Source organism: Ranitomeya imitator, chromosome 4 (assembly GCF_032444005.1).
Source record: "Ranitomeya imitator isolate aRanImi1 chromosome 4, aRanImi1.pri, whole genome shotgun sequence".
NCBI lineage: Eukaryota > Metazoa > Chordata > Amphibia > Anura > Dendrobatidae > Ranitomeya > Ranitomeya imitator.
In genome coordinates, this window is record NC_091285.1 from 30,651,510 (window position 1) to 30,759,761 (window position 108,252).

The 108,252-nt window shown below is 42.1% G+C and overlaps 1 protein-coding gene across 1 annotated transcript; it reads right to left on the bottom strand.

The window, feature by feature from the left end:
* Window positions 1-14,486: 14,486 nt before the first annotated feature.
* RFX4 (regulatory factor X4) lies at window positions 14,487-103,875 on the bottom strand. The gene is made up of 18 exons (XM_069763463.1): window positions 103,561-103,875; window positions 70,831-70,917; window positions 69,281-69,341; window positions 68,160-68,283; window positions 51,358-51,419; window positions 41,700-41,913; window positions 41,225-41,302; window positions 40,975-41,138; window positions 37,758-37,858; window positions 34,808-34,866; window positions 34,151-34,295; window positions 32,479-32,573; window positions 31,020-31,137; window positions 30,638-30,757; window positions 30,030-30,188; window positions 21,839-21,998; window positions 21,605-21,743; window positions 14,487-16,838 (listed from the first exon to the last, which is right to left on the bottom strand). Exons 1-18 carry the CDS (start codon window positions 103,601-103,603, stop codon window positions 16,569-16,571), a joined length of 2,199 nt encoding a protein of 732 aa, XP_069619564.1. The 5' UTR covers window positions 103,604-103,875; the 3' UTR covers window positions 14,487-16,568.
* Window positions 103,876-108,252: the final 4,377 nt, after the last annotated feature.

Consider the following 108,252-nt stretch of genomic DNA (forward strand, 5'->3'; position numbering starts at 1 on the left):
CCCATTTGATGCCAATAATGGATGCAATGGATGGGGGAAGGGTAAGGGTACAAAAAGTATTTTAGAAGCTATTTATTTTTATAATATTTAAAGGAATTGCCCATTTTTTATAAGTATTTATTTTTACCATATTTAAAGGAATTGTCCATTTTTTATAAGTATTTATTTTTACCATATTTAAAGGATTTGTCCATTTTTTATAAGCTATTTAATTTTACCATATTTAAAGGAATTGTCCATTTTTTATAAGCTATTTTTTTTACAATATTTAAAGGAATTGTCCATTTTTAGAAGCTATTTTTACCATATTTAAAGGAATTGTCCATTTTTTCTAAACTGTTTTTACCATATTTAAAGGATTTGTCCATTTTCATAAGCTATTTATTTTTACCATATTTAAAGGAATTGTCCATTTTTTATAAGCTATTTATTGTTACCATATTTAAAGGAATTGTACATTTTTTATAAGCTATTTAATTTTACCATATTTAAAGGAATTTTCCATTTTTAGAAGCTATTTATTTTTACCATATTTAAAGGAATTGTCCATTTTTTATAAGCTATTTATTGTTACCATATTTAAAGGAATTGCCCATTTTTTTTATAATATCCGTTTTGTTCAGAATTTGACATTGGATTCACCAGATTGATATTTGGACAACTACGTGAGGGCTGGAAAGAGTTAGTGTGTCAGGCCCCGGACGTTCTGCATCACGAACAGTACAGATGATGCTTATTTTTTAACCTGGTGTAAACACCGCTGTTCTCCTGAATCCAATGTTGTTGTTTTTTTGTTCCTGCTCCTCTCCATTCCTAAGATATGGCCTCATCTTCCCTGTGTATAGATCTAAGCCTTGTTATCCAAGTGGGAGTGGTCACCAACGCTTCTCTTTCTTGTGCACCACACCCACTTGGATATAAATACTAGATTTCAATTCAAGGAAGAGGTGGACGAATCTCAGGAATGGAGAGACACGTTGGTGTATATAGAAGTCATGGGGCCCCATAGCAAAAGTCTTGTTTGGGCCCTTTCCCCCTCCCCAGAGTAGGCAGGATAACAGTGCAGATGCAGAGGGGCCGCCCAGCCCCTCCCAGCTTTTAAACTAAAGAAGAAGGATATGTATTGCAGACTAATAGTAGTTTTTCTCCTATTGAAGCCCCATAGAGTTCACTCCAATACCACGTTCATGGCCCCTATAGCATATGATGCCCCCCACACATTCATATAATACACGCACAGTATGATGCCCCCACAGTATCCCTCCCACAAACAGTAAAATGCATCACAGTCTTCAAAACACGATGACCTCCACAGTGCCTCCAGCACACTATGATGGCCACACAGCCCTACAACACAGTATGAATGCCAGACAGTGCCCTTAACACAGTATGATGGCTCCACAGTGCCCCCAACACAGCTTAATGGACCCACACTTTCCCCGAATACAGTATTATGGCCCCACAGTGCCCCCAGCACAGTATGATGACCCCACAGTGCCCACCACACAGTATGATGGCCTCACAGTGTCCCAAACACAATATGATGGCCTCACACCCCACAGTGCCCACCACATAGTATGATAGCCCCACAGTTCCCACAACACAGTCTGATGGTCTCACAGTGTCCCAAACACAATATGATGCCCCCACAGTGTCCACCATAGTATGATGGCCCCACACTGCCTCCAGGACAGTATGATGGCCCCACAGTGCCCACCACACAGTATGATGGCCTCACAGTGTCCCAAACACAATATGATGGCCTCACACCCCACAGTGCCCACCATGTAGTATGATAGCCCCACAGTTCCCACAACACAGTATGATGGCCTCCAACACAGTATGATGGCCTCCAACACAGTATGATGGCCCCACAGTGCCCATCACATAGTATGATAACCCCACAGTTCCCACAGCACAGTATGGTGGCCTCACAGTGTCCCCAACACAGTATGATGGCCCCACAGTGCCCACCACAACAGTATGATACAGCAACAGTGAATTCCCTTAGAATACCCCCACAGTATGATAACCCTACAATACCCCCCACACAGTATGATGTCCCCACAGTCTTCCACACTTCATGTTGGCCTCCATAGTGCCTCCATCACAGTATGATGCCCCCAAAATACCCCAACACAGAATGATGTCCCACCAGTGCTCCCAACACAACATTATGGCCCCACAGTGCCTGCAACACCGTATGATGGTGTGACAGTGACCGCAATACAGTATGATGTCCTCACAATGCCCCCAACACAGTATGATGCCTCCACAGATCTTCACACAGTATGATGATCCCCTCACACAGAATGATAGCCCCCACAGCCAGACACATAATATGACACCCCTACTGTAGATTCTCGCAATTCTGAATCAGCAAGCTAATGGCTCCTTGATCCACCAAGATATTCAACTGTATCTGTTTCCCGAGGATGCAGATACTGTTGAAATTAAGATGTCTTAGGATGGGCAGGATTAGCGGTACACCACTGCACAGGAGCAAAACGAAAATAACGGCAGATTCAGGAGAACGGCGACATTTACACCAGGCAAGAAGATGACATTTATGGTAAGTGACAGATCTACTTTATCATAGTCTAGAAAAGCAGGTAAACAGTAATAGTACATATAACATATAAATAAGGTCATCCCACCGCGACAAGGTGCACCCATTCGGATCCTACCCTATCTCTAGCATTAAAACCTTACCTTGTGTCAGCCGACCTCAATGTTGATGAGAGCAGGGGCACTACAAGAGCCCGACGATTTCAGACATTTGCCCACGGGAAGTTGTATAGATAAATGCCCAGTCAAAAGGGGAGTGGGCAGACACAAGGAGAGGTTTTTAATTCTAGACACAGAATTGGACCATCCCAATGGGTTCACCTTGTCGCGGTGGGATGGCTTTTATACTTTTTTTGATTAAAATAGTATTAACTAAGTACCCTATGTTATTTACATGTACTATTAACATTTACTTATTGTCACAATCCATTTTTGGATCTGTGGCAGATCTGACTTTCCATTTAAAAACTTTTTTCCATTCTGGTTATCGGGGGTTCATTTCTGTGTTTTTCCCCCCTGCTGGTCAGCTGTGTAATTGCATTGCTGCTAGTCCTGCTGATGTGGTTGGTGACCACTCCCACCATCTTTCAGAAGGTCACTTGATGCATCAGCTGACTGTTGGTTATACAGGTCCTTTTGGAGATCAACCTAGCTGGAGTCAGTAGCTTGCTGAGTGCTGTGTTCTTTAGCTGAATACTGATATCTTGTGCCTTACTCTGCTGTGCGGTCCATTGCAGCAGAGAAAGCCAAGTGTGGAGTTTATTGTTGTTTTGTCCCTTTGTTGTCTGTAACTTCCCCTGTGTTGTATTAGTGCAGAGGTGGGACCGGTGCTCTCACCTGCCAGTTCCCTACTTAGGGTTCCTTCTAACTTACGTCCGAGTCTCGCAGGTTAAAACCCTGCTCTGGTGCCGGCACTCCAGAGCGGAGCGTGCAGCCGCACAGCAATACATGGAGCTGCACGCTCCGCTCTGGAGTGCCGGCGCTAGAGCAGGGTTTTAACCTGCGAGACTCGGATGTATTTCTCGCAAGTGAGAAGGAGCCCTTAGTGATAAGAGCAGGGCAAGTGAGAGAGTAGGTATCCTGCTCGGCGATGGGGCGAAAGAACCCGTATAGGGATGCTAGTAAGAGCAGGACACATCCTCAGGTGAGTGCAGGAGGTGTCCATTCCCCGTTCCCTACCAACAGGGCCCACCGTTGTTAAAGTGTCCCCGGTGTACAGTTTTGTGTTTCGCTGGTTTGTGACCGTCCACTCGTCGGGTCGGGTCACGTTAGGACAGTCACTTCATGACACTTATTTACTATATGGTATATGCTCATTTTTTTGTTTTTTTGTGTTTTTTTTCCCTTGGGTTTTGCCTGAAATGGCCACAGTGTGAACATGCTCTTACACATTGCATGTATACCAGCCTATGCTCCGGCTCATTTCTTTGATTTTGTTCTGTCATATTCTATAATAAATACAAACCATACACTTGACCACTTAAGCAGATACAGACCCCAGAATAGCGCTTCAAAATAAGAAGACAAATCAAACATTTTCTGCACTTTGGTTATATGAAAACTTCTGTAGGCCGCATTGTCTTTTCTGCGCTTTCTGTATGAGGTCACTGTGTCCCCATTCACTAGTGTGCATGTTTGCATGTGTTACATCAGTTCATTTGTGACCGTAGTGCAAGAAGAAAATGTCTGCCACACTTGTAATTTCGTAGAAAGAAGAGGGTCTGTCTGGAGCCGATATTTCTGGAAGCTTTTGTGCACAGTATGTGAAGGACGGTCATTGTCTATCTACAGGAAGTGAGTACAGATCTTTGTCTTTATACAGCAAGTGAGGGCAGGTCTTTCTCTTTCTACAGGAAGTGAGTTCAGACCTTTGTCTATCTACAGGAAGTGAGTACAGATCTTTGTCTCTATAGAGCAAGTGAGGGCAGGTCTTTCTCTTTCTACAAGAAGTGAGTACAGATCTTTGTCTCTATAGAGCAAGTGAGGGCAGGTCTTTCTCTTTCTACAAGAAGTGAGTACAGATCTTTGTCTCTATAGAGCAAGTGAGGGCAGGTCTTTCTCTTTCTACAAGAAGTGAGTACAGATCTTTGTCTTTATACAGCAAGTGAGGGCAGGTCTTTCTCTTTCTACATGAAGTTCAGATCTTTGTCTATCTAGTCTATCTACAGGAAGTGAGTACAGATCTTTGTCTATCTACAGGAAGTGAGTTCAGATCTTTGTCTATCTACAGGAAGTGAGTACAGATCTTTGTCTCTATAGAGCAAGTGAGGGCAGGTCTTTCTCTTTCTACAAGAAGTGAGTACAGATCTTTGTCTCTATAGAGCAAGTGAGGGCAGGTCTTTCTCTTTCTACATGAAGTTCAGATCTTTGTCTATCTAGTCTATCTACAGGAAGTGAGGGCAGGTATTTGTCTATCTACAGGAAGTGAGGGCAGGTCTTTCTCTTTCTATAGGAAGTGAGTTCAAATCTTTGTCTATCTACAGGAAGTGAGGGCAGGTATTTGTCTATCTACAGGAAGTGAGGGCGGGTATTTGTCTCTCTACCTGAAGTGAGGGTGGATTTTTTTGTCTCTGTACAGGAATTCTGTGTGGTTCTTTTTCTCTTTACAGGAAGTGAGATTGGTTCCTTGTCTCTCTATTAAATCTGAGGGAGGGTCATTGTCTTCCTACAGGAAGTGAGGACAAGTCTTTGTCTTTCTACAGGAAATGGGGATCTATCTTTGTCAATCTACAGAAAGTGAGGGTGGGTATTTGTCTCTCTACAGGAAGTGAGGGTGGGTATTTGTGTCCCTAAAGAAAGTGAGGATGTACCACTGTCTATCTACTGGAAGTGAGAGTGGGTCCTTGTCACTCTACAGCAAGAGAGGGCTGGTCTCTGTCTCTCTACAGGAAGCAAGGACAGATCTTTGTCTCTCTGCCTGAAGCGAGGGCCAATTTTTGTCTCTGTACTGGTGTTGGGTGCAGTTATTTTTCTCTCTAAATGAAGTGAGTGGGTATTTGTTTCTCTAAAGGATGTGGGGTGGGTCTTTGTCTCCCTACAGGAAGTGATGGCGGGTCTTTGTCTATCGGAAGTGAGGGTGGATTTTTGTCTTTGCGCAGGAAGTGGGTGGGTTCTTTTCCTCTCAACAGGAAGTGAGGGTGGTTCTTTGTTTCTGTTGCTGCTCTCCTGTTTGGCAAACTAGATACAAGACCTATCAGAGAGGCCAGTTTTCATTTCAAAGCAGACAAGCCTTTGGACAATGGCAGATCAAATGCATGCTGGGATGTGAGTGAAAGAAAGTTCTGGCACGTATAATGCTGGAAGAATGCTGATGAAGAGGATTCACCCACTGAAAGTTACAGGGCCTAAAAATTGGGTTGTTTCCTTAGCATATTACACTCGGATGTGCACCAAAAGCTATTTTAATTTTTTTTGTTGTAGGGGGTGAGGGCAGCAAGTCTATGGTTTTCTATAGATTTAGAATGAAAGTACAGGTTTAATTTAAAGATATTTAACAAGATGAAAATACTGCTGACCTATTTTTGACATAGGACATCAAAATCATGTCCTACTCTTCATATTCCTGCCTATCAGCTGATCGAAGGTGAGGTGGTGCGGGAGACTCCGGAATGCTGAGACCAAAGCACAACACTGAATATTTTCCCACATGTCCCTTTTATAAAGTCCTCACCACCATTTCCCACCCTTGTTTTATAACAGAGCATCTTGGTTACCACCCACAAGAAACCTTCAGAAAAATTTTGGGAGACTTCAACATCACCTGAGAGACTAGCCAAGTCTTCAAGAAGTCCAGGGAGTCTCTTCTTTTTCCGAGAGCCTCCTTGATATACTGGGAAGGTTGTCAACTGTGCAAAGTGATCACGGCTTCAAACTAGTTTGGACTCTGGTCGCATATGAGCCCTAATGTTATAGGTTGCAGTCAGTTCATTCCCTAAGACAAAGAATATAGCAAATCTGAACTTTCTCCATTGAGAAGAAATCTTTACATTTAAATTGGCATAATCATTCTTTTTGCCCACCTTCGAACAGCATTTTGAGTTTATCTTGTGTTATCTTTGTTTAATATTTAAATTTGTTTTGTGATCTGAAACATTTAAGTGTGACAAGCATGCAAAAGAATAAGAAATTAAGAAGGGGGCACAAACTTATTAACATAACTGTACATTTCTCTGGTTTGCCAAATAATTTATTGTCTCTGAGTATCTGTAAGACCAGCCTGACATGTACCTGATGTGACTCGAGGTCAGGAGAATTAATCAATATGCCATCAAGATAGATTACAACAAATCTAGCCACCAGGTGACTAAAAAGGTAATTTATAGTGATGAGCAAGTATGCTCGTTACTCGAGTTTCTCCGAGCATGCTCGGGTGGTCTCCGAGTATTTCAGCGTGCTTGGAGATTAAGTTTATTGATGCAGCAGCGTGATTTGCGGCTGCTAGACAGCTTGAGTACATGTGGGGGTTGCCTGTTTGTTAGGGAATCCCCACATGTATTCAAGCTGTCTAGCAGCCGCATAAGCTGCGTCAACAGAAACTAAATCTCCGAGCACGCTGAAATACTCTGAGACCACTAGAGCATGCACGGAGAAACTCGAGTAACAAGCACTCGCTCATCACTAGTAATTTACAAAGTGCTGGAAGACAGCGCGAGCATTAGTCAACCCAAATGTCATCCCAAGGTTTTCATTGTGCCCATCAGATGTATTGAAGGCTGTTTTCCACTCATCCACCTCCTTAATTCAAATAAGATTATGCTCCCCCCTGAGATCCAGTTTAGAAAGCCATTTTGCTCCTAAGATCTGGTTAAAGAGGTCTGGGATAAGAGGAGAGGATATGGATCCCGCACCGTGATTTGTTTACTTTTATCTAGGCAGGGGTGTAAGGGTACCGTCACACTATAACATTTCGATCGCTACGACGGTACGATTCGTGACGTTCCAGCGATATCGTTACGATATCGCTGTGTCTGACACGCAGCAGCGATCAGGGATCCTGCTGAGAATCGTACGTTGTAGCAGATCGTTTAGAACTTTCTTTCATCGCTGGATCTCCCGCTGTCATCGCTAGATCGGTGTGTGTGACACCGATCTAGCGATCTAGCGATGCGATCCAGCGATGCGTTCGCTTGTAACCAGGGTAAACATCGGGTAACTAAGCGCAGGACCGCGCTTAGTTACCCGATGTTTACCCTGGTTACAAGCGTTAAACTAAAAAAAAACAAACAGCACATACTTACATTCTGGTGTCCGTCAGGTCCCTTGCCGTCTGCTTCCCGCACTGTGACTGCCGGCCGTAAAGTGAAAGCAGGGCACAGCGGCTGTGCTTTCACTTTCACTTTACGGCCGGCAGTCACTGAGTGCGGGAAGCAGACAGCAAGGGACCTGACGGACACCAGATGTAAGTATGTGCTGTTTTTTTTTTTTTTAGTTTAACGCTTGTAACCAGGGTAAACATCGGGTAACTAAGCACGATCCTGCGCTTAGTTACCCGATATTTACCCTGGTTACCCAGGGACCTCGGCATCGTTGGTCGCTGGAGAGCTGTCTGTGTGACAGCTCCCCAGCGACCACACTACGATTTACCTACGATCACGGCCAGGTCATATCGCTGGTCGTGATCGTAGGTAAATCGTATAGTGTGACGGTACCCTAACTCCCCATCTATTTTCTTGACAAAGGAAAACCGCGCTGCAATGGGAGATGAAGAAGTATATACATATTAATCCAGTTGACCTAAAGCCACAACAGGCTTGGTCACATTCCGTAGACTAATCATATCAACAAGAGCCATGCAAAAAAATGACACATGGCTCATGGAATGCAAATATATCAAAATTTATTAATACTTACATAAACATAATAATAATAATAATACCAGAATACCTCAAAATGCAACAACACACCGAATGCTAGGGCATAACAATATTGCTAACTTAATGCTACATCTTGCTACTATTGACCAATCTATATACACATCACACTACTTGATGCTAACAATAGTGGCCCTTACTACCCCAGCATAAACTTAAACCAATTGGACCATCTGGACCTAAATGGGCCCCCAGAAGAAGAACAGGCGAAACGCGCGTCGGGGTGGGACATTCACCGAGGCAAAGGCAAACCACTGGTAAATACGCGTATGTTTGTTTATTTTTGCGATGGAGTCTTGCCTGGTCTATTGACTTTAAGCTTATCAGTCCTGGTACCGTAGTGTTCCTCCAGCACTTTTCCCATTTAGGTCCAGATGGTCCAATTGGTTTAAGTTTATGCTGGGGTAGTAAGGGCCACTATTGTTAGCATCAGGTAGTGTGATGTGTATATAGATTGGTCAATAGTAGCAAGATGTAGCATTAAGTTAGCAATATTGTTATGCCCTAGCATTCGGTGTGTTGTTGCATTTTGAGGTATTCTGGTATTATTATTATTATGTTTATGTAACTATTAATAAATTTTGATATATTTGCATTCCATGAGCCATGTGTCATTTTTTTGCATGGCTCTTGTTGATATGGGAGATGAAGAAGGTCTGATATGGCCCTTTGCCAGACTTTCAGCAATGTAGTCCTTCATGGCCTGCCTCTGTGGACCACAGATATTATACAGCCTGCTCTTTGGCAGCTTGGCCTCAGGTATAAAATTAATGGAGCAATTGTAAGGATGATGGGGCGAAAGTTCTTGACACCCCTGTTCTGAAAACACATCCCCAAAGTCAGATAGGTTTTCAGGCAGAGAATGGCTACCCACCCTAGCTAGCCAGGTGCCCAAGCAGTGTACTTGAAAATACTCATTCCACTTTACCACCTCCCAAGTCTGCCAGTCTACCACATGATTATGCAGTGTAAGCCAACGTAGCCCAAGAACCACAGGAGAGGGCAGACCCTATAGCGCACAACAGTCAATACATTTTGAATGCATGGCCCCTACATGTAGATGTAACACTCAAACGACCTGAGTAAAATACCCCTGGTTCAAGGGTGCAGAGTTGATGACGAATATGGGTATTGGCCTAGACAGTTTATGTGGTTTGTGGCCCTTGACCTGGACATACCTAGCATTGATCAAATCAAACACTGCCCCATTGTCCAGAAAGGCTGAAATAACCACCTTATTTTTGCCCAGATGGATTTCAGCCGGTGAAAATAAAATTGCGACCTACCCACAGAAGAAACCTCCCCGCAACCCGGCTACTTACTTTTCTTGCGGATGTTTATGGTGGGATAAACAAGGAGAAGAACCCAAAAATGACCCTTTCCACCACAGAATAAATACTCCCCCTTTATAGTGAGCTACAGTTGGACCAAAAGTCATCCCACTTAGTATCTGTGGACCACATCCGAAACTTAGAGCAATACTCTGCTGGCTGCTCTACCTACTGAAGGTGATGCAACATAGACTTGGCCATGGAGACGCGGTCGAGGTCATCGTATATATGACACCGTGCCTGAAAATATATCTTAACCATCCGAAACAGCTGAGAGTTTGCTGGGACAGAAAATGTCCAGGCTTGGAGGTCACCCTGAAGGAGAGAAATTACAATCTCCACCAGTTGCTCCTCGGTTCCTGATGGTGAGGACATCAATTTCAAGTAAAGCTTACAGGCCTTTAACTTGTCTCATCCACTAGAGAACCTGTCAGGTAAAGCGATCTTGGGTTCAACCAGGGATTGCCTGGGAGTCGCGGTTCTTAAACCAGATGTGTTTGGGTGCTGCAAAATGACAGTGCGTCGGTCTGCCTCCTCAAGGCTGAGTTGCTGCAGTTGCCCTGCCAGAGCAGTCATGATGGATAAAAAAATGATTTGGGCCAGTGTTAATGCCACAACACTGTTGCAGGGTATCCTAGGGCTAGTAGCTCCTTCCCTATCCCTAAAGCTAGGGGCGCCCTAGCTATCCCTGCTCCTCAGATGGTGAAGATGCCAAGGGACATGGCCTTGCTGAGCTCCTAAGTCAGCCTTAATCTGTCCCCTTCCTCACCGAGGGAAATAGGGAGTTGTAGTGTATAAGAATACATAAACCAGACTAACAAGGGATGATGTACAGGGATAAATAAAAATACCAATGATACAAATATGCACTCACAAACAACAGAGTGGAACACTGGGAAGTAAAAAAGAAATAAGATCTAAATCACCAAGCAACAGTCTTCTGAACAACACTCCTAACACCTCCTCAAACAACCCACACCTCCAACTCCAGAACCAGGCAGTATGAAACAAACACTGGCAATCCCCCGAAAAAGGAAGGATCACCTCCCCCTCCTTCTTTCAGTCCTGTGAAAGAATGTTCTGAATGGGAGCTGTGGATATAAAAAGTCTCTGGCTCCCTCTGCAAAAAGACTCTTTTCAGGAAGAGCCCAAGCAATCATGGTTCCATCTGGAGGAATATAGGTCTGCTCATCACTGAACCTAGCTTATGTAGAACCCTGGTTGGGGCTGTACTGTATGTTGTTGGCTGGAGCTGGGTACATGTGCTACGGTCGTGATATTCATTTTCTGGATGTGAGAAACTATCTTAAGGACTGTTGTTGCTGTCTGGAGTAGGGTACACGTACTATGGTCGTGATGTCCATCATCTGGAGGAGCATGGACTATGATTACAGACTATACCTGCAGGAGACACAAAAGTTTTGGGCCAACCAAAAGTTGGGAGATAGTGAGTATCTCCTGGTAGAGGGCAGTGGAACTATCGGCCACATGATGGGACCTTGTAGACTGGGAACATTGCACTGTGACCATCTAGCCAGAATTGCTGTAAGACCGTGGACGTAAGGAATAAAAATAATTACGAGAATCTGCTTAGGTGATTATTACAACCCACAACCTCAGATCTTCACACTTGCACTGTTTAATATAATGGTGAAGTGCTTCTAATCAGTGAAGGGGTACGTGAAATCAGACTCCGGGATCTTCTGGCCCCTCTCTGTCATGGTAAACCCGTGAGAGCCTCCCAGTTATCGGCTGGGGACATTTCCAGAGTGGACACGCTACCACTTTTATGGAGTGGGGAACGCACGCTACCTAAGCACGTTGCCGGGGAACTTGCACAACGTGTGCGAGCCCTGGGAACAGGAAGTCACTGCGGAAGCCGGTGCATGGGATGTCACTGAGCAGCTGCGGCGGTAAGCATGCCGGCGTCCCTGCTGGGAGGAGGAAAAGGAACCATGCAGGGACGCCGGCGTTACACTGTGGAGTTTGGGTCTGGAGAACTGTGAGTGGTCTGTACTTGGACTGTGAAGGTCGGACACGTGAAACTGGTCATAGGCTGTGTTTTCTCCATCGGCACTATGGTGAACCATCCTACAACCTCATCTGGAACTGTGCCACCCAGTAACAATCAAAAACTTTACAAGCAAAACAGTGGAATAGTAAATTTCCAGTAAAACTGTTTATTGGCGTGAACACTCGCTTTACAGCTGTACAAATAATATGTGTATTTCCAATTGCAACGTGCACGGTTATCACACTCGCTGCTAGCAATATATTATCTACAAATTGCCGCGACGTTATATCGACCATTCATTATTGTCTTACCCATAGGGTAATAAGTCCACTTTATTTCCTCAGTGCGTTTCTGTAAATATATTCCTGTTAATTTCATCTACTAGAGAAACAAACCTTACAATACTACCATTAGACGTAACAACCCACTAGCACCGCATTGCAAATCCATCAAGGCACTGGTGTAAACGCTGATACATACTACGTCGCAAACATTCGAGGATCTGCCGCCTCTTCTGACATGTCTGTGTTAGTAAATACTTGTTTTGCCCATAAAATAACAATTTGGGGTCATCTATTCTTCCGACTTCATGTCGTTCCTCTGTTATTCCCCCCCCCCCCAGGAAATGTATAACTAAATAGACAACTGGGTGTTGCTAGATGTGGGTGTGGTCATTCACTTTTCGACACTGTCAAATCAGTGCTGACTATGAAGGGCACACTCTATTAAATAGGGGAATGAATAAAAAGACCCATTTGTTAATTTATTCATATTTCCAGAAGGAATAACAGAGGGCGCCAGAAAAGACGTGCCAGAATCGGTATTTAATACAAAATGCAAGTATTTGCTTCAGGAGAGCTGACCTGGAATAGAGAACTTTATCCCTGTGTTCAAATTTATACTAGCTTCAAAGGGAATCTGTCAGCAGATATGTAATCTGACAGCAGCATGATGTCGGGGAAGAGACCCTGAATCCAGCGATGTATCACTTAGTTTACTGGGTGCAGCAGTTGTGATACAATCACAGTTTTCTCTGCTGCAGCTCTGAATGCTGGGCTGTGTATAACCCCGCCCACACCACTGATTGGCTGCTTTATTGAAAAGTTCCTAATCAGTGTTTGGGGGCGTGGCTGGACTAGGATGCACAAAGCAACTAGTCCTGTTGTGATAATCTGCTGATAAAACACTGATTTTATAGAAACAGAAAATCACAGCCCAGTAAGTGACACATCACTAGAAACAGGGTCTCTGCCCCTACGTCATCCTGTTCTCAGATTACATAACAAAAACCTGCTGAGAGATTCCCTTTAATGGCCACGCTAGTCGAATTGCCAACATTTTAGATTTGACAGCGCAGGATCACTCTTCACTTGTGCCAAAATGCTAACCTCCTTGAAATATAGGAAGGGGGATAAGCCTGATAGGACATGAGGCTGATACTGCATACAAAAAAATGAAGAAATTACTTGCAACCACTATTTAGAACACAACTGTGAAGTGTAACTAAACTTTTAAAAAGTTTTCATATTTTGTAGCTACTGTATTATAGTTTTGATCGGTGGGTATCCGGATCCTGAGACACCCACCAATCACTCAAAGGAAGTAGTAAGAGCACAGCAACCCAATAGCAGCAGCTAATTGGCTGCAGAGCTCACATGGCATTACAATATGGCAGGAGGTAGTGGATAGCCCCTTTAGTGGTAATCTGATTGTTTCTGCCCCCTCCTTGAAAGATCAGTGGTGGTCTCAGGACCTTGAATCCATCCAATCAAAACTACAACAGTGGCTACAACATATCAGAACTTTTTAAAATGTTTGCTGGCACTTTGTTCTTTCTAATGTGAGTTTAAAGGCTTGATCTTACTGGTCTATATAGGTAACTGCTCCGCAGACTGAAATACTGGAGAGTCGCTAAATCAGAAATATTGTAAGCACTGGGTACGGACATTAAAGGGACTTTTCACTTGCCAGAACTATGTAATTATTGTTACCTGGTGTAAATGCCACTGTCGTCATGAATCCAACGCTGTTTTTCTTCTGTTCCTGCGCCTCTCCATTGCTGAGATATGGCCTCCTCTTCTCTGTATGTAAATCTAGTCTTGTTCTCTAAGTGGGTGTGGTCTTCACCTCTCCTCTATGTGTGACTACTTGAAGACCACACCCCCTTGCAGATCAAGACTAGATTTATATACAGAGAAGATGGGGTCATATCTCAGGAACGGAGAGGCGCAGGAACATAAGAAAAACATCGCCGGATTCAGGGGATCGGCTCCATTTACACCAGATAAAAAAATTGACTATAAATGACAAGCTATAAGTCTCCTTTAAAGCAAATGAGCACAAGTAAAGGTTCTGTCTGTATTTTTCCCAGCCCTGTGCTAAATACATAATGTCCTAACATCAGGTGACTAACAATATTCAGCCATGAAAACACTGACCAATGGGGTTTTTTAAATCTGCATGACCACATTGGTGGATGAGAAGGCATCACATAAACAATAAAAAATACTCAATAAGGCTTAGCACTTTAGAATAAACTATTAGTTGCCATTACATGGTCATGAAAGTCTGATTAGGCTTCACCCCAAACTTGTAGCCTGCATTTTGCATTATCAGATCTACAACTCCCCGATAAGAGTTGCATACCTGAAAATGCAATATATACAGTATATAAAATTATATATATATTTAATTTTTTTTTTTGCCCAATATTTATTGTAGAAGATACATTTAATAAATGACGGTATACAGAGCTGACTTGGCGGTACCATCCTGGTGAAAATGCTAGATATTATTTGAGACAAGAGAAGGAAAAGGGGGCTTATATTTAGTCGTTTATTTATAATGTATCATTGGGCGATTTATTTAAAAAAAATTTTAGGCTATTTATTGACCCTGTACCAAATAGGACCAAATGGATCTAAGATCGCCTTTATACTGCCCTTGTTTATTTCATGCTCCAGGATAGCTTCCAAAGCATACGTCTGTATCAAGGCACCCCCATTGATCCAACAGAGGGTCTTTTTTGGCCTCCACCAAGATGGGATACATGTTTTTTTGGCCGTATGGGAATTGCGCAGTCTGCTTTGGGGTGCAGTAAAAAAATTTTTTTTTATATATGGTGACCCATGAGAAATGCATGATATATCAATAGTGTCTTCCATCAATGGCATCTAGAAATACTCTGGAAATTCTTCCCAACCTATACTATACCTCCAACGGCTCAACATTTTAGAGACACAACCGTTGTCAAAGGATATATTTTACATTTTTTATTTTTGTATTTTTTTCCAAACAGCAATGAGCAAACTAATTGCCGACAAAGAGGCAGCCATTTTCATAGGCAGAGATGTAATTTAGACCTCCTAGATGTATGTTTTGGGTTTTTTTCGGATTGGTCCACAAAACGGACCTCAAACAAGGAGCTACTTGTATTTGAACTGACTATTCTGGAGGGTTGTATGGACATTTCTGGGAGTGTTATATAACTTCACGAAAATTCATTCTTACCAAAATTTTCTGTGAAAAAATTCAGGATATTTAAGCCCCACCTTAGGCATACTCCACACCATAAAGGGGCATATTTGGGTGTGGTTTTTAATAAAACACACCTCTTTCCTACTGGCGGTTCTGAGACTGTTGGCGTGAGAATGGAAATTCCAAGGTTGGAAGTTTGGCAACAAGACCAACACCACAGCTCGTAGTAGTCGTATGTCCCAGGCCATGGTGAAACCGAACCTTGCTCCTACAGCAAGGGCGAATATGGGGGAAGGATAGGAGAATGTGTCCTAGGAGATGGGTGCCAGAAGGGCACTAAAAGGCCACTCTGACTCATCCAAGGTATTTAGATATAGGGCAGTGAGATGGAAACAAACTGCATATTTGCCTTGGAAATACTGTCTACGACCCAAGTGCTCGTGAAAAAACGGGGTATCTTCATATATTCTTTTATAACAGACGATTGTTCAAAATAAATTTTTTCCTCTATATTTTACTATATTTTTTTTAATATTTCACTGAAAGATTCAGGAACAGAGATCAAAACTCGATGCAGTTCAGAGTTAAGCCATGGTAATGGGTTCTAGGCAAATATGGTTGACCTTGACTTCAGGCGTCCCAAGCATATTACTATTATTATTATTATTATTAAGTGCCTCCTGATTTAGCATGGACATATCTGAAGAGTTAATGGTACCAAGGGCAGATCTGAGGAGATACCTCTCACCCACCTTTCGGGTGGTCCTTAGGTACCTGCCTTGTTTGACCGGTTGTGTCCCAACACAACTATAAAAAATAAATACATAAGTATGGTTCTCCAATGAACCTGTGAACCTAGAGAAAAAAATATTGTTAGAGCGGAAATTAATTATTGTCTGGAACTGGCACCACATATGGTCAAATCAATGGGAATTAAAAACATATAGAAGACACCAGTTGGCCCAACATAGTGCTCTACAGCAGGGGTCCCCAACTCCAGTCCTCAAGGCCCACCAACAGGTCATGTTTTCAGGATTTCCTTTGCATTGCACAGGTGATGCAATTATTACCTGGGCAAGACTAAGGAAATCCTGAAAATATGACATGTTGGTGGGCCTTGAGGACTGGAGTTGGGGACCCCTGCTCTACAGTATCGATAGATTTTCTTTTTCTACTAAAAATTTTTGTTGTTGACCCCTGTACACGTCCATTGTTTTGCCAAGCTGCGCCCAATGTGTTAATCCCTTTAATAGAATCTCAGGAACGAGAAAAAAATCTTCAAAAGTTCCAAAATTCCCAAGCCAGTCTTCATTTAGCCCATCCCGTGCTAGCTTCTCCATTTATATAGGCAAAGCCGGGAAAATGCTGCATGTGTTCATAGTCAGAGTTACGTCTTGTAGCCAGAGATGCGTACATGTCAGTAGAGCTTCCATATCTGGCAGAGTGCATGGTTGGACTAGAGTAACAAGAGTTGCCGGATGCTACTTCTTGCCATCTTGGTGTCACCTGGCTCGGATGGAGTCTCGGAGTACTGGTCATGAGGCATGGATCCATCCGGGTCTGGCTGTTGAATGGGTACTGAAAAAAAAAAAAAGAAAAATGATCAGAAATGGAATCTTATTTGCTATAAAAACCACCATTTATCTTTATCTTGGACCATTGGGTTCACTACTTTACAGTGAGATCACTATATCAATTAAAGGAATACTCTGCACAAGAATATACTGTAAGATATAATATCAGTTGTTTCACACTTTTTTGTTAAGTATATAATTCCACATGTGTTAATTCATAGTTTTGATGCCTTCAGTGTGAATGTACCATTTTCATAGTCCTGAAAACACAGAAAATCTTTAAATGAGAAGGTGTGTCCAAACTTTTTGTCTGTACTGTATGTACTGTGTGACTCCAGCCTGAAGGAGATCCCCCAACATTAAACATAATGGTATTTTACTTACTGATCAGAAGGGGTCTGATTGCCAGGACCTTGCAAAAGAACAGGGGCAGCAGCATTTTTTCCCCATCCACAGCAGCACTGCCATCTATCTGCAGTGTAGGGAAGTGCAACGCAGCCCTGTGTATGTGAACGGAGCAGCTCCCTGTACAGCAGTGCCACTTTGACAGTAAAATAATTGGGAATATCCCTTTTAACAAAAAAAAGTAATATCTGCAGATTATTTTACCTTTTTTTTCCCCCTACGGTTGGATTTTTTTTTTTTTCAATTTTTGCAATGTACAGTCTGAGTGATGTCAACGCTGCAGTTTTTTACTTGGGACCAGAGGCGACTCCAGGTCACCAATAAGCTGCAACCTTAGAAGGAACATAGACTTTTCAATGACTGTCCAATAATATGGAAAATCTGATGGTTCAGAACCTGTCCGTTCCCTTTTAGGCAGCGTTCATTTATATCTTCAGTTTTAAAGATGAAGTCTTAAACAGGTTTTACTTTTATACTACTTCCACATATGTAACAAATATTTTGTATGTACCTGCCTGAAATCGGCTGGGCAAGAAGTTCGGTAAGCTGGAAAGCCACCAAGGCAAATGTTAGGATTTGTTTCAGCTTTGTGGTAGTGTGCTTTGGGGTAGTGTGGTGCCACCCGCTGGTCATTTTTCCTTACTGCAGATTTATGAAAATTAATGTTTAATAAATCCCTGCTGTTCTGTTCGGTCTGGGGAGACCTATTTTGAACTTTGGTATTTTTTGGGGTGTTCAAGATTCGGTTCTGAAACTTGTGGTTGATTGACTTAAATGAGGATGGGTTGAATATTTTAAAGAATATTGAAGTTCAAAGTCGGTCATTTTTGACCAACAGAACAGCAGGGTTTTAAAGTGTATTTTGTGATCACATCGTGGATGTGTGGTTTGTTTGGATATTTTCTTGCTGAAGGGGGCAAGTTTACGTTTCAAATGGTGTATCATTTGTGTGTGTGGGTGCAGTATGAACGGAGGTACAAAGTGATCACCGAAAAAGAGTGTTTTGGAATAATATAGAAGGATTTTTATATTTTAGTGCTACGTTCATTTCCATTGGCTGCGACCATCGTGAATATGCCACTTGTCTCTGATTTATGAGCCTTCCTACTCATCTACAAGTTGGAGGATTGTGAAAAATAGACAACGGCACAGAGATGTTTTATTTTTCCATCTTCTCGTCCGCAGCTGTGAATGTCAGAAGTTTAAAGGACAAAAAATATATTCTAAAAATAATACAGACTGTGAGTAACTTGTGGCGTATAATAAACGCTATTATGACGGGAAGATGGAAAGTTTTGTCATCGTGGGTCAGCTAATTGAAAATGACTCATTATTTTTCTTTTCCTCTGACTTTCGTGAAGAGACCATTGAAAGACAATGTTTTAAGACCGTGTTGCTGGCATGCGTCTGACCAGCTCTCCAGTGAACTCTCTATTCAGTCCTTACAGACCATGCCATCTGCACAGATGTTGGCATGTTGCTGCCTCGGTCACCTTTCACACTGCGCATCCGGTCTAATAAGAGATATTTCGGTTCTGTTTTCCCAGTGATCTTTGCTGATGATGAAGGCAACACTTGTTTTGCTGTTCTTAACAGGAAATTACCATTTTTCTGGTGCAACAAGCTCTAAGCTGGCGGAAAGTGTTAACCCCTTGCTGCAATCTGAATTAAGGGGCAAATGTCAACAGGCTTGTAGAGTTCATTAAAGGGACTGTAAAATGAGAAAATAATATAGTGGCCCCTGAAGGGCTCCAATGGAATGAAGTAGGGACCCCAAATATCAGCTTATCAGTAGGGGTGTTCTCTTTAGCTCACTTTTCAGCTTTACCGTATAGACTGAGAAGTATTCAGCAGAGTCATCTCACTAGCATTAGAGGTCGGGAATTTAATAGCCTCTCTTCCACTCTTGAAGGCATATATAATGCAGGTGTCATGATTCCTCCTCTCAGTGTGGTGAGTGGCAGCTCATCGGTCCAATCTGGGGTGTACTGGGTTTTCTACAGGTGTCTCCTGTTCAGAATTATTCCCAGGCTATTTAGCTGGCTGTGTACCTCTTATCTCTGCCAGTTGTAGCTCTGCTCAGTTTGCTGTGTGTTTTTCTTTGTCAATGTACTGAGTGACAGTCCAGTTGACCAATCAGGGCCAGGGTGTACTGAGTTTTCTACAGGTGTCTCCTGTTCAGAATTATTCCCAGGCTATTTAGCTGGCTGTGTACCTCTTATCTCTGCCAGTTGTAGTTCTGCTCAGTTTGCTGTGTGTTTTTCTTTGTCAATGTACTGAGTGACAGTCCAGTTGCCCAATCACGGCCAAGGTGTACTGAGTTTTTTACAGGTGTCCCCTGTTCAGAATTATTCCCGGGCTATTTAGCTGGCTGTGTACCTCTTATCTCTGCCAGTTGTAGCTCTGCTCAGTTTGCTGTGTGTTTTTCTTTGTCAATGTACCGAGTGACAGTCCAATTGCCCAATCAGGGCCAGCGCGTGCTGGGTTTTCTACAGGTGTCTCCTGTTCACAATTATTCCCAGGCTATTTAGCTGGCTGTATACCTCTTATCTCTGCCAGTTGTAGCTCTGCTCAGTTTGGTGTGTGTTTGCTCTGTGCTTTGAGTTCTAGTATTTTGATCTTTGTTAACTGACCTGGGAATTGCCTTTGATCATCCATTTGCCTAGCCTTTTTGTCTTGATCCACTACCTTCTTGGAATTCTGACCACGGACTGTGACCTGACTATGCCTTTGCCTCACCCCTCCCTCTATATGACGTACCCTATTGGTTTTTGACCTCGGACTCCCTGATTTCACTACCTCACGGTGTGTCCGTAAGTAGCGACTAGCTTCACAGCAGGCTAGCCACCTATGAAGCATTTGTACTCTGTTGCACTGTCTACACCAAAAATATAGCAGGTCGAAAGCGGGTCTCTGAAAAGCCTGTCAGAGTGGAGTGGTGACCACTCATGTTCCCCACCAATCATCAAGTTATGATCTTATCTGCAGGCTGTTTATCTGTAGTGTGTCATTTACTGTTCTTTTCAGCTCACTTTTCAGCTTTGCTGTATAGACTGGGAATTGATCAGCAGAGTCATCTCACTATCATTAGAGGGTGGGTATTTAAAAACAGATCTTTTCCAACACTGAAGGCATAGGCAATGTAGGATAGCAGTCTATGAATACTTGTACTTTGATGCACTGCCGATACAAAAAATGCAGAATTTAAGCAGGTCTCTGAAAGCCCTGTCAGAATGAAATGGGAACCCCACATGTGCCCCAGCAATCAGCAAGTTATCACCTTATCTCTAGGCTGTCATTTACTATTCGCTGTAGCTCACTTTGCTGTGTAGTATGGGACATGATCAGTAAAGTCATCTCACTATCATTAGAGAGTGGGAATTTAGTAATATCTCTACTTTAATGCTGAAGGCATAGGTAATGCAGTATGTTTACCTATGAAGCACTCATATTCCGCTGCATTGTTTAAAGAACAAAAAATGCTACAATTTTAGTGGGTTGAAAGAAGGTCTCTGAAAAACCTGTTAGAATGGAGTGTTGACCACACCATGTGCCCCAGGGATCAGCAAGTTGTCGCCCTATCTGCAGGTTGTTATCTCTAGACCATCATTTACTGTTCTCTGTAGCTCACTTTTCAGCTTTGCTGTGTAGTCTAGGAAATAATCAGCAGAGTCATCTCACTATCGTTAGAGGGTATGGATTTAGTAAGAGCTCTATTGTACTGCTGAAGTCATAGATGATGCAGCACATCAGTCTACGAAGCACCCATACTCTGATGTTCTGTCTATATAAAGAATGACAACATTTTGTGTGTCACCAATATGGCACATCCCGGGAGAAAGTGTTCCTGAATTATATACTTATGCAAGAATGTTCCTCTGCTGCCACCTCCACCCAGGTTTAATCAGACCTGCCAACCTCATGTAATGTACCGAGGACCTTGGGGGGAAAAGGGGAGACCTCCTTAACTCTTAAAGCAGTTGATAAATCTCCTGGTCCTATGCAAATCTTTCCTAAAATCTAGAATTTTGGAATGTTCTTTGAATGCGTGGGATGAGACATTGGGTGGGCAGAGAAGAGTGAGAAGAAAACAATCATCGAGGGGGCATGGACTATATAAGGGGCATGGCCAGAGCCACATCAATGACCACCTCCTGGACTACAGCTTTTAAAAGTTGGCAAATTGAGAAATCCAGCAGAAATTTTTCATTTTCTTGGAAATGACTTCGCAGGGAAAAATCAAATTGTCCAGAAAATGGGTTGTCCATGTAATGTACGGATACCCCGGGTCTGCCCGATACTGCTAGCGGTTTGGGCTCTTGCTTGATATTAATGGCTACATGGAGTGATTGAACAGGTACCTACCTGAGACGGGCTTCTGTGATACGCTGTATAATGGAGCGGTGTGGTAATCCCAGATTCATGGGGTAGAGATGTATATTGTGAGGCGATTGGATGTGGACTCTGGTTGCTGTAGGTTCCATAATTATAACTCCCCGTGTACCTTCACACACAAAAAAAAAAATTAAAATTAAAAAATATGATTTTTACTAGAAAAACTTGTTCCGTTGGCATTTTTATTTTTGTTAATATTCTTACCCATGTTCCTCTCGGTGTGGGTAGACAGGTATTCTGTGTGTGACAGATGGCGGCATGTGTGGACTTCTCATACAGGGTAACTGCTGGGTGTTCTCTCCGGGTCCATTGGCAGCTGTGGTGACAGTATAGGTCAGTGACCATGTGTATGACTGCATTGCACCTGCAAAAATTAAAGTAGCATAGTATGTTTCTTAGGGAATCATTCAGACGTCAGTGGTTTTCTCGTATGAGAAAATCGGTCCGCGTTTCATCAGTGGTTTTTTTTTTATTATCAGAGTTTGGTCAAGGTGTCGGAATTTGCCATGAAAGGTTAGTCTTGAGTTTAATCTGTTTTTTTTTTTCTCCAATGAGGAAAAAAAGCTTTTTTAAATAAATGGCTATTCATCTAATAGATGGCTGAAGCCAATCAGAGCTCAACCCCCATTTATGACTTAGTTGAACAAATGGACAGGGGTGGTCTTCAAAAAACAACCCCTTCAATCCAAAAGAGGCCATTAACTTATCCATGTGGAGTTAACCAATATTTCAGATTTGGCATTTCTCTTGGCACGTCAGAGAGGCTCCCAGAAAGGGGAGAGACCTCTCGGTCTCCTGGAAGACTCACGCGCAGCAGAAGGTTCCTGACAACCTTCAGAAACCATCATCCAGAACATTTATGGGACATGAATGGGCATCGTCTGCCAAGAAGTGGATGTGGTAATGTAGATTAAAACATTATTGAAAGCTTCAGTCTCTAGAAGTAGAAAGGATCCCTAGCAAATCTTTCCCAGGCCCTGTGGACTATTAAGGTCAAGGTAGATGGCCTCCTCCTCCTTACCGAAGCTTACCAAGAGCATGTCTGGGCTTGTCCACTTCCCAAGGAAGAGGAACAAGAAGTTGTGTGGGCATGAGGAACCTGATGGCCAAATACAACCCCAGGAAGGACATCCCTTAAGTCCTTAACGACCATTGACATTTTTGTCATAGGTCACTAAGGTAACTATGGAACTGGCTAAGGAGCTGATCCTACTTTATACCAGACAGATGTCGGCTCTGTTATACAGCCATCATCTTCCTGTAATTGCAGTAAAAATTTAAAAAAAAAAAATTAAAAATGGTTTCTTTTTTTAAATATAAAAATGAACACCCCCCATTAAAAATAAAGAAATTTAAAAAGTTTACTTTTCAACCCGGAAGGAAGAAAAAAAAAATCGACCAGCCAGAATTGCCATTTTTCGATAAAAACAAAACAATAAAAAAGAGATCAAAATGTCATATGTACCCCAAAATTATAGGAATAAAAAGGACAGCTCAGGACGCTGAAAAAAAAACCAAACATGGGCTCACCCAGCTCCATGGATCAAAAAAAAAATAAAAAGGTTTGAAATAATTTTTTTTAATTATGAATTTCTACACTAGATTACCCATGACCCATACATAAGATCTCGACAATGAAGGGTCAATCACCTACACAATATAATATAAGCTGAGCGGCAGATGTCATCCAACATGTGATACAAACTCGCACTCAAAGTGCAGGCAATAAATACATTGCTACCCCCCCATACCTAATTATTTTATCTATTTATTTGGTTTTATTTATTTAATTAATGAATCTATGTCTTTATATATCTGGTTAACACTGACTTTTTTTCTGCTCCTTTGCTGGCACTGGGTAACTCTGACTTTGTAGTGTCAGGCCACGGTGGAGCATCGCCAGCATCGAGGGAAGACTATAACTATTGTTGGGTTCTTATTTTCCTTTACAAGAAGGATTTTTCCCTGCGGACCACCCAGCTTGTCAGCTCATTAGTATTTACTTATGTAAATGAGTTGATGAAAAAAAAAGTGAAATGCGTCAGACAATAGAAGCAATAAGAGCTATCATTTGCATTCCTTTAAAGACTTATGTGTATACAGCCAGCTAGTGACACCGGTGTGCATGACAGACTTTGTACAAAAACTAGGAGGAATGGGAATCATGGTCACTATCTAACCACAACTAGATAAAGACGAAGTCACAACAACTATCTATCTATCTATCTATCTATCTATATTCTATCTATTATCTATCAATTATATATCTATTATCTATCAATTATATATCTATCTATTATCTATTAATTATCTATTCAACTATCTATCTATTATCTATTTATTATCTATTAATTATTTATCAATTATCTATCTATTATCTATCAACTATCTATCTATTATCTATCAATTATTTATCAATTGTCTATCTATTATCTATCTACAGTGGGGAAAATAAGTATTTGACCCCTTGCTGATTTTGTAAGTTTGCCCACTGACAAAGACATGAACAGTCTATAATTTTAAGGGTAAGTTAATTTTAATATTATCAAAAATAAAAACCAGAAAATCGCATTGTATAAATTATATACATTTATTTGCATTTTGCAGTAAGAAATAAGTATTTAATCCCTTACCAACCATTAAGAGTTCTGGCTCCTACAGACCAGTTAGACGCTCCTAATCAACTCGTTACCTGCATTAAAGATAATTATCTTACATAGTCACCTCTATAAAAGACTCCTGTCCACAGACTCAATTAATCAGTCAGACTCTAACCTCTACAATATGGGCAAGACCAAAGAGCTTTATAAGGATGTCAGGGACAAAGCTGTAATGGGCTACAAAACCAAAAGTAAGATAAGACGCTGAATGAGAAGGAGTCAACTGTTGGTGCCATAGTAAGAAAATGGAAGAAAAACAAAATGACTGTCGACATCAATCTGGGGCACCATGCAATATCTCACCTCGTGGGGTATCCTTGATCATGAGGAAGGTGAGAGATCAGCCTAAAACTATACAGGGGGAACTTGTTAATGATCTCAAGGCAGCTGGGATCACAGTCACCAAGAAAACCATTGCTAACACATTACGCCATAAAGGTTTATGATCCTGCAGCGCCCGCAAGGTCCCCCCTGCTCAAGAAGGCACATGTGCAGGCCCATCTGAACTTTGCCAATGAACACCTGGATGATTCTGTGAGTGATTGGGAGAAGGTGCTGTGGTCAGATGAGACAATAAATGAGGTCTTTTGCATTAACTCAACTGTTGTATTTGGAGGAAGAGGGATGCTGCCTATGACCCAAAGAACACCATCCCCACCGTCAAGCATGGAGGTGGAAACATTATGTTTTGGGGGTGTTTCTCTGCTAAGGGCACAGGACTACTTCACCGCATCAATGGGAGAATGTATGGAGCCACGTACCGTAAAATCCTGAGTGACAACCTCTTTCCCTCCGCCAGGACATTAAAAATGGGTCGTGGCTGGGTCTTCCAGCAAGACAATGACCCAAAACATACAGTCAAGGCAACAAAGGAGTGGCTCAAAAAGAAGCACATTAAGGTCATGGAGTGGCCTAGCCAGTCTCCAGATCTTAATCCCATAGAAAATTTATGGAGGGAGATGAACCTCCGAGTTGCCAAGCGACAGCCTCAAAATCTTAATGATTTAGAGATGATCTGCAAAGAGGAGTGGACCAAAATTCCTCCAGACATGTGCGCAAACCTCATCATCAACTACAAAAAACGTCTGACTGCTGGGCTTGCCAACAAGGGTTTTGCCACCAAGTATTAAGTCTTGGTTGCCAGAGGGATCAAATACTTATTTCTCACTGCAAACTGCAAATTTATATTTTATACAATGTGATTTTCTGGATTTTATTTTTGATATTCTATCTCTCAATGTTAAAATTAACCTACCCTTAAAATTATAGACTGTTCATGTCTTTGTCAGTGAGCAGACTTACAAAATCAGCAAGGGATCAAATAGTTATTTCCTTCAATGTATATATTATCTATATATTTATCTATGTATCTATTATCTATCTACCGTATCTATTATCTATGATTTATATATCTATTATCTATCTATCTATCTATCTATCTATCTACAATGCAAAACCGTATTATTTATTTCTGTTTCTATGTCCATCTTTTTACTGTCTCTTTTTTATCTTTTGTCTATTCATCTATATTTATTTTAGTTTTTATCTATCTATCTATCTATCTATCTATCTATCTATCTATCATCTATCTATTATCTATCTATCTATTATCTATCTATTATCTATCTATCTATCATCTATCTATCTATCTATCTATCTATCTATCTATCTATAGACATCTTTCTATTATCTATCTTTTCCTTCCATCTATCTTTTGTCTATCTATTAAGCTCTCTATCTCCTATCTATCCATATTTCTATAATCTGTCTACCTAGCTATCTATGATCTATTTCTCTGTTTTATCTAGCTAACAATCTTCCTTACTTCCATCCATTCTCCGTACACCCATCCATCCATCGAAACGCGTTGACAATAAAAAATGCTTTTCATGGATACCCAATACCTGTCCTTCGTTGTTGGCAGCGCAGAATTTAACACATTGACTTCCAACCTCTAAAAAGTTTGTTTTGGGATTTTTTCATAAGATATCTTTTCCTAGGAAATTTTTAGGAGTATTGTTTCCTAATAAGTTCCTATGTGAAAATGCGTGAAAAATCACATCATATTCAGAGTATGCTGCATTTGGTTAAAGAAGTAAGCGAAACACCCCACCCCAAAAAAAAAAACAATGGTAGAAAAAAACATAATTATTGCATTTTTTTTTTAAATCTCCCTGAAATAGTAACAACTTTTTTTAAAATTATCGATATCTTTGTAAAGTTATGGATTTTTCTAATATACTTTATGACCTTATTTTGCTTCCTTTTCTACCAAACTCCATGCAGAATGTGCTGTTTTATCCGCCTTGTTCATGCACTCAGAATGGCTGATTTGAAATTCAGCTGTACCCCAAAATCCATAGTCTAGCGTGAACTTCTCTGCCCTCCTCCTCCATACTGGGACAGAATTTGTAAGTAATGTCTGGGCATGGGAGAAGGGAAATGAGAAATTCCTACTGGAGTGTTTTTTTTCGGTACAGCAGCAATCTAAATCAGCTACTCTAAGTGTGTGAACAAGGCGGATAAAACAGCACATTCAGCATGGAGTAGGGGAAAAAGGAAGCAAGATAAGGTAATAGAGTCGCTTACAAAACACTGATCAAAAATGATCAGTCAGAAGCAGGTGTATGGAGTGGGCTCACGCAGCGAGCCGACCCCATACCCAACAGGTGATGGCTGTTTATTACAGCCAGGACCTGCCGGTAACAATCGCGGGTGGAGCGGTGGTCCACCCACGATTGTTAACCTGTTAAATTTTGCCCTCAATCTCTGACATTGGCATTTAAAATGCGTTGGAATGCGTGCGCCACATTCTGTCGGCCCATCGGCGCACCCGTGACGTGATCGGGGGTCACGGATGGGTTGTCGTGACGGTAGAGGCTCAGTTGATGACCACAGTGTCTGTCATTATGGAGCCTATTTGAAACCCTGTGGCAGAACTTCAAAGGAGACCGTGACCGTTGCTACATGCAGAGATGGATGTAGCACAAGCGATCGTTCGATCACGGCGTCAAGCCTAACAAGAACAGTGAAAAGGAAAAAAAAGAATGTTTTAAAAAAATATGAAAAAAAAAATAAAAAGCTTAAACATTCAAATCACCTCCCCTTTCCTTACTTTGAAAATAAAAATATTCATTTTTTTTTTAAATATACATATGGGATATCACCGCATTCAGAAATGTCCAATCTATCAAAATATAAAAACAACCCAATCGGTAAACACCGTAAATGAAAAAAATTCAAGAAAGCCAAAATCACATTTTTTTGATTGTCACAATTCCACAAAAAATGCTGTAGCAATTGATCTAAAAGTCGCACCTATCCCAAAATGGTACTAATAAAAATGATGCAAAAAAATTAGCCATCACACAGCTCCACTGGATGAAAAATAAAAATGTTACTGGTCTTGAAAAATGGCGACACAACCCCAAAAAAATTTTGGGGGCAAACTTCTGATTTTTTTTCAGCGCTAAAAAAACTGGACATGGTATTGCTGTAATCGTATTGATGAGGATAATCATTTTCCAACTTTATTTTTGCCACAAAATGGACCCCATAAAAACAATTCCCAAAAAACAATGTCAGAATTACTTTTTTTTTCCACAATTTCACTACACTTGGATTTTTTTTTTCCATTTTCCAGTACACTATGTGGTAAGATGAATGGTGTCATTCAAAAGTACAACTCTATGTTTATGTAGGCAGAAAAATAAAAGAGTTATGGCTTTCTTTGGGTCGAAGAGTAGGAAAAAATGGAAACGCAAAAACAGAAATTTACTGAAGCGTGAAGGGTTTAGAAAAAAGTTTAGTTACTCTTTAAAGTGGACCTTTTTGAAGCATAATTCCCAAAAGGTCCATATAAAGATCTGAGTCCCGTTTCCACTTGTAAAAACAGAAATTTATTTTCTCAGGTTCCTAGAGATTTTTTTAATTGTAATTTCAGTAATTCAGAAATTTATGTTTTATCATGTTGATATTTTACATTTGTAAAATTTCAACTTTATTACAAAATGTTTTCTTTTTAGTTGTAAAAATAACCTATTACGTAATTACTATTGCATTCGTTTCACTTCTTCTTTGTGCTTTTTACATGTATGTGATTTTTGGGGCTTTTACGGTAAATTCTCACACAATGTCAACATCTTTAGTCTTCTTTCTAAATCCATTAAGGTTCTTAAATACAGATCGTAACATGAAAGGTTAAACTTCCCCCTTTCAGGTCAGGCCGGCCTCTATACAGAGGTTTTTCTTTTTTTTTTTACATTTTATAATGTTTGCACTGTAGGTCACCACTTCGGAGTCCTTAAACATTTCACTGGAGGGTAAACTTGCCGAGAGAACCCAAACAAATGGCTACCAAGTGTGAGAATGGTTCAGTGTTTTAGGCCGTAAAGTAAAGGCTCCATTGGAAGCCAGTAAGACAGATGAGCTGAATAGAAGCTGTGCGCATTTGTAACGGGCAACAATGTCCCATCATAAGTTGTAGGCCGGGCATTGACCAGAAAGGCATACATCATGGCTCTATAAACAGCCGACTTAACAATACAGACATCCGTGGAATGTAAAGCAGAATCCTTTTTTTGCCCAGGGGAAAGTGCCAAGACAATAAAGGAGGCCTGGTGAATAGGGGTTTTCATAGTAAAGTGTAAAAAGTTACAACTGCAGAATTTTACCAGAATTTTACCAATTTTTTTCCTGAAATTTTCACGTGCACACAAGTTGGGGGTTTTTTTTGTCTGTTTTTTTTTAACCTTTTTCTACCTATTATAAAAATATAACTCGTTGATTTCAGTAAGGCTGATGGCATAAAGGCCCCTTTGTCATCCACTTGAATTCATTCCTTCGGAAAAGTTTTTTTTGGGGGTCTTAAAATAAGTAATTTGCTCATCTCTTATTGGGGTAATTTTTTTTTCTTCTGTGGGTTTGTTTTTTGGGGGGAGATGGTGTTACATAAGTTTGGAATAAAAAAAGTGAACTTGTTATAGATGATGGCCACACGGAGTCCAGAATTGTCTTGGATAACAATGCAAAATCTGTAACAGGCCCCAGATGTAGTTGCATTAGTTATAGCATTGGTCTCCTTATACGGCCCTCTCCGATTTCGGGTCTCTGGTGTTCCCTTCGTATCCTCAATAGTTACGCATCCCACAGCTACCTTATTTCTTGTGGATATTATATCATGATGTGGTAATTAAATCCTTGATTTGACCGAAATATCAAGTCAGAACATGCCTGGGTTCGGGGATTGGACTGGGCACCAAGCCTTGGGTTCTGGGATTCTTGTAACTTTTGGTCAATGCGTCCATCTGTCTAAGTCCTCACCATAATCCCACCAATTATATGGATGGACTTATGCAATGCTCTTTCTTTTCTTCATGGGGAGGAAATGAGCTTAAGATGTAGCTTAATTTTTACCAAAATTTTGGCACAGACAAATGGTTTCAAAATGCTATAAAGTAGGCATGAGCCATTTGCTCTGTGGAGAAAACCAGCAGCAAATGTTCAATTCCCCAAGTAGGTGACCACCACAATCATCTTTGTAATTCATGAATGTCCAAGTCCTCCAAAGGAAGAGACAATTTTGTGGCTGTTTTCTAGGATGGATAATAGACGGCATTTAAAAAAACAAACAAACCAGACTATGCCTTAAAAGAGTCAGTTACACTGATGAAAACTTTGGAAAATTTACCAAATTAAAGTATAATACAGAATACAAAGTGTGAATAGTGTCCTACCAGTCGTTACCACCACGGCACTACTCTCCGGAGAATGGTTGCTCCCAGGGGATATTGCAGATGGGAGCTCAACAGAGGTTGAAGATGTGTTCGGGGAGAATGGTACTGGAGATGGTGTGGAAATTGCAGGTTCTGCCAGTATAATTTCTTCTATGTCCTCTAAAAAAAAATTAAATACTTTACTACTCATGCGATTATTTAGAAACGCCAAGTTAAAGTTAGCCATACAACTTCGATATCTGTCAAAACCCCCTCTAACGGCACACTCTTCACAGCCAAGCATATATGTTCTCTGTATGGGGTAAGTAGTCAACTCGGGAGGTTTATCGCCTTTTGAGGACAAAGGATCAGCCATGTTGAAGTTCAACTTTTTCTGGGGAGAGTAAGAGCACCCTCATATACATGAGATGGTTGAGCAGTACCACTGAAATAGGCAACGGTGTATGTCCACCTTTACCCATTTCCACCATTCATATCCTGTTCTTTCCCTGAGATACGTAGAGGAAGCCGTGCCACAAAACATTACCATTTGGACATACTTTGGGTTGGCTAGACTTATTGGGAATATTTTAGATCTTCTGTGGGTAATTCTTGGGCAAGCAACTTACCACCATGAGCTTCTCCTTTCATTGCCCTCATAAGCTCGTTGGCTCGTTCTTGGCAGTGTAACGACTCCAACAAATAAAGGACATAGTCATCAAACATCAGGTGAATGAGGTGGAAGGAACCTGGTTAAAGGACGGAAAGGACATATTAGTCACCCAGGGGTGTCTGTGCCCACAAAATGGCAAATGTTAAGTGGTGAAGGCCCTTTCCTAAACCTTGAATTGGTGACCTCAAAAGTCAAGTCACATCTTTGGACAAACACTAGGTAGAACCATTATGGCATACCCAGATTTGTAATAATTGGTATAATAATATATGAAAGGTTTTTTTTACTTTTTATTTTTCTATGTTTTACTCTACAAATTTTGAAATTTTCAAACATACCGAAACTTGGTGCGCTATGTAACGTCATGTCCCGAATGACTCTTGTGCCGAAACAAGACCAGATTAAGAGGAACTGCTGTGCCACCCTCTTTAACGAGTCTGGTTTTTTGGATGCTACCTGTAATAATAGACAAGAACTATTACATAAGAAGGGTCATGAGAATATTGTGCCCTGTTGCGACATTTTTTTTTTCAAAAAGGCATATAAAATAGGAAAATCAAGCTACATGATAACAAATGTACTGGTTTGTCTTTACAGTTCTTGCGCAGTATGTATCTCCATGGCAACAGACTACAAACAAACCCTGTGTAGTCTGATTCTGCAATCACACCCCCTCTACTCCTCAATTTTTTTGAAACATTTGGTAAATTATTAAGGGACAGATATCTGATAATAGGATTGCCGCCAGTCTGGTTGCTGCACTGATTTGGCCCTATACAAACAAAAAAAAACTATATAAAAATATTTCCCTTCTGTGATCGTACCAAAAACTTTTTCAACAAAATTTTCTGAAAGCATTTACACTAAATTGCTTCAATAAACCTCTTAAAGAGGGATTTTCACCACTCGAGACATGTCTATTTCAGTAAATAATTGCATTCTCAGTGACATATACGTATTCAGATTTATATATTTTCTGAGAATGATGTTGTTCTTCAGTTATTCTATTTAAAACTGTATGAATTAATTGGTCAGTGGGTGTTACCAATTAGGCTATGTTCCAACATGCTAAAACTGTCAAATTAGAGACAATTGCGTCAGACAGTATAGGGACACACATCCCAAATGGTAACACCCACTTGTCAATTATTGAAACATTTCTGGGCGGTATAACACAGGATTGGCACAACAGAGAGTTCAGAGAAAAGATGACCCAGAATAGTTATTTCTTAAAGAGAACATGTATTTAATAAAACAGAAAAGTCCTATTAAAGGAGAACTTATCACTTTCCATAAATATGTAATTTTTTTACTTGTAGTAAATGCCGCTCTTCTCCTGAATCCAGCGGCATTTTTCTTTTGTTCCTGCGCCTCTCCGTTCCTGAGATATGGCCCCTTCTTTCTTGTATATAAATGTAATCTTGTTAGCTAAGTGGGCGTGGCATTCAACTGTTCTTTCGGGGGTTTTCCTGGTAACCACGCCCAGTTAGATCAAAAGAATAGATTTATATACAGGGAAGAGAGGGCCATATCTCAGGAATCGTGAGGCGCAGGAACAAAAGAAAAACAATTCCGGATTCAGGAGAACGGCTAAATTTATACCATGTAAAGAAATTGTATATTTATGGAAAGCGACAAATTCCTTTAAGAAATTGTCACAATAATACATAACAGTGGGAGTTATGGCATTGTTGTTTTACCTGAAATGTTTTCCTCTGAAAAGGACTATTATAGACATAGAACTAATTCTCGATCAATATATATACATTAAACTATATCAAACGTCCATAAACTTACCTTCACAACACATCTGTCCACCATGGAATCCAACCAATCAATGTATGATTCAATTGGAGACTGTTCTTCCAATAAATGGTCAAACTCCTGATACACTGCAACCCAAAAAATACAAGTCACAGATGTACACTTTTTGGATATTCTGGTCATGCCTCATAAAAATACAGTATATACCTCGACTCATACATAGGTAATTAAACAAGATGGGCACTACATTTCAGTAGAGAGTGATTACACAAAGAGGAGGGGACACCAAAATAAATCAGGACCTCCCTCTGGACACTCAATTATGTCAATAGCCTTCTTTTCTAATCATGGTGGAATCCTCCTCTTGATATCCATATGCTCTTAAAGGAGACCTGTCACTAAATGAAAAATTGACCAGTTTTTACTTATTTTTTTCGCCAGTGAGTATGCAATATTTTTTTTTAATCTGTAATACGGTTCCAGAGTTAAGGGCCTTTTTATTTAGCGGTAATATTTATGGTTTTTACCAATGGGGTGGTGCTCACAGGATTCTTTGGGAGGGTGTGTCTTCCTGCTTATCCAATGAGCATCGCCCTCTTTTAAAGACCACAAACATTAGCTCCAGTAACATATAAAGAGTCTAAGAATCCGGCATTCTATTTGGTAATTTGTTTCATAGCATGAAGCAAGTGAACAAAACGTTTTGGTCGTCAGACCTTCACCAGGTGTACACAAAATGATTGTCATATGACCTGCCGTTGAGCTTTATGGGATAAAGAAAAAATAAAAAATGAGGAAAAATAAAGAAAAAAATAAAAATGAGGGAAAATAAAGATAAAATAAAGAAAAGGGAAAATAAGAGAAATTTGAGAAAGTAAAGAACAATGGTAAAGAAAAAAATAAATAAGAAATAAAAAAAATAAAGAAAAGGTAAAGAAAAAAATAAAGAAAAAATAAAAAAATAAAGAAAAGGTGAAGAAAAAAATAAAGAAAAAGTAAAGAAAAAAATAAAGCTAAAATAAATAAAAAATAAAGAAAACATAAAGAAAAAAGCAAAGAAAAGACTCCAGAGAAGCGTTCCACAATGCTCCATGGCGAGTTATATGACACTCACATATGTACGAACTTGCACTCACACGAGGGGCTTCGGCGAAACGTCACTTCCATTCCCGCGAACCGGAACTCTGCGTTCCCATGCATATTTAAGCTCCATTATGGTGCCAGACCCCAGACGGGCTGGTTTCCTCATTGACAGACGTCGTCACCCTGCGGGCTCCTATAGTCTCAGTTCCCCCCGACATACACTAAAGTCCTCTGCCCATTTTTGCTGATTATGACTCCTTGCCCATAACAGCCATTTTGTACACCTTCTTCAGGCTGTGATAAACTTACCAAATAGAGTGCCGGATTCTTGGACTTTTTATAGGTTACGGGTTGGGACCCTATCTGTGCACCTAGAAACAAAAAGAGTGCCGCTCTTCTTCCCTATTCGCTCCAGTAACAGCGCCACACTTTTCCAAAGGTTGTGTGTGGTACTGCAGCTTAGCCCCATTCACTTGGATATAGCTGAGCCGCAATACCAGACACAACCCGGTACAGGACAGGAGTGAAGCTGTTTCTGGAAGAAGGCGGTCAACCTCTTTTAATTTGGATGTTACTGTATGAGTAATACCCCAATACTTTATGACCCCATCGCATCTCTTACACTGAATAATAAGTTTTCTGTGCTCATCTCGGGAATCTTCTATAGTATATAGACTCTGTTTGGTAATACTATTAAGGTCAACGTTTCTCCAGTCTTCCAGCATCTGAAATGTGATGTCGGCGCTGTGTATGACCGTTCGTGACGCCTGAAAAATCATACAAAAATACATAATGTGTCACGTAAATGTAATAAAAGAAAGGTGAAAATTTTGAAACATGCAAATATTGGTAATATAAATCCAATTGGAACGCAACAGGCAGAACTCACCAATACTTGATGCAAAAAATATTAAAACATCTACTTTTTACAATAGATGTGGAAGAACAAATTATTGACTTGTAGGGAGTACGATGTAATGCATCATTTCTCCTGTGGGAGTGCTGTGGGATAATTGAACACTTTCTGCAGGTTCCTGAATAGATTAATTTCGATCACTCACTCACTGGAAGCGCAACAACTTTAACCCCTCGGCAATGGCGGCCACAAAAGACTGTTGGTCATGCTCCATCACAGCGCGGGGACCGACTCTGTTACATAGCCGGCATCTGAGTATTTCTGATCGGGATCGGAGCTAGCTCTGTTTTTTTTTTTGACACATTTTAACTAGGACTCGTTTGGCCCATGGAGTGTATTAATATATTACAGAAGAATACTCACTTGACATAAGTGGTTTAATGACGTCTGTCGTCGAAGAATTTGGGAAAACCTTTTTGACACTGAGAGTAAAAAAAGACACAGATTAAGAGGATTTATTTCAACTTTTGAGATTCGAACCGCAATGATCTAATACAACGTGACCAGGTGAATAATGAAAAATGTGCAAAAATAGCGTAAATTTTATGGTCTATTTATCTATCATCTATTTTTTCATGTCATAGAGAAAAAAATAAAATCCACAAGAAATCTCTGGAGCTGTGGAAGTGAGAAAGAACTAACAGTTCAACCTCCATTGAAGTAGGACTCCACGTTGAACATATGGGATTAATTGTAGCTGGGGAAGAGAGAAACTAATTATAACTGGAAAAAGTGAGAGAGCACGAACATTTCAGCCTCCATTGAAGTAGGGGTCTCCTGCAGTGAACATGTAATGACAACAGGAAATTTTCTCTGGGAAAAAAATACCAAGACTGATATTCGTTTACAAAGAGGCTGGGCAGTACACTTCCCAAAAATAAGCTTCCTCTAATCAAAGCACAGTTCCCAGACCTATTGGAGCCAGTGGTCAGTGATGAATATTGGGGATGATTAAAGGGAGATATATCTTTGGTGACGTAGAGAAGGGACAAACATAAACGCATTCACTCACATCACTGTAAATCTGGCAGAACTCAGCTTAATATTGGTCCCATGGATGATGCTATCCATGCCAGGTTTTATCTCTTTGGACTAGTAAAATCACATTAAGAAACATGACGACAATATCTACCGCCTGGGATCTCCAATCCCAAAAAATTCCAAAGTATTTAGCCCATCCCACAACTAGCCCCCATATGAGCTCACCATGGGGAGGAATGTGGGTGTAGCCTTGATCTAATAAAAAGCAGAATTTGGGTTTGGTCTTTTGTCAGTCCTGGAAGGTATATCTTGATGTGGTTCTGCCCTTTTTCCTAAGGAGTACCTCCCTTCGCAAAGCTGTGAGCCATTTATGTGACACAGGTTTAGTAATTTTTTTCATTATTCCTTTTATTATCCATTATCTATCTATCTATCTATCTATCTATCTATCTATCTATCTATATTTATCGATCTATCTATTATCTATCTATTATCTACTATTTATCTATCGATCTATTATCTATCTATTATCTACTATTTATCTATCGATCTATTATCTATCTATTATCTATCATCTATCTATTATCTATCTATCTATTAACTATTATCTATTTATTGTATATCTATCCTCTATCTATTAACTATCTATATCAATCTATCTATTATCTATCTATTATCTACTATTTATCTATCTATTATCTATCTATTATTTATCTATCATCTATCTATTATCTATCTATTAACTATTATCTATCTATTTTCTATCGTCTATCTATCATCTATCTATTATCTATTGCCTATCTATTAACTATCTATATTTATCGATCTATCTATTATCTTTCAACTATTTGTCTATCTATTATCTATCTATCTATCTATCTATCTATCTATCTATCTATCTATCTATCTATCTTTCTATCTATCTATCTATCTATCTTATATCTATTATCTATCTATCTATCTATCTATCTATCTATCTATCTATCTATCTATTATCTATCTCTATCTATCTATCTATCTATCTATCTATCTATCTATCTATCTATCTATCTATCTATCTATCTATCTATTATCTATCTATCTATTAATTATCTATCTATCTATTATCTATCTATCTATCTATCTATCTATCTATCTATCTATCTATTATCTATCTATCTATTAATTATCTATCTATCTATTATCTATCTATCTATCTATCTATTATCTATATCCATCTATCTATCTACATCTGTCCTCAAACTAAAGACATATATTCTCACTATTCTAACTGAAGACAAGTACCCCTTGTGCCTAATTGAAACCATATGGCCCTAATGAGTTGCCCCCCGTCACCCTGTTCTCCGTTTTTGCTATTAAAAATAATGAACTATTTTATTTTAAAAAAAATAATCCAATTTAAAAAAATACATTTTTTGGGGGGTTGTTTTTGCTATTTGAATATTCCCATATTGCGCGGTTCTTAATATTAGGTTATTATGCTGCTGATTAGCCCTGGTACCACATCCTCCTCCTCCTCCTCCTGGCTCCCGGTATTGATCAGCAGCTAATCCCTTTTCTTAATTACTGGATGATGCTGAACAGTTCTCCTTAATGGAGAAAGCGTCTAAGCTTTGAAATTAGAAAGGATTTATGTGCAGGTGATGGGCTTCATCCACCGCAGGATCCCCGAGAACAGGCGGAAAGGGCCGACTGCCTGCTGAGACCAAGTCATCTGATAACATCGGCCGGTACATGGCAATAATAATCTGCGCCTTTTATTTCTGAGGATTGAGTAAGAGCCTTTTACAACACAGGGAAATAGCATTACTGAAGCCATTGAATGGAAGGTGCCATAATGAAGGACACTACAAATACGCTCATAAAAGCCCTTTACAAATATTAATTAAGCCGCCACCTACCCAAACATTATAGGAATATTGGGAGATTAGGCGCATTAGGTGGATAGTTTAATCAGGATTATGTACAAAGGCGAATATATGTGAAGCTGCGACGCTAAAAATCCCTTAACAATTCTGTATAACTAAAGATTTTCTCTAGCTTTTTGAATTATGCTGTCCCTCTGTTGTGCCTCCTGGAAACGTCTGAATCATTTGAAAACAGGGTTTTGCTAGTGCACCTGTCAATAGGCGTGACAGTCAGACTGTGTTAGGGTTGTACCCTATCGACAAGGACACTCAGTGGTCAATTTAGTCTTCCATTTTCCAGGAGGAATAACTGAGGAATAACATGTCTGCGGTGAGGAAAAGTTGATTAACGAGAGATTGCTAAGTCTAGAGTATGCTCTCTTATACACATAAGGCAAAAAGGCACAAATATAATCAATACCTACGCTCAAATTTGATATTTCGTAAATTTTCGGGAAGGTCGTGAAGAGCCACTTTTAGCCATTCATCCAGCTGTTTCGCAAATTTTCGTATTACTTGCGTCAAACTTAAGGATAAAAAAAAATTAAAGTTATTATAAATATATAGAAAGAAGTTTAAACCTAAAGAGAAAGCCTTAAACTATACCAGTGTTTCTCCAACCTGACCTACAGGGAATTGCTAGAGATAATGTGTTCCTCGGGGGCGGGGTCAAAAAAATTGGGGGTGGAGTCTACACAACGGTTTTTACATGTGTGATATAGATGTTAGTAGATTTAGGGGTGCAGTAGTTTCAGTCACACCAGGGGATAAAACATATCAGGGGAAAGAAGGATCGGGCATGTTGAATTTAAATAGGTTTGATCCTATGCTCTAGGAGAAGATAAGCTTTTGACAGAGGATTCAGGCAGTTTCTTATTTCCTCTCTATTTAGCAAAAACATGAAAGCGAGGCCAAGTCTAGCATATATGCGTATATGAGGTTCGACGGAAAAGTTGGAAAGTCACTCTCCCCTACAAGATCAACTAACTCTTCTTCTTCTGCTGCCATTACTATCTTGGTTCTCATTAGTGTTCACTGTTCAGCTGTTTAATGTGTACGGCCATTTTTACTAAATCAGTCACTGTCTTTAACAAAGTCAGCTCCCTTTTCTCCTGCTGCTACCAACATTATCTTTATTGCCACGACTGATCGGAAGTCAACCATTTAATATGTATGGCTGTTTGTAAAAAAAAGTCACTATCCCCTACAAGATCAACTAACTCTTCTTCTGCTGCTGCCATTACTATCTTGGTTCTCATTAGTGTTCACTGTTCAGCTATTTAATGTGTACGGCCATTTTTACTAAATCAGTCACTGTCTTTAACAAAGTCAGCTCCCTTTTCTCCTGCTGCTACCAATATTATCTTTATTGCCGATCGGAAGTCAACCATTTAATATGTATGGCTGTTTGTAAAAAAAAAAGTCACTATCCCCTGCAAGATCAACTAACTCTTCTTATGCTGCTGCCATTATTATTATGATTCTCATGAGTGTTCAGAGTACAGCTATGTAATAGATATGGCCACTTTTAGAAAAATCAAAAGTAGACAAGTCACTGTCTGTGACAAAATCTGCTAACTCTTATCCTGCTGCTTCCATTCTTATCATAATTTTGATGAATGTTTAGATCACAGCTATTTAATGCTTATGGACGCTTTAGAAAATCAAAACAAAGTCACTGTCTTCAACAAGGTCAACTCCCTTTACTCCTACTGCTACCACAGTCATCCTGATTATCATGAGTGATCGTGAGACAACTATTTAATGTGTATGGCTACTTGTAGAAAACTTACTATCCCCTACAAAGTCAGCTAACTCTTGCTGCTGCCAATATTATCATGATTCCCGAGAATGTTCAGACGACAGCTCCTGACTACGTATGGCCATTTCTAGAAAATTACACTGTGTGCAGAATTATTAGGCAAGTTGTATTTTAGAGGATTATTTTTATTATTGATCAACAACTATGTTCTCAATCAACCCAAAAGACTCGTAAATATCAAAGCTTAATATTTTTGGAAGTTGGGGTGGCTTTTTTTTTAGATTTGGCTATCTTAGGAGGATATCTGTTTGTGCAGGTAACTATTACTGTGCAGAATTATTAGGCAACTTAATAAAAACCAAATATATTCCCATCTCACTTGTTTATTTTTTCCAGGTAAACCAATATAACTGCACAAAATTTAGAAATAAACATTTCTGACATGCAAAAACAAAACCCCCAAAAAATTAGTGACCAATATAGCCCCCTTTCTTTATGATGACACTCAGCAGCCTCCATCCATAGATTCTGTCAGTTGCTTGATCTGTTTACGATGAACATTGCGTGCAGCGGCCACCACAGCCTCCAGACACTGTTCCGAGAGGTGGACTGTTATCCCTCCCTGTAGATCTCACATTATATGAGGGACCACAGGTTCTCTATGGGGGTTCAGATCAGGTGAACAAGGGGGCCATGTCATTATTTTTTCTTCTTTGAGAGCTTTACTGGCCAGCCACGCTGTGGAGTAGTTGGAGGCATGTGATGGAGCATTGTCCTGCATGAAAATCAGGTTTTTCTTGAACGATACCGACTTCTTCCTGTAACACTGCTTGAAGAAGTTGTCTTCCAGAAACTGGCAGTAGGTCTGGGAGTTGAGCTTCACTCCATTCTCAACCTGAAAAGGTCCCACAAGTTCATCTTTGATGATACCAGCCCATACCAGTCCCCCACCTCCACCTTGCTGGCGTCTGAGTCGGAGTGGAGCTCTCTGCCCTTTACTGATCCAGCCTCTGCCCAGCCATCTGACCATCAAGAGTCACTCTCATTTCATCAGTCCATAAAACCTTTGAAAAGTCAGTCTGAAGATATTTCTTGGCCCAGTCTTGACGTTTTATCTTATGTTTCTTGTTCACAGGTGGTCGTTTTTCAGCCTTCCTTACCTTGGCCATGTCCCCGAGTATTGCACACCTTGTGCTTTTTGTTACTCCAGTAATGTTTCAGCTCTGAAATATGGCAAAACTGGTGGCAAATGGCATCTCGGCAGCTTCACGCTTGATTTTCCACAATTCATGGGCAGTTATTTTGTGCCCTCTTTTGCCCAACACGCGTTTTAGCCCTGTTGGCTATTTTCCATGAAACGCTTGATTGTTCGGTGATCACGCTTCAAAAGTTTGGCAATTTCACAACTGTTGCGTCCCTCTGCAAGACATCTCACGATTTTGGACTTTTCAGAGCCCGTCAAATCTCTGACCCATTTTGCTAAAGGAAAGGAAGTTGCCTAATAATTAAGCACACCTTATATATGGTTCTGATGTCATTAGACAACACCCTTCTCATCACAGAGATGCACATCACCTGATTTACTTAATTGGTAGTTGGCTCTCAAGCCTGAACAGCTTGGAGTAGGACAACATGTATAAAAAGTATCATGTGATCAAAATACAACTTGCCGAATAATTCTGCACACAGTGTATAAGTAGACAAGTCACTTTCCCTGACAAGGTCAGCTCACTCTTCTTCTGCAGCTGTCATTACTATTGTTGGTATCATTGGCCACGTAGTGCTCTATCTCTGCCTAATCCAAAACTAATTTGCTGTGGGGTATGTTCCATTCAACCACAGGATATATATGGTACAAGATGACATTAATACACACCAACCTGTCAGGCAATGCTTGTAATACAGTTGGCATCAAGACACCAGAGATTGCTTTATACAGTATGGAATCACACACTCCCACAATATTCACCACTGTGGACGAGCCGAGGACTGGCAGCATGTGGGGCGGCATGCCTTGCCAAAAGTGCAGAAGAAAACTTTGAACCTGGAAATAAAAAAAGCTTATGCAATGTAAATATAATACATCACAACCGCGCACAAGCACCGTAATGACATCCACTTCCACCGTACCTCGTCAAAGTTGGCTCGTATGACAGTGTCCAGAATCCTTTGGCAGTGAGTTCGATACATCATTATAAATGTCGAAATCTGGAAAAAAATAAACTTTTTTTTCATTAAAGGGACTTAGAACAGATAGGGTCTCATAAGTAGGGGCATATTGGGTCCCCATTACGGTGCCACCTAGGTGGACACTATTCTTGGACCTATCTCCTCTTTCTAAGAACCTAACTTTGTAGTTCCTCCATAGGGTCTTCTCACCACCCAAGAGCAAAGAGGACAAGAACAGCCAGGACTTGGCCCCAATTTTCTCACTGGGTCTGCAGCAGCAACAATGGCTATCCTAATGTTATTACGCTGGACCTGATGTTATTACGCTGACGAGTTCGCTTTTTGTCTTGTTTTTCTCCTCTCTTGCCATTTCTAGTGATGGATCTAAATGAGTAGACAAGAGGCTCCGGGGGAACTAATTTGGCTTTATAGATACCTTTTCTTCTGGGATGCTGGATGGCAGATTTAGATCTTTGACATTTGGGAATTCAGGCAGTAATGTTCCGAGCTTGGATCGGGGTGAATACGCCACTGTCTGTTTGGTGACTTCTTTTTTCCCCGTCTCATTCACCCATGCTGCTCCTTTCTTGGAGTACATAACGTCATAATACTGGGAGCTTTCTTTGACGGCAATGCCATAATAATGATACCTGGCAGAAGACAATGTTACAGCATCTAAGTACAAGCTGTGTAACACAATGACATAAAAAATGTGTCATCAGAAAATGACCAGTTGTTAAATCAGGTTATTATATTACATTTATTTTATTTCCATTTTGATGGGGTTTTTTTCAATTTCCTATATCACCTATTATCACAGAATATCGCAGCTTTGACAATGGCCTCTAGGTCTAATACAAGATTCACATTTGTTAATTGTTACAGATGACTTTCAGCAGTCTCATTATCATCACATACAGGGTTTCAATTACAGGTAATACCCCTATATATAGTAGATTACACAGGATCCACCATTTACAATAGGTGATGTCACAGCTCACCTCCAATTGTACAAATACTCATAACATCTCTATATGCAGTAGATTACACAGCATCAACCATATACAATAGGTGATATCACAATTCATCTCCTCCTACAGTACAATGACTGAAAACACCTCTATATACAGTATATTACACAGGATCGACCATATACAATAGGTGATGTCACAGCTCACCTCCTCCTGTACAGTGACTGATAACACTTCTATATACAGCAGATAACACAGGATCCACCATTCACAATAGGTGATGTCACAGCTCACCTCCTCCTGTACAATGACTGATAACACCTCTATATACAGTAGATAACACAGGATCCACCATTCACAATATGTGATGTCACAGCTCACCTCCTCCTCCTGTACAATGACTGATAACACCTCTATATACAGTATATAACACAGGATCCACCATTCACAATAGGTGATGTCACAGCTCACCTCTTCCTCCTCCTGTACAGTGACTGATAACACCTCTATATACAGCAGATAACACAGGATCCACCATTCACAATAGGTGGTGTCACAGCTCACCTCCTCCTCCTGTACAATGACTGATAACACCTCTATATACAGTAAATAACACAGGATGCACCATTCACAATGGATGATGTCACAGCTCACCTCCTCCTCCTGTACAATGACTGATAACACCTCTATGTACAGTAGATAACACAGGATCCACCATTCACAGTAGGTGATATCACAGCTCACCTCCTCCTCCTGTACAATGACTGATAACACCTCTATATACAGTAGATAACACAGGATCCACCATTCACATTAAGTGATGTCACAGATCACCTCCTCCTCCTCCTGTACAATGACTGATAACACCTCTATATGCAGTAGATAACACAGGATCCACCATTCACAATAGATGATGTCACAGCTCACCTCACCTTCTTTCTGCACAATAACTGATAACTTTTCTGTATGCAGTAGGTAAAACAGGATCCACGATTCAAAATTGGGAATGTCAAAGCTCTTGTCCTCCCCTCCTGTATAATCACTAATAATACAGGATCTAGCATTTACAATAGGTGATGTCACAGCTCACCTACTTTCATTTCCTGTACAATGACTGATAACACCTCTATATACAGTAGATAACACAGGATCCACCATTCACAAAAGGTGATGTCACAGCTAAACTCTTCTGCATCTTTAATATACCGTACTTTTGGCCTTATAGTAGTATGTTCAGTTTAGAAGCTCAGAAGCCATTTATAGCTATAACACAGGGTCTGAGTCAGTATATTTCTGTTGATGTCCGTGTGTCCAACAGGATGAAGGAGTTTTAAATTGAGCCTGGTGATCAGCATGAAAATTGCAAGGTTTCTTATTTATTCTAAATATACATAGCGATGTGAAATGTTAATGCATAACAAAAAAACTGTGGTATTGTGGCTCTCCATCATTAGGGGTTGTCTCAGCTTCTTTTCTTCAGGAGCGCACTACTAATCCATGACTTTCTGCTTTGCATTGGGTGGTGTGCTCCTGAAGATTGATGTTTGCAGCAGCGCAGCTCTCCCTTGCAGCTACAAGAGGCAGCTTTGCCTTTACACCATGGGAGAAGCACAGGGAGACTGAAGCTGGACAGATTCAGCAAACCGATCAGCTTCAGAGCTGCATAGATAACTGACCAGCTTCAGAGCTGCCTAGATAACTAACCAGCTTCAGAGCTGCCTAGATAACTGACCAGCTTCAGAGCTGCCTAGATAACTGACCAGCTTCAGAGCTGCCTAGATAACTGACTAGCTTCAGAGCTGCCTAGATAACTGACCAGCTTCAGAGCTGCCTAGATAACTGACCAGCTTCAGAGCTGCCTAGATAACTGACCAGCTTCAGAGCTGCCTAGATAACTGACCAGCTTCAGAGCTGCCTAGATAACTGACTAGCTTCAGAGCTGCCTAGATAACTGACCAGCTTCAGATCTGCCTAGATAACTTACCAGCTTCAGAGCTGCCTAGATAACTGACAGCTTCAGAGCTGCCTAGATAACTGGCCAGCTTCACAGCTGCCTAGATAACTGGCCAGCTTCAGTGCTGCCTAGATAACTGGCCAGCTTCACAGCTGCCTAGATAACTGACCAGCTTCAGAGCTGCCTAGGTAACCGACCAGCTTCAGAGCTGCCTAGATAACTGGCCAGCTTCAGAGCTGCCTAGATAACTGGCCAGCTTCAGTGCTGCCTGGATAACTGGCCAGCTTCAGTGCTGACTAGATAACTGACCAGCTTCAGAGCTGCCTAGATAACTGGCCAGCTTCAGAGCTGCCTAGATGACTGACCAGCTTCAGAGCTGCCGAGATAACTGGCCAGTTTCAGTGTTGCCTAGATAACTGACTAGCTTCAGAGCTGCCTAGATAACTGACCAGCTTCAGAGCTGCCTAGATAACTGACCAGCTTCAGAGCTGCCGAGATAACTGGCCAGTTTCAGTGTTGCCTAGATAACTGACCAGCTTCAGAGCTGCCTAGATAACTGACCAGCTTCAGAGCTGCCGAGATAACTGGCCAGTTTCAGTGTTGCCTAGATAACTGACTAGCTTCAGAGCTGCCTAGATAACTGACCAGCTTCAGAGCTGCCTAGATAACTGGCCAGCTTCACAGCTGCCTAGATAACTGGCCAGCTTCAGTGCTGCCTAGATAACTGGCCAGCTTCAAAGCTGCCTAGATAACTGACCAGCTTCAGAGCTGCCTAGGTAACCGAGCAGCTTCAGAGCTGCCTAGATAACTGGCCAGCTTCAGAGCTGCCTAGATAACTGGCCAGCTTCAGTGCTGCCTGGATAACTGGCCAGCTTCAGTGCTGACTAGATAACTGACCAGCTTCAGAGCTGCCTAGATAACTGGCCAGCTTCAGAGCTGCCTAGATAACTGACCAGCTTCAGAGCTGCCGAGATAACTGGCCAGCTTCAGAGCTGCCTAGATAACTGGCCAGCTTCAGTGCTGCCTAGATAACTGGCCAGCTTCAGTGCTGCCTAGATAACTGGCCAGTTTCAGTGTTGCCTAGATAACTGATTAGCTTCAGAGCTGCCTAGATAACTGGCCAGCTTCAGAGCTGCCTAGATAACTGGCCAGCTTCAAAGATGCCTAGATAAGTGACCAGCTTCAGTGCTGCCTAGGTAACTGACCAGCTTCAGTGCTGCCTAGATAACTGGCCAGCTTAAGAGCTGCCTAGATAACTGATCAGCTTCAGAGCTGCCTAGATAACTGGCCAGCTTCAGTGCTGCCTAGAAAACTGGCCAGCTTCTGAGCTGCCTAGATAACTGGCCAGCTTAAGAGCTGCCTAGATAACAGAGCAGCTTCAGAGCTGCCTAGATAACTGGCCAGCTTCAGAGCTGCCTAGATAACTGGCCGGCTTCAGAGATTCCTAGATATCTGGCCAGCTTCAAAGCTGCCTAGATAACTGACCAGCCTCAGTGCTACCTAGATAACTGACCAGCTTCAGTGCTGCCTAGATAACTGACCAGCTTCAGTGCTGCCTAGATAACTGGCCAGCTTCAGTGCTGCATAGATAACTGGCCAGCTTCAGAGCTGCCTCGATAACTGGCCAGCTTCAGAGATTCCTAGTTAACTGGCCAGCTTCAAAGCTGCCTAGATAACTGACCAGCTTCAGTGCTGGCTAGATAACTGACCAGCTTCAGTGCTGCCTAGATGACTGGCCCGCTTCAGATCTGCCTAGGTAACTGGCCAGCTTCAGTGCTGCCTAGGTAACTGGCCAGCTTAAGAGCTGCCTAGATAACTGACCAGCTTCAGTGCTGCCTAGATAACTGGCCAGCTTCAGTGCTGCCTAGGTAACTGGCCAGCTTCAGAGCTGCCTAGTTAACTGGCCAGCTTCAGTGCTGCCTAGATAACTGACCAGCTTTAGAGCTGCCTAGATAACTGGCCAGCTTCAGAGCTTCCTAGATAACTGACCAGCTTCAGAGCTGCCTAGATAACTGGCCAGATTCAGAGCTGACTAGATAACTGACCAGCTTCAGAGCTGCCTAGATAACTGACCAGCTTCAGAGCTGCCTAGAACACTGACCAGCTTCAGAGCTGCCTAGATAACTGACCAGCTTCAGTGCTGCCTAGATAACTGACCAGCTTCAGATCTGCCTAGATAACTTACCAGCTTCAGAGCTGCCTAGATAACTGGCCAGCTTCAGAGCTGCCTAGATAACTGGCCAGCTTCAGTGCTGCCTAGATAACTGGCCAGCTTCAGTGCTGCCTAGATAACTGGCCAGCTTCAGAGCTGCCTAGATAACTGGCCAGCTTCAGAGCTGCCTAGATAACTGGCCAGCTTCAGTGCTGCCTAGATAACTGGCCAGCTTCAGAGCTGCCTAGATAACTGGCCAGCTTCAGAGCTGCCTAGATAACTGGCCAGCTTCAGTGCTGCCTAGATAACTGGCCAGCTTCAGTACTGCCTAGATAACTGGCCAGCTTCAGTGCTGCCTAGATAACTGGCCAGCTTCAGTGCTGCCTAGATAACTGGCCAGCTTCAGAGCTGCCTAGATAACTGACCAGCTTCAGAGCTGCCTAGATAACTGGCTAGTTTCAGAGCTGCCTAGATAACTGGCCAGCTTCAGAGATTCCTAGATAACTGGCCAGCTTCAAAGCTGCCTAGGTAACTGACCAGCTTCAGTGCTGCCTAGATAACTGACCAGCTTCAGAGCTGCCTAGATAACTGGCCAGCTTCAGAGCTGCCTAGATAACTGACCAGCTTCAGAGCTGCCGAGATAACTGGCCACCTTCAGAGCTGCCTAGATAACTGGCCAGCTTCAGTGCTGCCTAGATAACTGGCCAGCTTCAGTGCTGCCTAGATAACTGGCCAGTTTCAGTGTTGCCTAGATAACTGACTAGATTCAGAGCTGCCTAGATAATTGGCCAGCTTCAGAGCTGCCTAGATAACTGGCCAGTTTCAGTGTTGCCTAGATAACTGACCAGCTTCAGAGCTGCCTAGATAACTGGCCAGCTTCAGAGCTGCCTAGATAACTGGCCAGCTTCAGAGCTGCCTAGATAAGTGACTAGCTTCAGAGCTGCCTAGGTAACCGACCAGCTTCAGAGCTGCCTAGATAACTGGCCAGCTTCAGAGCTGCCTAGATAACTGGCTAGCTTCAGAGCTGCCTAGATAACTGGCCAGCTTCAGAGCTGCCTTGATAACTGGCTAGCTTCAGAGCTGCCTAGGTAACTGGCCAGCTTCAGTGCTGCCTAGATAACTGTCCAGCTTAAAAGCTGCCTAGATAACTGACCAGCTTCAGAGCTGCCTAGATAACTGACCAGCTTCAGAGCTGCCTAGATAACTGGCCAGCTTCAGAGCTGCCTAGATAACTGACCAGCTTCAGAGCTGCCTAGATAACTGGCCAGCTTCAGAGCTGCCTAGATAACTGGCCAGCTTCAGTGCTGCCTAGATAACTGGCCAGCTTCAGAGCTGTCTAGATAACTGGCCAGCTTCAAAGCTGCCTAGATAACTGGCCAGCTTCTGAGCTGCCTAGATAACTGGCCAGCTTCAGAGCTGCCTAGATAACTGGCCAGCTTCAGTGCTGCCTAGATAACTGGCCAGCTTCAGTGCTGCCTAGATAACTGGCCAGCTTCAGAGATTCCTAGATAACTGGCCAGCTTCAAAGCTGTCTAGGTAACTGACCAGCTTCAGTGCTGCCTAGATAACTGACCAGCTTCAGTGCTGCCTAGATAACTGGCCAGCTTCAGATCTGCCTAGATAACTGTCTAGCTTAAGAGCTGCCTAGATAACTGACCAGCTTCAGTGCTGCCTAGATAACTGACCAGCTTCAGTGCTGCCTAGATAACTGACCAGCTTCAGTGCTGCCTAGATAACTGGCCACCTTCAGATCTGCCTAGTTAACTGGCCAGCTTCAGTGCTGCCTAGGTAACTGGCCAGCTTCAGTGCTGCCTAGATAACTGGCCAGCTTAAGAGCTGCCTAGATAACTGACCAGCTTCAGAGCTGCCTAGATAACTGACCAGCTTCAGTGCTGCCCAGATAACTGGCCAGCTTCAGTTCTGCCTAGAAAACTGGCCAGCTTCTGAGCTGCCTAGATAACTGGCCAGCTTCAGAGCTGCCTAGATAACTGACCAGCTTCAGAGCTGCCTAGATAACTGGCCAGCTTCAGAGCTGCCTAGATAACTGGCCAGCTTCAGAGATTCCTAGATAACTGGCCAGCTTCAAAGCTGCCTAGATAACTGGCCAGCTTCAGTGCTGCCTAGATAACTGACCAGCTTCAGTGCTGCCTAGATAACTGACCAGCTTCAGTGCTGCCTAGATAACTGGCCAGCTTCAGTGCTGCATAGATAACTGGCCAGCTTCAGAGCTGCCTAGATAACTGGCCAGCTTCAGAGATTCCTAGATAACTGGCCAGCTTCAATGCTGCCTAGATAACTGACCAGCTTCAGTGCTGCCTAGATAACTGACCAGCTTCAGTGCTGCCTAGATAACTGGCCCGCTTCAGATCTGCCTAGGTAACTGGCCAGCTTCAGTGCTGCCTAGGTAACTGGCCAGCTTAAGAGCTGCCTAGATAACTGACCAGCTTCAGTGCTGCCTAGAAAACTGGCCAGCTTCAGTGCTGCCTAGGTAACTGGCCAGCTTCAGAGCTGCCTAGTTAACTGGCCAGCTTCAGTGCTGCCTAGATAACTGACCAGCTTTAGAGCTGCCTAGATAACTGGCCAGCTTCAGAGCTTCCTAGATAACTGACCAGCTTCAGAGCTGCCTAGATAACTGGCCAGCTTCAGAGCTTCCTAGATAACTGACCAGCTTCAGAGCTGCCTAGATAACTGACCAGCTTCAGAGCTGCCTAGATCACTGACCAGCTTCAGAGCTGCCTAGATAACTGACCAGCTTCAGTGCTGCCTAGATAACTGGCCAGCTTCAGAGCTGCCTAGATAACTGACCAGCTTCAGATCTGCCTAGATAACTTACCAGCTTCAGAGCTGCCTAGATAACTGACAGCTTCAGAGCTGCCTAGATAACTGGCCAGCTTCAGAGCTGCCTAGATAACTGGCCAGCTTCAAAGCTGCCTAGATAACTGGCCAGCTTCAGAGCTGCCTAGATAACTGGCCAGCTTCTGAGCTGCCTAGACAACTGGCCAGCTTCAGAGCTGCCTAGATAACTGGCCAGCTTCAGAGCTGCCTAGATAACTGGCCAGCTTCTGAGCTGCCTAGATAACTGGCCAGCTTCAGAGCTGCCTAGATAACTGACCAGCTTCAGTGCTGCCTAGATAACTGGCCAGCTTCAGTGCTGCCTAGATTACTGGCCAGCTTCAGAGCTGCCTAGATAACTGACCAGCTTCAGAGCTGCCTAGATAACTGGCCAGTTTCAGAGCTGCCTAGATAACTGGCCAGCTTCAGAGCTGCCTAGATAACTGGCCAGCTTCAGAGATTCCTAGATAACTGGCCAGCTTCAAAGCTGCCTAGATAACTGACCATCTTCAGTGCTGCCTAGATAACTGACCAGCTTCAGTGCTGCCTAGATAACTGACCAGCTTCAGTGCTGCCTAGATAACTGGCCAGCTTCAGTGCTGCCTAGATAACTGGCCAGCTTCAGAGCTGCCTAGATAACTGACCAGCTTCAGAGATTCCTAGATAACTGGCCAGCTTCAAAGCTGCCTAGATAACTGACCAGCTTCAGTGCTGCCTAGATAACTGACCAGCTTCAGTGCTGCCTAGATAACTGACCCGCTTCAGATCTGCCTAGGTAACTGGCCAGCTTCAGTGCTGCCTAGGTAACTGGCCAGCTTAAGAGCTGCCTAGATAACTGACCAGCTTCAGTGCTGCCTAGATAACTGGCCAGCTTCAGTGCTGCCTAGATAACTGGCCAGCTTCAGAGCTGCCTAGTTAACTGGCCAGCTTCAGTGCTGCCTAGATAACTGACCAGCTTCAGAGCTGCCTAGATAACTGGCCAGCTTCAGAGCTTCCTAGATGACTGACCAGCTTCAGAGCTGCCTAGATAACTGGCCAGCTTCAGAGCTTCCTAGATAACTGACCAGCTTCAGAGCTGCCTAGATAACTGGCCAGCTTCAGAGCTGCCTAGTTAACTGGCCAGCTTCAGTGCTGCCTAGATAACTGACCAGCTTCAGAGCTGCCTAGATAACTGGCCAGCTTCAGAGCTTCCTAGATAACTGACCAGCTTCAGAGCTGCCTAGATAACTGACCAGCTTCAGAGCTGCCTAGAACACTGACCAGCTTCAGAGCTGCCTAGATAACTGGCCAGCTTCAGTGCTGCCTAGATAACTGACCAGCTTCAGAGCTGCCTAGATAACTGGCCAGCTTCAGAGCTTCCTAGATAACTGACCAGCTTCAGTGCTGCCTAGATAACTGACCAGCTTCAGAGCTGCCTAGATAACTGGCCAGCTTCAGAGCTTCCTAGATAACTGACCAGCTTCAGAGCTGCCTAGTTAACTGGCCAGCTTCAGCGCTTCCTAGATAACTGGCCAGCTTCAGAGCTGCCTAGATAACTGGCTAGCTTCAGAGCTGCCTAGGTAACCGGCCACTTTCAGACTGCACGGTGGCCAGTAAACAAGGCAATGATCTTTTAACTAAAAAAACTAAGCTATAAACTATAGAATTAAACAGTTCCCCATTCTTGAAAACTGAGAGGATTTTTAATAAGAATTAAATTGCACTGTTGCATGTTTTTACAAGCACTTGGTAATTTTAACCACATAAAATCTTAAGACAACCCCTTTAAGTAAAATAAAGTCACGTTGCCATACCATACAGTTATGATACAAATTTGTCACCTTTGTGGCTAAAGAGTGGTTCAGTTAGGGACCTGACAAGGCCTTGTGATAGCTGTAATGGCAGAAATATTGCCGATGACCCAACCTTGCTAGAAACAAACATAACTGAAGCAGATGAATATAATTCCTGAGTTAAGTTGAAGTATCTGAATTTTTGTACCCAATATTTCTGACACATCATTCAGCTTTCTCCGAACAATTTTTTTTTTAATGTAAAAGTTAAAAATAGTATCTCTTTAAAAAATGTTTTTATTATTATTATTAATTTATATTTTATATCCACAACATTGTAAAACTGCATAAAGTGACCTCTCACTCAAGGTCATACACAATGTTGAAATTCCTTTCTCGACTTTTGTACTCACTTTGATTGTCCCCTAGTTCCGAGTCTCCGTGTGGTTAATTGTGGGAACTGCTGTCTAATTATCTGCAAGAAATAAAATATATTACCCTAGGTCAGTTATCTGCGTGAGAACACAATGGGTTCAAGGTCACAACCTTGATTTCAATGTGATTCCTTAGCAACTTTTCTGGAAATGTCTCGCTATGTATCCAGATTCTGTTATATTGCAGAAAATTTTTTAAAAATACTCCAAAATTATTTAGGTCCAAATTAGTTTATTGTATACATGTGTGGATGATATCATATATGGTTTACGATTGTGATTTCTACTGGACAGTGTTGAAGGATGAAATTTGGGTCTCTGATTCTCTTTAAAGTCTGGCATGGGGACATAAATATATTGAGACAAGGGGAGCAACCCGAGATTTGCTCTTTCCTAGTTTCTTCCTCCTTCTGTTTTTTTTATTTTTCCCTTTCTTATTCCTCCATCCCTCTTTTTCTTCTTGACTTTTCATTGTGAATTTTTGGTTTCTTCATGGTTGAAGTTGGCCAGAGTCTTGGCTCAATCAAGCCTTCTTGGCAACAACGAATAACGTTGCTTATGGTAGGGGACATTCCTACGTTGGGAACCACAAGACCCATATATGGCTGATATACAAGATATCCCATCTAGGGTTGAGCGAAACGGGTCGAACATTTTCAAAAGTCGCCGACTTTTGGCTAAGTCGGGGTTTCATGAAACCCGATCCGACCCCTGTGCGGGGTCGGCCATGCGGTACGCGACTTTCGCGCCAAAGTCGCGTTTCAATGACGCGAAAAGCGCCATTTCTCAGCCAATGAAGGTAAACGCAGAGTGTGGGCAGCGTGATGACATAGGTCCTGGTCCCCACCATCTTAGAGAAGGGCATTGCAGTGATTGGCTTGCTGTCTGCGACGTCACAGGGGCTATAAAGAGGCGTTCCCGCCGACCGCCATCTTACTGCTGCTGATCTGAGCTTAGGGAGAGGTTGCTGCCGCTTTGTCAGAAGCAGGGATAGCGTTAGGCAGGGTCCATTAACCACAAAACCGCTTGTGCTGCAGCGATTTGCACTGTCCAACACCACCCTCGGTGTGCAGGGACAGTGGAAGTTTTTGTTTTTTTTTTCCCCCTCAGCGCTGTAGCTCATTGGGCTGCCCTAGAAGGCTCCCTGATAGCTGCATTGCTGTGTGTACGCCGCTGTGCAAACCAACTGCTTTTTTCAAAGCACAAATCCTCTTGTTCCTTCCTTTCTGCACAGCTATCTTTTTTGTTTGTCCACACTTTTTATTTCATTTGTGCATCAGTCCACTCCTTATTGCTGCCTGCCATACCTGGCTGAGATTACTGCAGGCAGGGAGATAGTAATTGTAGGACATTCCCTGTTTTTTTTTTTTTTTGGTGGTAGATTAAGATTGGCAATTTGGCATTTCTGCTAGAGTGCCATCCCTGTGTGTGCCATCTCTCTCACATAGTGGGCCATAGAAAGCCTTTTCATTTTTCTGTATTTTTTTTTGTGGGGTGTATAAATTCTCCCTGATAAAAATACAGTGGGAGATTAATATTGGCCTTTGGGCTTGTGTGCCAGTCCTGAGTGTGCCATCTCTCTCACAAATAGTGGGCCATAGAAAGCCTATTTTATTTTTTTTTTGGGTTTTATAAATTCTCCCTGAAAAAAAGGGAGATTAATATTGGCCTCTGGGCTTGTGTGCCAGTCCTGAGCGTGCCATCTGTGCCAGCCCTGAGCGTGCCATCTCTCTCACAAATAGTGGGCCATAGAAAGCCTATTTAATTTTTTTTTTGGTTTTATAAATTCTCCCTGAAAAAAAGGGAGATTAATATTGGCCTCTGGGCTTGTGTGCCAGTTGTGAGCGTGCCATCGGTGCCAGTCCTGAGCGTGCCATCTCTCTCACAAATAGTGGGCCATAGAAAGCCTATTTAATTTTTTTTTTGGTTTTATAAATTTTCCCTGAAAAAAGGGAGATTAATATTGGCCTCTGGGCTTGTGTGCCAGTTGTGAGCGTGCCATCTGTGCCAGCCCTGAGCGTGCCATCTCTCTCACAAATAGTGGGCCATAGAAAGCCTATTTAATTTTTTTTTTTGGTTTTATAAATTCTCCCTGAAAAAAAGGGAGATTAATATTGGCCTCTGGGGTTGTGTGCCAGTTGTGAGCGTGCCATCTGTGCCAGTCCTGAGCGTGCCATCTCTCTCACAAATAGTGGGCCATAGAAAGCCTATTTAATTTTTTTTTTGGTTTTATAAATTTTCCCTGAAAAAAGGGAGATTAACATTGGCCTCTGGGCTTGTGTGCCAGTTGTGAGCGTGCCATCTGTGCCAGTCCTGAGCGTGCCATCTCTCTCACAAATAGTGGGCCATAGAAAGCCTATTTAATTTTTTTTTTGGTTTTATAAATTTTCCCTGAAAAAAGGGAGATTAATATTGGCCTCTGGGCTTGTGTGCCAGTTGTGAGCATGCCATCTGTGCCAGTCCTGAGCGTGCCATCTCTCTCACAAATAGTGGGCCATAGAAAGCCTATTTAAATATTTTTTTGGTTTTATAAATTCTCCCAGAAAAAAAGGGAGATTAATATTGGCCTCTGGGCTTCTGTGCCAGTCCTGAGCATGCCATCTGTGCCAGTCCTGAGCGTCCCATCTCTCTCACAAATAGTGGGCCATAGAAAGCCTATTTTTTTTTTTTTTGGGGTTTTAGAAATTCTCCCTGAAAAAAAAAGGGAGATTAATATTGCCCTTTGGGCTTGTGTGCCAGTACTAAGCGTGCCATCTCTCTCTCTCTCTCACTCAGTGGGCCATAGAACGCCTATTTTTGGTTTTATTTGTTTTCTAAATTCTCCCTGAAAAAATCATTTTATTTTATTTGGTTTCTAAATTCTTCCTGATAAAATCATATTTTTTTTATTATTTTTTTTTCTAAAGTCTCCCTGAAAAAAAAAAAAAAAAAAACAGTGGGAGATTAATATTGGCCTTTCTGCTTGTGTGCCAGTCTTGACTCCTGGGTGTGCCATCTCTCTCTCTCTCTCTCTCTCTCTCTCTCCAATTGTGGTCCATAGAAAGCCTATATTTTTTTTCCTTGATTTGGGTTCCAAAATCTACCAGAGAAAATAACTACATCAATCATTGGTAGAAAAATATTGGCCTCTGGGCTTGTGTGCCACTCCTGACTCCTGTGTGCGTCATCTCTCAGTCAGTGGGCCATAGAACGCCTATTTTTGTTTTTATTTGTTTTATAAATTCTCCCTGAAAAAATCATTTTATTTTATTTGGTTTCTAAATTCTTCCTGATAAAATCATATTTTTTTTATTATTTTTTTTTCTAAAGTCTCCCTGAAAAAAAAAAAAAAAAAACCCCAAAAAAAAATGGGAGATTAATATTGGCCTTTCTGCTTGTGTGCCAGTCTTGACTCCTGGGTGTGCCATCTCTCTCTCTCTCTCTCTCTCTCTCTCCAATTGTGGTCCATAGAAAGCCTATATTTTTTTTCCTTGATTTGGGTTCCAAAATCTACCAGAGAAAATAACTCCATCAATCATTGGTAGAAAAATATTGGCCTCTGGGCTTGTGTGCCACTCCTGATTCCTGTGTGCGTCATCTCTCACTCAGTGGCCCATAGAAAGCATATAGTTTGTTACATTTGTTTTCTAAATTCTCCCTGCAAAAATCTATTTTTTTTTTTGGGGGGGTTTCTAAAGTGTTCCTGAAAAAAATAAAAATAAAAAAAAAATAATAGTGTGACATTAATATTAACATTTGTGCTTCAGTGACAGTCCTGCGTGTGGGGCATCTCTCTAATTTGCAGCCACCAAAAAAAGAGTGTGTAACATTGGGCCTGATTTTCGCTGTGGTCTCACCAACCTGTAAAGGGGTAGCTAAATCATACTGAAGTTATAGCTCACCGTGTAAGTTGTGTGACTGCAACAAATAACGTTAGTTTGGTTACGTTTTTAAAACAATGAGGAAGTCTAGTGGAAGAGGTCGTGGCCGGGGGCGTTCATTGTCAGCTGGTAATGAGGGTAGTGGTAGTGGTGGAGCATCAGGTGGTCGTGGGGAAAAAAATATTGCACCTAAGTCTGGAGCTGTGGAGCCAGGTTCGTCGTCCGGCTACACAAGGCCTCGAACGCTCCCTTTTCTGGGATTAGGAAAACCGCTTTTAAAGCCGGAGCAGCAAGAGCAAGTTTTGGCTTATCTTGCTGACTCAGCCTCTAGCTCTTTTGCCTCCTCTCGTGAAACTGGTAAAAGTAAAAGCAGCGCGTCGTTAGTGGATGTTCACGGTCAGGGACAAGTCACTTCCTTGTCCTCTTCAGCAAAAACAACAACAGAGAAGAATGCAGCAGGCGACACAACGGGTTACTCCATGGAGCTCTTTACACATACCGTCCCTGGCTTAGAAAGTGAAGCAGTTAACAGTCCATGCCCATTACAAGTTGAATCTGACATGGAGTGCACTGACGCACAGCCACAGCCAGACTACTATGCTGGTCCTTTGACTCAGACCACAACATTGCCCTCGCAGGGTAATGATCAAGAATCAGACCCTGATGAGACTATGTTGCCCCATCACGAACGCTATACCACCGAACGACACGGTGACACAGACGAAGTTGCGCAGGAGGTACAAGAAGAGTTATTAGATGACCCAGTTCTTGACCCCGATTGGCAGCCATTGGGGGAACAGGGTGCAGGCGGCAGCAGTTCTGAAGCAGAGGAGGAGGAGGGGCCGCAGCAGGCATCAACATCGCCACAGGTTCCATCTGCCGGGCCCGTATCTTGCCCAAAACGCGTGGCAAAGCCAAAACCTGGTGGAGGACAGCGTGGCCATCCGGTTAAAGCTCAGTCTGCAATGCCTGAAAAGGTATCCGATGCTAGAAAGAGTGCAGTCTGGCATTTTTTTAAACAACATCCAATTGATCAGCGCAAAGTCATCTGTCAAAAATGTTCTACTTCCTTAAGCAGAGGTCAGAATCTGAAAAGTCTCAATACTAGTTGCATGCATAGACATTTAACCACCATGCATTTGAAAGCTTGGACTAACTACCAAACGTCCCTTAAGGTTGTTGCACCCTCGGCCAATGAAGCTAGTCATCAACGCAACATCCCTTCCGGCAGTGTAGGACCACCATTTAGCGCACCACCTGCTGTATCTGTGCAGGTATCTTTGCCAGGCCAAAGCAGTCAGGGTCAGGGAATCACCAGTTTCGTAGTAGGAAACACTGCATCTAGGGCACCGGCGGCAACAATACCATCTCCCACCGTCTCTCAGTCTGCCATGTCCACCGGCACCCCCGCTAGTTCCACGATCTCCAGCTCTCCAGTCCAGCTCACCCTACATGAGACTATGGTTAGAAAAAGGAAATACTTAGCCTCGCATCCGCGTACACAGGGTTTGAACGCCCACATAGCTAGACTAATCTCGTTAGAGATGATGCCCTACCGGTTAGTTGAAAGCGAAGCTTTCAAAGACCTGATGGACTACGCTGTACCACGCTACGAGCTACCCAGTCGACACTTTTTTTCCAGAAAAGCCATCCCAGCCCTCCACCAGCATGTTAAAGAGCGCATCGTCCATGCACTCAGGCAATCTGTGAGCACAAAGGTGCACCTGACAACAGATGCATGGACCAGTAGGCATGGCCAGGGACGTTACGTGTCCATCACGGCACACTGGTTAAATGTGGTGGATTCAGGGTCCACAGGGGACAGCAAGTTTGGGACAGTTCTGCCTAGCCCACGGTCTAGTAAACAGTTGTCTGTAGCCGTTCGCACCCCCTCCTCCTCCTCCTCCTCCTCGTCCTCCTGCAGAAGCAAGAGCTCGTCCACAGACCGCAGTCGCACAAACACTCCATCCGCACCTGCCACTGTTGCACACCAGGTCTCCCATTATGGGGCAGCTACTGGCAAACGTCAGCAGGCTGTATTGGCTATGAAGTGTTTGGGCGACAATAGACACACCGCGGAAGTTCTGTCCGAGTTCTTGCAGCAAGAAACGCAGTCGTGGCTGGGCACTGTAGATCTTGAGGCAGGCAAGGTAGTGAGTGATAACGGAAGGAATTTCATGGCTGCCATCTCCCTTTCCCAACTGAAACACATTCCTTGCCTGGCTCACACCTTAAACCTGGTGGTGCAGTGCTTCCTGAAAAGTTATCAGGGGTTATCCGACCTGCTCCTCAAAGTGCGTGGACTTTGCGCACATATCCGCCGTTCGCCTGTACACTCCAGCCGTATGCAGACCTATCAGCGTTCTTTGAACCTTCCCCAGCATCGCCTAATCATAGACGTTGCAACAAGGTGGAACTCAACACTGCACATGCTTCAGAGACTGTGCGAACAGAGGCGGGCTGTTATGTTTTTGTGGGAGGATACACATACACGGGCAGGCAGTAGGATGGCAGACATGGAGTTGTCAGGTGTGCAGTGGTCGAAGATTCAAGACATGTGTCAAGTCCTTCAGTGTTTTGAGGAATGCACACGGCTGGTTAGTGCAGACAACGCCATAATAAGCATGAGCATCCCCCTAATGCGTCTGCTGATGCAAAGTTTGACGCACATAAAGGATCAGGCGTCTGCACCAGAGGAAGAGGAAAGCCTTGATGACAGTCAGCGATTGTCTGGTCAGGGCAGTGTACATGACGAGGTACCGGGCGAAGAGGAGGTGGAGGATGAGGAGGATGATGGGGATGAGTATATTTTTAATGAGGAAGCTTTCCCGGGGGCACGGGAAATTGGTGGCGTGGCAAGGCCGGGTTCTGGTTTTTTGAGGGACACAAGTGACGTAGATTTGCCTGCAACTGCCCCTCAACCAAGCACAACCGCAGATTTGACAACGGGAACTTTGGCCCACATGGCGGATTATGCCTTGCGTATCCTCAAAAGGGACACACGCATTACAAAAATGATGAACGATGACGATTACTGGTTGGCCTGCCTCCTTGATCCTCGCTATAAAGGCAAATTGCAAAATATTATGCCACATGAGAACTTGGAACTAATATTAGCAACAAAACAATCAACTCTTGTTGACCGTTTGCTTCTGGCATTCCCTGCACACAGCGCCCGTGATCGTTCTCACACGAGCTCCAGGGGCCAGCAGACCAGAGGTGTTAGAGGGGCAGAAATCAGAAGTGGCGTTGGCCAGAGGGGTTTTCTGACCAGGTTGTGGAGTGATTTTTCTATGACCGCAGACAGGACAGGTACTGCAGCATCAATTCAAAGTGACAGGAGACAACATTTGTCCAGTATGGTTACAAACTATTTTTCATCCCTTATCGACGTTCTCCCTCAACCGTCATTCCCATTTGATTACTGGGCATCCAAATTAGACACCTGGCCAGAATTGGCAGAATATGCATTGCAGGAGCTTGCTTGCCCGGCAGCTAGTGTCCTATCAGAAAGAGTATTCAGTGCTGCAGGTTCAATACTAACAGAAAAAAGGACTCGTCTGGCTACCCAAAATGTAGATGATCTAACCTTCATTAAAATGAACCACAACTGGATTTCAAAATCTTTTGCCCCACCCTGCCCGGCTGACACCTAGCTTTCCTATGAAAAGGTCTTGCCTGTGGACTATTCTGAATGACTTTTCCAATCTCGTAATTTTCTTCACCTGATTGTCCAGCATACGACATGTTTCCACCTCACGAAATGGCCAAACTCCCCACACGGGGCCGTGCTATCGCCACTTTGCGCTTGGACCCTTGAGAGTGCTGTTTGTCTGAAGAGGTGGGTGTGGCCGCTTTTGGTCGACGGCACTGCCACTGGGTTCCTCATAGTACAATAAAGTGTCTCTGGCGGTGGTGGTGCGCACCCAACGTCAGACACACCGTTGTAATATGAGGGGCCCTGTGCCTGTACCGCCGGCCACAAGACAGTTCCCCCCCCAGCTCAAACAGTGCTCTACCACTAGCAAAATTATCTCTCACAGCTTCACCAATGTGTAGTCTAGGCGCTGACATCCTTCAATGCCTGGCACTGACAATACCATTGTTTTGACATTTTTGTTATGTTAGGCCTTCGAAGCCTGTCTGCGGTCCCTTCTTTCTACAACTACTACACTGACCAGGCCACTGCTGGCCGTGTTACCCTGGAACCAATTTAAAAGTGCCTACAGTCAGCCCAATTTTGTTATGTTAGGCCTTCGAAGACTGTCTGCCGTCACTCCTTCCACTAGACTTCCACTGACCATACACTGCTGCCCATGTACCCCTGGAACCAATTTAAAAGTGCCTACAGCCAGCCCAATTTTGTTATGTTAGGCCTTCGAAGCCTGTCTGCGGTCACTCCTTCCACTAGACTTCCACTGACCAGACCACTGCTGCCCGTGTACCCCTGCAACCAATTTAAAAGTGCCTACAGCCAGCCCAAGTTTGTTATGTTAGGCCTTTGAAGCCTGTCTGCGGTCACTCCTTCCACTAGACTTCCACTGACCAGACCACTGCTGCCCGTGTACCCCTGGAACCAATTTAAAAGTGCCTACAGCCAGCCCAAGTTTATTATGTTAGGCCTTCGAAGCCTGTCTGCGGTCACTCCTTCCACTAGACTTCCACAGACCAGACCACTGCTGCCCGTGTACCCCTGGAACCAATTTAAAAGTGCCTACAGCCAGCCCAAGTTTGTAATGTTAGGCCTTGGAAGCCTGTCTGCGGTCACTCCTTCCACTAGACTTCCACTGACCAGACCACTGCTGCCCGTGTACCCCTGGAACCAATTTAAAAGTGCCTACAGGCAGCCCAAGTTTGTTATGTTAGGCCTTGGAAGCCTGTCTGCGGTCACTCCTTCCACTAGACTTCCACTGACCAGACCACTGCTGCCCGTGTACCCCTGGAACCAATTTAAAAGTGCCTACAGCCAGCCCAAGTTTGTTATGTTAGGCCTTGGAAGCCTGTCTGCGGTCACTCCTTCCACTAGACTTCCACTGACCAGACCACTGCTGCCCGTGTACCCCTGGAACCAATTTAAAAGTGCCTACAGCCAGCCCAAGTTTGTTATGTTAGGCCTTCGAAGCCTGTCTGCGTCCCGTTCTTTCAACTACAACTACACTGACCAGGCCACTGATGGCCGTGTTCCCCTGGAACCAATTTTAACTTGCCTACAGCCAGCCCTATGTTATTATGTTAGGCCTTCGAAGCCTGTCTGCGTCCCGTTCTTTCAACTACAACTACACTGACCAGGCCACTGATGGCCGTGTTCCCCTGGAACCAATTTTAACTTGCCTACAGCCAGCCCAATGTTAGGCCTTTGATGCCTGTCTGCCGTCACTCCTTCCACTAGGCCTCCACTGACCTGTCTATTGCTGCCCGTGTACCCCTTGAACCAACATCATTAAATATAAAAAAAATTAATTTGATTATAAAAAATAAGATCGTGTTGAGATCTCAAATGCAGACATTTTAACAATCAAAACAAACACACAACAAATATCTGGAACTGTACTACAAAGGTCCAACAGCTACAATTTCTTTCTCCTGCAAGAAGTTAACTGAAAGTTTTTTGGAGTTGTTAACACAGATATGGCATCCACCGAGTGTTGTCCTGTCGCGTCTCCTTTAAATTATTTCCAATAAGATGTTAAACTATTAATTTAATAAAATCAATAATTAAAAAAATAATTGAGTAAGTTAAAAGCACATTGCAAATAAACATTAATTACAAATCAAGAAGCATGGCGCGTCCGAGGGTGAGTAGATACCGAATAAGAATATAATCACCCTCGGACGCGCAATGCTTATTTAAAACAGCCTTCCTTCCTAAGAATCAGCCCTTCCGTGGTGTAGAGAGAGGTTGTGTTACACTCCAAGGTGTTCCCCAGGTTGCCTTTCCTGAGCTTCGATCTTCCGGCTCTCGTTTAGTAGCTGTTGGAAACTACGCTGCATTAGGCCTACTAATTGTGTATGGGTGAAACAGTGGCGCATCTGCGGTCCCTCCTTCCACTAGGCCTCCACTGACCTGTCTACTGCGGCCCGTGTACCCCTTGAACCAACCTAATAAAATATTTAAAAAATTAATTTGATTATAAAAAATAAGATCGTGTTGAGATCTCAAATGCAGACATTTTAACAATCAAAACAAACACACAACAAATATCTGGAACTGTACTACAAAGGTCCAACAGCTACAATTTCTTTCTCCTGCAAGAAGTTAACTGAAAGTTTTTTGGAGTTGTTAACACAGATATGGCATCCACCGAGTGTAGTCCTGTCGCGTCTCCTTTAAATTATTTCCAATAAGATGTTAAACTATTAATTTAATAAAATCAATAATTAAAAAAATAATTGAGTAAGTCAAAAGCACATTGCAAATAAACATTAATTACAAATCAAGAAGCATGGCGCGTCCGAGGGTGAGTAGATACCGAATAAGAATATAATCACCCTCGGACGCGCAATGCTTATTTAAAACAGCCTTCCTTCCTAAGAATCAGCCCTTCCGTGGTGTAGAGAGAGGTTGTGTTACACTCCAAGGTGTTCCCCAGGTTGCCTTTCCTGAGCTTCGATCTTCCGGCTCTCGTTTAGTAGCTGTTGGAAACTACGCTGCATTAGGCCTACTAATTGTGTATGGGTGAAACAGTGGCGCATCTGCGGTCCCTCCTTCCACTAGGCCTCCACTGACCTGTCTACTGCGGCCCGTGTACCCCTTGAACCAACCTAATAAAATATTTAAAAAATTAATTTGATTATAAAAAATAAGATCGTGTTGAGATCTCAAATGCAGACATTTTAACAATCAAAACAAACACACAACAAATATCTGGAACTGTACTACAAAGGTCCAACAGCTACAATTTCTTTCTCCTGCAAGAAGTTAACTGAAAGTTTTTTGGAGTTGTTAACACAGATATGGCATCCACCGAGTGTTGTCCTGTCGCGTCTCCTTTAAATTATTTCCAATAAGATGTTAAACTATTAATTTAATAAAATCAATAATTAAAAAAATAATTGAGTAAGTCAAAAGCACATTGCAAATAAACATTAATTACAAATCAAGAAGCATGGCGCGTCCGAGGGTGAGTAGATACCGAATAAGAATATAATCACCCTCGGACGCGCAATGCTTATTTACAACAGCCTTCCTTCCTAAGAATCAGCCCTTTCGTGGTGTAGAGAGAGGTTGTGTTACACTCCAAGGTGTTCCCCGGGTTGCCTTTCATGAGCTTCGATCTTCCGGCTCTCGTTTAGTAGTTGGTGGAAACTACGCTGCATTAGGCCTACAAATTTGGTATGGGGTGTAGAGACAGGTTGTGTTACACTCCAAGGTTTTCACCAGGTTGCCTTTCCTGAGCTTCGATCTTCATGCTCTCGTTTAGTAGTTGTAGAAAAGTACGCTGCATTAGGCCTACAAAATGGGTATGGGGTGGAGAGAGATGGTGTGTTACACTCCAAGGTGTTCCCCAGGTTGCCTTTCCTGAGCTTCGATCTTCATGCTCTCGTTTAGTAGGTGTCGGAAAGTAGGCTGCATTAGGCCTAAAAAATGGGGAATGGGGTCGAGAGAGATGGTGTGTTACACTCCAAGGTGTTCCCCAGGTTTCCTTGCCATTGCTTCGGTCTTCCGACTCTCGTTTAGTAGTTGTAGAAAAGTACACTGCATTAGGCCTAAAAAATGGGTATGGGGTGGAGAGAGATGGTGTGTTACACTCCAAGGTGTTCCCCAGGTTGCCTTTCCTGAGCTTCGATCTTCATGCTCTCGTTTAGTAGGTGTCGGAAAGTAGGCTGCATTAGGCCTACAAATTGGGTATGGGGTGGAGAGAGATGGTGTGTTACACTCCAAGGTGTTCCCCAGGTTTCCTTGCCATTGCTTCGGTCTTCCGACTCTCGTTTAGTAGTTGTAGAAAAGTACACAGCATTAGGCCTACAAAATGGGTATGGGGTGGAGAGAGATGGTGTGTTACACTCCAAGGTGTTCCCCAGGTTGCCTTTCCTGAGCTTCTATCTTCAGGCTCTCATTAAATTGTGGTTAAATGGAACAACTGCATTTGGCATACTAGTTGGTTTGGGGCCTACTATCGGTGTCTGCCACTCCTTGCTGTTCTCCTGGTTTCCTGTCCTGAAATTCCATTTTCAGCCTCTCGTTAAGTAGTTGTTAATGTTAGACTGCATTTGGCCTACTAGTTGGGTTGGGGCCTACTATCGGTGTCTGCCACTCCTTGCTGTTCTCCTCCACTGAACAAAGCTGTGCCGCCTGTTTACTACGGTTGCCAATTTTGAACTGCATTTCGACTACTTACTGATTTGGCCCTACTCTCTGTGTCAGCCTCTCATTCCAGTTGTCCTCCACTGCAATGCCCCCTGGTTATTCCTGTGTTACCAATTTTGAACTGCATTTAGCCCACTTTCTTCTTTGGGCCTATATCTGTGTTTCCACTTCATCGTGCCCATTGCCCAGCCAGTGATAGATGAGTCTGCTGGTACATTGACCCATAACGCAACATTCCCCGTGCACGCTACACAACAACATTGTGACCCTGCTGAAAGTCAGGTTGCTCTTCCCGCATACCATACCACCTTACACGGGGACAAAGAGGAAGGTGCAGATGAAAGTGCAGGTTCCTTCATCAGGTGGGGGGAGGAATACTAGTTGGCGACGTCACTGGCACAGGGCCTCTCATAGTACGCAAAAGTGTTGCTGCCGGTGGGAGGCGCCCCCGCCGTGCAAACACACCGCTGTACTTTGAGGGGCCCTGTGCCAGTGCCAATGCCAACGAGTGGGCCCCCCCTGCTTGCTCAGGTTCACAGCACTTGCAAAGTTGAAATACTTACCTCTCCCTGCTCCACTGCCGTGACGTGGTCCAGATTTCCTGGGCCCACTAATTACTTGAACCAGCCCTACCCCCCACAACTTTAGCCAAATGACCCCCAATTTCAAATGCCTTCCAATTATTATAAGGTAAATTACGCTTGACAAGCTTCATTAAGAAGAATGGATGGTTTTGACATTAAAATGGGTACTCTAGGTGTTTTCCTGGCCCCCACTCACTGCCGACTATGCTGCCCCATTGACTTGCATTGGGTTTCGTGTTTCGGTCGATCCCGACTTTACGTCATAATCGGCCGATTTCACTCGACCCGACTTTGGACATAGTCGGGTTTCGCAAAACCCGGCTCGACTCTAAAAAGGTCAAGGTCGCTCAACTCTAATCCCATCTCTACAAATACCATAACATTAGTATAAAATGAGAGTTAACAAGCATTGACCCCTCTAACAGTTATGTTGGCATGGACCAACATCGGTAGATGGATTCCATTTTGACTTTTGCTATCGGCCCCTACTTTCATTCCTTTCAATGTAAACATGAACATATTGGCAAGTGAAAAATAGTTGATGTTAAAACTGGGATATTGATAAAAGCATGAAAGTAGATGTCAAGACATCGGGTCTATGCGTTTCGAGCAAGAGCTCCTAATCAAAGAATCTTAGAATCATAGAATGTTAGAGTTGGAAGGGACCTCCAGGGTCATCGTGTCCAAGCCCCTGCTCAATTCAGGATTCACTAAACCATCTCAGACAAATGTCTGTCCAGCCTCTGGAAGACGTCCATTGAAGGAGAACTCACCACCTTTCGTGGCAGCCTGTTCCACTCATTGATCACCCTCACAGTCAAAAAGTTTTTTTCTAATATCTAATCTGTATCTTCTTCCTTTCACCTTCATTACATTGCCAATGACTAAGAGATCCTGGTCGAAACGTGGAGACATGTTGTTTTGACATCTACTTTTATGCTTTTAGCAATATACATGGCAAGACACTAGGTCTTAAGCCGAAGCTCTTCAGCGCAACTGCTCAAAGTGCGTAGACCCGGGATTTTGGTATCTAATTTCACACTTTTATCAATATCCCAGTTTTAACTTATAACTGATTAAATGTGATCTTTTAATAGACTTTCCATCTAACGTAGTGACTACTGGATCTACTATTTTTTCTCTTACATTTTCAAGAACCAGCCTGGAGCTATCCGTTGCCCCTGTCTGGCATTTCTACTACTCCGGTGAGCTGATGATTTTCCAGTTCCTTATACCCATTTTTTATATTGGCAAGTATTACCAGACTCCTCTTTGTGACCTGTTTTGGAAACCTTTAACAAACTAGGGTAGGTCCATCATCTCTCTTCATTCGCCCTTCATGGACGACATAGATCTTCAAAGACTATATTAAATTCCAAATGGAGGTAACAGATCAAGAAAAGTTTCTTTAGTGTTCAATCTGCCAACAAAAAATTCTAAAACAATTACCAAAAAATACAAGCTAATTTAGAATCACTCAAGATCAAGAGACAAAGAAAAGATATGTGACTCCTTTGGGAATTAGCGATATATTTGCCGAGGTTCTGTTCCAAAAATTGGATTTGTGTTATCATATTTTCTTTTGTGTTGATTTCTTAATATTTTGTAAAGACTTTTAGACCAAATTTATATCTTTAAGTGCTGATATAAAAAAAATATTATTATCCCATAACATGATAAATCATATGAAGGTTTAGCGGGGTTGAATACTAAATCTCATCTCTAAGAAGATCCCTTTCTGACCATCTTAAAAGGTCTTACATTTCCTGTCGAGAAATAGTTAGTTTGAAGATCGCTGGTAAAATGATGTATTCCTGGTTCAGTTCATGGAAGTGTGAATGCATAAACCTAACGCTGAAAAAAAAAAAAATTTATTACAAAACATTTGTGTATTTGCCAAACAGATGGCCGCGGACCCATTCAGCTGTTAATATCAGCACAAAAAGGACGTATAAACTTGATGAATTTCCAAGATGTTCCTCTATCCATTGTATCCGAGGGTTTATTTTTATTAAAAGTCGATCACAGGGAGAATGTATCACCTTAAGATCACACATTTCCAATCGCTTTGCCCTTATTTACACATCTGCACTAAGCTTTGGCGTTTCTGGATTCTCCTCTCATTGGTTTTATTTTTGGAGCAGAACCTCGGCAAACATTGCAAACACAAAAACAAAAAAAAACAAAAAAAACTTTGGAAGGAGGCGCAGAACCTTGATAAATGAGCAGACAGACTGGGCAGTTTTCTTTCTGCTATTTTTTTTGTATAGACTCAATGAAGCTTGCCATAAGAACACCCCATGCTGTTCCAGCTACTGATCTAACATTCCTGGACTCAATAGCCAAAATCATTTAACCCTTTCCGAAGGGGACGATGGGGGAAAACCACGGTGGGGCGGCGTTCAGTCATGGAGTTTGGGGGTTAAGTCACTGAAGGCCAGTTAAAGGCAGCACAGAATAGGAATAGCAAGTGTTTGTAACTTGGAAAGTGAAAGTTTTTGCTTTCTTGGGTAGAACACTTTGCAATGTGTTAAAAATGATGAAAAGGAGCTCTGTTTTCCATTGAGGGAACATCATCCTTGGCTCAACACTTTGGTTTTTATGTAATTAGATATTGGATTTTGACGCCTTTGGATTTTTTCTTTAACCAAAGACAACATTTTTTTCTACATTTTCTATGTTGCTCTTGAAGTCCATTCAATATATTTGTTGTTTTAATTAATTTCCTTGAGAAAATAGTGAAATAATTAAGGTCCAACCAATGTCTACAACCTAGGACCTGTGGTGTTCAGATAACTTTGGCCCTACGTTGGAGTTTTAGCGACTTGGAATCTTCGGTAGATTCCTGGTGGACATCGTTTACCAATTTTTTAAAAATATTTCACAATTTTGTTTTGGCCTGTTAAAATAATATTGACCAGACACAATCTATATTTCCAAAGGACTAAAAATGTCAAGATGTAATATTTCAAGACGTAAAGGATCATTTTTAGACATGTTGTGGAGGACATCTGATTTAAACAACCCAATTCTAAATTCCGGGTAAATAGATGGTCATAAAATCAGAACCAACCCAGTAGTCATCATCAATCCAGCTTCTAGTGGCTGGGAAAACCTCCTGGCCTATACCTCCACCTAAGGCGGCAACATATTGTATTATATAGGCAGACAGTTGGATGCGTTGATTATAGGGTTCCATTGTGTTTTGTTTTTACTCAATACCGTCCTATGGAATAGCATAGCTACCTACGTTATTCTATATTAAGACGGAGGCCAAAAAAGTGTGGATAGAACCCTGCAGATTTACTCCAGGTTTCCACACATACATGCCAAAAGAAAACCCATGACGTGATTTAAACATAGTGACATGGTTTGTGAAGATAATAAAAGATGTATGTCCATCCAGTTCATCTTATTATCTGCAATATTGCAAGCCCCCATCCAATTTTCCTCACCTGAGAGAAAAAAATGTGTTCTCCACTCCAAAAATTGTAGAATAAATATCCGAATTAATGCTACATCTCCAGTAATTTAAACAGCTTCATAGTCTTACTGCTCTAACAGTAAATAATCCCACATTGGTGATCTCTGTTATTTGACATATGTATACTTAGTTATTTGATCACTCCTTTGCTATCTTTTTTTTAAACTAAAAAACGATCATGTTAATAACCTTTTTGGGTTTTATAGGCCATTTACATATACCATTTGTTACATTGGTTACCCACCTTTGAACCTGATCAAACTTTCATTCTTCTGAACTAGTGCTCAAAACTGTACACTTTCATCTGTCTGACTAGTGATTTATAAATGATTTTGAATAGTACAGAACTACAATAGCTAAATCCACAGCATTGTTGGGGGTCCCAGAACATTAAGTGATGGCATAACCTAGTATTAAGCCATTGCATACTAAGAGGAGAATACTTCTCTAATCCTTTTAAAAACTGAACAGATGGGAGCACTTTAAGAATCTTAGCCACATTTTTTGCAATTGAATCACACATCTGGGGTAAATACTGAGCTTACCTTGCCAAAACTGGCAGCGTTCACTGGTTGTGTGTCGTTTTTCTCACAGAAATCCAAGTAATGCATATAGAGGGCACTTCGGGGGATGCAGACACCCTCTGCAATTTCATAGTTTTCTTCCAACCTGTGAATAATTGTGGCATTCACATAAACAAAATATCTTGGAAATGTTTCTCGCTTTGTAGACACATTTGTAGATTATTTATTTATGGCAAATAGAAATAACAGGTAATATAAAACTATTAAATGTCAGTTAATCATTAGGCACACATAAGGGCTAATGTAGCCTAGAGAGAGGCAAACCATGGGGTTATTAAGGAGCCCATTGCGGTTCCACAACTTTTTCTAAATGTCAATTTGCCTTTGCAGTGCCAACGAAAATAAGCAATGGCCCACACCTTTCTTGCTAACAAAAGATGAGTAAGGAGATAAAATGGAAATTATGGAGGAGATAGAAAAGGAAGTAATGATGAGACCTAATGACAGTTGGATAATAAGCCCATGTTCCTCCATTTAATCATTTCATAGATGTCTCTTTTTTCCCATAGACTCATTAGGCTGACAACATACCAAACGCTATTGTACCTGGGCACTCAATGACCCCGCTGCCCCCCCCCCCCCCCACACACACACACACTGCCTACTCTATTTTCTCACCATTATCCATGAGATCAAATATAATTCATCTTTAACACACAGACTCTCTGGCTGTGTTTACAGTCCTTCTATATTTTTCTGATCTACCTCAAAATAACTTCATTTATTCTTTGAAGACAGGAATTTTAATTGACCCAAACTTTAACAGTTTTTTTTATATATGTACTGATGGCCAGTTGCTAAGAGCAAACAGTTGAATGTGGTTGGTATGTGCGTGTAATTAGATTAAATGGAGACAAGGAGAAGGTGATGTCATAGTTCTCAGAGTGGGAGATAACAAAGAGGCAATATTTGTTAGTGAACATCACAACAATGCCAAAATTTTGGGCATCAATCACACAAGAATTGTCGGGAAGGGAGTGCATAGCTAGACTGACTCTACAGTAAATGTAGTCTTATTCATACTATTTTAGTATATTACTAATGCCTTAGATATAAAAACAAAAAAAACATAAGTCTGATACCATTGTAGAGTAGCAGGGGTAGAGTGGGGTTTCGATGCCCTGTTTTCCTTTTCTTCATCTGCTAGAAAATTAAAGGAAAATACATTAACTTTCCGTAAATTAAATTTAGATCTGTTATATCTTGCAATGTATTGCAGGAAATTTTGTATTAGTATTTATTATTGCTATCATTATTATTAGTTCAGTTGTAGTAACAGCTTTTTCTTAGAAGCCACAAGAGAGGAGCGAATGGACTTGCAGGACCCAGGACCCTATCTGTCCATGGCCGTTGGATGAGCACCCTGTAAACCACCTCCTCCTTGCAGGGAGGCATGGCACATCATCATCGCTGTAATGTGACGCACACATGACTTCGAAACCAGGTCTACTAATTAGAAAAGCTGTCTGAGATACTGGCAAGTAGGAGGAGATTTGCAGGGCTTTTGTCCAATCGGCGTGGACGACGCACCCGGCCACAGGACCAGGGTCCTGAGAATCGATTCTCTTATCGCCATAAGCCACAGGATCAGTAGGATTGAACAGACCCTCCCATAGATATGAACAAAGCCTTTATCTGGTAAAATGGCAGACACCATGTAAGAAAGCTTCCAAACACAATTACAGTCAATGGTTCGCATAAAGCAGATATGACAAATCGGTCACACCTACGAATTTAATTTTTCTATGACTGTTTAGAAAAATGGAAAATATCGAAAATAGCCAGTGGGAAGTTCCAACTATTGTCATCCATTTCGGAGATGCGGAGTATCTGTCTTTGGTCACCCAGTTACTGAACATGCATACATGTCCCCCTTTCTCACTCTCCATTTCCAGTTGTCTTCTATCCCACACTGAGTTAATTTTTTTTGTCCCAGAAAAAAATGTACGGTAGTTGAGGAAAATGAATTCAATAAACACAATCCATCATTCAAATATTTTTTTACGCACTGTAAAGCTGGCCACACACATTAGACTTATGCTGTCCAGACCCAGCAATATCGAAGGGTTTGGCTGACGGTCTAATGTGTATGGGGGTGTCGGCAGACTGATGGTCAGGAGAAATGACGATCAGGTTTCAGACTGCCAGTCCCTGAGATAAACCGCTGGCAGATGTGACTTTGGCTTTCTCAAAGAGAACACAGGAGCATTCAACCAGATGAGTGCTCCTGTGTTCGGTGGGGGCAGCTAAGATGGCTGTCGGTTGAACGATATTTCCGGTGACAGCTATCTAATGGCCATCTAATGTGTATTTCTAGCTTAAGAGGTCTCATACACAATAGATATTGTTCGGCTGGAAGCTATCTCTCCCACCTCCTCCCGTCAAACACTCGGTGTTTTCTACCAGAAAGACAGTGCCATACTCCTTTGGTAGCGGCCTAAATGTTAGAGAACAAAAGGATCGTCGGTCTGATATCGTACATGCCAGAACCTTATCTCCTCAGCATGACATGTATGGTCACCCAAGCTAACAAGGTCTGCATGGGCACTTCTATTATGAAATTGGCCAATGTTTTAAGGGTCTCAAAATGTTGTCAAGAGAAGCCACTTAACAAAAATTAATAAATACTTACTTTCTTCATTAGAAACGTTGCCCAGGGATGTGTGGCTTGAATACCGCTTGTTTTCGCTTTCACTGAGACACCGTTCAATCCAACTTTCTGGAAAAAACCTAACATATATTAAATTCTGCTCTAAGTTTCCTTGGCCGACAAATGCATCTATGTTATTCAACATTGCCCATTTCTTGATACTTTATCGAAAGAGCTTGCACAGCACAGCTTGAAACCCCAGTCTGTTTCGAAAGCTTTACCTGGGAGATACCTTGCTGATGAAGTATAACTATCTGGTATCTTGTTGCCTTTCTCAGTCTTGTCATGTTGTATGACTTGTATCGTTTAACTGTCTTTCACAACCTCACCTTTGTAGCAGAGATTGGCTGTTATTGACCCAATTTTAGGCCTCACACCAGGGCCACTGTTAGGCAAAGTGGGGCCCTGGGCAAAATTTTGAAGTGGGGCCCGAAATGCTAACATATTGCACCATCACAAAGAAACATTTACGTTGCATTTACATGGGCTGAGTTCAGGCCGTTAAAGGGAACCTGTCACCCCCGTTTTTTGAGATTGAGATATAAATACTGTTAAATAGGGCCTGCGCTGTGCGTTACTATAGTGTATGTAGTGTACCCTGATTCCCCACCTATGCTGAGAAATACATTACCAAAGTCGCCGTTTTCGCCTGTCAATCAGGCTGGTCAGGTCGGGTGGGCGTGGTGACATCGCTCTTTTCTTCCCCAGCTTTCCGTTGGTGGCGTAGTGGTGTGCGCATGTCCAAGTTCCGAATTCCCTGCGCGCACGTGAAGAAACAGCGCGCGATCTGCGCTGTTATCCCTTTCATCGGTGGGGGCGGCCATCTTCCTGGGGCCGCGCGTGCGCAGATGAAGTGCTCTGCTGCACGGGGCTTCAGGAAAATGGCCACGGGATGCCGCGCGTGCGCAGAAGAGATCGCGGCGGCCATTTTCCCAAAGCCGAGTTTGCATCTCGGCTTTGGGAAAATGGCCGCCGCGATCTCTTCTGCGCACGCGCGGCATCCCGCGGCCATTTTCCTGAAGCCCCGTGCAGCAGAGCACTCCATCTGCGCACGCGCGGCCCCAGGAAGATGGCCACCCCCACCGATGAAAGGGATAACAGCGCAGATCGCGCGCTGTTTCTTCACGTGCGCGCAGGGAATTCGGAACTTGGACATGCGCACACCACTACGCCACCAACGGAAAGCTGGGGAAGAAAAGAGCGATGTCACCACGCCCACCCGACCTGACCAGCCTGATTGACAGGCGAAAACGGCGACTTTGGTAATGTATTTCTCAGCATAGGTGGGGAATCAGGGTACACTACATACACTATAGTAACGCACAGCGCAGGCCCTATTTAACAGTATTTATATCTCAATCTCAAAAAACGGGGTGACAGGTTCCCTTTAAACAAGAGCGATCAGCAATATTGAAGTCATTCAGTGCTTGTTTCTGGGCCTCTTCACACAGGGTGAGGAAGAATGATGGGAACAGAGCGATTGCTAATAGATCAATATGCCCCCATACAGTATCATGTGATCAGCTGCAATTCTGTAGCTTGCATCGGGAGATGTGCTAATGAGAACAATGATATCTGTCCCTCCATAAACAATTCACTCCCCTGATGAATAGGCAGTGTTTTGCTCATTCGTTGAGCGATTGATGATGTTTACACCCTATGGACTCCCTTCTAGGCTACTGGTATTTATAAATGTGGATGCTAAACACACATAGTATATGACACACAGATATACACAAACTACATGTTATACACACCTATATATACACATAGCTGTCAGGACTCTGAACATTTTTTATTACCTTTTGTGCATTACTGCCCTTTTCCAAGATGGCGACTTTGGTCTCATGTGCACTGTGTCTTACTGCTATAAAACTCCACCCCAGCCTTCAGTCTGTGCTAGAGTATTCTGCCTTGCATCCAGCTCCTGACCCTGGTGACTCCCTGGCTATATACCTGCTCCTGGGAACCTGTGGGGTGATCCTGCTACTCTGCTCTGAGTTCCTGCTGCATACACCAGTTTCCAGTAATCCTCCTTCATCTGCTGCTTGTGTTTTCTTCCATCTGCATTTGTTGGACATGTAAGCTGTGGCTGCTCTGCAAAAACCTGAGACTATTACCCAGGCCTCCCTGGTTGAGCTAAGATTTTATTTGAACTGCCTTATAAGCATAGCTATGTGTGTTTGGAATAAACAAGGACTTATTCGTGCCAAGTACCCTCAAGAATAATTGTGCTTCATAGACTTTCTGCGTGATTCAATTTTCCTCTGAAGTTCCCTATAGACTGCTAAGCTGCGTTTAATATTTACACCAAGTGTTGTGGACTTGAGTTGCTCGCTGCACCTGTTTGAATCACCGTGTGATAATATAGACTTTACCACTTATAAAACTGTGTCCTGTAGTTGACTTGTTCCACGCAAAGAGTCTCCTGAGTTATCCCCTATAATTCTTACAATAGCATACGCACATACTGTATACATAGAGCACATACATACAGTGGGGCAAAATAGTATTTAGTCAGTCAGCAATAGTGCAAGTTCCACCACTTAAAAAGATGAGAGGCGTCTGTAATTTACATCATAGGTAGACCTCAACTATGGGAGACAAACAGAGAAAAAAAATTCCAGAAAATCACATTGTCTGTTTTTTTAACATTTTATTTGCATATTATGGTGGAAAATAAGTATTTGGTCAGAAACAAACAATCAATATTTCTGGCTCTCACAGACCTGTAACTTCTTCTTTAAGAGGCTCCTCTTTCCTCCACTCATTACCTGTAGTAATGGCACCTGTTTAAACTTATCATCAGTATAAAAAGACACCTGTGCATACCCTCAAACAGTCTGACTCCAAACTCCACTATGGTGAAGACCAAAGAGCTGTCAAAGGACACCAGAAACAAAATTGTAGCCCTGCACCAGGCTGGGAAGACTGAATCTGCAATAGCCAACCAGCTTGGAGTGAAGAAATCAACAGTGGGAGCAATAATTAGAAAATGGAAGACATACAAGACCACTGATAATCTCCCTCGATCTGGGGCTCCACGCAAAATCCCACCCCGTGGGGTCAGAATGATCACAAGAACGGTGAGCAAAAATCCCAGAACCACGCGGGGGGACCTAGTGAATGAACTGCAGAGAGCTGGGACCAATGTAACAAGGCCTACCATAAGTAACACACTACGCCACCATGGACTCAGATCCTGCAGTGCCAGACGTGTCCCACTGCTTAAGCCAGTACATGTCCGGGCCCGTCTGAAGTTTGCTAGAGAGCATTTGGATGATCCAGAGGAGTTTTGGGAGAATGTCCTATGGTCTGATGAAACCAAACTGGAACTGTTTGGTAGAAACACAACTTGTCGTGTTTGGAGGAAAAAGAATACTGAGTTGCATCCATCAAACACCATACCTACTGTAAAGCATGGTGGTGGAAACATCATGCTTTGGGGCTGTTTCTCTGCAAAGGGGCCAGGACGACTGATCCGGGTACATGAAAGAATGAATGGGGCCATGTATCGTGAGATTTTGAGTGCAAACCTCCTTCCATCAGCAAGGGCATTGAAGATGAAACGTGGCTGGGTCTTTCAACATGACAATGATCCAAAGCACACCGCCAGGGCAACGAAGGAGTGGCTTCGTAAGAAGCATTTCAAGGTCCTGGAGTGGCCTAGCCAGTCTCCAGATCTCAACCCTATAGAAAACCTTTGGAGGGAGTTGAAAGTCCGTGTTGCCAAGCGAAAAGCCAAAAACATCACTGCTCTAGAGGAGATCTGCATGGAGGAATGGGCCAACATACCAACAACAGTGTGTGGCAACCTTGTGAAGACTTACAGAAAACGTTTGACCTCTGTCATTGCCAACAAAGGATATATTACAAAGTATTGAGATGAAATTTTGTTTCTGACCAAATACTTATTTTCCACCATAATATGCAAATAAAATGTTAAAAAAACAGACAATGTGATTTTCTGGATTTTTTTTTCTCAGTTTGTCTCCCATAGTTGAGGTCTACCTATGATGTAAATTACAGACGCCTCTCATCTTAAGTGGTGGAACTTGCACTATTGCTGACTGACTAAATACTTTTTTGCCCCACTGTACATATACTTGTTGTGAGACGATCACTGGTAAAATACTGAAGGGGAGATATGTGTCACTGAGGATGTTTCCTCAGTGATATGAACCTGGAAACATGCTCCAGCATGCTAAGTGCTGAGAGAGGTTAATCGGCCATGTTTAAGGGCCGTGTTTTTGTGAACAGCTGAAGAGTGCTTAGGAGGCTATTCACCATCTCTCCACCCCAGGGTCTAGTCCAGAAGGTAAATATGGAGACTTTGGACTAATTAAGTGTTTGGTGTGTCTGGAGATGAGATCTTCAGAGCTGTGCTCATTTGAAAGAGAACTGAACCGTGTGTTTTCCCCTGAGCGGTCAGATCCCCTCAGCTACACAGTCTGTTATTTTGTTTTTCCCGTTATGACAGAAGACAGAAGGGTTGTGTTTATTTACTTAACTCTGCACTGGTTTGTGCAGTATGTTTTTAATAAACCAATTGAAATCTTAAATGAAAAGTGTTCCTATGAATACCTCTTGGAGCACTGAGTGAGCCGATCTACCATAATTGGTGTTAGAAATGCGGGGAGCATTCCTAGGGAAGATGTGTGACTGCTATAGAGGTACTGCATGTCCTGGGTGAAGGTGGCAATAAGCCAACAAGCAACATCAGACAGCATGGAGGACCTGATTAAATACTTAGTGCAAGCCCAGCAGCAGCACTACTAGCAACAGCTACAGCAGCAACAGGTGATACAACAGGAGACAAGTAAGCTACGTATACAACAGATCCAGCATCAACAGCAGTTCCAGCAGCATCAACAAGTCCAGCACCAAGCCCAGCAGCAGTACCACTAGCAACAGCTAGTGCAGCAAGAGCTGGTACAACAGGAGAGAAGTAAGCTATGTATGCAACAGATCCAGCAACAGCAGCAGCAACAAGTCTAGCACCAAGATCATCATCAGCAGATTGAATTGCTCACAGAGGAGGTTTGTGGCACGGCGACATCTCCACTCCAAGGTCAGCTGATGATTTTTCCATCTGGAAGGCAGTAAGTAGATCTCTGTAGAAATTACCCTTGGTGACGACATAGAGGCCTTTTTGACCATGTTTGAAAGGGTCGCCAAGAGGGAGAAATGCCTCCACCAGAGCAATGGGAGGAAGTGCTGGCACTATACTTAATGGAGGAGCACCAGAAAGCCTACTATGACTTAGCCTTACAAGAGGCCAAACAATATGTTAAAGTAATAACTGAAATTCTTGAGCGCGTGGGGGTGATAATGACTGTCAACGGGTCCACCGCTGGGTGTATCACCAGGACAAACCCCCTTACTCTCAAATATTTGATCTGCTGCATCTGGTCCAAAAATGGTTGCAGCCAGAATCCTGTACTCCTGCGCAGTTTGTAGAGAGGGTGGTGATGGACCAGTTTGTGCACTCCCTTCCGAGGTCAATGCAGGCTTGGGTTTCCCAGGGTGATCCCTGTAACACCAATGACCTGGTCAGATTGGTCAAAAGGTATCAGGGGGTCAAGAATTTCTTGGGTAGGCAACCCACACCATACTGGGAAAGCCAACAGGGGGCGGAGGCCCAAAAAGGGGTGGAGCGTCCATGGTCAAAAGGGGCAGGGTAGGTTATGTCAAAGGTCCCTACTGGCAATATTATTTGCTGGACATGTCACGGCCCAGGCCATATAGCCACCCGTTGTTCCCTGACCGAGTACATGGACTGTAGCCTGGGACACTGTTGTTCATACTATGCGTATCTGGTCTGCAGTATGAACGGTCATCCAGAGAGGGGCCTCAAACTTGTCCCGTAAAGGTGAATGGTCTAAAAGTGACTGGTGGCTAGACTCAGGGAGTTTGGTGTCCATCGTAAGGGCCACACTTCCTCTCCAGCTGATCTCTGGGAAGAGGATTGGCATCCGCTGCATCCACGGGGATGCTAAAGACTAAAACAAAATAGCTAAACTGGTCCCAAATAAAACACTAAAAAAGACCCACCTAGTATACAGAACAGCTTTATTTAGAAACTATTTAAAATGGTTCTTTTTCTTGGTAAGTATAGCAGGGATGGGTAACGTACATAAGTAGTAGGGATACTGGGCCTAGTAATGGCCTAGTGGTTACCCTACCTTGCCGAGGAGGTTGGCACCCTAGAAAACGATACAGTACACAAGACAAAACACACAATGTCAAAGGCACAAATCAAAGGCACAGATCAATGATAATCATCTGCCAATAACCAATTAATAGTTCACATACACGTCAACCAATTAGTCGGTGTTGTGAGAAGTAAAATGAAAAACCAGATCCAAATGATATCTGTAGTATGAACCTGTGAAATTCCCTTGGTGATATAAAAAGGTATATGACCCATAGGAAAAAATATAATTAATCTGTTCTAAGGTGCTTATCGTAGATAAATTCATATCTGTCCCAGTGCATTTCCCCCCCTCTCATGTCAGGGGTTCATTGGGGGACAATGTACCCAAAAACTTTTTCCATGTGGGCACTCTCAGAAGCTGACAAAATGGTGCAATGATAGGACTATTAGGGTCAGTGAGGGTAAGCTGACATTGAGCGGGGGCACCATATCGTTTTCTAGGGTGTCAACCTCCACGGCAAGGTAGGGTAACCACTAGGCCATTACTAGGGTGAGTATCCCTACTGCTCATGTATGTTACCCATCCCTGCTATATTAAGTCTTTTTTGGTGTTTTTCATGCTAAAGACTATCCAGTGGCTAGAGTGGACATTGAAATGGTGCAGGGTACTGAATCGCAAAGGTCGGCGTGGTCCAGGACTTTTTGTACCTCATTATCATAGGCCAGACTTTTGTTCGGTTACTCGTCTAAGAGACCGGGTTTCCCTTTTGTGTCCTTGTAGGTTATGAGGAGGTAGTGTCCCCTGAGGCCGATATTCCTGAGCCAGAGGTGACCGGTGACATTTTTTTAACTGCTCAAATTAAGTACCTTATATTAAAAGGGGCATTTGATAATGTTACTGTTCTAAAGTCGGGGACTGACACCAGGTTTCCATACTTTGCAGTAAATGGGAACTTGCTGTACCGAGTTACTAAACTGAGGGGGTCGGTAATAGCACAACTGATAGTACTGGGACCCTATAGGCATAGGGTGTTAGACCTAGGCCATTCTCTTGTTTTGGGCAGGCATCTGGGGGTAGAAAAAACCCAAGAGAGGGTCCTTCAGAGGTTCTACTGGCCTGGATGTCATTGAGAGATTGTTAACTATTGCTGGTTCCATCCCACCTGTCAGGTAACTGCTCCAGTCTCTCACTTCTATAGTCCCCTAGTGCTAATGCCCTTTATAGAGGTCCTATTTGACTGCATTGCTATGGGTTTTGTCGAACCCCTAGTAAAGTCCACCAAAAGCTACTAATTAGTGATGTGAGTGAGTTTTCCTGAGCACGCTCGGGTGATCTTCGAGTATTTGTTAGTGTTCGGAGATTTCGTTTTTGTTGATTCAGCTGCTTGATTTACAGCTATTAGCCAGCCTAAGTACATGTGGGGGTTGCCTGGTTGCTAGGGAATCCCCACATGTAATCAAGTTGTCTAGTAGTCGCAAATCATCTAGCTGCGGCAAGGAAAACAAAATCTCCAAACACTAACAAATACTCGGAGATCACCCGAGCGTGCTCGGAAATACTCGAGCAACGAGTATACTCGCTCATCACTACTACTAATATATCCTAGTGGTCATGGACTACACAACACGCTCTTACCTCTATTCCTAGTCTGAAAAAAAATGGTTGCTGCGTTCCCTACTCTTAACTTTTATTCTGGCTATGATAGAACACCCTATTTGGATGTGATAGCCTGAAGGAACTATAGGGAAGCTCGTGCATCCGCCACTGACATTATGAGCCCGCTCTCTGGCTTTTGCAATATCAACAGTATGTGAGTTTGTGTAGTGGTGCCAGGCATATTCGAAACATAAATTGTTCGACTTTGCAGGGACTTCAAGAAATTCAGCTTAAAGACGATCGACTAATCTCTAATGGTTACACCAAATATTGATTTGATTGAGATTAGTTTTTCATTCATTCACTTTGCATGTTGTTAATTAATTAAAAAAGAACTATTAACACTTCTGCCTTTGAAAGCATTCTTACTTTGCAGAATTTATTTGCACCCTTGCCTAAAAACTTTTGCCCACACAAATGTTGCAGTGACTGAACAAGCAGTATGAGTAGACACAGTGTGCAACAGCAGTGATTGAGGTAGCGTTACTGTATTGGCTGAATGTCCGGCACTGGGGAAGAAATAGGTTAAGCCGGCTGTAGGGTATGAGTGGTCATAAAAGATTTTACTAACATAGTTCACAAACGCAACAGTCCTTAACTATTGTCTGGAGGGGCAATGAAGCATAGTGATTACACTTCTAAGAGGTACATAAGCAATGTGGCGCAACATCGGTAAGTTATACTGCATAGCTGTATTCACAATACTTAAAGGGAACCTGCAGTCAAACATAACCAGCAGTCTAATGTAATGTGCGGCTGAAGGGAGAAAATGAACTTATATTCTCTCTGCAGCTGCTCTGTTCTAATCAGGTAGGCGAGACTTGCAACAGTGATCAATGTGCTCTACAGCACTCTCACTCTTTAGCCAGCACTTCCTGCTCACTGCCACCAATGCTGCTCACCTAGCTTGAAGTGAGCGGCTGCAGGGAAAATAAAACTTCATTTTTTTCCCTGCAGCCCAGCATCAGAGTAGACCAACCAATATGTTTGAAACGGTATTTATGCAAATCAGCAATATGGCTGCAGGTAAATTCCTTTTTTTCCAATGACAGGTTCCCTTTTATAGTATGTTTTATGGTGGCCTCCCCCTAAAAGCTGTTATGGTTCTCGCCTGTATACCCTAGTTCACTGGCAGATTCCATATGGCGCATCTATTCCGACCCAACTGTTTACAATTCCTCACTCCACCTGTTCTGATCCCTGCTTGCTCTAGATCTGCAGATCCAGAAGATTCTTTGATTTTTCTGCTGCTACTGATGTTAGACATACAACTCGATGATGCCAAAACACTGTGCCAAAATACTACCACTTATACACATGACGCCAGGTGTATTCACAATACTTAAAGGGAACCTGCAGTCAAACATAACCAGCAGTCTAATGTAATGTGCGGCTGAAGGGAGAAAATGAACTTATATTCTCTCTGCAGCTGCTCTGTTCTAATCAGGTAGGTCACAACGTTATGTCAAATCAGGTGCCTTTCTAATAGAGGACCGGTTGACAGTAGCCACCAACAACAAAGCATTGTCTCTTTAAGAGTAACCGTTGTTTTAATTTTAACTGTGGAACGCTTTAACGGACTCCACTGATTGTGTGAACGTTTTTTTTTGTCTCATATTGTACTTCATGATAGTGGCAAAATTTGTTCAATATGACTTGTGTTTATTTGTAAAAATCAGAAATTTGGCAAATTTTTAATGTTTGTGCCCTTAAACCAGAGAGTTATTTCACACAATATAGTTAATAAATGACATTTCCCAAATGTCGACTTCACATCACCACAATTTTTGAAACATAATTTTTTTTTTTTGCTTGGAATTTAGAATGATTAAAAGTTGATCTGCGATTTCTCATTTTTCCAACAAAATTTACAAAAAACATTTTTTTCAGGGACCACATCACATTTGAAGTGACTTTAAGGGGTTTATATGACAGAAAATTCCCAAAAGTGACTCGATTCTAAAAACTGCACCCCTCAAAGTCCTCAAAACCACATTCAAGAAGTTTATTAACCCTTCAAGTGCTTCACAGAAATGAATGGAATCTGAAGTAAAAAATGAACATTTAAATTTTTTTCACAAATTGTACTTTAGACCCACATGTTTTTATTTTCACAAGGGTAACAGGAGAAAATGGACACCACAATTTGTTTGGCAATTTCTCCTGAGCATGCCGATACTGAATATGCGGGGGGAAAACTACTGTTTGGGTGCAAGGCAGGGCTCGGAAGGGAAGGAGCACCACTCGACTTTTTGAACACAAAATTGGCTGGATTCGAGAGCGGACGCCATGTCACATTTGGAGAGCCTAGACAGTGGAAACCCCCACAAATGACACCATTTTGAAAACTAGACCCCTCAAGGAACTTATCTAGATGTGTGATGAGCTCCTTGAACCTCCAGGTGTTTGACATAAATTTATAATGTTGAGCCATGAAAATAAAAAAATCACATTTTTCCCACGAAAAAATATTTTTCTTTTTGCCCCAATTTTTTTTTTTTAAAGAGTAACAGGAGAAATTGCCCCATACAATTTGTTGTGCAATTTCTCCCGAGTACACTGATACCCCAAATGTGGTCGAAAACTACTTTTGAGGCACAGTGCAAAGCTAAGAAGGGAAGAAGCGTCAAATTGTAGATTTTACTGGAATGGTTTGAGGAATTACATTTTTACTGTTAAAATGTTGTTTTAGCCTCAAATTTTTCATTTTTTTTGATAAAGGCTAATAGGAAAAAAATGATCTCTCAGTTTGTTGTGCAATTTCTTCTGAGTATGCAGACACCCTACATCTAATCGGGAACTACTTTTGAGACACAGTGCAGAATTCAGAAGGGAAGGAGCGCCATAATTTAAGGAACATTTTTCTGTTATCATTTGCGAGTACCATGACCCACTGGAAAAGCCCATCAGACATCAGAGTAGCAGAATCCTGCATAAGTGACCCCATTTTACAAACTACACCTCTCGATTAATTGACCTAAAGGTTCAGTAATCATATTGACACCATGGGTGTGTCACAGAATTTTGCACCATTGGGCAGTGAAGAAAAAATTATTACATTTTTACAACAAAAATTTAGTTTTAGCCCCAGATTTTACATTTTCACAAGAGGAAATGGGTAAAAATGGCAACAAAATTTGTCACATAATTTATGCTGAATGTTGAAATACCCAATATGTGGCTATACAGTGCTACTTATCTACACGGCGAGGGACAAAGAGCTTCTTGCCTCCTGGAATGCTGTTTGCCTTGTGGAGTGCAGATTTTCCTAGAATAGTTTGTAGACTCTATATACCGAGCCCCTAAGTGCTAGAATAACAGAATTCCTCCTCGGGTGATCTTATTTATCTACAGTTGTAGTGATAATTTTGACTCCATGGATGTTTTTCAGAAACAAGCTGCAGTGGATGTTGCCGAGTGAAAACTGCAAATCTGTTGTAGGGCCCAGTACGTTGTAGTGCCCAGTACGTTGTACTGCCTAGCTAATACTTCTGGAGACACTCAGCGCTACAGAAATGCTAAACATGTGGACACTAAATGTGGTTTAGGGACACTGTGGGGCTCAGAATTGAGGGGGACATTTGGATTTTGGAGTGTTTCCAGAGCCTCTATACTGCCAGTAACTTGGAAGCCCCCTATATTTCTGTTAACAGATGTCGTACCTGAGCGAGGTTTTTTTTGTGGATTGAGATAAAGTGGGGAGCACGGTGGCTCATTGGTTAGCACTGTTGCCTTGCAGCACTGGGGTCCTGGATTCAAAACCCACCAAGGACAACATCTGCAAGGAGTTTGTATCTTCTCCCCATGCTTGCATGGTTTTCCTCTGGGTAATCTGGTTTCCACCCACACTGCAAAGACATACTGATTGGAAATTTAGATAGTGAGCCCCATTGGGGACAGCGATGATAATGTTTGTAAAGTGCTGCAGAATATGATAGTGTGATATAAAAAATGCATAATAAATAAAGCTTTTATTGAGAATATTTTACATAACGTTTGGGATCACATTTATCTGGCGCTCTGCACTGAGCCCTTACATTGGGGTTTCCATCTAAGTCTCCAAATGACATGATTCAGATGAAACCCCCAAGGGAACCATTCACTTTAATGAGGTAGCAGAGTTACTCTAAACTCCATCTGACCTTTGTTCAGTGGTGTTCTTCTTTTCAGAGGTGCACAAAACTATGGTGGACCGCACTTTCATGCACATCTAAAAAGATGGACATCGCCTGATCACAGGTGAGACGGTGTCCACAGTGCCTCCATCTGCCACATTGTAGGGAATTTTCCACTGGGGGTTCATCTGAATTACATATTTCAGAGATTTACACGGAAACCCTGGTGTAAGCGCTCAGCGCAGAGCGCAGGATAAATGTGAGACAAGCCTTACTGCTATCTTTGGGAGGCAGAATGAACAAGTCAACATCAGATGAAGAATTAAGGTACCTTCACACATAATGATTTCGTTAACGATATTGTTGCTTTTTGTGACGTAGCAACGATATCGTTAACGAAATCGTTATGCGTGACAGCGACCAACGATCAGGCCCCTGCTGGGAGATCGTCGGTCACTGGGAATGATCAGGACCTTTTTTTTGGTCGCTGATCACCCGCTGTCATCACTGGATCGGTGTGTGTGACGCCGATCCAGCGATGTGTTCACTGGTAACCAGGGTAAACATCGGGTTACTAAGCGCGGCCCTGCGCTTAGTAACCCGATGTTTACCCTGGTTACCATTGTAAAAGTTAAAAAAAAAAAAACAGTACATACTTACATTCCGGTGTCTGTCACGTCCCCTGGCGTCAGCTTCCCGCACTGACTGTCAGCGCCGGCTGGCCATAAAGCAGAGCACAGCGGTGACGTCACCGTTGTGCTCTGCTTTACGGCCGGCGCTGACACAGTGCAGGGAAGCTGACGCCGGGGGACGTGACAGACACCGGAATGTAAGTATGTACTGTTTTTTTTTTTTTTACTTTTACAATGGTAACCAGGGTAAACATAGGGTTACTGAGCGCGGCCCTGCTCTTAGTAACCAGATGTTTACCCTGTTTACCCGGGGACTTCGGCATCGTTGGTCGCTGGAGAGCTGTCTGTGTGACAGCTCTCTAGCGACCACACAACGACCTAAACAGTGACGCTACAGCGATCGGCATCGTTGTCTATATCGCTGCAGCGTCGCTAAATGTGACGGTACCTTTAGTCCTCCCAGGGCCTCTTACTGTTCTCCAGTCACGCGGGTCCCAAGTGACCACCGATGTCACACAGGTCCTGCATGAGCCGGACCCTGCACCTACGCAGCGGTGGCCGCGGTACGTAGCGGTGACTGCCTTTCTGTGGCTGGTTGGAAGAGCAGCACAGAGATCTTGTCACCGGCTGGGACAGCAGCACTATTGAGCTACTATTGAACTTGGCATTGAGTTCGCAACGGGAAATGAAAAATTAGTTTCCCTATATTGTAGTCAGCACGTTTATTGATGGGAAGACCTATAGTAAGTTCTCTGAGCTTGTCGTCTTGCATATTTGATGTTATTATATTTTAACATCCATTATCACCTGTACCCCATATGATTAACTGCTACTACAGACACTGGGAAATTCAGGCCTAATAACTTGGCTGTACCTAGACTTTTTTAGTATTCTATAGATTCAAACGGCACCACTGGGAATGTAGTGGCACGTCTCCCGCTAACACGCGGGCTCCTGCATGGTCCTATATCCCAATAGGTCCATTTACACTCTTGTTCTCCCGTTAAGGAAGGTATTCATAGCACAAATATATTTATCACTATCTACATACTGAAGATTTAGTTTTATTTATTTTTTACGCCATTCCTCGTGCGGTATATGTGATTAGGCGACTTTATTCTTTGGGTTGGTGCGATTACAGCGGCGCCAGATTTATATTGTGTTTTTATGTTTGGCTGCTGTCATACACTAAAACATGCTTTAATTTTGGCAAAAACAAGTTTTTGCATCGCCATATTTTGAGAGCTATACTTTTTCATATTCATGCCACAGATAGCGTTGTTTTTTGAGAGACACGTTGACATTTTTATTTTTACCAATTTCAGGCACATGACATTTTTTGATCTCTTTATATTCTCTTTTTTTGGGAGGTAGAGTGAACAAAAAAACAGCAATTCAGGAATTGTTTTTTTTTTTTTTTGTTATCTTTTATACCATTCCGCGTGTGGTAAAATTGGTAGGTCAGCTTTATTCTTCAGGTCATTATGATTACAGCAATGCCACATTTTTTTTTAATGTTTTGTTGCTGTTACACAGTAAAAATTATTTTATAGAAAAAAAAAATATTTATTTTTGCATCGCAAATTCTGAGAGCTATAACTTTTTTTATTTTTCTCCTGATAGAGAAGTATGGCAGCTTCTTTTTTTTGCGGTAGAACTTGATGTTTTCAGTGATACCACTTTTATTTACTTTCGTCTTTTTGATTGTGTTTTATTCCACATCTGTTTAGCGGTTTGATGAAAAAGCAGTTTTTTTGCCTCTTTTTTTAATTTTTTTTATGGTGCTTACTGAAGGTGTTAACTTGTGGGACAGTTTTATAGTTCGGGTCCTTCCGGATGCAGCAATAGCAAATATGTGTTTTTTTGTTTATTTTTCTTCATAAAATATTTATTTATTGGTACAATATATTTAAATTTTTTATTATTTTGTGTTTTTATATGTATATATATATACAATTTTTTTAAAACTTTTATTTAACTTTTTCCCACTATGGAACTTTGACTTTCACAGCTCTTATCACAGCTATAAAGCATAGCAACGCAGGAGCATTGCTTTGCTTTATAACCTGTCAGTGCTGCAGACTGCGCATGATCTAACTAACTTGCTAGAGCTTGGTGACTCGGATATTGTCAGGACGACATCGAGTCCCCATGGCAATGATCGGCCCCTTGCGGCGACAGGGGTGGCAATCGGAGGGCAGAGGGAACCCCTTCCCTCTGCCTGTCTTCTAAATGCTGCAATCTATATCAGTTGCAGCACTCAAAGGGTTAAACTGCCGGGAGCAGTGCGGGCACCACTCCTGGCCGTGAGTACCGGGTGCCAGCTGTCATGTTAGCTGAACACCTGGTGACGATCGCGCATGCACAGCTCCTTTGGGTGCAAGAATTGCCTGGATGTATCTATACATTAAAGGTCGGTAAGTACTTACCAACCTGGACGTATGAATACGTCGAAGGTCGTGAAGGGGATAAGCTAACAGCACAGCAAAAACACTGTTACAAAAAGAAGAAAGCACCAGTGTTGCCCACATAATAAAATGTAATTGAAATAACTCTTGTACATAACATAGAATAAGCTTCTTGGCTTTTCAGCTAAGATTTACTGTAGTATCATTCGGAAAGGTGGCTTTGGCCTTGGCCACCCTACTAGATCGGTACGTCATACACACTGGGTACGGTGTGCTGGGAAGTATGCCGGCTGGCTTATATAGTCATCCGGTGGAGAGGATCCCAATGGCCCCACACTTTCCCCCTAGACTCATCAGGAACTCGCACCCTGAAAAGTCCTAGTGACTGGCACACAGTGATAGGGATACACACACAGTGAGAAAAACACTTAAAATAAATAATGAAGAGGTTCCAAGTATAATACTAATTAAAAAATTCCCCATTCTAGTCGAAAGGCCCGGAAAGGATTGTTTGCTGAAACAAGTGTGAAAATTTTAAGTGAAGTGGGAAAAGTGCCATAAACTCTAGTGGGTTTCCCATGCCCAGTGAGTTAAGGCCCCTCAAGCAAGGTCACCACTTCACACTTTGAGCTCTCAAACTAAGCCAACCTGATGACCTTGATCCTGGAGGGCCAGAGTCTCCTTAGCTCTCCTCTCTCAGGAGGGGAGCCAACCATCGATGGTTCCTAGTTCTCAGTTGGGTGAGAGTCCAGGAGATGTTTGCAGCAAGATTGGGTCTCCCTTGGCTTCGGCGAGAGGAGGATACTAGTCCTTGACCCTCACTGTGGCCTTCTGGCTCGGAGCGAGAGGGAATGGTTATTGGGGACCTTTCTCCAGTCAGAGAGGGCTATATTTGACCTCTTCCTAGTGTACACTTTTGTGGTACCATTTAGTCACTTTTTTAGTACACTCGGGTGGAGAGCACGATCTCAGGCTTTAAAAAAAAATAAAATAAATAGAATAATGAAATATATGTATTTTGACAAAACATCTTTTCACTAATTGTGTAACTTTTAAAGCAAACATCTGTACCTTTACGAGGGCTCTGAGTGGCAGTAATATTTAAGCTGTGCATGGCAGCATTATTAGGGCATGGTTTCGATAATGAAGTCTCAATCTTGCCTTACAATCAGAAGCTCATGTATGCTACAGACACTGAACCAGCCGGGGGCTGCGGAAAGATATGAAGTCAGTAACTCAAGATTTGTGATTCCACAGGCGGTAAACCAATAAGCCAAAGTATCAAACAGTTGGTAAAATGTACTGCTCTTTTTAATGAAAAAAAGAAAAAAGCCAAAAATAACCAATTTTCGAAGCAACAGGCAACGTGCTGCCCTTATTACAACCCACAAGACTCCATTGTGTCCCTTACTCAGCACAAAAGCTGATAATGCCGAACACATAGATTTTCCTTTGAACTCACTAGGAAATCATGACGTCACGACTTTCATGTAGAAAACCATTGCTTATGACATTGGAACAATTTCTTCTCCAAATAATCTCAATTTTCTCATGTTAATAGAAGCTTCTTGTGGCCACAAAAAGAGTGACCATTATTTTAAACACTTTAAAGTGCTACTCCAGGATTACAGAAAAAGTAAGCGCAGAAAATGTCATTCTAAATTAAGTTCCTAAATATAAATAATTAGCAAATCACACTTGTTGTAGGGATGCTGAGGTAAGTAGAGACTGTTCACACTGCTATCCACCATGTTTGTTTAATCTAATACTGGAGATACCAGGTGTGGTAAGATGAGAAGATGCTGTTCATACTGCTTTCTGCTATGTCTATCTGATCTTCTCCTGGAGATACCAGACGTGATGAACTAAGAAGTGGCTGCTCACACTGCTGTCCATCCTGTCTATCTGACCTAATACTGAAGATACCAAGAACGATTAAGTAAGAAGAGGCTGCTCACACTGCTGTCCACCCTGTCTATGTGATCTAGTACTGGAGATACCAGGGCTGCTGAGGTAAGAAGAGGCTGCTCACTCTGCTGTCCAACCTGTTTGATCTAATACTGAAGATACCAGTAATGCTGAAGTAAGAAAACACTGGTCACACTGCTGTTCACCCTGTCTATCCAACCTAATACCGCAGATACCAAGAGTGATTAGGTAAGAAGAGGCTGCTCACACTGCTGTCCACCCTGTCTATCCAACCTAATACCGCAGATACCAAGAGTGATTACTTAAGAAGAGACTGCTCTCACTGCTGTCCACCCTGTCTATCCAACCTAATACCGGAGATACCAAGAGTGATTAGGTGAGAAGAAGCTGCTCACATTGCTGTCTATCCTGTCTATCTGATCTAATACTGGAGATATCAAAGGCGCTGAGGTAAGAAGAGGCTGCTCACACTGCTGTCCACCCTGTCTATCTGATCTAATACTGGAGATATCAAAGGTGCTGAGGTAAGAAGAGGCTGCTCACATTGCTGTCCATCCTGTCTATCTGATCTAATACTGGAGATATCAAAGGTGCTGAGGTAAGAAGAGGCTGCTCACACTGCTGTCCACCCTGTCTATCTGACCTAATACTGAAAATATCAAAAGTGTTTAAATAAGATGCTGCTCACACTACTGTTCTTCTTGTCTTTCTGATCTAATACTGAAGATATCAGGGGTGCTGAGGTAAGAAGAAGCTGCTCACACTGCTGTCCTTCTTGTCTTTCTGATCTAATGATGGAAATACCAATATCTTCCGGGTGCTGCCAAAACTATCCAATTCCACATAAAATCAATGATTTTTGATGCTTTCTTGTGCCCTGGAGTCTTGTGAAGTCAAGGACATAGACGTGTAGAGGATGGAGAATGGCATGGAGAGGGGTGTGGATATTAAAAGAGGGAGTAGTTGCACAAAAAAATCATTGACACCTGCCAGCAAAGGTAGGCACATGTGAACTTTGGTGTTCTTGGAATCCCCATGTAATGCCCTATGAGGTCCTGCACTAAAAATGGAGCAAGGAGGCGTACTCCTAAATATATTGATGACAGGTTTCAATATGTGCGGTACTGGGTGGATATCAATGACTAGGATCTTACTTGGTCGACAAACATTCTTAGAAAACCGAAGTAGTGGAGCAAATTGGTACAAGTAAATGCTGAGAGGTTGTCTACCCAGAGACAATGATCTGAATCTGAAGGTTGAGTACCCGGTAATGCACACACTATAGAGAAGAGTTCGATTTAACTGAGGTAATGAAACAACAGAATTACCAGTAGCAGAAAAGAACACATTAAGTGGAACTCGCATATTGTGCGATCATGGAGAACAAGGGAAAAAACTGTTCAGCAGTTACAAGTCAAAATGAACGTAAAACAGCAAAAGCAACACAGATCTTAAAAGTGTTCTCTGGGAATAGAAATAAAATAAGGAAAGAAAAAAATGTGATAAGAAATACATGCTTAAATATCTTTCATTAGAAAATTTGTTTTGTCCAGAGACACAACATTTTAGTTTGAAAGAATGGTGGCTTTCTTGGTACACAGAAACCTGTCCTAGAATAATAACAGGTGAGCATGTGCAGTAGGAAGCTCCACTGCTGTGACCTGGAGGTATCACATACTGTCAATCTATTTCCAGGTCACAGCAGCCATTTAGAAATTAGGATGATAGGATGCAGGAAAGATATATATCTTGGTACCGTGTTAGCCAATAGATAGAAAAATATTTAGAATATGGATATGGATGATAGGATGGACAGCAGTGTGAGCAGCCTCTTCTTACTATAGTGCCCCTAATATATCTAGTATTATGTTAGGCAGATGCAGTGCCCCAGAGTCCTGGTCGTTGCAGTAATGTCGCTCTGCCACTAAAGGGAGTGATGTTATGTCTGATTGCACTAAAGGAGTTCATCTGACCAGGTATCACAGTCACACACTACACTTCACACTCCGCCCACCAGGGGGAGCAAAAGGCACTATGTATTAGGCCACTCCTGACACTTTGGTAAAACTGGGGGTTGGATTGGATAGGAAGTTAGTGAAAACGCAGCCTGGGAGAGCTCCAGGGAGGACCTGTCAGGGGTGGGTTCCTGGCAGGTACCTGGCAGAAAGGACAGAACGTTACGGAGCCGCGCCTGCACTACCTTGCGGCGGCATCCTAAGGAAGGACACGAAGCGAAGGATATTGTGGAGAAGTGAGAAACGAAATCGCAGCACAAGGAGATAACCAGTAGGAGTCGTGCCCCGAGATCGGCAACATCCTACTGAGGAGCGTAGCCGGTGGCCGGAACGCCGAGGAAGTAACAGACTTCAAGCATTACTTCAAACAGCGGCAGGACAGTTGATTATAGGTTGGCTGTCTACCTTACATCACCTAAGCAGACATAGGGGGCAAATGTGGAGAGGGGCGTCTTTAGGGTCCCAGAATAGCTCCGAGCCTACCCATCATACGGGTGCGTCCTAACCAGATAAACTTGGGGAAGAGAAAGAACGAATATGAAAGTTGTGAGGACTATCCTGAATGCTCAGCAGGGAAGGACTACAACACACAGGCGCTAGTTGGTAGGCACTGATTTCCACCTGCAAAGGGAACTCTGGATGTGCCTTCGGACCGGCCGGACTCAGCCAGCCCTGTTAGCAGTGCTCTGGATTGCGGATCCCGAAGTCTTCAGTAAAAAGGTAAAGAGACTGCAACCCTGTGTCCTCGTTATTAACTGCGCCTCACATCATCGCCACCTACACTACTGGGAAGCCCTGGGGATATACTTCACCTGTGGGAAGGTATACCATCTAGCTGCCATTCCATCACCCCAGCGGACCCCTAAGCAGCGTTGGTCACCCTGACCGAACACCACAGGTGGCGTCACGAACCCTTGACAAACTCTCATCACCCCTTTCATTGGACGCCCCTTAGCAGGGTCACGGACCGGGTCCAGCCACCGTGACAACCCCAGCACCGAGACCGAGAGGACCGGTACCGAGTAACCTGCGGCCCTGCGTCTGGGGGCGCTCCACAGCAGTGTGAGCAGCCTCTTACCCGAGCACCACTAGTGCCTCCAGTTTTAGATCAGATTATCCTCTTGGAGCACATCGCCCTACTGCACATCCACTACTGCTTCAAATGTAAGACTAATATCATTTTATAGACAATCATCTTGGCTATCTCATACATAAACTTGACTTACAACTATTTAATATATGATGAGTTATGCAGATTTTTGTCATGTCACTGCATTGTTACGGTTTTGTTCCTGGTGGTGCAAAAATCTTTTTCTTCCTGAATACTATAAATTTCTACTTGTTCTCACAATCCATAGTAGCTTAGCATGTTAGTAGGTTGGTTCCGAACAAAAGGTCACTGGTTCCAATCGATGAGCAGCCATGAAGATTTCCCAAGAAAAGATTTTGGTGAAGGAAGCCTGATGATATTGGGTTGTTTCAAAGCCAAAGGCGTTGGATACTTGATCAGGATCGATGATGGTCTCAATGCTGAGCTATATGTGAGTATCCTACTAGATGAGTTACTTCATACACTTGAGTACTATGGGTATGAAAAAGATGACTTGGTGTTCCAGGAGAAAAGCGACCCGAAGCATAGGTGGAGATTGGCAAAGAAATGGTTCAATGACAATAAAATAGAGATGCTGGATTGGCCCTGACAGTCCCCAGACCTCAACCCAATCGAACACTTGGTTAGAGTTGAAGAAAAACCTGTATTCTTACCCAAGTGAGTCGACCAGTATGCACCAACTTTGGGAGTGTGTAGAAAAGTCCTGGGATCAGATTTCGGTCAAGACATGATTGATTCTGACCGAGAGAATGCCCAGAAGGATTAAAGCAGTGGTGAAAGCCAAAGTTGCATTTACAAAATGCTAACAAAATTATACAAATTAAAGTTTATATTTTTAGGAGCAAAACATTAATAATGCAGTGACATGACAAGAATCTGCATAAGTTATCATATGCAAAATAGTTGCAAGTCAAATTTATGTATGACATAGCCAAGAATATTGTCTATAAAAGATGGTAGTCTCACTTTCAAAGCTGTAGTGGATGATGAGTTATGGAGCCTGATAGTCAGAAGTTCAAATCATTGTTACTCTTTTGCTCATCAGTGGAAAATGGCGGGACCAATGGCTTCTCGACCAAATCAATGTAAGGCCGAGCTGTTAGTGTACCTGGAAAAAACAAACAAAAGGGGGTCCGGCTACCGCACATTATATAATCCCACACCGTAATCCCAGAATGGGACCGGAGTGATGTTTCCTTGTGTAGGCCACCTCATCACCTCACGACAAAACTCTCAAAGTCTTTAATAGTGCAGATGGCAATAGAGGTTGGATAGGAGATCTATCTTCTTCAGGAAGGGGTCTTGTTTTAGTCTTGGATGCAATGATAGATCATTCTGAAGATTGGTCTGGAGACCCCGTGAGCAACCGTATGAGGAGATAACATGTAGGACATCATTGGTCAGTGATTACACAGGGAGCTGCCAGTAGTGGCCTAAAAGTGCTACCATGGCCTGCAGTGTCTCCAGACTTGTCTCCAATCACATCTGGAACATCATTGGTCGGCAACTGTAAAGGAAGCTGCCAGCAGCGGATCTTGATGATTTGCTCAAGTGCATTCAGCGTGCCAGAACATTCCTCAGATGGCCATTAATAACCTCACTAATAGCAGCCAAGGCTGGAAGGTTTGGGGTTTTTTTGCATGTGGCGCTCATACTTAATGCCGAATAAGTTGAGATGTTTTGAAAATGTTGTTTCCATTTTTTTCCCATTTACACATCAGTAATGTGTCTATCCATCCTATGATTTCCCTAATTCCATGACTTTTCCTTCTTGGTGTTGAAAACACCATGTTGAGGAATGTACATTAGTTAAACGCTGGCTTTACCTGCTGATGTTGGCAGGTGTATGGGGCCCTCCTACAGTTGATGTTGGGGAAAAAATGATCCAGCTTTTGGAATTTCGACTTCTGATCCTTTTGTTCTGGCAGTGTCTATCTCCTACAGAGCACAGGAACTATCGGCCAAGCTGAGGCGAATAATCGTTCAGTTGACAGCTATTTACTCATCCTCCTCGGGCTTTGCTCTCAGTCTTCACCACTGTTTGTGGTGTCTGAACTTGTCTGCAGAGTAGATGTCATATTGACAACGCTGCAGCCAATCAGTAAGCGTAGTGTCTTTTGAGTGGCTACTGGGGCAGTGCTGCTGAGCTCAGTTTTTGGCTGCTACGTGACATCATCGCTGCGGACAATAACAGACACTAGGAGCAGTGTCGGAGACTCAGGGGTGGATCGGACGAAGGGGAGTAAGGCGCTGCTTGTTTTTTTCAAAATAAACTGCAGGCAAGGGACAAGGGTTTCCCGAAACCGGCAAACCCTTTTTAGGGGTCCTAGTGCATGTGTATTAAGTCTAGTTGGCATGTGGCAGGAACTATGCAAATTGCCTTGACTGCCCGATACCGGTACCAGAAAATCCTGACAGCACACAGTACGCAGGAGATGTTGATTACACAAGTGTGCAGTCACTTAGAGTGACTGCAGACTTGGACCCTAAAGACGGACAACCCCTTTAAGGACTAGAAACATGCTTATGCTTTATGAGACGTTAATTGCTTTATTAGTCTCGCTGCATAAAATACTCAATTGCTTGACTAATATACTGAGGAACCACAGGCCGGTTTTAGGAATTGCTTGGCGGCCCGCCTGACTGCAATATAAGACACGTGCATATCTAAGTTATATTACAAGCTAAACAGTTATCATAGCACTAATAAGTACAGGGAGATGTATTCTAAATAGTTGCCGAATATTCTGTAATAACTTAGGATGAAGCAATCTGAGCGAAACAATGTGCTCAAACAAGCCACGCTGTCCTCAAGTTACTTTCTGCAAGATGGCGCAACGTGTCACTCATCGACAAGGAGCATGGCGTAAATTTAATCCTTTTTTGGCAACGGGGAAGTTTCAAAGGGGCTTTTGCCACCATGGTCACCGGATATAGAACAATCAGAATTTTTTGTTGTTGTTCAGATTGCCTCACCCTAATGGGAGTTACAACAGAATATCCCAGGCGTCTTTCAAGTGAATCTGCCTGTAGTATCGTCATTCATCAGGTAGGAGGACTAAGAGGTTATTTACAAAATGGCCAAAAATAGTCTACGACACCATTAGCAGGAGAACTTATCGATTGATAGCTTCAGAAAAAGTCCATTGCCAGGTCACCAGGAGGATCTGTGGGTCGGATGAAAACTGGCCATACATATTAGATGGCTGTCGGGTGGAAAAGTTAGTCTGGCCGATTTTGGCCAAGTCCTCCAGGGTTGTCTATGAGAGAGCCGCCAGAATTATCACCGCCAAACAAAAGGCTCAGATTATTGAATTCCAACCCTTGAGGGGACAGTGATGAAGTGTTACATACAATCGATATCAATGCCGAAATTGGAAAGGAAACCTATAAAAACATTGGGTGAAGATACAAACTCCATGTATATGTTGTCCCTGGTTGGATTTGAACCCAGGGCTCCAATTCGGTAGGACGGCGATATAATGTTCATCCAATCTTACACAATTTCCCAAGGATATCAATCAGTACAATACCAATACCAATGCAATCTGCCAATAATATTATTGCAGAACCAAACATTTTGTGCTACCGGGTCATGTCTGACTGATCATCGCAGTGCAGGCAGCCGTCTACTACACCTGCACAATATTTGCTGCATTGCAGACCCCTATACACAAGCATCTCGTAAAATACCGATCCCCATACGGTTTCAATGAGCGCAAAGAAAATTAACATAAAAAGTAATAACATGGAGAACTGGAATCAAAGGAATTCTGGGCAATTACAAGATAACAAAGAAAACACTGAAGGGAGGTAATGGGGGGAGGAGATGAACTGCCAACGACAGGGTCATGTGGAGAAGAGGGTGGTCTGATGAGACTGGGATCTCCAAAATGACCACAAAAGATGAAGACAAACAATGTCAGTTCACGAGTTAGAAGGAAATTACCAAAGAAGCCATCATCGTGTACAAGTAACATAAAATTCATCATCGCAGCACAGAATATATTGGCTTTTTATGAATCCTAAATGTGAAAAAAAAAACTGGTAATCTGGCACGTACAGGACCTCCATGTCCGATCAGCAGGTTTACCACTAAGGATCATTTTCACCTGTTGTTTTTTTAAGAGGATTGTCTGAAACAGCACCACTCCTGGTCGTAGGCCGTGTCTGGTATTGCAGCTCAGCCTAAGGACTAAGCGGCGGAGGATTTTGATTTTGTACTATTTGCTATGACTTTATAATCTACTTTATACATCGTCTTGGTGTCTGTTCTTCATTGAAATGGCGGTAGAAGGCATATATGTTTAACAAAAGTCATGAGACGGGTGCACTTTATATTGGGGCATAGGTAAAGTGAGAGCGAAATCACTGAGCAATCACTGATCGGAGATGACTGATCTGTAGGCCGCTTATTATAGAGATCAGCAGCTGACATATAGTTTTGTGAGCAAAAAATTCTCTATAACTTGCATTTTATTAATTTCATTCCATGCTCTTACCATGCTTAGGAGCCCACTGGGCGGTCCTATAAGTATTTTACAAACTCCCATGCATGACCAAACACATGAAACAGCTCTCAATCATAATCTTGGACCACCCAATGGACTCCTAAGCAGGAAATTAAATCAAGTCGACCAAGTAGAGAAAAAATATACAAACCAAGCAGTCAGTGTCCTGGTGCCATCTTACGGTTATAACAATTTTGAGAGTCAAAGTTCTAAATTCTCTTATAATGCATCCGTGATTACCACTCCATTCACCTCTATAGGAATGACAGCGATGGCCCATATACCCTTGTTCAGCCTCATAATTCTACCATTAACATACATGCATTTTTTTTTAACTAAGAAGAGAATAAGCTCCTGAGCCTGGCATACCTACTTCAGGAACAAAAGATCAGGCATGGTAAAATCCAACATGTGTTGAGAAACCTCTTCAAAATTTGCCAAATTCAATGATTTTGACTGTTTTTCATCTACTGTGGTCAAGTACCTTTACTTTAGGATTGTCTATAGGAATTCCAAAAATTTGTCATACCTCGTGACCACTTCTGTATTCTTACCTAAATTTGGCTCTGAGAACATGCAGGTACTTGGTACACTCATGTCAACATTTTACCTCCTAGTTCCTCCTAGCTACTTTCTAGATGGTGAAGTCTTCTTGCTCTCATTTAGTGTGATTTACCGGGTCTAACACTTTAGGTTTTCCTGACTTCCTAGTTGACCACCATTTCTGTACACGTGGCTTACAGGAATTTATAATACACTGGAACCTCCAAATAGAATGATAACTAACCTCTGAAGATGCATACACCACAATGACGGAGCCTGTCCTAAGTCTTGTGACAGACCGTTCCACCCCTAGTCGTAGCGCGGCGGTGCACCAGTGACTCTACTTTCTCTGAGCCTCAGTGGGTCATTGAGCCACTATGCCACTACTTTACATGGTTCACAACTTATGCCGAGCTCTGTGAATCTATATTTCTGTGTTGACCACCAGAAAATACTCCCAAGCCAAACAATAACCGATAAAAGTCCAAGCTCTGATAACGGGACAATTTCAGAACTTTGCAGGAATTAACTTTAGTTGCAATGTAACAGTATTGAACAATTTTTTCTATGCTCATAGCAGAAATATTGAGGATGTAGTCCTAGCTGCCCCACGAGCACACTTTCTTTATGGGACTATCCTGGAAGAGATGTCCACAGTGGCAGATTTTAACCGGGCAAGGTCTCTGTCCTTTGCACAGCTGCTATCCTCAACACTGTTTACATGCCATATACACTAGTCCAGCTGCTCTCACAACAACCAGCATGGTTCCCCTGTCCACCACATCACCCTTTGAACACTACTAAAACTCAACACAGCAACAGTGCCAGGCCCATGCTAGCAACCGGCACCTCCTCCATCCACTCTGGAGCCAGGAATTTCAATTTTCGGCAAATACAAAGCAGGCAATAGGAAAAGAGAAAAGGCTGACAAACAACATGGACATAGAGAGCAGGTAAATGGGGACTCAAGGAACAAACCTCTGGCAACAAAGACACGGCTAGTACATGGTTTTGTCCTTTCTGTGGTAACTTGGACGATAAAGAAACAAGACAGAAGAAGACTCAACGCCTTCGAAATGTGGTGTTGGAGAAGGATGTTATCAATACCATGGATGGCAAAAACAACAAATAAGTCAATTTTAGAACAAATTAAGACATTTCACTCGACGCAGTGATCATCAAGCTACGACTTGACTACTTTGGACACAACCCGATAAGGACATCATGATGTGAAGAATAAAAGGAACATGGTGAAGAGGAAGACCAACAACCCGATGGCTTGATACTTTCAAGATAACAACGGAGTAGACCCTGATGGACCTATCTAGGTTTGCATAAGATCGATTTTCCTACAGAGCATTCATTCATTGAGTCGCCAAGTATCGAAATAAAGCCAAAGGCCATTAAAAAAAAAGACAGATGACATTCACCACCGGGCTCTTGCTCCTCTCCCACATGCCAACATCTCTCCTTCCTGTCCTTTCCTTACTATGACACAAGGTTCGAGCAACAAGAAGTATGAAACGGATGCAAAAAAATACTGTAGCTGAAGACACAAAATATGAGTTTACCAAGAGGAAAACTGAGGATAAAATCTAAGTTGTCTCAAAAACCTTAATCTGGAAGCTACACATCTCACCGATGAAAAATATATCACACAACGACAACTATTATCTCTAGAGGAAAAATTGGAAGATTGGGGCACAAACACAGGGATTTCTTACTCTGGAGGACCTCGACGCATGCACATTTACTGCCCACTTTCATTTGACTTGTGTAATATATAATTCCTCCTATTGTGGAGCTGCAGGGGAATTGAACACGTGTTGGCAAGTTTACTCATTAATGCTGTTCAATTGCTGTCTCAGTTACTGGACACCCAGACAATATTTTTTTCCTAATGGAAGCGTCTAAATGTCTAGGGTCATCTGCAGAAGTAGAGAGAGCGCTCAAGTCTCTGAAAGGGGTATGGATCTAGAAAAATTGCCATGACTGTCGAAGTAGCAAGCATAGCCATTACAAGATGCCCTAATGGCCCTCAAACTGTACACGCTGATATCCACGGATCCGGCCGACAGTCGAATGTGAATGGTCGCTTCCCAACTCTTTCCTGACAGGTGATGCATGGGAAGATAAGGATCCAGCATGTCCGATTTTGGACTGCCGATCCTTTTGTTCTTGGCAAGATAACCCACTGCAGAGATGCCTCTCTGATAGAGGACACAAGAGTGCGCCCATTGGAAGAGTCGGAGGAGATTGCTTCCGGCTGAATAATTGGTTGAGCCATCGTTCATCCAACAGCTATCTATTATGTGTGGGGTCTCTAATGAAGCCTCAGACTTGACACCGGCCTTGCCATTTCTTGAACCTAAGATCGTAACTTCATGATTGTCGGGGTCTGGCTTTTGGCACCGACGGCAATTCCAAGAAGAAAGTAACTTAGGAAACCTTATTGGTTCTCTGCCCAGTGGGGCTCCCATCCCCCAGCTGCAACACAGCCCCATTCCAGTAAATAGACAAGGTGCCAGGGGCTGCTGTGCCCCATTTAGTCTAAATATTGGAGTAGACTTTCATAGTTATAAGGTTGAAGGTAGACTTAAGTCCACCGAGTTCAACCTGTAGCCTAAGATATTGATCCAGAGGAAGGCGAAAATCCCATGGAGCAGACAGAAGGTGATCATATGACCTAGTGCTAATGATGAAATAAACCCTTTATGGTCTGAATGAAAAAAAAAATGAACAAATTATGCAGCCATTTATTACACAAAAACATCGGACTGTCCATGCTGAGAGTTTGGAAGGTACATTGCCGACATTAGACCAGCTATGATAGAATTTATCTTCACAGCTAGTGAATATATGGAAATCGTTGGAACTTTCACTTATACAGCTACAACCAGATCTTTACAGCGATTCACAATCATTTATTATTACCAACTATATTAGGTGTCAAAAAGGAAAAACATTTTTCTCTCCTTTTAGTGGTCATAGTAGGAAAAGGTGTAGATGACAGAGGACATCCCGTTGGCCTACGGTCTTTAAACTACTGCGAGGTGGAATTATTTTTTAGCAATGTTAGAGAACAGAAAAATGGTTTGACTTTTAAATTTGTGTGTGTCATGTCAAATCATAAGGTGAGAATTTGGTTTTTTTTAATGCTTAGGGGGTGACACATATGTACTGATAATGTATTTATGAGATGTCAAGCTAACACTATAAAACCTGATATAGCTGAATTGATTCGATTTTAGGTTCAGAGAACCAGTGGTGCCAGTTTGATTTTGTTTAATAACCGGACAATAAAAACGTCTGTACAAAAACAAATTACCTAATGACCAAGGCTGGTGGTGTACAGGAGAATTGTGTGCATGTGGAAGGAATAATGACTAGATCAGGGGTGTCAAACTGCATTCCTCGAGGGCCTCAGACCATGCGTGTTTTCAAGATTTCCCTTGCATTACACAAGGTGCTGGAATCATTCTGTGCAGGTGATTAAATTATCACCTGTGCAATACAAGGAAATCCTGAAAACATGACCTGTTTGCGGCCCTCGAGGAATGCAGTTTGACACCCCTGGACTAGATAGATCGATCGATAGATAGATAGATAGATAGATAGATAGATAGATAGATAATGGGTAGATAGATAATAGATAAATAGGTAATAGATGGATAATAGATAGATAATAGATAGATAATAGATAGATAGATAATAGATAGATAATAGATAGATAATGGATAGATGGATAGATAGAAGATAGATAATAGATAGATAGATACATAGATAGAAGATCGATAGATAATACTGTAGATAAATAGATGATAGATAGAGAGATAATAGATAGATACATGATAGATACATAGATAGAAGATCGATAGATAATAGATAGATACATGATAGATACATAGATAGAAGATCGATAGATAATAGATAGATAGATAATAGATAAATATATAGATAGATAATAGATAGATGATAGATAGATAATAGATAGAAGATTGATAGATAATAGATAGATAGATGATAGATACATAGATAGAAGATAGATAGATAATAGATAAATAGATAGATAATAGATTGATAGATAGAAAGATAGAAAAAAAGAATTTAAGTACAGCAAAAATTGGGTGCAAAGTCTCATAGGCATATACCAAACCTTATAAGTAGGATCAAAAAAAGTTGAAACACCGCTCCATATGGCAATTGTAAGGTGCTCTTTATTGGCCCATGTGGCAACGTTTCGGTCAAGCTTGAGAAAGGTCTGTATCCAGGACCGAAACGTCGCCACATGGGCCAATAAAGAGCACCTTACAATTGCCATATGGAGCGCTGTTTCAACGTTTTTTGATCCTAGATAGATAGATAGATAGATAGATAGATTTATAATAGACAGACAATAGAAAGATAATAGATAGATGGATAGATAGATAGATAGATTTATAATAGACAGACAATAGAAAGATAATAGATAGATAGATAGATAGATAGATAGATAGATAGATAGATAGATAGATAGATAGATTTATAATAGTCAGACAATAGAAAGATAATAGATAGATGGATAGATAGATAGATAGATTTATAATAGACAGACAATAGAAAGATAATAGATAGATGGATAGATAGATAGATAGATTTATAATAGACAGACAATAGAAAGATAATAGATAGATGGATAGATAGATAGATAGATTTATAATAGACAGACAATAGAAAGATAATAGATAGATGGATAGATATGAAATAAATAGATGACGGCAGAGGGTTGCTGGGATGAGCGGTGGTGATTTGTGTTCCTCGAGTATTTTCGAGCCTCTTGCGCTTTATTCGCAGTCTGCAGGAATCCGGCCCGGTGTCAGGACGCGCATGCTCAGCTGAATCCATCGCCTCAGCACTGAATCCCTTTTGTTGTTTTATTTCTCCCAGTAGCGGCTCGCCTGGTGATCTCCGCACAGAACTGCCAACTCATAATATTTTGCCGTCGTGGATCTCTTTCCTCCACTGTGGTGTCCATGACAACAGGACAAGGGACAATTGCCATAGTAACGGGCCCCAGCAAACTTTACCCACCGCTTCCCAAACTTCTCCGACTTGCCTTCTTACCATCACCCAACATTGCCCAATTATGAAAATACACACTACGCGGTGCGACCTCCGGAGGTTATTTTGATTTATTTTATGTATTATTATTATTATTTTTCTTTTTTACCTTAATTAAAAAAAAAATTATAATCCAAAAGTTTATAGTTTGATAAATTAAAGATGTGTAATAAAAAAATATATGACACTTTAATTGTGAGAAAGAATTAACTCGATTGACCTTGGTCTTTTTTTTTAAAGCCATGTCACTTTGTGTTTTCCATTTTGCTATAGAAATTAATGTCTTTGACAGAAAGAAAAAAAAGATTAAAAAAAAAGGAAAGAAGACTTAAGAAAAAGATTTAGATAGGTAGAAATGATAAAAAAAAAGTGCAAAAATCAATAAAAATTGGAACATTTTTTTTATGAGAAAATTACTTTTTTTAATTGCCTACGATACTTTTATTTAAAAAAAAATATATATATATTTTTTTCTGATTTATTTTTTTTTTTTCCAGAAAATTTTCGAACGTAAAAACGCATTGGAGGGACGACTTTGTGTGAAACTTTTCTGTAAGGAGTGAAGTCACTGAGCGCAGCTGTGAAATTACCATTCGGCTGAATAATTAGATCAGACGGGAAAAGGATGAGCCGCACAATGAAATATAGTGATCTAAAGAAAGTCATTAAACAGATTATACTGATGGCCGCCTACTGTGCCCCATCACACAAGGGGAACGAGAGCGCCCAGCACTTGTTGCCTCCATTACTTTATGAGAGTGGCCCAAAAAATGTCAAGATACTCAACACTAGTCTCCCATAATAATAGTAAACTAGTCAAAAGTTAGTGGGAAAAATAGTCAATTTTTTTATTGGGACCACTAATTACTTGATGCCATGTGGCCTGTATATATATATATATATATATATATATATATATATATATACACATATATACCTGTGTGTGTGTATATATGTATATATATATATATATATATATATATATATATATATATATATACAGATATATATATGTACACTATTCATATAAAAATATATAAATATATATATATATATAAACGTGTGTGTGCATGTATACATGTGTGTGTATATATATATGATATATGTATGCGTGTCTATATATCTTTATGTGTAAATAATATATGCATATATACATGCATGCAACTCAACTTTTTTAACATTTATAGATTTTATATATATATATACATATATATAAATACATGTATATATATATATATATATATATATATATATATATATATATATACGGTACATATATACTGCTTTACTCCAGGATACAAAAATAAAAAATAATATATATACATATATAAATTATATATATATATATGTGTGTGTATATATATATATATATATATATATATACACATGCTCCCTTTTTACTTTACAGTTGGGTGTTTGTATTTTTTTAGCTTAGTTTATTTAATCGGGTCATTGTAAGTGTAGTGTCTTTGCTTCAAAAAGTTGCAAAAGTGGGAAAAAAACAAATACATGTCGGCAAATTTAATGCTCTGAAATACTTTCCATATTCTTCTAAGTACACTTGGTATAGTTATCAAACTACTAGTACAGGGATTAGGTCTTAAAATAAGAAATGTATAACTTTTGGGGGGATGGGGGGGGGGGGGGGGAGAGAGTAGCTTATCCATATCGGATAATGACTCTCTCTCACTAGTACAAATAAGATTTAACATTAAATTGTATTTTTTAGATTCTATAGGGTATAAAAATACATCTGTTTCGATTCTCCTTTCGAATTTACATAGACATTTCTATTCCAATTATATCCGACGAAAGAGGATTGATCCCAGGCAACCAACAGGTGTATTAACATGAAAAAGTAAAAAAAAAAAAAAAAAGTTACCGTACTACTAATCAAACAAAGACTGAAAAAAAAAATGGCTCATCCATTTCATTAATATATACAAGGATTTTAAAAAAAGTTTACGGCCGTTACTGTAAAAAGTAAATTCTAGAATACCAACGTGTTTCACAGAACTTTCTCCACCAGGATCCCAAAAAAAGTTTATAGGGAGTACTGTAAAAAGGAATTTTTAAGAAAAATTAAATTAAATATATATATATATATATATATATATATACTGTATATATATATATATATATACTGTATATACATATATATTTATTTTTTATATTTTATTTATATACTTTCATTATATATATTTATGTATATATATATATGTATTAAATAACTATATATATATTTATGTATATTATATGTATATATATATATTTTTTTTTTAATTAAATAAATATATATATATATATATATATATATATATACATACATATATATATTTCTAGTATACCCTAGCCACCACGTGCCCCCTGGTAAACTGGGATTGGTTGGGTTTTATACATGCCTACAAGTATTTTTTTTTTTAAATTATTATTCAAAAACAATATTGAAAAAAGGAAAAGTTTCCCAGTAAAAGTCAAAGAATGAAAGAAGCCCCAGAGCGGAACTGGTTAATTAAGCCCAAACTTTCACTAACCTGTGGAATCCATGTCTGGTTCCTCCAATAACCCACAATGCATGATCTTCCCATGAGCAGAACAGAAGACCAAAATCCTAGGGGATGTGAGACCCCCTATCTCAAGTGAAGGGAGCAAGGAATGAAAATGGACACTTGGTAAATCCAGCAGGGCAGAGACGGACCAGTCACAATGTTTGCTGATGTTGCATGGGAAAAAGCATCATTTTATAAGAGCCCTGATGGGAGACATGTCATTGATAGGCCAGGCTGCCTGATGAATGGCTGGTAGTCAGATGGGGATGTGGCAAGGCTCTCTGTGAAGCCCATTGTGGTGCTGTTTTGAATAATAAAGACTTTCCTCTAAAAAGGGGGGCTTAAATCTACGCAATCCCAGCACTTCATCCCCCCCTCTTTTTCTATTATAAAACCTCTTTATTACTTATACTTCCACAGCCCCGTCCTTGCCTTACCTACATAAAGCCATGTTTGCCCTACACAAATCAACACTCAAAAAACTGGTATCACCGGATACTACAAAAAAGCGTAATAATTCACACCCGTTGCACGTCGCATTACAAGAGGTAAGAATACAGCAAAATGCAACATAAAAAGGACAAAAAGTAAAAAAGAGCGAAAAGTTCTGTTTACAAACTTTGACAAATGTTTTTTTTTAGATCTCGGGGACCTCTTCTCTCGGGTCTTCGTGGCAGGTGATAATCTCGATTTTGGCACATTTCGAAGGTAGCAGAGGTTTTTTTTTTAAGACTTGGAATTAGATGTTAGAAGTGAAAAGCCAGGGCTTTGGGGCGATGATAAAGTGGCTGTTTTTTTTTTTTTTTTTTTTTAGGAAGGAAAATCTGTGATTAGAATATGAATGGAACTCCAACGGGGAAAGAGAAAGGAGATTACAGATGAATTGCTTTCACCGTGTATACGGGCACTGCTCCCTCCTCCGCAAACAGCTAACTATACCAGTGCTACACAGGAAACAAGGCAGCTCTTACTAAATCACTTTCCCTTACGAGAGATTTCCATCTCCGATTTACTTAATAATAATATTCTTCACCAGTCCATGTACTGATTGCAAAAGGCTAGTTGGCACTCCTAATTAAAAGAAAAAAAAAAGTAGCTTATTTTGCCATTTTTTTTTTAGGTCAGGGGGGGGGGGGGGTGGAATCAGCTACGGAACGTTTCGTGCACATGGTAGTATTTTGGATCTGGCTGGGTGCCCATACAACACCTTTTTCTCGAGAGGCGAGTGGAAAGTACGAAGTTATAACCCCATAGATAGATTGGTTGGTCCCATACAGTACAGACCAAAAGTTTCGACACACCTTCTCATTTTTCTGTATTTTCATGACTATGAAAATTGTCAATTCACACTGAAGGCATCAAAACTATGAATTAACACATGTGGAATTATATACTTAACAAAAAAGTGTGTAACAACTGAAATTATGTCTTATATTCTAGGTTCTTCAAAGTAGCCACCTTTTGCTTTGATGACTGCTTTGCGCACTCTTGGCATTCTCTTGATGAGCTTCAAGAGGTAGTCACCGGGAATGGTTTTCACTTCACAGGTGTGCCCTGTCAGGTTTAATAAGTGGGATTTCTTGCCTTATAAATGGGGTTGGGACCATCAGTTGTGTTGAGCAGAAGTCTGGTGGATACACAGCTGATAGTCCTACTGAATGAACTGTTAAAATTTGTATTATGGCAAGAAAATAGCAGCTAAGTAAAGAAAAACGAGTGGCCATCATTACTTTAAGAAATGAAGGTCAGTCAGTCCGGAAAATTGGGAAAACTTTGAAAGTGTAGTTGCAAAAACCATCAATCGCTGCAAAGAAACTGGCTCACATGAGGACCGCCCCAGGAAAGGAAGACCAAGAGTCACCTCTGCTTCTGAGGATAAGTTTATCCGAGTCACCAGCCTCAGAAATCGCAGGTTAACAGCAGCTCAGATTAGAGACCAGGTCAATGCCACACAGAGTTCTAGCAGCAGACACATCTCTACAGCAACTGTTAAGAGGAGACTTTGTGCAGCAGGCCTTCATGGTAAAATAGCTGCTAGGAAACCACTGCTAAGAACAGGCAACAAGCAGAAGAGACTTGTTTGGGCTAGGGAACACAAGGAATGGACATTAGGCCAGTGGAAATCTGTGCTTTGGTCTGATGAGTCCAAATTTGAGATTTTTGGTTCCAACCACCATGTCTTTGTGCGACGCAGAAAATGTGAACGGATGGACTCTACATGCCTGGTTCCCACCGTGAAGCATGGAGGAGGAGATGTGATGGTGTGGGGGGGCTTTGCCGGTGACACTGTTGGGGATTTTTTCAAAATTGAAGGCATACTGAACCAGCATGGCTACCACAGCATCTTGCAGTGGCATGCTATTCCATCCGGTTTGCGTTTAGTTGGGCCATCATTTATTTTTCAACAGGACAATGACCCCAAACACACCTCCAGGCTGTGTAAGGGCTATGTGACCAAGAAGGAGAGTGATGGGGTGCTACGCCAGATGACCTGGCCTCCACAGTCACCAGACCTGAACCCAATCGAGATGGTTTGGGGTGAGCTGGACCGCAGAGTGAAGGCAAAAGGGCCAACAAGTGCTAAGCATCTCTGGGAACTCCTTCAAGATTGTTGGAAGACCATTTCTGGTGACTACCTCTTGAAGCTAATCAAGAGAATGCCAAGAGTGTGCAAAGCAGTCATCAAAGCAAAAGGTGGCTACTTTGAAGAACCTAGAATATAAGACATATTTTCAGTTGTTTCACACTTTTTTGTTAAGTATATAATTCCACATGTGTTAATTCATAGTTTTGATGCCTTCAGGGTGAATCTACAATTTTCATAGTCATGAAAATACAGAAAAATCTTTAAATGAGAAGGTGTGTCCAAACTTTTGGTCTGTACTGTATATCGGCACAAAAAAAATCCCAATTGGCCTATAAGACGACATTACTGTGTGCATGATTTTTTCTTTTTAATCCAAGATACAGATATGTTAATCATTTAATCATATCGAACACATTCGAGAAGAATGATGTTATCAATACCAAGGATCGCAAGAAGAACAAGCAAATCAATCTTGGAAGAAATCAAGCCATAAAACATGTCACTCGAGACAAGGATCGCCAGCTACGATTTGCCTACTTTGGAGACATCATACAAAGAGAGCAATCACTGGAGAAAGACATCATGGTGGGAAGATTAGAAAGAACAAGGCGAAGAGGAAAACCAGCAACCCGATGGCTTGATACAATCAAGAAAATGGTGAAGAAGACCCTGGTGGACCTATCTAGGGTTACATAAGATCTATCTTCCTACAGAGCGTTCAACCATCAAGTCACCATGGTTCGAGATTGAGCTGAAGGCTGTTAAAAAAACCCTCAAAAATTATATTTATGGAAGTTGAATGTGCAACTTTCCCCTCCTTGCAGGCAAGACCATATGTAATGGGGCCTCCAACCATAAAGCAATTCACATTTATTGCCAGTGACTACAGTCATCTCCAGTCACTAATATGGGATTGTCGCCGAAATAGTGACCACCATAGACTATGACTAAAGCCACCTATACATATCTAATCTACCAATATTGGGGCCTCCCAAGTGTACCTGACACTAGATTAAGAGGAAACTGGGATCAGGTTGATGGATTCCAACATTTTTCTTGGAGGAAAGCTGCTGTCCAACTAAAGCATTTGGCGGTGGCTTTGTTACATCTTCCTACTGTAATGCACACTCAGCTAAGCTTAGGATGCATGTTTAGCCGGCTGCTTTATTGGTAATATTTGGATTTTGTGGGACTTCAAAATGAATGACCATTCCTGCAACTCCACCGATCAGCAGATTGACGGTGTAACGAGGCATGAAAAGAGGCACAGCTCCTTGCATATTTTCATGAATGGTTAAGAACATGCAGTGCCATGAATGGCTGTGACCAGGGCCAGCATCAGCACCCGGCGTATCCGGGCAAGTGCCAGGGCCCTGAGCAGGCGGGGGGCCCACTCACCGTCGGGGACACCTGCGCACTATGGGGGCCCGGTGTCTGTGCTAGTGCAGACACCCACGAGTGGGCCCCTCCGCTTGATAAGGGTCCCGGCACTTGTGATACTTACCTCTCCCAGGTCCACTGCTGCGGCGTTTGATGACTGTGACGTTCAGGTCAGAGGGCGCAATGAGGTCACGTCTGTGCGCCCTCTGCCTGAGCAATCACAGTTCAGAGAGCTGGAAGACGAGGATGCTGAGGAGTCTGGAGCAGAGCAGCAGCCAGCGATGAGAGGTGAGTATTTAATTTTTTTATTTTGGAACATTAGATATGGGGACCATCATACACTGGAGCATCATATATGGGGCCCATCTTGTGTGGGGCTCATTATACACTGGAGCATCATATATGGAGCCCATTATATACTGGAGCATCATATATGGGCCCATCATACTCTGGACCACTATATATGGGGCCCATTATATATGGAGCATTATATGGGAACTGTTCTATATGGAGCATTATATGGGGCCCATCATATACTGTATGGAGCATTATGTGAGGCTTATTATACTATATGGACCATTATTTGGGGCTCATTATACTGTATGGAGCAATATATGGGGCTCATTATACTCTATGGGGCCCATCCTATACTGTATGGAGCATTATATAGGGGCCCGCTATATGTGGAGCAATATATGGGGCCCATCATA

Bases quoted from the DNA above. Each gene is read 5' to 3' on its own strand.
- RFX4 (XM_069763463.1), bottom strand. From the start codon at position 103,603: ATGCATTGTGGGTTATTGGAGGAACCAGACATGGATTCCACAG. The intron at 70,918-103,560 runs GTTAGTGAAAGT...GGTTTTTTCCAG, and splicing joins ACCAGACATGGATTCCACAG to AAAGTTGGATTGAACGGTGT. The intron at 37,859-40,974 runs GTTGGTGTGTAT...TTTATCCTTAAG, and splicing joins TTACAAGCATTGCCTGACAG to TTTGACGCAAGTAATACGAA.